Source organism: Oncorhynchus gorbuscha, linkage group LG02 (genome assembly GCF_021184085.1).
Source record: "Oncorhynchus gorbuscha isolate QuinsamMale2020 ecotype Even-year linkage group LG02, OgorEven_v1.0, whole genome shotgun sequence".
Lineage (NCBI taxonomy): Eukaryota > Metazoa > Chordata > Actinopteri > Salmoniformes > Salmonidae > Oncorhynchus > Oncorhynchus gorbuscha.
The window spans coordinates 58,936,623-59,080,801 of NC_060174.1; the positions used below are offsets into that span (position 1 = coordinate 58,936,623).

General features: G+C 42.2%; 2 protein-coding genes across 5 annotated transcripts; both read right to left on the minus strand.

Annotated features, from left to right (window-relative positions):
* Nucleotides 1–23,067: 23,067 nt before the first annotated feature.
* LOC124005421 (LHFPL tetraspan subfamily member 6 protein-like) lies at nucleotides 23,068–92,902 on the minus strand. Of its 2 annotated transcripts, none has more exons than XM_046314669.1 (4): nucleotides 92,582–92,902; nucleotides 91,313–91,861; nucleotides 24,165–24,263; nucleotides 23,068–23,999 (listed from the first exon to the last, which is right to left on the minus strand). In XM_046314669.1, the coding sequence occupies exons 2-4, from the start codon at nucleotides 91,695–91,697 to the stop codon at nucleotides 23,881–23,883; spliced, it is 603 nt and encodes a 200-aa protein (XP_046170625.1). In that variant the 5' UTR covers nucleotides 91,698–91,861; nucleotides 92,582–92,902; the 3' UTR covers nucleotides 23,068–23,880. The 2 variants fall into 2 exon arrangements, with proteins under 2 accessions (XP_046170625.1, XP_046170635.1); XM_046314679.1 differs by having other exon boundaries at nucleotides 92,427–92,902.
* A 29,617-nt stretch (nucleotides 92,903–122,519) lies between these two features.
* Nucleotides 122,520–125,280, minus strand: LOC124005405. Of its 3 annotated transcripts, XM_046314647.1 has the most exons (8): nucleotides 125,039–125,280; nucleotides 124,096–124,166; nucleotides 123,832–124,008; nucleotides 123,680–123,741; nucleotides 123,508–123,597; nucleotides 123,379–123,420; nucleotides 123,137–123,310; nucleotides 122,520–123,057 (listed from the first exon to the last, which is right to left on the minus strand). In XM_046314647.1, exons 1-8 carry the CDS (start codon nucleotides 125,194–125,196, stop codon nucleotides 123,022–123,024), a joined length of 810 nt encoding a protein of 269 aa, XP_046170603.1. In that variant the 5' UTR covers nucleotides 125,197–125,280; the 3' UTR covers nucleotides 122,520–123,021. The 3 variants fall into 3 exon arrangements, with proteins under 3 accessions (XP_046170603.1, XP_046170594.1, XP_046170612.1); XM_046314638.1 differs by having other exon boundaries at nucleotides 122,520–123,310; XM_046314656.1 differs by lacking the exon at nucleotides 123,379–123,420 and having other exon boundaries at nucleotides 122,520–123,310.
* Nucleotides 125,281–144,179: the final 18,899 nt, after the last annotated feature.

The window sequence follows — 144,179 nt, forward strand, 5'->3', positions numbered from 1 at the left end:
CCCCCTCCAACCACTGTCGCCATTCGCCTAGGGCTAAGCGGATGGCGAGCAGTTCACGGTTACCCACATCATAGTTGCGCTCAGATGGCGACAGGCGATGAGAAAAATAAGCGCAAGGATGAACCTTATCGTCAGACTGGAAGCGCTGGGATAGAATGGCTCCCACGCCTACCTCTGAAGCGTCAACCTCGACAATGAATTGTCTAGTGACGTCAGGAGTAACGAGGATAGGAGCGGACGTAAAACGTTCTTTTAGAAGATCAAAAGCTCCCTGGGCGGAACCGGACCACTTAAAACACGTCTTGACAGAAGTAAGAGCTGTGAGAGGGGCAGCAACTTGACCGAAATTACGAATGAAACGCCGATAGAAATTAGCGAAACCTAAAAAGCGCTGCAACTCGACACGTGACCTTGGAACGGGCCAATCACTGACAGCTTGGACCTTAGCGGAATCCATCTGAATGCCTTCAGCGGAAATAACGGAACCGAGAAAAGTAACGGAGGAGACATGAAAAGAGCACTTCTCAGCCTTTACGTAGAGACAATTCTCTAAAAGGCGCTGTAGAACACGTCGAACGTGCTGAACATGAATCTCGAGTGACGGAGAAAAAATCAGGATATCGTCAAGATAGACAAAAACAAAAATGTTCAGCATGTCTCTCAGAACATCATTAACTAATGCCTGAAAAACAGCTGGCGCATTGGCGAGACCGAACGGCAGACCCGGTACTCAAAATGCCCTAACGGAGTGTTAAACGCCGTTTTCCACTCGTCCCCCTCTCTGATGCGCACGAGATGGTAAGCGTTACGAAGGTCCAACTTAGTAAAGCACCTGGCTCCCTGCAGAATCTCGAAGGCTGATGACATAAGGGGAGCGGATAACGATTCTTAACCGTTATGTCATTCAGCCCTCGATAATCCACGCAGGGGCGCAGAGTACCGTCCTTCTTCTTAACAAAAAGAACCCCGCCCCGGCCGGAGAAGAAGAAGGCACTATGGTACCGGCGTCAAGAGACACAGACAAATAATCCTCGAGAGCCTTACGTTCGGGAGCCGACAGAGAGTATAGTCTACCTCGAGGAGGAGTGGTCCCCGGAAGGAGATCAATACTACAATCATACGACCGGTGAGGAGGAAGGGAGTTGGCTCGGGACCGACTGAAGACCGTGCGCAGATCATGATATTCCTCCGGCACTCCTGTCAAATCGCCAGGTTCCTCCTGAGAAGTAGGGACAGAAGAAACGGGAGGGATGGCAGACATTAAACACTTCACATGACAAGAAACGTTCCAGGATAGGATAGAATTACTAGACCAATTAATAGAAGGATTATGACATACTAGCCAGGGATGACCCAAAACAACAGGTGTAAACGGTGAACGGAAAATCAAAAAATAGTCTCACTGTGGTTACCAGATACTGTGAGGGTTAAAGGTAGTGTCTCAAATCTGATACTGGGAAGATGACTACCATCTAAGGCGAACATGGGCGTAGGCTTATCTAACTCTCTGAAAGGAATGTCATGTTTCCGAACCCATGCTTCAATCCATGAAACAACCCTCAGCCCCAGAGTCTATCAAGGCACTACATGTAGCACCCGAACCGGTCCAGCGTAGGTGGACCGACAAACAAGTACAGGACCTTGATGGAGAGACTTGAGTAGTTGCGCTCACCTGTAGCCCTCCGCTTACAGATGAGCTCTGGCTTTTACTGGACATGAATTAACAAAATGTCCAGCAACTCCGCAATAGAGGCACAGGCGGTTGGTGATCCTCCGTTCCCTCTCCTTATTCGAGATGCGAATCCCTCCCAGCTGCATGGGCTCAGTCTCAAAGCCAGAGGAGGGAGATGGTTGCGATGCGGAGCAGGGAAACACCGTTGATGCGAGCTCTCTTCCACGAGCCCGGTGACGAAGATCTACCCGTCGTTCTATGCGGATGGCGAGAGCAATCAAAGAGTCCACATCTGAAGGAACCTCCCGGGAGAGAATCTCATCCTTAACCACTGCGTGGAGTCCCTCCAGAAAACGGAGCGAGCAGCGCCGGCTCGTTCCACTCACTAGAGGCAGCAAGAGTGCGAAACTCAATGGAATAATCCGTTATGGACCGTTCACCTTGGCATAAGGAAGCCAGGGCCCTAGAAGCCTCCCCACCAAAAACTGAACGGTCAAAAACCCGAATCATCTCCTCTTTAAAGTTCTGGAATTTGTTAGAGCAATCAGCCCTTGCCTCCCAGATAGCTGTGCCCCATTCTCGAGCCCGGCCAGTAAGGAGTGAAATGACGTAAGCAACCCGAGCTCTCTCTCTAGAGTATGTGTTGGGTTGGAGAGAGAACACAATCTCACACTGCGTGAGAAAGGAGCGGCACTCAGTGGGCTGCCCGGAGTAGCAAGGTGGGTTATTAACCCTAGGTTCTGGAGGCTCGGCAGGCCAGGAAGTAACAGGTGGCACGAGACGTAGACTCTGGAACTGTCCAGAGAGGTCGGAAACCTGAGCGGCCAGGTTCTCCACGGCATGGCGAGCAGCAGACAATTCCTGCTCGTGTCTGCCGAGCATGGCTCCTTGGATCTCGACGGCAGTGTAACGAGCGTCTGAAGTCGCTGGGTCCATTCCTTGGTCGGTTCCTTCTGTCATGCAGGTGAAAGAGGACCCAAAGCGACTTAACAGAAACAGAGTTTATTTAAATCCAAACAGGGAATAACAAAAATCCTCTAGTCTGTAGAGGGGAATAACTAGAGAAGCGGCCACAGACTGCAGGTCGCTTTATCCGGGTAGGCGCAGGCCGTAGTTGATAGAGCCACCTGCTCACACGCAGCATCTGATGAAGGCAAAAAACACGACAGGACAGGGCGAAACACAATCACAGCATGGTGAATACAAAACAAGGAACCGACGGGACAGGAACGGATCACAAAGGAATAAATAGGGACTCTAATCAGGGGAAAGGATCGGGAACAGGTGTGGGAAGACTAAATGATGATTAGGGGAATAGGAACAGCTGGGAGCAGGAACGGAACGATAGAGAGAAGAGAGAGCGAGAGAGTGAGAGAGGGAGGGGGAGAGAGAGGGATAGAAGGAGGGAAAGAACCAAATAAGACCAGCAGAGGGAAACGAATAGCATGGGGAGCACAGGGACAAGACATGATAATAAATGACAAACATGACAGAAAGTCTCCCCTTTCCATAGAGTGGTCATAAAAGTTTGTAGGTCAAACCATTCGGACTCTACACTATTATTTTGGGATGTCTCATTGTCTGACAAACACTGCGCTAGCTCTGCTAGTTGAGGTAATAAAGTCAGCAAAAAAATAAATGCCCCTTTTTCAGGACCCTGTCTTTCAAAGATAATTCGTAAAAATCCAAACAACTTCACAGATCTTCATTCTAAAAGGGTTTAAACACTGTTTCCCATGCTTGTTCAATGAACCATACACAAAAATGAACATACACCTGTGGAACGGTCGTTAAGACACTAATAGCTTACAGACGGCAGTTAATTAAGGTCACAGTTATGAAAACTTAGGACACTAAAGAGACCTTCTACTGAATCTGAAAAACACCAAAAGACAGATAGATGCCCAGGGTTCCTGCTCATCTGTGTAGGAATGCTGGAAGGAGGCATGAGGACTGCTGATGTGGCCAATGTCTGTACTGTGAGACGCCTAAGACAGAGCTACAGGGAGACAGGACGGACAGCTGATCGTCCTCGAAGTGACAGACCACGTGTAACAACACCTGCATACCCGTGGGAAAGGTACAGGATGGCAACAACAACTGCCCGAGTTACACCAGGAACTCACAATCCCTCCATCAGTGCTCACACTGTCCATAGTAGGCTGAGAGAGGCTGTACTGAGGGCTTGTAGGCCTGTTGTAAGGCAGGTCCTCACCAAACATCACCAGCAACAACGTCGCCTATGGGCACAAACCCACCGTCGCTGGACCAGACAGAACTGGCAAAAAGTGCTTCACTGACGAGTCGCGGTTTTGTCTCACCAGGGGTGAAGGTTGGATCCGTGTTTATCGTTGAAGGAATGAGCATTACACTGAGGCCTGTACTCTGGAGCGGGATCGATTTGGAGGTGGAGGGTCTGTCATGGTCTAGGGCGGTGAGTCACAGCCTCATCGGACTGAGCTCGTTGTCATTGCAGGCAATCTCAACGCTATGCGTTACAGGGAAGACATCCTCCTCCCTCATGTGGTACCCTTCCTGCGGGCTCATCCTGATATGACCCTCCAGCATGACAATGCCACCAGCCATACTGCTCGTTCTGTGTGTGATTTCCTGCAAGACAGAAATGTCAGTGTTCTGCCATGGCTAGCGAACAGCCCAGATCTCAATCCCATTGAGCACATCTGGGACCTGTCTGCACCAGACAGAACTGTTTCGGTTTCATTTCGTTCCCTTGTTGTTTTTGTCATTCAATGTTCTGTTCTATTAAATAATGATGAACACTTACCACGCGGCGCTTTGGTCCTCACCTTCTTCCACCAACAGCCGTTACACATGTCTGTGGAACATGTTCAGTTTATGTCTCAGTTGTTGAATCTGGTTCATACAAATATATACACCTTTTAAGTTTGCTGAAAATAAACACAGTTGACAGTGAGAGGACGTTTCTTTTTTAGTTTATGTAAATGTAGGTAGAGTTAAAGTGACTATGCATAGATAATAAACAGAGAGTAGCAGCAGCGTAAAAGAGGGGTCTGGGTAGCCCTTTGATTAGCTATTTAGGAGTCTTATGGCTATGGGGTAGAAGCTGTTAAGAAGCCTTTTGGACCTAGACTTGGCGCTCTGGTACCGCTTGCCGTGTTGTAGCAGAGAGAACGGTCTATGACTAGGGTGGCTTGAGTCTTTGACAATTTTTTGATCCGTTTTTTAAAGTCATTTTGCTGTTCGCTTGGATAATTGGAGATGGAAGGGAGTTCCATGCAATCATGGCTCTGTATAATACTGTGTGTTGCTGTGAATTCGTTTTGGACTTGGGAACTGTGAAGAGACCCCAGGTGGCATATCTTGTGGTGTATGTATGGGTCTCTGAGCAGAAAGTTATTTGATTATGCAGACAATCTGGAATTTTCATCACAGTAATATTTCTCATGAAAACTAGAAGAGAAGTCTCTAGTCAATCCTCAACCAGGAAAGACTGGCATACATCCTGGCGTTCACACAAAACATGAAACATCACGTAATACAGAATATTAATAGACAAGAACAGCTCAAAGACAGAACTACATGCCTTTTAAAAGGCGTTGTACCATGAGGTGTTGCTTTATCTGTTTTTTTATCTGTTTATTAGAGCAAACAGGTTTGCTGTTTATTTCTCGTCGAAATGAGTGGACCAAGGGGCAGCGTGGTAGGCGTACATCGTAATTTTATTGATGACACCAAAAAATAACAAAGACAAAAAACAAAAGCGCACAGTTCTGTCAGGCAGAAACACTAAACAGAAAACAAGATCCCACAAAACCCAAAAGGAAAATGACAACTTATATGTGATCCCCAATCACACACACACACACGGCCAAACACAAAGAAATAGAAAACATAGACTTTCCCACCCGAGTCACACCCTGACCTAACCAAACATAGAGAATAAAAAAGATCTCTAAGGTCAGGCCGTGACAGGAACGGAGATGCAATAATGGCTCTATATAATAAGGGCTCTATATAAAATGCTATCTTGAATTTGTTTTGGATTTGGCGACTGTAAAAAGACCCCTGGTGGCATGTCTGGTGGTTTAAGTGTGTGTGTCAGAGCTGTGTGTAAATTGATTATGCATACAATTTGGGATTTTCAACACATTAATGTTTCTTATAAAAATAAGTGATTGCAGTCAGTCTCTCCTCAACTCTTAGCCAAGAGAGACTAGCATGCATAGTATTTATATCAACCTTCTGACTACAACGAATAGCAAGGCGTGCCTCTCTGTTCAGGGCCAGCTGCAGCTTAACTAGGTATTTCCTTGCAGCACTGGACCACATGACTGGAGAATAATCCAATTAGACAAAACTTGAACCTACTGAACTTTTGGAGTGTGGTCTCAAATAAGCAGAGCATCTATTTATTACGGACAGACCTCTCCCCATCTTCACAACCACTGAATCGATATGTTTTGACCATGACAGTTTACAATCTAAAGTAACGCCAAGTAATTTAGTCTCCTCAACTTGCTCAGGAGCCACACCATTCATTACCATATTCAGCTGAGGTCTAATACCAAATACAATCCTCAGAGATGTTCAATACCAGTTTATTACTGGCCACCCATTCCAAAAAGTCTACATATATTAATATGAGCTATTTTTAGCCCTTTCCTGGGTAGCTTATCAGAGATAGACATAATACTGAAAGGAGCAAACAAAGCAAGAGATGAAAAAGACATTCAGCAGTCCATTAATCAATTGTTGTGTATGTGCTGCGGGGTTAAAGCTATGAACCCATAGGATTGGCTCTCTCATCCCCACCAGGCTTCTGGGAGGGAGGATGGACAATGAGCCTGTCATAGCGGATGTAAGCAATGTCCTCACGCGCTCTGTCAGCTTCCATGGCTGGAATCAGTTTTTTCCTCCTCTGGTGCACAGCTCTTTCCTCCTCTGGCACACAGCTTCAGGATTGTCCTCATCAAGGATGATATACGTTCCTCTCAAGTTCTTGGCTCTTTCCAGAACAGCTACCTTGTCCTTGAAAATCAGGAACTTGACCACTATCGGCCTGGGCCTGTCACCTGGGCCGGTGGTGGGTTTTCCAGTCCTGTGGGTGTGCTCCACCTCAATCTTCTTGTGGTCCATCTTCAGTTTATCAGAGATCATTTACTTCACTTTGTCCTCGGACTCTGCAATTCTGCAATTCAGTCCACAGCCATGTTGCTCCAACCTTGATTGTCCCTCAATATTTATCCGTCATTGTCATCATGGATTCACACACACAACTGATGTCTCTCAATGACTTACAGATTGCTGTCATCTTGCCATTCTCCTGTTTCAACTCATTGAGCTGACTCTGGGAGAACTTCAAACTGTTCTTCAGGTCATGTACCTCTCTGGTCAGGTCGTCCATTATTTTATTAGTTGAATCGACTAGTATTTGGACAAAACACTTGAAGCTATTTTCTTGTTGTTGTAACAACTGCTTGTAGAACCATTTTTGTTCGTTTAAAAGATCTTTCATGTGTGATAGAGAGACACCACTGTCCTCAATGATACTCCCGCCGGCTTTGGTCTTTGTCAAGGTAGCTAGCAACGTAGGTTACAGTGTTACTCCTTGCGGCTCCAGACAGGGCAGGTCATATGGAATATTGAAAACAACAAACAGCAGGGATCTAGACAGCCACAATCCGCTGTCCCAGCCACAATGGCTAACCGCGTTGCAGGCTGCTTTCAAGCCCTCAAGAAAACCCAGCGAGCTTGATAAGCAGCTAGCTAGCAGCTAGGCTAGCTGAAACAGCAAATACCTCCTCAGACCCATCCTTAGTCGTAGAACCAGGATCACTGGACAGAAACTAGCAGTCCCAGCAACTGATGCCGACTGCATTGCGGGATCCAAACTAAAAAGTTAGCTAGCTACTAAGAAATTTCACTTTAAAAACAACAAACAACCAACTTTTTCAAAATAACAAAACCAAGCTCTTCCTCATGCCGCGTTCAACCGGAAGTGGTGATGTTAGTTCTGCATGTGCATTTAAGAGCAATGTGTGCTGCTCTGTTTTGAGCCACCTGCAGCTTTGCTAGGTCTTTCTTTGCTCCACTTGACCATATTACCAGACAGTAATAAGATGGGACAAGACCAGAGCCAACCTGTTAAGGATCTGCCCATTTTGTTCAATTTTCACCTAAAATGACAAACCCAAATCGAACTGCCTGTTGCTCAGGACCTGACGCAAGGAAATGCATATTCTTGATACCATTTGAAAGGAAAAACTTTGAAGTTTGTGGAAATTTTAAATTAATTTGGGAGAATATAACACATTAGATATGGTAAAAGAAAGAGCTGGCAGCAAGAGAAAGGCCATAATATATTACTCCAGCCCAGGAGCAATTTCGATTTTGGCCATTAGATGGCAGCAGTGTATGTGCACAGTTATAGACTGATCCAATGAACCATTGCATATCTGTTACAAATATTGTATCAAGACTGCCCAAATGTTCCTAATTGGTTTATGAATACATTTTCAAGTTCATAATTGTGCACTCTCCTCAAACAATAGCATGGTATTATTTCACTGTAATAGCTACTGTAGATTGGACGGTGCAGTTAGATTAACAATAATTTCAGCTTTCTGTCCATCAGATATGTCTATGTAATGGGAAATGTTCATGTTACTTACAACCTCATGCTAATCACATTAGCCTACGTTAGCTTGACCATCCCGCAGGGGACACGCTGATCCTGCAGGTGTCTCAACTTGAACAGTTGATTTGTGTGTAAAAACAAAACAGATTTTTTTATAGCAGACATACTCCTCCCCATCTTAACAACAACTATGTCATTATGAGTTGACCATGATAATTGACCATCCAATGTTATACTGTACCTAGGAGTTTAGCTTCCTCAACCTGTTCAATGGTCACACCTTTTATGCACCACTGCAGTTGAGGTTTAGGTCTTAGAGAATATTTTGAACCAAATAAAATGCTTTTAGTTTTAGATGTATTTAAGGCCAGTTTATTATTTATCACCCATTCTGATACTAACTGTAACATCTTATTTAGAATGTCTGTGAGCTCACTGGTTTTGGGTGCTGACATGTAGTGTGGGGAATCATCCACAAACATAGTCATTCAAGCTTTGTGTAAGACCAGTGGTAAATCATTTGTAAAAAATTGAGAAGAGTAACAGCCCAAGGCAACTGCCCTGAGGGACCCTGCACTGTACATACAGTACCTGATGTTAGAGAAGCTTCCATTGGCAAGGTGGGCTTCCCAGCCATTATGACAAAAAACTTTGCAGGTGTCTCAAATATTGATTCTGTGGCAGAGTATACTTAACAGAAATCTGGGCAAAGCTTAAGAATTTCTTAGTACTCCCATCAAATAGATCCAAAAGACAATTGATCTTCACATATTGCCACTGTCCCAAAATATGGATTGACCCCCAATTAAGATATGCTTATTGTGCCGCAGAGGGTCCTAAGCAATTTATAAAGGTCCTAACCTCCTGCTCTGTACAGTTTACCCCAAAAGGTTCTGGTGTTTGTAACAGTGGGGTGACTCCCCCACAAACAACATACTCCATCTGGAAGCAGCCTGGTTTAGACCTTCCCTTCAACTTGGCAACAACATACTGAAATCTTTGACATTGATAGCCCAGTGCTGTCCTGTGTAGCTCAGTTGGTAGATGATGGTGCTTGCAACGCGAGGGTTGTGGGTTTGATTCTGAAGCAGGACCAGTATGAAAATGTATGGAATTAATACTGTGAGTGTCTGCTAAAAACATGTAAATGTAAATGCAATAGTACCATTTCAAATTAGAAAGACCAAATCCAATTTTCACTGGGGGAGCCTGAAGTTTCTTAATTCCTAAACGGTGCTGTGAGTTACCCCTGAGAACGTATAGCTCATGTATGTTTTACCATCTAGCAAAGTCGTTCTTCATTTTAAAAGTAAGGATTTCATACTTTCTCCGACAATATCCCCTTAGCTGGGGGTCATCAGAATACCAAAGTATTTCATACCCTTCGGGGACCATCTACATTTCCATTGTTTGAAGAGAGTGGATGGGCAGAAGCCAGATAAAGGAAGAGTCTCAGATGTATCCCAATGAATACGATAACCAGATAATATTGTCAACTTAACATTCTATAGTAAAGCAGATACAGAAATCTCAGGTTGAAATAAGAATAGTAACCTGTCATCTGCAAAGCATAAGGTTATGCTGATTATTGCCCACTATAACTTATGAACAAGCAGGTTCCCTCTCAGTTTCCGGGCTAAGGGTTCTAGAGCCCAGAACTTAAAGGGCACCCCTGCTTTGAGCTTTTAAGTAACTGGAATCGGTTGGATGTAAGACCATTCTTTGAGACACAGGCATAAGAAGTGTCATAAAGTTATTATCCAAGTTCTCTCCAACACCAAAACGAATAAGAGATTCAAAAACGTATATCCATTCAACACAATCGAAGGCCTTTGCAGCTTCTAACCACAAAGCAATAGTTGAAGAGCTTGAGTCCTGGACAGCACACTGTATGCTAACCAGACTTCTGAAGTTAACTGAAAATACAGCAGGTAGGCCATCTACCCCAGGAGACTTATTAGAAGGTGTATTCTTAACAACCTGAAAGATCTCCTCAACTCCAAGTGGTGCATCTAAATCCTCCCTATCCTCAGAGAGTTGTGGTAAATTCAGGTCTTCAAAAAAAGCTGTCAAACTTTTGTTTGTCCAGTACACCTTGTAATATATAAAATGTGTTGTAGAAGCATCTAAACTCCACATTTTTCTGCTTAGAGGAAGTAGAAATGGCCAAAAAATGAATCTGTATGCCAGTTATATGGTTCCTACTAGTTTGTTGCTTCAGTCGGTGTGCCAGCAAGCGGACAGGTTTTTCACCCATCTCCCAGTAAGATTGATTAATATGAAATAGTGCATACTCTGCTTTTTTATGGTACAATCTATTCCACTCATACTTAGTAGCAATTATAGCTTGTTCTGTCTCTGTTTTGGGAGTATAAAGTGTCAAGTGCCTTTAGCTCACTCTCTAGTTTGGAGTCTTGTAGATTGGCTGTCTTATTCTTCAATAAAGCATATGATATAATCCTCCCTCTCAAATATGCTTTAAGAGTATGCTGTCCTTTCTCAAAGAGATCCCAGCTAGCACATTTGGTTCCTTGGAAGTTGTGGGTATGTAAGTTTTAGGATTCCCATTGGTTTTGGGAACGAAGCCATACATTTCCTGACCAGTAAAACTGAACATTTTGCCTGTTCTGGGAACGTCAATGTTTAGGTTGCAGCGAGGTTCTGAGAACATTTTACTATGGTTTCCTAAATGTTTTGCTGGGAAGTTTTATTAATGTTCTGAGAAGAGAACATTCTCTAAATGTGAATGTTTGAATGAAATTTAAAGGTTATTTGGAGGTTTTACCTCATAAGGATCGGCCCCTTTTCTTTAAATTTTCGCCTAAAATGACATACCCAAATCTAACTGCCTGCAGCTCAGGCCCTGAAGCAAGGATATGCATATTCTTAATACCATTTGAAAGGAAAGACTTTGAAGTTTGTGGAAATTTGAAATTAATGTAGAAGAATATAACATAATAGATCTGGTAAAACCAACCGTTTTTTTTGTAACATCAATTTTGAAATGTATTATTCCAGCCCAGTTGCAATTTAGATTTTGCCCACTAAATGGCAGCAGTGTATGTGCAAAGATGTAGACTGATCCAATGAACCATTGCATTTGTGTTCAAAATGTTGTATCAAGACTGCCCAAATGTTCCTAATTTGTTTATTAATAACGTTTCATGTTCAAAACTGTGCACTCTCCTCAAACAATAGCATGGTATTCTTTAACTGTAATAGCTACTGTAAATTGGACAGTGCAGTTAGAACAGATATTTAAGCTTTCTGCCAATATCAGATATGCCTATGTCCTGAGGAATTTTCTTGTTACTTACAATCTCATGCTAATTGCATTAGCCTACGTTAGCTCAACCGTCCCTAACCCAGGGGACCCACCGATCCTAGAGAAGACCCCTTGAATTATGAAAAATGTGCAAATTGTTTACTGCTATGTCCTAAATAAAATCTAAAGGAAGTTTGTTCTGAAGTGTCTGTCCTATATCTGAGATATACTGTATAAGAAAGATCAGAAAACATGTCATTTTTTGTACATGTATTTAACCCCTTATTTTTGGCACTAAACAATCTCTATATACAGTATGCTTCCATAAATGTTTTAAACTGGTTCCGGGGGACCTTCAGACGAGTCTTATGAGGCCTGCGGGCATCCAGAGCAAAACAATGTGTTTTTTGTGTTTGTGAGAGTCTCACGAACACTATTGGTGTGTAGCTCAAACCGTTCGGACACTACTTACAGAAGTTGTCAGATCGGCTGTATAGACATCAGATGAGTCCCAAGACACTTGTGGGGGTAGTAGAGCACCATCGTGTTCGGGTGAGTCTCATGTTTTTAATTAATATCCTAATTACATTTCTGCAGGGGTACGGACATCAACCTTATGGGTTAATTAAACAACATTCTTAGAAAGTTCTTTCAACATTACTTGTTTTTTCTTGTGACTTTTATGGAAAGTTTTCTTAATGTTCTGAGAACATGACTTTAAAATAGAACCATGAGGAAACCTGCAGAAAACATTATTCTAAAGTACTGAAATTCCCACAGAAGAATGTTGCTTCTTAATGTTCTCTGAACTATTTGAGAATATTACCAATGTCAAACCAATTGGAGAACATTCCTAGACCATTGCCAAAATTTAAATGCAATGTAATCATGTTTGAACATTTAGGAAACATTCTGTTAAAGTGATAAAATACCAAGAAAATTTAGTTTTTTTGTCAAGTTACTTAAATGTGCTGAGAATGTTCCAAAGCCAAGCAACTATCCTGCACCATTTCCAGAAATGTGTGGGAAGGTTTGTATGCAAAATAACCATAGGACAACCACACTCTCATCAAGCTCTAAGAAACATATGGCTCTCAGAACGTTATGTGCTAGCTGGAAGATATTTCATCCCTAATAATCTTGATGAATATACTATCTTTCAACAGAGACATGCTTAAACTCCTTCTGCGGCTCTTATGAGTCTGCGAGAATTGGGAGAGGCAAATAGACACAGGTGCGTGGTCCGAAATCACTATATTACCTATGGTAGAACTGACAGTGATATCCACTGGTGACTGAGATAAGGAAGTAATCAATTCTAGTGTAAACAATATGAGGGGGAAAAAGAATAGTCCCTCCAATCTGTGTGCATTGAACTCCAGATGTCGTTTAAACCTAGGTCTTCAGCTAGCATTTCTATTGCAGCTGCAGATTTACCCTCCACACTATTTCTCAGCTGTGACTTGTCCAGATCTTGGTCTGGGATCTGATTGAAATTGCTCCCCGATATTATTGAGATGTCTCCCAATTCTAAAACAGTTTGTGATAACCCATAACAAAAATCGAGCATGTTTGCAATAGGTGCATATATATAGCATAGAACAACTGATGTTCCCATCAAGAGCCCACACACTATTATATAGAGACCCTCTCAGAACATTAGTTTCTGTAAAGGACAGACTTGTGTTTTACATGTACCTGGGCTAGAGAAAGCCTTTTATTCAAATGTGTCTCCTGGACAAAATCTATCAGTTTTAGATTAATTGAGATATGCTAACGTTTTCTATTTCTTGATTATATGATCATCCCCTTTGAAAATTCCAGCTGGCTACTTGTAATTCAGCTGTCTGTAAATAACTAGGTTTCTATCCAATTGGCAACAGATTTTCATACAGATATATTAAAATCGTCATAAAAACAATGTGCACATTTTCCCACCAGATAAGAAGCTATGCGTGATGACGTAGTGCACATAAAAATACATTTTGCGGTTAAATTCCCATTTACCAAATACAAAATACAAAATACTAGTTAAATGGGTTTCCTTCGCATTTTCAACTCTACTGATGGTTTTCTCACAAAATATGTTGCGTTATATAGCGAGTGTGCCGACAGCCCGCAGTATGCTGTTGGCTACAGCGCACTTCTAGCCTACATATTGACATTATTACGGACAAAAGAGCAAAATAATTTTTGTTTGGCAATGTGTCAACAGAATAAGAATAAGACTCTCGATAATGACTGGAAAGGAGCATCAAGATCATCACCATGCAGTAATTGATTTAATCTGTAGTTTAACAAACGGCATGCTTTCCAGATTATTCGTAGTGGGAGGACCACACGACATGTCATCGCGTGATTCCAAATTTACTTCGATATTATGGTTATTATATCAATACCTGCGCATAAAAGCATTTCCACCGACATTTCGCAATTCATTTTACCGACACAAAATATCCCAGCATGTCTAGAGTATTGTATTCTGTCGCCATTATGGAAAATTGACCTAAAAATGTTTGTTGTTTCCATCAACCCTGTCATGACATTTTTTACCCGACATGCCCTTTTGTCGCATAACAAGGTTGGATGGAAACCTGATTATTTAGATATAAAGAGGTTATATTAATCATATGTTATATCTGTACAGTATATGAGTACATCAGAAAATATGAGAAAATACATATAAAAACGGTACACATATCCAACAGTAAAACTAAGTAAAATCCTAAGGAGCTGGGGAGAAACAACACAAACCAAGACCTACAGTGCATTCTAAAAGTATTCAGACCCCTTGACTTTTTCCACATTTTGTTAAATTACAGCCTTATTCTAAAATGGATTACATAAATTGTTTTCCTCATGAATTTATATTGCCAGTTCACTTTGTTGTTTTGTATTTGTGTTCATGTTGAGTTTTCTTATTAAATTCCATGGACACTTACCACGCTGCATATTGGTCCGATCCTTGCTACACCTCCTCTTCAGAGGAAGAGGAGGAAATCTGTCGTGACAGGACATGACTTGGAAAGGTACACACCTGTCTGTATAAGGTCCCACAGTTGACAGTGTATGTCAGAGCAAAAACCAAGTCAAGAGGTTAAAGGAATTGTCCGTAGAGCTCCGAGACAGGCTTGTGTTGATGCACAGATCTGGGGAAGGCTGACAAAAAATGTCTGCAACATTGAAGGTCCACCAGGATAACAGTGGCCTCTATCATTCTTAAATGGAAGAAGTTTGGAAACACCAAGACACTTCCTAATGCTGGCCGCCCGGGCCAAACTGTACAATCGGTGGAGAAGGATCTTGGTCAGGGAGGTGACCCAGAACCCGATGGTCTCTTTGACAGAGCTCCAGAGTTAATCTGTGGTGATGGGAGAACCTTCCATCTCTGCAGCACTCCACAAATCAGGCCTTTATGGTAGAGTGGGCAGACGGAAGCCATTGAAGATTGAACTCTTTGGCCTGAATGCCAAGCGTCACGTCTGGAGGAAAACTGGCACCATCCCTATGGTGAAGCATGGTGGTGTCAGCATCATGCTGTGTGGACGTTTTTCAGCGGCAGGGATTAGGAGACTAGTCAGGATCGGCAAAAGATGAACTCAGCAAAGTACAGAGAGATCCTTGATGAAAACCTGCTCCAGACCTCAGACTGGGGAAAATCTTCCAACAGGACAACGACCCTAAGCACACAGCCAAGACAACGCAGGAGTGGCTTCAGGACTTCTCTGAATGTCCTTGAGTGGCCCAACCAGAGGCCGGACTTGAACCTTATCTAATATGTCTGGAGAGACATGAAAATAGCTGTGCAGCGATGCTCCCCATCCAACCTGACCGAGCTTGAGAGGATCTGCAGAGAAGAATGGGAGAAACTCCCCAAATACACGTGTGCCAGGCTTGTAGAGCCATACCCAAGAAGACTCGAGGCTGTAATCGCTGCCAAAAGTGCTTCAAAAAAGTACTGAGGAAAGTGTCTGAATACTTATGTAAATAAGTTTTTTTTATACATCTGTATAAAATTCTAGAAACCTGTTTTTACTTTGTCATTATGGGGTATTGTTTGAAGATTGATGAGGAGAAAAAAAACTATAGAATCCATTTTAGAGTAAGGCTGTAATGTAACAAAATGTGGAAAAAGTCAGGGGGTCTGAATACTTTCCGAATGCACTGTAAATAGAATTGATAAATTTAAGATTCACCCAAATTTGACTCAACGACAACCTGACACTTTATGCATCTGCAATACCCATTTCAGATATAGTAGGCTTTTTGAAGACGTTCTGTCACATATACAGCGGGGAGAACAAGTATTTGATACACTGCCGATTTTGCAGGTTTCCCTACTTACAAAGCATGTAGAGGTCTGTAATTTTTATCATAGGTACACTTCAACATCAGAAAAGCAGAACTTAATATTTGATACAGAAACCTTTGTTTAGACCAAAAACCTCTATTTTTTTTCAGACCACATGACCTTCACCCATTCCTCCTCTGGATCATTGTAAAGGCTGTTGTTGGTGGAAGAAGGTGAGAACCAAGGTGTAGCATGGTATGTTTCCATATTTATTAGAATGAACACGGAAATAACCAAAATAACAAAGAGAAACGACCGAAAACCGTTCTGGCTGGTGCAGACACACAGACAATAGAAAATAATCACCCACGAAACACAATAGAAAACAGTCTATCTAAATATGGTGCTCAATCAGGGACAACGATTGACAGCTGCCTCTGATTGAGAACCATACCAGGCCAAACACAGAAATAGCAAATCATAGATAAACTAACATAGACAACCCACCCAACTCACGCCCTGACCATACTAAAACAGAGACATATTAAAAGAACTAAGGTCAGAACGTGACAATCATCCAGATGGTCATTGGCAAACTTCAGACGGGCCTGGACATGCGCTGGCTTGAGCAGGGGGACCTTGCCTGCGCTGCAGGATTTTAATCCATGATGGCCTAGTGTGTTACTATTGGTTTTCTTTGAGACTGTGGTCCCAGCTCACTTCAGGTCATTGACCAGGTCCTGCCGTGTAGTTCTGGGCTGATCCCTCACCTTCCTCATGATCATTGATGCCCCACGAGGTGAGATCTTGCATGGAGCCCCAGACCGAGGGTGATTGACCGTCATCTTGAACTTCTTCAATTTTCGAATAATTGCGCCAACAGTTGTTGCCTTCTCACCAAGCTGCTTGCCTTATTGTCCTGTAGCCCATTCCAGCCTTGTGCAGGTCTACAATATAACCCTCATGTCCTTACACAGCTGTCTGGTCTTGGCCATTGTGGAGAGGTTGGAGTCTGTTTGATTGAGTGTGTGGACAGGTGTCTTTTATACAGGTAACGAGTTCAAACAGGTGCAGTTAATACAGGTAATGAGTGGAGAACAGGAGGGATTCTTAAAGAAAAACTAACAGGTCTGTGAGAGCTGGAATTCTTACTGGTTGGTAGGTGATCAAATACTTATGTCATGCAATAAAATGCAAAAGAATTACTTAAAAATCATACAATGTGATTTTCTGGATTTTTGTTTTAGATTCAGTCTTTCACAGATGAAGTGTACCTATGATTTAAAAAATGACAGACCTCTACATGCTTTGTAAGTAGGAAAACCTGCAAAATCGGCAGTGTATCAAATACTTGTTCTCCCTACTGTAAGTAGAGCCCTGTATTCTGGATGATCATGTCACATGACCTGGATTTAAACTTTATTTAAATGTCTTGAGAACATGATTTTAAATACACTACCAGTCAAAAGTTTTAGAACATCTACTCATTCAAGGGTTGTTCTTTGTTTTGTTTTTTTTAAACATTTCTACATTGTAGAATAATAGTGAAGACATCAAAACTATGAAATAACACATATGGAATCATGTAGTAACCATAAAAGTGTTAAACAACTCAAAGTATATTTTAGATTTTTCAAATAGCCACCCTTTTCCTTGATGACAGCTTTAACCTCTTGCTCCTACCTGACACGCAGGTGTCCCATCTAGACATCTGGAAATGCAAATGCGCTACGCTAAATGCTAATAGTACTAGTTAAAACTCAAACGTTCATTAAAATACACATGCAGGGTATTGAATTAAAGCTACACTCATTGTGAATCCAGGCAACAAGTCAGATTTTTAAAATGCTTTTCGGCGAAAGCATGAGAAGCTATTATCTGATAGCATGTAACACCCCAAAAGACCCGCAGGGGACGTAAACAAAATAATTAGCATAGTCGTCGCTACACAAACCGCACAAATAAAATATAAAACATTCATTACCTTTGACCATCTTCTTTGTTGGCACTCCTAGATGTCCCATAATCACTATTGGGTCTTTTTTTCGATTAAATCGGTCCACATATAGCCTAGATATCGATCTATGAAGACGTGTGATAAACAAAAAAAATGGCGTCTTATAACGTAACGTCATTTTTTTAAATTAAAAAAGTCGACGATAAACTTTCACAAAACACTTCGAAATACTTTTGTAATGCAACTTTAGGTATTATAAACGTTAATAAGCGATCTAATTGATCACGAGGCGATGTGTATTCTATAGGGGTACGTCTGGAAATAATGTCCGGGTAAATCTCAACCAAAATATCCGGTCCAAGACCTAAAGAAATAGGCTGTCTCTTCTTTGTTTGACCAAGAAACAAAGCCTAGGCAAATGACAAGACCGTTGACATCATGTGGAAGCTGTAGGAATTGCAATCTCGGCTCCAGGTAATTTGCTTTCCCATAGACAATACATGCAAGTGGCGCATTGATATATTTTTCCATTTTCAGTGATCAGATTTTCCTGCACTTTTCGATGAAACGCACATTCTGTTATAGTCACAGCCGTGATTTAACCAGTTTTAGAAACGTCTGAGTGTTTTCTATCCACACATACTAATCATATGCATATACTATATTCCTGGCATGAGTAGCAGGGCGCTGAAATGTTGCGCGATTTTTAACAGAATGTTCGAAAAAGTAAGCCCTAAGCTTAAGTGGTTAAACACTCAGCTTTGCAGACCAGAGGATGGCCTTTAAACAGGTGAAAACAGATCTGAAATGGTGGGCGATTGAGTTAGTTCTGCATTTCCCTGCTATACTCGAGATCAAGCACAAGTTTGACTCACCAGATGAAGCATCAGCCTTCATCCAGATAAGAGCGTCTGCTAAATGACTTAAATGTAATGTAATGTAATGCACCACCAGGGAGGACTGTTGAATCCAGAAGTCAGTTTGAATCAGGAACATCAAGGACTGTCAAATAAGTTAGTTATTTTAGCCAATGCTATGATTATTTCTTACCATGTTGGTTTAGAATGTAGGTAGAGTTATTGGGCTACTGGAACGAGTCATCTTTTTCTTTTTTCTTTTATAGCCCACGCCTCTCTCATAATTTAAGTTACTGGAGTTGGATTTGTGGAGCGGGGTCTAATTTTCAGAAATGAAAATTAAACCAAAACGTAAAGCAATTGTGGGAGGACGGTGCTGGGCCATCTGCCTTATAAAGACATTTTGATGAAGAGGCTTAAAGCTTTATTTTGGTGTATTGCACTTGTGATTTTATGAAAGTTAAATATTTCAAATAATTTAATTTGTATTTCGCGCTCTGCAATTTCACCGGATGTTGTCGAAATAACGTCTAGCCGTAACATAAAGAAAACTTGTAATAAAAAACAAAAGAAAACATTAATGACATTCAAAGAATAGGGTCAGTTTGTTATATCTGGAGTACTTCCCCTGTCCTATTCGGTGTCCTTTGTGAATCTAAGTGTGCGTTCTCTAGGACCATGTGAATCTAAGTGTGCGTTCTCTAGGGCCATGCCCCAGGACTACCTGACATGATGACTCCTTGCTGTCCCCAGTCCACCTGGCCATGCTGCTGCTCCAGTTTCAACTGACCTGAGCCCTAGGACCATGCCCCAGGACTACCTGACATGATGACTCCCAGTCCACCTGGCCATGCTGCTGCTCCAGTTTCAACTGTTCTGCCTTACTATTATTCGACCATGCTGGTCATTTATGAACATTTGAACATCCTGACCATGTTCTGTTATAATCTCCACCCGGCACAGCCAGAAGAGGACTGGCCACCCCACATATGCTCTCTCTAATTCTCTCTTTCTTTCTCTCTCTCGGAGGACCTGAGCCCTAGGACCGTGCCCCAGGACTACCTGACATGATGACTCCTTGCTGTCCCCAGTCCACCTGACTGTGCTGCTGCTCCAGTTTCAACTGTTCTGCCTTATTATTATTCGACCATGCTGGTCATTTATGAACATTTGAACATCTTGGCCATGTTCTGTTATAATCTCCACCCGGCACAGCCAGAAGAGGACTGGCCACCCCACATAGCCTGGTTCCTCTCTAGGTTTCTTCCTAGGTTTTGGTCTTTCTAGGGAGTTTTTCCTAGCCACCGTGCTTCTACACCTGCATTGCTTGCTGTTTGGGGTTTTAGGCTGGGTTTCTGTACAGCTGTTATGCTGATGAATGAGGACCCAAAAGCGACTTAACGAAAACAGAGTCTTTATTCCAGTATAAGACAAAAGTAATAATCCTGGATATAACAAGGAGAAAACAAAACAGGAAAAACTTAAATCCACTCGTAGTAGCGAGGACTGACTGGAGACTCGACCATAGACTGCAGGTTGCTTAGGGAAGGCACCGACTGTAGCAGACTAAGACACCTGCTCCCACGCAGCATCTGAAGAAGACAAAACACGACAGGGCGAGACCAGGACACAGAACAGCGAACATCATACAAGGATCCGACCAGGACAGAAACGGAAAACAAGGGGAGAAATAGGGGCTCTAATCAGAGGGCAAAATAGGGGACAGATGTGAAAAGAGTAAATGAGTGAGTTAGGAGAATGAGGAACAGCTGGGAGCAGGAACGGAACGATAGAGAGAAGAGAGAGAGGGAGGGGGAGAGAGAGGGATAGAAAGAGGGAACGAACCTAATAAGACCAGCAGGGGGAAACGAACAGAAGGGAAAGCACAAGGACAAGACAATATATGACAAAACATGACAACAGCACTTTGAGATATCAGCTGATGTACGAAGGACTATATAAATACAATTTGATTTGATTTGATTTGTTTGACTTGTTTGGATAAGTTTATTGGTAACTTTTGGGATGAATTTTGTTTGCATTTTGGAGGAGGGAAACCGGTGGATTATTGACTGAAGTGCGCCAGCTAAACTGAGTTTTTATGGATATAAAGAAGGACTTTATCAAACAAAAGGACAATTTGTGATGTAACTGGGACCTTTTGGAATGCCAACAGAAGAAGATCTTTAAAGGTAAGGCATTTATTATATTGCTATTTCTGACTTTTGTGGCGCCCCTGCCTGGTTGAAATATGTTTTTCATGCTTTCGTATGCAGGGTGCTGTCCTCAGATAATTGCATGGTGTGCTTTTGCCGTAAAGCCTTTTTGAAAGAAGTTAAGCTTTATGTTGATGTATAACACTTGTATTATCATGAATGTTAAATATTTATATTTCTGTAATTTGAAGAAAGCCTGCGCTAGAAAGGTTAAAAAACAAGGTATATTGGCTCTATACTGACGGCGCAGCGGACAAATTCCCATGGATAGAGAACTGAAGACCTTGGGTTCAAATCTTACTCATTGGTTTAAATCTCACTGATGTTGTGCCACAATATATAAATATATTTTTGCATGATTAATGCCTAAGGAAATTAGTTTCCATGTGTCCTATTTCTGCTTGGTGTTCAAAGCAGTTCAAATCAAATCAAATCAAATTTTATTTGTCACATACACATGGTTAGCAGATGTTAATGCGAGTGTAGCGAAATGCTTGTGATTCTAGTTCAACTAAGCTAGCAATGTTGTTGAAACATGTTCTCAAAACGTTATTTATCTACCTTCATATATTCTAGAATTTCCGTTCTGAGAATGTTAATAAAATCTTTCAGGAAAACTTTCAGGGAACCATTGTAAAATATTCTCAGAACCTCCCTGCAGCCTACAAATAAATGAACATTCCCAGAACAGGCAGAATTTTTACAGCAGTTCTCAGAACGTTTTACCCGTCAGGTAACTCATGGCTTCGTTCCCAGAACTTCAAAGGAGCCAAATGTGCTAGCTGGGCTGCCATGTCACCTTTCTCTTCCTCTTACTGCCTGGAAAATCTCCTCCTTCCCCTAAACGCAGCATGTTGACCATATTGTTCCAGCAAGGTCGGAATCTCCTGTAGGTAAGGGTAATCATGTCCTTGTTTTCTGCCATCTCAGGATCACCCAAGATTTTAATATTATCTCTGTTATCCAAATTATACATTTTTGCATTTCCTTCTGGAGTTCTTCTATCTGGTCTTTCACTGTGATGGCAACATTTTCCAATGTTGCTATATGGTCCTTTGCTTTGCCAACACTGTTGCTCAGAGTATACATTTCCCCTCATTTTCTCCATCATGGTCTTAATTTCTGATTATTCTTATTTTGCAGGGACACACAAATTGCTCCGATTTCTGAGGCAAGAATGCTCAGTGTGGGCTCACCAGGGGCAGTATCTGGCTTGGCTGGCCTATCTGGCCTGTGAGAAGCGTTCATTTTCTTGCTAAACTTGGTTGGTTGTGTCAGCAGTGAATCCTTTGCACACTTTGATTTACGGCTATTCCAGATACATTTATTTTGTTGTTGTAACAAAGCTGCCTCTCGCTTGCATGAGAATAATTATGCGCCAAAATGGCTAAATATCATTGTCAAAATCAATTTAGTGTCGAGTTCCCCAGAGGTCCTCAACTACAAAGCCACCCTCGTCGAGAGCACACGTGCCCTACCTCTTTCTCAACCTCTACTCTCTATTTCTGAAAGTGAGCTTTGAAAGTAATCACTGTCCACCAAAAGGCTGAGGGAGATTCACAAAACACATGACCAATTAACAAAATTACCATTTGAAGTAAAAAAATAAGACATTGAGAGACTTATTGAACTGACCGTGTGTTATTTTGATTTTCTATAGCCTTTATCTGCAGGCTGTGTCCTTCAATGAAGAGGTGTGTTTACTAAAGGTCTGGCAGTGGACCAATGACATCACACTCTCTAGACAACAGTTTGGTGATATAGAACACTTTTAAAACCATCTGTTTAACCATCTGTTTAACCCCCAATTTACTGTTGACTTTTCACTAAATAGCCAGGTTTATTGCAAAGAGCATGAGCAGTGATTTGTGGGACTAGTGAAGAGGTGTGTGTTAACCCTTACTAATGATTTACCTCCAGCAGCATCTGTTGAATGGTCCATTCACCTATCTTCCTGCTGTTCATAGTAAAGCCTAAACTCCCAACAGAGCTCATAACAGCCACTGAATGTTGTTAGAGCTGGCCACCATCAATAAAGACAAACATGACAGATAATTTTAACCAAGATTAACCGAGCATATGAATCACCATAATCACCAACATTGCTGTTACAGTTTTAAGAAAGAGTAATAGGCTCATGCCAAGTGATTCAATTCAGATTAAATGGCGCTACAGTGAAACTACAACTTCTCCACTGCTGAACGTTTTATTTGTTAATTAAGACTTTAAAGTAACAATATTTATTTACAATGTATTTACAAAACCAAGTCAAATTAGACATAGTGTTTCATACAAAAAGGTGCGAATATGTTATTATAATACAATAAACGTAATACACAAAAACATACAGCATTCATATTTGACAGATGTACATGGTTAGGGACTTCAATAGTCCCTGTTTATAGATATACTGTAAATAGACATGAAAACAGTTAAAAATTATTGCAAGTTACCAGTAGGTAGAAGGTTTATATATTTAAGGCATCACTAAGCCAACGTGGGGACACATAACATATTCATTAAATACAGGATATAAAATACTCACAATAACAAAGTAACATCAAAAGTAGAGTAATTTCTCTAGACCACAGGATTGTGCCATTACTTCAGTTACGATGAAGAGTTATAGTACAGGGACTGGAACACGACAGACTAGAGGGGGAATAGAGGAGCAACCAAACAAAACATGGAAAATAGAAAAGAGAGATGGAAACACATGTTGTTGCTCTTGCTGTCAATGACAACCAAGTATGTAGACTCCACTCTTTGAAGTGCTCTGCAGAACGATGGAGTGTCTCATTACGTGTGTTGTGTATTGCTTTCTACTGCAGCATCAAATACAGCACAAGGTGGTCTGCTCATTTACTTTTCACTTATGACAGAGTGCATAGCTAGCATACAGACTCTGTCCCCCTGATATTCTCCCTTGCTCTGAGTCCCAAATGTTTGGTGATGACAAGTCTTGTTTCAAGTTGTCATCATGGCCGTCCTGCCTTGATGCCATCAGTACGGGTACTGCTTCCGTCTCTTCCCAGCAAAGCAGGACATCCAGGTACATAACATCATGGCTGCTGCTGCCCCTGCTCCTGTGCAGTAGAACGCCCAGCCAATCTCACAAGAACCTGGATACAGACACAGACAGGAGACACAAACAGTGAATTAAAATCAGAGCTAACATAGCATAATATGAGCTGTGATCAAATTGAATGACTTGTTGATTATCAACATGTGACTTGAATATGATGATGTTGTGTGGATGTGACTGTGTGTAGATGTTTGACCCTTACCAAGTTCAAACTGGTTGGATCTGTTGCTGCATGTCTGTCGGACTTCCTCACTGTCCCAACCTAGAGGGTAGAGTGCACACCCCGACCCAATCAGCAACGCTGTACAGAGAGAGAGAGAGAGAGAGAGCATGTGCTAAGCTATGTCACAACAAACCCATCATACAGCGAATAGTGCAGCTTGCATTATTCAAAACCACTTAAGTTAAAAAGATAACACGTTCCACTATGTCACATGATTTCCTGAGATGGCACTTTCATCAAGAACCTACGAACACTTCCCAACATATTTATGTGGGCAGAGAAGGCAACACTTTTATTCCAGCATTTTGGATTTGAGATCAAATGTGTTATATGAGGAAGCAGTACAGAATGTCACCTTTTATTTGAGGGCATTTTCATGCATATCTGTTTTACCATCTACAAATTAATGCATTTTATTTATCTAGTCCCCACATTTGAAGGTGTCATAAAGATTTGGACTAATTCACTTATAGTATTAAATTTAGCATTTGGTCACATATTCTAAGCACGCAATGACTACATCAAGCTTGTGACTCGACAAACTTGTTGACAGGGAGGGCTTTGATTGGCTCATGGGTTTGACAGGGAGGGCTTTGATTGGCTCATCGCGCTCTAGCGACTCCTTGTGGTAGGCCAGTTGCCTGCAAGCTGACTCGTTTGTCAGTTGAACGGTGTTTTCTCTGACATATTGGTGCAGCTGGCTCCCGGTGTTAAGCGAGCTGGTGTTAAGAAGCAGTGCGGCTTGGCAGGTCATGTTTCAGAGGACGCATGCCTCGACTTTCGCCTCTCTCAAGCTTGACTGGGGAGATGCAGCAATGAGACAAGATCGTAATTGGATATTACAAAATTGGGGAGAAAAAGAGCGTAAAAAAATAATGTAGTGTCATTTTGGAATTTACTATAGGCGCAACGATATGTTTTGATTGGCCAATGCATCTTAACTATAGTGAATTTTTCCCCTTCCTCTTTTTCCGTCAATACTCCATTTTCTTGAACAAAATTTGACACCTCAGCTGAGAACTCCATTCTCTAAATGGTCAGCCATGTCAGTTTGCTAGTTTTCTTTCAAAAAGGGGGGTCGAAAAATTAGCACTATACCATAAGCGAGACCTCAGGAGACATTTAAGAAATGACACTCGAATCACGGGAAAGGATAAAATATCAGAAGTGCCTTCCGTTTGAATATCGGAGAAAGTTGTTGTTGATGTAATTAAAACAAATATATAATTTTTGTCTTTCCATAAAAAATACATATAAAATATAATTAAATGGGGAAAGGCAAATGCTAATAATTATATTTTGTTGGAGGAGAAACAGAAAAGATACACAATCAGGTTTATAGATCATACAGTCTCAGTTAACCTCTTCAAGAGAACTTCTAATCTTTTTCTTGTCGTTATATAATAATAATAATATATGCCATTTAGCAGACGCTTTTATCCAAAGCGACTTACAGTCATGTGTGCATACATTCTACGTATGGGTGGTCCCGGGAATCGAACCCACTACCCTGGCGTTACAAGCGCCATGCTCTACCAACTGAGCTACAGAGGACCACATCCCTGACAAAAGTTCAGTGACCTAAGCGATTCCAAATATGGAGTTGCAGGTTTGCCATATCTGTCATGTTTGCGCATGTCTCTTCTATGTACAAATCTTTATGGCAGTCATTTTACTTAAGGCCCTCGATTTACAAATACAAATCAAAAGGTGTTTGTTTGTAGATAGTGAATTGCACGGGGCGGCAGGTAGCCTAGTGGTTCGTGCGTTGGACAAGTAACCAACTAGTGCCTATTTTAATGTTAGCTTGCTAATACAGTGGATATTCGTTAAATCCCTCATGATTAGTGAAGTCCAATTTGGATATATTTGGCTGTTTTCGCTGAATAACATTTAGAAGTGTCCCTTTTCAGGTTTAGAAGAAGTGACTGCTAAATGCTAACTCCCGTTTGTTGTTGTTTTCCAGGTTACATTTTTGGACGACCACCAGGACCTCAGCTGCAATTTCATCTGCTGTTTCTCCATTCAATTCAACAAAATCAAGCAGTTTTGTTTCCACAGATGTGCTGCCATCATATATCTTACAATATCGGACTACTATTGGCAGCATCGTTATGTGTCCATGATTGAACGCATCAATGGACAGGGACACAAATTCAACCTGGTCTAGGTCCTGTGTTGCCCATGTTACTAACATGTTACTCACTATGGCATCACATTTTATCCTAGCACATGTAAACTTTGGCTCATAAAGCTTCCGTGTCAGTTGTGCTGTGCAGTCCATAGATCTGTAACTATGATTGTGTCGCATAGTGTGGCATGCAAAGACACCCTCCTGCACAGCTAAACCATATTCTTCTTGGGAAGGCTCTACCTTCTTGAAGAATGTGGTGACAGAGGACATACCAACACGGGCAATCAGAGGCTTTATGCTTTTTCGTCTGCTGATGTTCTACCACTGCCATTCTTCCCCGGCTGCCAATTGAAAGAGAGGATGCAGTGAACCATTCTATCATCTTGATCTGAGCATATTAAATGGAAATTCTCTCATCATGTTTATCATAAAAAGTGCATTTTTGTTTCTTGGAAATAGTCGTTGTATCTCCTCTATCTGCTCTTCTTCACTCTCCTTGTGCCACTCTTAATTACTCTCTTAACTTTTTATTTTCCTCCAATCTTTCTCCTCTTTTCTTCACCTGTCCTCCTTTCCTTCTCTTCACCTTTCCACCTCACTCTTCTACACTCTCCTTGCTTCCCTCTTTTTTACTACCTTCATTTTTCCTTCTCCTTCCTCTCCAATCTGTATTAATACATAGCATAGCGTAGCATTAGATAGCCAACGTATTTTAACAGATTCCCATTGCTTGCCTCATGTTTGGAAAAATAAATTGGCAGGCTCTGTAACCATATCTTTACCTTTCCTCCTATGTTTCCTTCACTCTTCTTTCCTAATCAGGCTTCCTCCTCTCCTTCCTCTCCACTGCTAATGCTACATTTACATTTACATTTAAGTCATTTAGCAGACGCTCTTATCCAGAGCGACTTACAAATTGGTGCATTCACCTTATGACATCCAGTGGAACAACCACTTTACAATAGTTCATCTAAATATTTTAAGGGGGGGGGTGAGAATTAAAGGATTACTTTATCCTATCCTAGGTATTCCTTAAAGAGGTGGGGTTTCAGGTGTCTCCGGAAGGTGGTGATTGACTCCGCTGTCCTGGCGTCGTGAGGGAGTTTGTTCCACCATTGGGGAGCCAGAGCAGCGAACAGTTTTGACTGGGCTGAGCGGGAACTGTACTTCCTCAGTGGTAGGGAGGCGAGCAGGCCAGAGGTGGATGAACGCAGTGCCCTTATTTGGGTGTAGGGCCTGATCAGAGCCTGGAGGTACTGAGGTGCCGTTCCCCTCACAGCTCCGTAGGCAAGCACCATGGTCTTGTAGCGGATGCGAGCTTCAACTGGAAGCCAGTGGAGAGAGTGGAGGAGCAGGGTGACGTGAGAGAACTTGGGAAGGCTGAACACTAGACGGGCTGCGGCGTTCTGGATGAGTTGTAGGGGTTTAATGGCACAGGCAGGGAGCCCAGCCAACAGCGAGTTGCAGTAATCCAGACGGGAGATGACAAGTGCCTGGATTAGGACCTGCACCGCTTCCTGTGTGAGGCAGGGTCGTACTTTGCGGATGTTGTAGAGCATGAACCTACAGGAACGGGCCACCGCCTTGATGTTAGTTGAGAACGACAGGGTGTTGTCCAGGATCACGCCAAGGTTCTTAGCGCTCTGGGAGGAGGACACAATGGAGTTGTCAACCGTGATGGCGAGATCATGGAACGGGCAGTCCTTCCCCGGGAGGAAGAGCAGCTCCGTCTTGCCGAAGTTCATGCTATCCATGAACATTTCTAAATATATTTTCACAATACTTATTATAATGCAAAACCATTAAAATTGTAATCTACAAAAATATTCTCTGAATAAATTGTGCATTCATTTTAATATAATCATATTTTCAAAATAGCCCGTCCACTGCATGTTTAAATGTGAACGTTTTTTTAACCTAGCTACCATAAACAGTAGCTAGCTAGCTAACTTAGTCTACATAGCTAACGTTAACCTAACGTTAACCTAACTATTTAAAACCTTATAGAGCAGATAATCTATCTATATAATAAATTGTGACATTATAACATCACTAGCTAGTATCTCAAACGATTGTAATTTACCTGGCATGAAAATACGTTTGTGGTGATGTTGTGGATTCACTTTATACTTGCCAGCTTCTGCCTGAATTTTCCACAGCAGTTTTCTCTAAAACTATCGCGAGCAAGTAGTTAGTAGAAGAAGAAGAGTGAATGAAGCTGCTATAGAGAGCAGCCCCCTCTGTTGGCCTAAACAAGCACAACGCGATTGAGACGTCAACCCGTAGGCTCTGCTGCCCGGTCTTTCTTGCCAAGTAAAATATTTCACTTTGCGGTCTGTTTTTAACGCACAGTTAAAAACGGGGACATTTCCGGGGACAGCTCCAGCCGAGGACAGCCACCAAAAACGGGGACTGTCCCCGGAAACGGGGACATCTGGTCACCCTAATGTACTCTTCCTTGGCAAATAAAGGTGTGGTTCAGGTATGAATCTCTGTGAGACATTCTTTTTCAGTCATATCCAATACCAGGTGTATCAAACTCCATTATTTAATTTAGAACTAATTCTAATTTACAAGGACAGCCTACACATTCCTCCCCATTGGGGGATTGAACCCCTGTCTCCTGCGTGGCTGCAATATGGAAGACCATCAAATGCTTCTCAAAGATGCCCTCTGGTGGTCAAACTAGCAATAACTTGCATTAACAAAAAAAATGTCTGACAAATAGATAACGTGCCACAGAATGCTGCAGCAGCCCACAAGGTGTGCTGCAACTTTTAAAGGAGGATCCACTGTATGACTTTCTGTGTGACACAGTCCCTTCAGAAAGTACACTCTTGACTTTTTCAACATTTTGTTGTGATTGAGTAATTTCTTGTCAACGATCTACACAAAAAAGTTATGTCAAAGTGGAAGAGAAATTCTAACATTTGTAAAACATTCATGAAAAATGAAACATATCTTGATTACTTAAGTATTCAACCCCCTGAGTTCATACACGTTAGACTCACCTTTGGCAGCGATTACAGTTGTAAGTCTTTCTGAGTAAGTCTGTAAGAGCTTTGCACACCTGGATTGTATAATAATTGTCAAATTGGTTGTTGATCATTGCTAGACAGACATTTAAGTCTTGCCATAGATTTCAAAGCAGATTTCATTCATTCACAGTCTTGGTAAGGAACTCCAGTGTAGATATGGCCTTGTGTTTTAGGTTATTGTACTGTTGAAAGGTGAAATCATCTCCCAGTGTCTAGTGGAAAGCATTTAGGATTTTGCCTGTGCTTAGCTCCATTCCATTTATTTTTTATCCTGGAAAACTACTCAGTCCTTAACGATTACAAGCATACCCATAACATGATGCAGCCATCCCTATACTTGACAATTGTGTGAGTTGTAATCAGTAATGTGTTGCATTAGGTTTTGCTCTACACATAACACTTTGTATTCAGGACAAAATGTTAATTCTTTGACCACATTGTATGCAGTATTACTTTTGTGCCTTGTTGCCAACCGGATGCATGTTTTGGAATATTTTTGTTCTGTACAAGCTTCTTTCTTTTCACTCTCTCAATTAGGTTATTATTTTGAAATAACTACAATCTTGTTGATCCATCCTCAGTTTTCTCCTATCACAGTCGTTGAACTCTGTAACTGTTTTAAAGTCACCATTGGCCTCATGGTGAAATCCATGAGCGGTTTTCTTCCCCTCTGGCAACTGAGTTAGGAAGGACACCTGTATCTTTGTAGTGACTGGATTTATTGGTACACTATCCAAAATGTAATTAATAACTTCACCATGCTCAAAGGGATATTCAATGTCTGTTTTTTTAAACCATCTAGAAATAGGTGTCCTTCTTTGCGAAGCATCGGAAAACGTCCCTGGTCTTTGTGGTTGAATCTATGTTTGAAATTCACTGCTCAACTTTACAGATAACTGTATGTGTGAGATACAGAAATTAGGTAGTTATTCGAAAATTATGTCAAGCACTATTATTGCACACAGAGTCAGTCCATGCTACTTATGTGACTTGTTACGCAAATTGTTACTCCTGAACGTATTTAGGCTTGCCATAACAAAGGGGTTGACTACTTATTGACTCAAGACATTTCAGCTTTTCATTTTTAAATCATTTGTTTAAAAAAATCCTAAAACATAATTCCAATATGTGGGCCAGTGAAAAAATAAATCTCAATTTAATCCATTTTAAATTCAGGCTGTAACACACTAAATGTGGAAATAAGTCCAGGGATGTGGATACTTTCTGAAGGCACTGAACTGTGCATGATCCTGCCAGCTGTAGCTTATTGCTTTACCACATGAAAGGTGTCAGGATTGTTTTTGTGAAATGCTATAGCTACTTCACCACTGTATCTCACTTTATGTGTAGTAAATGTCCCTCTAACTGACTATCTTTTTTAACAGTGATGGTAGTAGCTAAACCAGACTGAAAGTGTTGATTTGGAGGTGTGATGTTGTGAGGATGTGGGTGAGATGATAGTGGAGGCCCAAGCAACTGGAGCATGTGGCAGGAGGACTTGGGGATGTGTCCCAAATAGCACCCTATCCCTCATGTAGTGCACTACTTTTGATCAGGGCCATAGTACTCTGGTTTAAAAGTATTGCACCTTATAGAGAATAAGGTGCCATTTGGGAGGCACACAGACACTGGGGTCTGGGTTTATAGCCTGGAGTCAAACACAGAAACACCACAGATAGTCTGCATGGTGATATGCTGTTTGTCTTTGACTGTCTGTCTGTTACTTTCGGGAGGTTGTAAGAAGTTACAGATGAAAGCATGAATGCAGTGCCACCAGTAGTAGGCTATATCTAACAAAGCATATCGTCATGGGAATGGCTTTTATTCAGAATATTCTGAAACCCTGACCTGAAAAGAAGAAGAATTTATGTTTTACTCTTATTGAAAAGCAAATTCATTGGGAGCTTAGGGAGAGATATTTTATTCAAGAGCCCTCTGAAGAACTTTTCGAATATAACTCAGCCAGCTGACACAAGTTGAAACCACTCACATGCATAGATAGATATATTGCAATGTCTTGTATTCAAATCATCCTGTTAGTTTGCTGCCACCCCTGGCCCACTATATCATTGTCTTTCTCTAAGCCCCTTTTGTCTGTATGCATCAAATCCTTTCTATAGACATTCCACACATGCCTAAGTGTCTCCCTCCATTTCTTATGAATACAACCCCAGAAAATCCAGTATGTCATTTTATACTCTTTACAATTGAATCTCAAATCATTCAAGGCATTATCATCTGGGTTTAAAAGGCTTTTGTGAAATGTCCACAGGCAGTATATGAGAGCAGGAGAGAGTAGTAGGAGAGAAATGCCTGTCTGGGAATAAACCACACCCTGAACATGACCTATAGGTCATTATGCCCTGAGGGATGCCATAAAGGAACAAGGTGATACAATAGAGAGGTAGGGTCCGTCTGTGAACGTCATCAGATAATACAGATAACAAAACCAAAGTGGGAAAAACAAAGAGGGCGAAAAAAAGAACGAAATAGAACAGATAACAATCGCAGAATATTAAAAGGGACACTCCATTATTTTAATTAATCAAACATTTTCTTAGGACCTTTTCTTATCTTTTGGACTACAAAACATAGAAAACTTACGTTTTTACTTATGTAGACACTGGTATAGTGCTTGAGATGACAGGAAGTTAAAAAGTCGTGGTGTCCCTTTAAATGGTTTCTGCATAGTGTGAAGGTTTAGGGAAAAGTGAGTCACGTCAAATTAACATTATACTGACTTTTGAGTGATTTGGTAAACATTTATCTACAGCACCCTACTAATCAGGATGGTGAAATGCATACTACAGTAAAGAACTCCGGCCAGCGTCCTGAGCTCTACCATTCTTTAGGAGAGCACGCACGCTTCAACATTTTGTCTCTCAGACTTCTATAAGATTTCCAAGATGTCTATGTTAGCTCTTAGAAGAAACGTTGACCAGATTTTCACCACAGATTTTCCTTCCAATACCTCACAGTTTTCACGACTGGCAAGTTCATTCCTTTTAGTGGAGTCATTATCTGTGCACTCCTTAGAATAGTCTTGCCTTGTTAAATAAAAGGTGTGGGGGGGGGGGGAATTGGAAGGAGAACTGCCTGATGACCCACTAGAACAGCTGCCCTCTCTGCAGTGAGTGTATTCAAAGGTCGAGACGTTTTTGTGTCCCAGAGAGAGTTCCTACCGACAGCTCTCTGATCTCACTACAGAACAGGTGGCATGCGGTCGGGCAGCCCTCTGTCGGAGTCGCTCGACAGCACACCTTAAAACTGTTCACTGAACTTGACGTCTCTACAGAAACAGGTGGTGCACCGCACCGTTAAGAGGCTCTGCTGTCGAAGACTAGCTTGACAGGACCATAAAAACGGTTCGATCAACACAAGAGCCCCAAAACAACACAGAGACAGCTGGAATGACAACTGTGTGCCATTTAAAACACTACAGTAGACCACCGACTCCACCTGATACTTGCAGAGTATTCCGCACAAGACCTTCAGGTCATCACTAGAGAATCCCGTCTCTCAATACTTTAAAGAAACCATGCAGGCCATTTCTGTGTGAATGCTCGGACATTGTACTTTCAATCAATCTGTCACATTTATTCATAAAGCCCTTTTTACATTAGAATATGTCACAAAGTGCTATACAGAAACTCAGCCCAAAACCACAAACAGCAAGTACACGTAAAATCAAATCAAACGTTATGTCACATGCGTCGAATACAAGTGAAATGTGAAATGTTTACTAGCAAGCCCTTAACCAACAATGCAGTTTAAGAAATAAATATAATTAAATATTTACTAAATAAACTAAAGTCAAAAAGTAACACAAGTAATGTACATAACAATAACGAGGCTATATGCAGGCGGTTACGGTACTGAGTCAATGTGCGGGGATACAGGTTAATCGAGGTCATTTGTAAAGTGATTATCCATAGATAATAAACAGCGAGTGGGGGGAGGGTGTCAATGTAAATAGTCTGGGTGGCCATTTTATTAGATTAGTTGTTCAGCAGTCTCATGGCTTGGGGGTAGAAGCTGTTAAGGAGCCTTTGGTCCTAGACTTGGGGTTCCGGTACCACTTGCCATGCTGTAGCAGAGAGAACAGTTTATGACTTGGGTGACGGGAGTCTGACAATTGTTTGGGCCTTCCTCTGACACCGCCTAGTATATAGGTCCTGGATGTCAGGAAGCTTGGCCACAGTGATGTACTGGGCCGTACGCACTACCCTCTGTAGTGCCTTACGGTCAGATGCCGAGCAGTCGCCATACCATGCGGTAATGCAACCTGTCAGGATGCTTTCGATGGTGCAGCTGTAGAACTTTTTGAGGATCTGGGGATCCATACCAAATCTTTTCAGCCTCCTCTTCACAACTGTCTTGGTGTGTTTGGACCATGATAGTTTGTTGGTGATATGGATAAGGAACTTGAAACTCTTGACCCGCTCCACGGGTCATGGTCCGGGGGCCAAACACGCCCGTCAATGTTAATGGGGGCCTGTTTGGCTCTCCTTTTCCTATAGTTCACAATTAGCTCCTTTGTCTTGCTCACATATAGAAGCAGATGTAGAAGCATCTTTCACACCGCCCTCCTCTCGTAAAACTCACCCAAACAGGCCTACTCCACTCACAAGACTATTTGTATGCATAGTATGCAGTGAGCAATGCAGAGTGGGGAAAGATCATTATTTGTTACTCAATACAGCTATACACTGTACAACTTGAACTATTAACAACTTGACACAAGCTAACTTTTTCACTATAAACAAGATAATATTTTCACCCAGCATGAACTCTGACTCAACTTTCTACATTCGTCTTTAGCCCTCTCAAAGATAAGGGAATGATACAGTGTTTGCATTAAGCACAGCAATGTGAACGATAATAACAAACCAAGGATATGCCTTTGAGAGCATGTGAGGGAGAACAATGAGGAAATTAGCTAGAGGGATAAGGATTATAATAGTTGGGCTAACTTACCATGATTATGGTAAGACTTTTCGATTTTCAGTGTCTGACACATTTCAGCTTTGCTACATCGCTGCAAAAGTAATTTCCCACAACCAATCTATCGTTGTCTGATTAATTTTTGAAGACTTCATCTTTGAAGACTTTCTAAAATACTAATTAAAGGTCAATTGTCATTGTGTATTATGTTGTGTTTCCCACGACCTTCTTTTCACTCTAGGAGAAGAGACCATGGGGAGACATGGAATGAGGTTGGGCCAAGGGCTGGAAAGTTGGGAAGGAAAACACAACCCCCACAATTCTGTCTTGGGAAAAATAGTTTAGCTGAACATCAAATGCAAAATGGATTCTAAACTCAGCAAAAAAAGAAACTGCCCTGTCTTTCAAAGATAATTCATAAAAATCCAAATAACTTCACATAAATTCATTGTAAAGGATTAAAACATTGTTTCCCATGCTTGCTCAATGAACCATAAACAATTAATGAACATGTACCCGTGGAACGGTCGATAAGACACTAACAGCTTACAGACGGTAGGCAATTAAGGTTACAGTTATGAAAACGTAGGACACTACAGACACCTTTCTAATGACTCTGAAAAACACCAAAAGAAAGATGCCCAGGGTCCCTGCTCATCTGCGTGAACGTGCCTTGGGAATGCAGATGTGGCCAGGGCAATAAATTGCAATGTCTGTACTGTGAAACGCCTAAGACAGCGCTACAGGGAGACAGGAGGGACAGCTGATCGTCCTCGCAGTGGCAGACCACGTGTAACAACACCTGCACAGGATCGGTACATCCGAACATCACACCTGCGGGACAGGTAGAGGATGGCAACAACAACTGCCCGAGTTTATACCAGGAACGCACAATCCCTCCATCAGTGCTCAGACTGTCCGCAATAGGCTGAGAGAGGCTGGACTGTTGTAAGGCAGGTCCTCACCAGACATCACTGGCAACAACGTCGCCTATGGGCACAAACCCAGACAGGACCTTTAAACCAAGAGGAGCAGAATCGATTTGGTGGTGGAGGGTCCGTCATGATCTGGGGCGGTGTGTCACAGCATCATCGGACTGAGCTTGTTGTCATTGCAGGCAATCTCAAAGCTGTTCATTACAGGCAAGACATCCTCCTCCCTCATGTGGTACCCTTCCTGCAGGCTCATCCTGACATGACCCTCCAGAATGACAATGCTACCATCCATACTGTTCGTTCTGTGCGTGATTTCCTGAAAGACAGGAATTTCAGTGTTCTGCCATGGCCAGGGAGGAGCCCGGATCTCAATCCCATTGAGCACGTCTGGGACCTGTTGGATCTGAGGGTGAGGGCTTGGGCCATTCCCCCGCAGAAATGTCCGGGTCCATGAGGAGGAGATGCACTGCAGTACTTAATGCAGCTTGGGGCCACACCAGATACTGACTATTACTTTTGATTTTGAACCCCCAGTGTTCAGGGACACATTATTCCATTTCTGTTAGTCACATGTCTGTGGAACTTGTTCAGTTTATGTCTCAGTTGTAGAATCATGTTATGTTCATACAAATATTTACGCGTTAAGTTTGATGAAAATAAATACAGTTGACAGTGAGAGGACGTTTCTTTTTTTTGCTGAGTTTATAATGGTTGGAAAAGGATAGTGCTCCAAATTTGGTCGGAAATAATCTTCAAAGGAGAACCCTTTCCATTATTTCCTCGACCTGATATGAATATGCCAAATGCATACAAAATCCTCAACTTTACTTGCAATTTATCAGGCTGTATAGCAGATAAGATCTGTCAGGTATGCCAGCACCAATGGAACGACTTTGAAGATTTTGCTTCCCTGAAATAGATCATGCAGCTGCTTAATCGAATCTTGACAAAATTATTACAGAACAAGTGCACAATATTGCTCACACAGAACCCCGAGGGCCCCTAACGGCACTACTGTAGTTACGCTATAACATTTCTCTGACAGCCATCTGCTTACTGTATGAATCAGCTTAAATAAAGAACTGATATGCCGTCATAGCTGCTCTGATGTTGCCCTTTTATGAAGCTGCCAAGTGCTATTTTTAGATACAGGAAGAGGACCTTGTCTTAATGGAATAAGATACACAGTGACATTATTAGTGTATTTTAACTGCTTAGCAACTCCCTTTGGGGATTCCAATTCCAGCCTGTTTTGATTAGTGACATTCTATACATTCAGCAGAACTGAGGTGACTTTCACAATAACAACACAATCGTGTTCTCTCCGAATTCACAATAACAACATGTTGTTAATGCAGCTGTCATGCAGGTGAAAGAGGACCCAAAAGCGACTTGGCGAAAACAGAGTCTTTAATCCAGTAAAGTAAATACAAACAAAAAACACAACTTTCACTCGAAATGACGAGGACAAACTGGAGACTCGATCTTGAACAGCAGGTGAACAGCAGGTTGCCTCGGGAAGGCACTTGAACCAGACAGACTCAGACACCTGCTCACCACGCAGCATCTGAGGAAAACACGACACGACAGGGCGATACACAAACACAGCACGGTGAATTCTAGACAAGGAACCGACAGGACAGGAACGGAACACAAAGGAAGAAATAGGGACTCTAATCAGGGGAAAGGATCGGGAACAGGTGTGGGAAGACTAAATGATTGATTAGGGGAATAGGAACAGCTGGGAGCAGGAACGGAACGATAGAGAGAAGAGAGAGCGAGAGAGTGAGAGAGGGAGGGGAGAGAGAGGGATAGAAAGAGGGAAAGAACCTAATAAGACCAGCAGAGGGAAACGAATAGAATGGGAAGCACAGGGACAAGACAAGATAATAAATGACAAAACATGACAGTACCCCCCACTCACCGAGCGCCTCCTGGCGCACTCGAGGAGGAATCCTGGCGGCAAAGGAGGAAATCATCAATGAGTGAACGGTCCAGCACGTCCCGAGACGGAACCCAACTCCTCTCCTCAGGACCGTAACCCTCCCAATCCACTAAGTATTGGTGACCCCGTCCCCGAGAACGCATGTCCATGATCTTATGTACCTTGTAAATAGGTGCGCTCTCGACAAGGACGGGAGGGGGAGGGAAGACGAACGGGGGTGCGAAGAAAGGGCTTGACACAGGAGACATGGAAGACAGGATGGACGCGACGAAGATGTCGCGGAAGAAGCAGTCGCACAGCGACAGGATTGACGACCTGGGAGACACGGAACGGACCAATGAACCGCGGAGTCAACTTACGAGAAGCTGTCGTAAGAGGAAGGTTGCGAGTGGAAAGCCACACTCTCTGGCCGCAACAATACCTTGGACTCTTAATCCTGCGTTTATTGGCGGCTCTCACAGTCTGTGCCCTGTAACGGCAAAGTGCAGACCTCACCCTCCTCCAGGTGCGCTCACAACGTTGGACAAACGCTTGAGCGGAGGGAACGCTGGACTCGGCAAGCTGGGATGAGAACAGAGGAGGCTGGTAACCCAGACTACTCTGAAACGGAGATAACCCGGTAGCAGACGAAGGAAGCGAATTGTGAGCGTATTCTGCCCAGGGGAGCTGTTCTGCCCAAGACGCAGGGTTTCTGAAAGAAAGGCTGCGTAGTATGCGACCAATCGTCTGATTGGCCCTCTCTGCTTGACCGTTAGACTGGGGATGAAACCCGGAAGAGAGACTGACGGACGCACCAATCAAACGACAGAACTCCCTCCAAAACTGTGACGTGAATTGCGGGCCTCTGTCTGAAACGGCGTCTAACGGGAGGCCATGAATTCTGAATACATTCTCGATAATGATTTGTGCCGTCTCCTTAGCGGAAGGAAGTTTAGCGAGGGAATGAAATGTGCCGCCTTAGAGAACCTATCGACAACCGTAAGAATCACAGTCTTCCCCGCAGACAAAGGCAGACCGGTAATGAAGTCTAGGGCGATGTGAGACCATGGTCGAGAAGGAATGGGGAGCGGTCTGAGACGACCGGCAGGAGGAGAGTTACCCGACTTAGTCTGCGCGCAGTCCGAACAAGCAGCCACGAAACGGCGCGTGTCACGCTCCTGAGTCGGCCACCAAAAGCGCTGGCGAATAGACGCAAGAGTGCCTCCAACACCGGGATGACCAGCTAACTTGGCAGAGTGAGCCCACTGAAGAACAGCCAGACGAGTGGAAACAGGAACGAAAAGGAGGTTACTAGGACAAGCGCGCGGCGACGCAGTGTGCGTGAGTGCTTGCTTAACCTGTCCTTCAATTCCCCAGACTGTTAACCCGACAACACGCCCATAAGGAAGAATCCCCTCGGGATCAGTAGAAGCCACAGAAGAACTAAACAGACGGGATAAGGCATCAGGCTTGGTGTTCTTGCTACCCGGACGGTAAGAAATCACAAACTCGAAACGAGCGAAAAACAACGCCCAACGAGCTTGACGGGCATTAAGTCGTTTGGCAGAACGGATGTACTCAAGGTTCTTATGGTCTGTCCAAACGACAAAAGGAACGGTCGCCCCCTCCAACCACTGTCGCCATTCGCCTAGGGCTAAGCGGATGGCGAGCAGTTCACGGTTACCCACATCATAGTTGCGCTCAGATGGCGACAGGCGATGAGAAAAATAAGCGCAAGGATGAACCTTATCGTCAGACTGGAAGCGCTGGGATAGAATGGCTCCCACGCCTACCTCTGAAGCGTCAACCTCGACAATGAATTGTCTAGTGACGTCAGGAGTAACGAGGATAGGAGCGGACGTAAAACGTTCTTTTAGAAGATCAAAAGCTCCCTGGGCGGAACCGGACCACTTAAAACACGTCTTGACAGAAGTAAGAGCTGTGAGAGGGGCAGCAACTTGACCGAAATTACGAATGAAACGCCGATAGAAATTAGCGAAACCTAAAAAGCGCTGCAACTCGACACGTGACCTTGGAACGGGCCAATCACTGACAGCTTGGACCTTAGCGGAATCCATCTGAATGCCTTCAGCGGAAATAACGGAACCGAGAAAAGTAACGGAGGAGACATGAAAAGAGCACTTCTCAGACTTTACGTAGAGACAATTCTCTAAAAGGCGCTGTAGAACACGTCGAACGTGCTGAACATGAATCTCGAGTGACGGAGAAAAAATCAGGATATCGTCAAGATAGACAAAAACAAAGATGTTCAGCATGTCTCTCAGAACATCATTAACTAATGCCTGAAAAACAGCTGGCGCATTGGCGAGACCAAACGGCAGAACCCGGTACTCAAAATGCCCTAACGGAGTGTTAAACGCCGTTTTCCACTCGTCCCCCTCTCTGATGCGCACGAGATGGTAAGCGTTACGAAGGTCCAACTTAGTAAAGCACCTGGCTCCCTGCAGAATCTCGAAGGCTGATGACATAAGGGGAAGCGGATAACGATTCTTAACCGTTATGTCATTCAGCCCTCGATAATCCACGCAGGGGCGCAGAGTACCGTCCTTCTTCTTAACAAAAAGAACCCCGCCCCGGCCGGAGAGGAAGAAGGCACTATGGTACCGGCGTCAAGAGACACAGACAAATAATCCTCGAGAGCCTTACGTTCGGGAGCCGACAGAGAGTATAGTCTACCCCGAGGAGGAGTGGTCCCCGGAAGGAGATCAATACTACAATCATACGACCGGTGAGGAGGAAGGGAGTTGGCTCGGGACCGACTGAAGACCGTGCGCAGATCATGATATTCCTCCGGCACTCCTGTCAAATCGCCAGGTTCCTCCTGAGAAGTAGGGACAGAAGAAACGGGAGGGATGGCAGACATTAAACACTTCACATGACAAGAAACGTTCCAGGATAGGATAGAATTACTAGACCAATTAATAGAAGGATTATGACATACTAGCCAGGGATGACCCAAAACAACAGGTGTAAACGGTGAACGAAAATCAAAAAGAAATAGTCTCACTGTGGTTACCAGATACTGTGAGGGTTAAAGGTAGTGTCTCAAATCTGATACTGGGAAGATGACTACCATCTAAGGCGAACATGGGCGTAGGCTTCTCTAACTCTCTGAAAGGAATGTCATGTTTCCGAACCCATGCTTCGTCCATGAAACAACCCTCAGCCCCAGAGTCTATCAAGGCACTACATGTAGCACCCGAACCGGTCCAGCGTAGATGGACCGACAAAGTAGTACAGGATTTTGATGGAGAGACTTGAGTAGTTGCGCTCACCTGTAGCCCTCCGCTTACAGATGAGCTCTGGCTTTTACTGGACATGAATTAACAAAATGTCCAGCAACTCCGCAATAGAGGCACAGGCGGTTGGTGATCCTCCGTTCCCTCTCCTTAGTCGAGATGCGAATCCCTCCCAGCTGCATGGGCTCAGACTCTGAGCCAGAGGAGGGAGATGGTTGCGATGCGGAGCAGGGAAACACCGTTGATGCGAGCTCTCTTCCACGAGCCCGGTGACGAAGATCTACCCGTCGTTCTATGCGGATGGCGAGAGCAATCAAAGAGTCCACATCTGAAGGAACCTCCCGGTAGAGAATCTCATCCTTAACCACTGCGTGGAGTCCCTCCAGAAAACGAGCGAGCAGCGCCGGCTCGTTCCACTCACTAGAGGCAGCAAGAGTGCGAAACTCAATAGAATAATCCGTTATGGACCGTTCACCTTGGCATAAGGAAGCCAGTGTCATGTTTGTCATTTATTATCATGTCTTGTCCCTGTGCTCCCCATTCTATTCGTTTCCCTCTGCTGGTCTTTTTAGGTTCTTTCCCTCTTTCTATCCCTCTCTCTCCCCCTCCCTCTCTCACTCTCTCGCTCTCTCTTCTCTCTATCGTTCCGTTCCTGCTCCCAGCTGTTCCTATTCCCCTAATCATCATTTAGTCTTCCCACACCTGTTCCCGATCCTTTCCCCCTGATTGGAGTCCCTATTTATTCCTTTGTGTTCCGTTCCTGTCCCGTCGGTTCCTTGTTTAGTATTCACCGTGCTGTGATTGTGTTTCGCCCTGTCCTGTCGTGTTTTTTGCCTTCATCAGATGCTGCGTGTGAGCAGGTGTCTGAGTCTGTCTGGAACCCTGTGGCACCCCCATAGAGACTGCCAGAGGACTCTGAACTCTGTCTGCAAAGTAGTTGGAGAACCAGGCAAGGCAGTCATTAGAAAAACCGAGGCTACCGATAAGAATATGGTGATTGACAGAGTCGAAAGCCTTGGCAAGGTCGATGAAGACGGCTGCACAGTACGGTCTTTTATCGATGGTGGTTATGATATCGTTTAGTACCTTTAGCGTGGCTGAAATGCACCCGTGACCGGCTCGGAAACCAGATTGCACAGCGGAGAAGGTACGGTGGGATTCGAGATGGTCAGTGATCTGTTTGTTGACTTGGCTTTCGAAGACCTTAGATAGGCAGGGCAGAATGGATATAGGTCTGTAACAGTTTGGGTCCAGGGTGTCTCCCCCTTTGAAGAGGGGGATGACCGCGGCAGCTTTCCAGTCCTTGGGGATCTCAGACGATATGAAAGAGAGGTTGAACAGGCTGGTAATAGGGGTTGCGACAATGGTGGCAGATAGTTTCAGAAATGGAGGGTCCAGATTGTCAAGCCCAACTGATTTGTACGGGTGCAGGTATTGCAGCTCTTTCAGAACATCTGCTATCTGGATTTGGGTAAAGAAGAAGCTGGGGAGGTTTAGGCAAGTAGCTGCGGGGTGGGGGTGGAGCTGTTGGCCGAGGTTGGAGTAGCCAGGAGGAAGGCATGGCCAGCCGTTCAGAAATGCTTGTTGAAATTTTCGATTATCATGGATTTATCGTTGGTGACCGTGTTACTTAGCCTCAGTGCAGTGGGCAGCTGGGAGGTGCTCTTGTTCTCCATGGATTTTACAGTGTCCCAGAACTTTTTAGAGTTAGAGCTACAGGATGCAAATTTCTACTTGAAAAAGCTGGCCTTTGCTTTCCTGACTGACTCCGTGTATTGGTTCCTGACTTCCCTGAACAGTTTCATATCGCGGGGACTATTCGATGCTATTGCAGTCCGCCACAGAATTGTTTTGTGCTGGTCGAGGGCAGTCAGGTCCAGAGTGAACCAGGGGCTAAATCTGTTCTTAGTTCTGCATTTTGTGAACGGAGCATGCTTATCTAAGATGATGAGGAAGTTACTTTTAAAGAACGACCAGGCATCATCAACTGACGGGATGAGGTCAATATCCTTCCAGGATACCCGGGCCAGGTCGATTAGAAATGCCTGCTCGCAGAAGTGTTTTAGGGAGCGTTTGACAGTGATTAGGGGTGGTCATTTGACTGCGGACGCGTAGCGGATACAGGCAATGAGGCAGTGATTGCTGAGATCCTGATTGAAGACAGCGGAGGTGTATTTGGAGGGCCAGTTGGTCAGGATAACGTCTATGAGAGTGCCCTTGTTTACAGATTTAGGGTTGTACCTGGTGGGTTCCTTGATGATTTGTGTGAGATTGAGGGCATCTAGCTTAGATTGTAGGATTGCCGGGGTGTTAAGCATATCCCAGTTTAGGTCACCTAACAGAACAAACTCTGAAGCTAGATGGGGCCGATCAATTCACAAATGGTGTCCAGGGCACAGCTGGGAGCTGAGGGGGGTCGGTAGCAGGCGGCAACAGTGAGAGACTTATTTCTGAAGAGATTCATTTTTAAAATTAGAAGTTCGAACTGTTTGGGTATGGACCTGGAAAGTATGACATTACTTTGCAGGCTATCTCTGCAGTAGACTGCAACTCCTCCCCCTTTGGCAGTTCTATCTTGACGGAAAATGTTATAGTTGGGTCTGGAAATCTCAGAATTTTTGGTGGCCTTCCTAAGCCAGGATTCAGACACAGCAAGGACATCAGGGTTGGCAGAGTGTGCTAAAGCAGTAGGTAAAACAAACTTAGGGAGGAGGCTTCTGATGTTGACATGCATAAATCCAAGGCTTTTTCAATCACAGAAGTCAACAAATGAGGGTGCCTGGGGACATGCAGGGCCTGGGTTTACCTCCACATCATCCGCGGAACAGAGGAGGAGTAGAATGAGGGTGCGGCTAAAGGCTATCAAAACTGGTCGTCTAGAGCGTTGGGGACAAATAATAAAAGGAGCAGATTTCTGGGCGTGGTAGAATATATTCAGGGCATAATGCGCAGACAGGGGTATGGTGGGGTGCGGGTAGAGTGGAGGTAAGCCCAGGTACTGGGGGATGATAAGAGAGGTTGTATCTCTGGACATGCTGGTTGTAATGATGGAAGTCACCGCATGTGTGGGAGGTGGGACAAAGGAGGTATCAGAGGTATGAAGAGTGGAACTAGGGGGTCCATTGTAAACTAAAACAATTATAACTAACCTGAACAACAGTAAACGAGGCATATTGACATTTGAGAGAGAAATACAGCGAGGCATACAGTAATCACAGGTGTTGATTGGGAGAGCTAGCTAAAACAACAGGTGAGACAACAACAGCTAATCAGCTAACACAACAACAGCAGGTAAAATGGCGATGACTAGGCAGAGAGGGTCGGATTAACTACACACAGAGCCTGAGTTCGAGGCTTGGGCCGACAGATATAAAATAAATAAACGGAATGGAGTACCGTGATTAATGGACAGTCCAGTACGCATCAGCTATGTAGCCAAGTGATCATAGTGTCCAGGGGGCAGTAGTAGATGGAACAGGGGAGCCCCACTACACTAGCGACACAGCGTTTAAAGTTAGTAGCGTCTGCTCCGACAGAGGCCGGATGAAGGCACAGCGGATGGAGTATTCGTCGGCAGACCAGTCGTGGTGGTGCGGCGGGGCGCGGTGTCGACAGAGAATCCAAGCCAGATGGCGAAAGAGGTATTGTGGAATTTGGTTTGCTAGCCGGAAGATGTGCCTGGCTCACGGCTAACTGGTGCTAGCTTCGTGGCAGTGGCGTTAGCCACTATATCCAATCGGTAGCAGCGGTGATCCGGTGCCAAGGTCCAGAGTTTACAGCAAGGATCCGGTGGAGTTTTGGGCTCTAGCCGTGTATGAGTGGGGTTTGGGTGAACAGCTGAGTAGGCCGGGAGGTGGGCCTCAGGGAATAGCTTCGGTACTAGGTGCCACCGTGAGTGAAAACTAGCTGTGAGCTAACTAGCTGTGAGCTAGCCAGCTGTGAGCTAGCCAGCTGCAAGCTGCGAGCTAGCTAGCTGCAAGCTAGCTGTGAAGATCAGAAGTAGTGGTCCAGGGATTACGGCAGGAATCCGGCGTTGTTGTGGAGAGACAGTCCGATATTGGTAAACAAGCGATATTGGTAGACAGGCGAGTATTGTCCAGGATAAAAACAGGGCTGGTATCTGTGCAGAAGGTAAAAGCCGCTAACAATGACTAAATAGCTTGTAGCTAATTATCTGGTTAGCTTCTGGAGATTTTTGAATGCGATTCCGTATCACATTGGGTGAAGCAGGTTACCGGAAGGTATAATCGAATAAAAAAATCGAGAAGAGATTGAAAATAAATTGAAATATATATACAAAAAATACAAAAAAATACAAAAGTACACGAGAGGACAAAACAAACACGTCTTCACTGCAATGCCATCTTGGATTTGGGACTTTGAGTGAGTAGACCTGCATTGCTGCATGATTGTAGAGCCTCCGGTCAAAGCGGTAACAGAAAAACATCTCTCTTCTTCTACACCTTTTTATAGCCTAAGCCGAAGCAAGGATATGCATATTCTTGATACTATTTGAAAGGAAACACTTTGAAGTTTGTGGAAATGTGAAAGGAATGTAAGAGAATATAACACATTAGATCTGGTAAAAGATAATACAAAGAAAAACCAAACAGTTTTTTTTTGTACCATCATCATTGAAATGCAAGAGAAAGGCCACAATGTATTATTCCAGCCCAGGTGAAATTTAGATTTTGGCCACTAGATGGCAGCAGTGTATGTGCAAAGTTTTACACCGATCCAATGAACCATTGCATTATGTTCAAAATGTTGTATCAAGACTGCCCAAATGAGCCTAATTGGTTTATTCATACATTTTCAAGTTCATAATTGTGCACTCTCCTCAAACAATAGCATGGTATTATTTCACTGTAATAGCTACTGTAAATTTGACAGTGCAGTTAGATTAACAAGAATATAAGCTTTCTGCCCATATCAGATATATGTCCTGAGAAGTTTTGTTTCTTACAACCTCATGCTAATCACATTAGCCTATGGTAGCTCAACCATGTTAGCTCATTTGTGTTTTGTAAAGCAGAAATCAGCAGTTGAAACAAAAACAAAGCCATTCCCACCCATTTTGGTGAAACGCTAGGGATGGGGCTGGAGAAATGTAACCATTCTCAAATTCATAGACAGAGCTATGGATGCAAGGACTGGCCATCGCGCCTCCTTCTAAAACCCCATTGGAGTAGACGACCCAGTGTTCCTCGCCTCAGACCTCCTCCAATGGGTTTTGAGAAGGATGCAAGTAGAGGAAGTGAGGAGCTGAACAGAAATTAATTGGGACAGAGCTCATGTCATTGTTTTAGTTGTTAACTTATATTGAATGATACACGTATTATCGGTTTGCACTTATATCTTTGTTGTACTTTTGCTCTTTCCACAGATTTTACTTTTTTATTTAACCAGGTAGGCAAGTTGAGAACAAGTTCTCATTTACAATTGCGACCTGGCCAAGATAAAGCAAAGCAGTTCGACACATACAACAACACAGAGTTACACATGGAGTAAAAACAAACATAGTCAATAATACAGTAGAAAAATAAGTCTATATATAATGTGAGCGAATGAGGTGAGATAGGGGAGGTAAAGGCAAAGAAAGGCCATGGTGGCGAAGTAAATACAATACAGCAAGAAAAACACTGGAATGGTAGATTTGCAGTGGACGAATGTGCAAAGTAGAGATAGATATAATGGGGTGCAAAGGAGCAAAATAAATAAATACAGTAGGGGGAGAAGTAGTTGTTTGGGCTAAATTATAGATGCGCTATGTACAGGTGCAGTAATCTGTGAGCTGCTCTGAGAGCTGGTGCCACTAGATGAGGGAGATAAGTGTTTCCAGTTTCAGAGATTTTTGTATTTCGTTCCAGTCATTGGCAGTAGAGAACTGGAAGTAGAGGCGGCCAAAGGAAGAATTGGTTTTGGGGGTGACCAGAGAGATTTACCTGCTGGAGCGCATGCTACAGGTGGGTGCTGCTATGGTGACCAGCGAGCTGAGATACGGGGGGACTTTACCTAGCAGGGTCTTGTAGAGGATCTGGAGCCAGTGGGTTTGGCAACGAGTATGAAGCGAGGGCCAGCCAACGAGAGCGTACAGGTCGCAGTGGTGGGTAGTATATGGGGCTTTGGTGACAAAACGGATGGCACTGTGATAGACTGCATCCAATTTATTGAGTAGGGTATTGGAGGCTATTTTGTAAATAACATCGCCGAAGTTGAGGATGGGTAGGATGATCAGTTTTACAAGGGTATGTTTGGCAGCATGAGAGAAAGGATGCTTTGTTGCGAAATAGGAAGCCAATTCTAGATTTGGATTGGAGATGTTTGATGTGAGTTGGCTCTAGCTTGTTGATATCTGATGAGACACCCTATGTGATTTGACTCTTGTATTATTGACTGTATTGAATAAAACTTCCAATGCCAAATTTAAATAATTTGGGATTCTCTAATTGATAGAAAATTGTAGATCCCTATCAGACAATTACTATTAAAAAAAAATGTTTTCCTCCGTGCAGTGTTTTGTGAATGCATGGTGTTGTTTTGTCCTAAATCCTCCTTTTAATGCTGTGTGTCCATCCTCACCCCCTTGATCACTGCAACGTATTATCTGGTCTGCTGGGAGGGTCCTTGACTGTCACCTGCCCTCCATTGAGGTCCTGCACAACTCCAGGAAAGGTCATCACCGGCCCTTCCCACACCCTCTTTCAAAGACTACCCTCTGGCAAACCAGTTCAGGTCAATCACAATGAAAATCTCAGACCACCTGAACGGTTTCTTCCCCCGTGCCGTGGCCCTTACCAACCAGCCACTTGGTCCACGATGATCCTCTCATCCATAGACTTTGCACTATGCTCAAGTTTAGCTAACTAAACATGCGGCTTTGCAGTGCATCACATTTCACAGAGGGCCATCAATTGCTTTAAAATGTGGTGAATTAAAACCATAAAATTAATTGGTAGAATACCTCTATTCTGGAATGCTTCTCAAGTTAAAAGACTGCATTATTAAAGGGATAGTAGGCTAGCTGTTCCTGGAGACTTCCAGTCATTGCAATAATGATAATTAGCGATGGCTTCAGAAACTACCTTCAACTTCCATTAAACTGCATGCTGAGCCATAATAATGATATCCATAAATTCATCTTACTCTGGGTAAATATAAAAGGGCTTGATTGAAAAAAAAACAGACCACTATCCCTTTAAAGAGCAGTCTTGATAATAAAACATAGTGAAAGTGCATTTATGTTAGTCATGACTTGGATATCACAATCTTCCCTGCTTCTATCTTAACAATCCCGACATTGCTGCCATGTAACGTAAGGAAAAAGATTGTGATAAATTCACTACTGCTTTGCAGTTTTAAACCAAGTCAGGATTTGACATAATCCACCAACTGCCTCCCCCTGAAATTGAGTGTAAGCACCTTCTGTGTATATTTCCGTAAATATAGACAGTACTGTAGCTATGCCTGCATAATGAGGTGAGTGTGTGAGAGAGACGTAAGTAGCCCACCACAAAAATGTTGTGATTAAAATTATTTTTGCAAAAGACCACTCACTCTCTCCCTTAGAATACCACAGAAATAAAGCTGTCCTCTCAGAAAGGGAATATGACACAAATAGAACTCAGCTGTAAAGTAGACTTGAGCCTTAAAGAGATTCCCCAGACAGATGTTGACAGCCTCCGTGAACAGAACACATTCTTTCTGCCATCTTTGTATGTCTTTCTGTTTTATGTCTCTCTGTGAAGTCTGTATACACTGAGTGTACAAAACATTATGAACACCTGTTCTTTCATAGACTGACCAGGTGAATCCAGGTGAAAGCTATGATCCCTTATTGTTGTCACTTGTTACATCCACTTCAGTCAGTGTAAATGAAGAGGAAGAGACAGGTTAAAGAAGGATTTTTAAGCCTTGACACAATTAAGATGGACCAATATCCCTGTCGAACGATTTCGACACCCTGTAGAGTCCATTCCAAAACTAATTGAGGCTGTTCTGAGGGCAAAAAATGGGTGCAAATCAATATTAGGAAGGTGTTCTTAATGTTTTGTAAACTCAGTTTACAGTGTGTCTCCAGTGAGAACTGAACAGCAGATAGAGTTACCCATACTAGACATGAAGGATCCTTACAGCCAGGATGTCTGGTACAGGAATATGATAGGGGACAATGTTTTAATTCACCACTAGTACCTATAGAAACCCACATCTGGACATACTTGAGCTCCAACACACGAGGTGGTGCAGCCAAAAGCACCACACCTAGAAATTAGCTTGGCCTTCTCTGTATGGGGGACAGTGCTCTCTTTCTCTTAAAAAAACCCATCTGAAACATCTGGACTCACTCAAGCTCTAACTTAACACAATGTAACTAGTGGAGCCAAAAGCACCACAACTAGAAACACATTGGTAAAAAGGTGAAGAGTGGGGAAGCCTGCAGATATAAGAAAAGTCTCATTGATTACAGGACTCAATGAAGCAAATGCTGACATACAATGTGGAAACCTGCTTGTCGAACATCTCAATCCAAAATCATGGGCATTAATATGGAGTTGGTCCCCCCTTTGCTGCTATAACAGCCTCCACTCGTTTGGGACGGCTTTCCACTAGATGTTGTAACATTGTTACAGGGACTTGCTTCCATTCAGCCACAAGCATTAGTGAGATCGGGCACTGACGTTGGGCGATTAGGCCTGGCTTGCAGTCGGTGTTCCAATTCATCCCAAAGGCGTTCGATGGGGTTGAGGTCAGGGTTCTGTGGAGGCCAGTCAAGTTATTCCACACCGATCTTGACACCATTTCTGTGTGGACCTGAATTTGTGCATGGGGGAACTGTCATGCTGAAACAGGAAAGGGCCTTCCCCAAACTTTTGCCTTAAAGTTGGAAGCACAGAATCGCTTAGGATTTCATCGTATGCAGTAGCGTTAAATGTTCCCTTCACTGGAACTAAAGGACCTAGCCCCAACCATGAAAAACAAACCCAGGCCATTATTCCTCCTCCACCCAACTTTACAGTTGGCACTATTCATTCGGGCAGGTAGAGTTCTCCTGGCATCAACCAAACCCAGATTTGTCCGTCAGACTGCCAGATCGTTGAAGCGTGATTCATCACTCCAGAAAATGAGTTTCCACTGCTCCAAAGCCCAATGGCAGTGAGCTTTACACCACTCCAGCCAATGCTTGGCATTACACATGGTGATCTTAGGCTTGTGTGCGGCTGCTTGGCCATGGAAACCCACTTCATGAAGCTCCCGACGAACAGTTCTTGTGCTGACGTTGCTTCAGGAAGCAGTTTGGTACTCGATATTGAGTGTTGCAACCGAGGAGAAATGGTTTTCTGTGAGCTTGTTCTGTGAGCTTCTGTGAGCTTGTGTGGCCTACCACTTTGCGACTGAGCTTTTCTTGCTCCTAGACGTTACTGCTTCACAAAAACAGTACTTACAGTTGACCGGACCAGCTGTAGCATGGCAGAAATTTGACAAACTGACTTGTTGGAAAGGTGGCATCCTATGACGGTGCCACGTTTAAAGTGACTGAGCTCTTCAGTAAAGCCATTCTACTGCCAATGTTTGTCTATGGAGATTGCATGGCTGTGTGCTCAATCTTATACACCTGTCTGTAATGGGTGTGGCTGAAATAGCTGAATCCACTAGTTTGAAGAGATGTCCACATACTTTTGAATATGTGACTCGTTTCAGGAAACCAGGTGTATGTCGCATGTCATTACTTTACAGGAGACCATTTGAACATAAACTTTTTTCATCAAAATGCATTTTGGGGCAGAAATGCCTTCTGGAACATATGATCTTTCATGTGCCTTAATAACAAACGTGTATGCAATCTGTAAATACTAATACAATTGTTAAATTACGAGCCTAGTTGGTTTAGCCACAGAAAAAGTGGTCAACCTTCCCACTAGCCATGATTGGCTGAGATAATAAGTGGGCTGGACATGCAGAGAGATGAGTTCAGATTGGTCTGCCATGTAGCATGCTTCTGTCTATCTGAGCTGGTCAGTATGTGTAGGTAATCCTGTCTAGCGCAGCATTTTTAAATAATATATTGCGTAGTAGAACTGCACAAGCATTGTCAACATGCACGTGTAAAGTTATATTGTCTGACATTTTGTCATATATGCCATTGATTTTTGTTGTTGGTACATTAGAAATAATTGATGTTGAGTCATCAAAATTGAATGATCATATCCTTAAATGTTTACTAATGAATGTAGCAACAGTTAGGTAGATACAAAAAACATTCAATTGAATTGGGCAACTGATGCCAGAACACCAATACGCCATACAGTAATACCAGCGACGCAAAGTGAAACCAATGACAAACACAAGATTATTTCAAACAAATGTTATCAATTTATTAGTCATATTTTTAATGACAAATAATTTCAGATTTCACAAGATGAGTTGATTTAAAATGAACAATAAAATGAGGGTTATTGTTCAAAGATTAAGATCAAAAGATGAAGCCTATTGACTAAAATGTGTCATTCATAACACAACATTGTCATACAAACATATAAAATATGTCCACTAGAACATTAGAAACACAAACATTGAACACAAACTAAATCTGGTTTCCTAACCACACCGATACAAATATTTTGTATGCAGTAAAACATGTTAATGGAATTTGTCCTGTATCGTTCTTCACTTTTACTTCAGACATGTTTGTCTTTGCCATGTTATTGTGTAACGTCCATCTCTGAGCCAATCTCCATTGCTTTCTAGCTACTGACGGCTTCTTCACTAGTATCCAGGTCACATCTGCCACTTTCACACAGTCAGGTGCTCCTCCAAGTACTTCCAGATACTGTGATAAATTTGAACTGATCTTTTGTTCACTTGCATTGACTCTCGCATCAGACAAACAATCGGGTCATCCCCATACCAGTCAATATCATCTCTTGGGCTTGGCCAGTAGAACTTGTTGACACCATTCCTGTGCATGCACTTTACTTTGACATTATGTTCTTCAACCTACAGTACAATGCAAGGGTATGGTTGTTCATCATAGTTCACGATACACCACTGTCCACTGTGGTGAGACTCGATGACATCTGGACGAAGTGGAGCTGAGGTATCCAGGTCGATGACATCTGGTTGTTGTGGAGGTGAGAGATCACGACCAGTAGCCGGCATTGTCGGGAGGGTGACTTCTTGGAATCCGTAACATGCGCAATCCCACATGCCTTCCGCTGCATGGCAGAGACAACATATGTCTCTATATTTTAGGATGCCAGGAGTGATTACTTACAACCTGGTGCATTCGCATGGTTCCTTTTATGGTAACCAGAGATACCTCCTCTGTGCCTTTGTTTCCACCTCTTCCTCGCTGACATAATGCAACTGTATTTGACTGCCAGAGTCCTTCAACTCCTGGTAGAAATCTGGTAGAAATCTTTTTCTGGTAGAAATGTTTATTGCATCCGTTATGTCTCTCCCGTGGCGGACCAAGAGGTCGGCTGACCTCTTCAATGAACCCCCCACTCCAGCCGGAGCACCTTTTCCGTGACTGGCGTCAAAAAAGTTCCATGTAGTCCCCTGGAAGCCCTTCATGTAAGGTTCTGTGCAAACTATGTAAAAGTTAACTTCCTGACTGATGTCTTGAGATGTTGCTTCAATATATATCCATATCATTTTCCTGCCTCATGATACCATCTATTTTGTGAAGTGCTCCAGTCCCTCCTGCAGCAAAGCACCTCCACAACATGATGCTGCCACATGACTGTAAGTCGCTTTGGATAAAAGCGTCTGCTAAATGGCATATATTATTATTATTATTATAAATACATCCACAGGTACACCTCCAATTGACTCAAATGATGCCAATTAGCCTATCAAGCTTCTAAAGCAATGACATAATTTTCTGGAATTCTCCAAGCTGTTTAAATGCTCAGTCAACTTAGTGTATGTAAACTTCTGACCCACTGGAATTGTGATACAGTGAATTATAAGTTAAATAATCTGTCTGTAAACAATTGTTGGAAAAATGACTCGTGTCATGCACAAAGCAGATGTCCTAACCGACTTGTCCTTGTGGTCCTTCTGTAGCTCAGTTGGTAGAGCATGGCGCTTGTAACGCCAGGGTAGTGGGTTCGATCCCCGGGACCACCCATACGTAGAATGTATGCACACATGACTGTAAGTCGCTTTGGATAAAAGCGTCTGCTAAATGGCATATATTATATTATATTATTATATTGTCCTAACCAAAACTATAGTTTGTTAATTAACAAGACATTTGTGGAGTGGTTGAAAAAACGAGTAAACTTACGACTTCAACTGTATATTGTGTGGCAGGGCCATCACTGAAGAAATTAAGGTGTTGCACGATAGTGTACTGGTGTTTTATCATGCCCAGAATGGGGTCCAGGTGAGCCCATATGGCTGCTGGATAATGCCTTCTGCTGGGTGAGATGGTGCAGAAGAAGATGGGGGGGCTCCTCTGCCAAACAGAGGACACCAGTGTGGAGCGTCACTTTTTAAAAATGTATTCTTTTACCTTTATTTAACTAGGCAAGTCAGTTAAGAACAAATTCTTATTTTCAATGACTGCCTAGGAACAGTGGGTTAACTGCCTGTTCAGGGGCAGAACGACAGATGTGTACCTTGTCAGCTCGGGGGTTTGAACTTGCAACCTTCCGGTTACTAGTCCAACTCTCTAACCACTAGGCTACCCTGCCGGGGGTTCACATTTGCTTGTGTGAACCCCCGAAGTGAACTGACTGGATCTCTAATGCATACTTGCAAGTTATGTGTGATTAGAATATTGAAACAGTTCTAAAATGCAAAGTATTTTTTAACATAATTGCTGAGGGTTTTATAAAACATTACTTTGAGAAAAAAGTTTGTGCTGCTATTGATTGTCACTGGCGTTACCAGCAAGAACAGTAACACCAGTGACGATAACACCAGTGACAAATCTGCAGACAAGATGGCATATCTAAGATGGCGGCCACGGTAGCTCAAATCACACTTCTTAAATTGTAAATAAATCACTTAATCATGCAATTGTATAAATCATTTTAATCCAATTTCCTTTCCCCTTACTATAAACTATATAACACAAGTGACACATCTTAAGTCCTCACATGAAATTACAAAGTTAATCATGAAATTTGATTTATCTGTTAATTTACCAGGTAAGTTGACTGAGAACACGTTCTCATTTACAGCAACGACCTGGGGAATAGTTACAGGGGAAAGGAGGGGGATGAAGGAGCCAATTGTAAACTGGGGATTATTAGGTGACCATGATGGTTTGAGGGCTAGATTGGGAATTTAGTCAGGACACCAGAGTTAACACCACCACTCTTACGATAAGTGCCATTGGATCTTTAATGACCTCAGAGAGTCAGAACACCCATATAACGTCCCATCTGAAAGACGGCACCCTTCACAAGGCAGTGTCCCCAATCACTGCCCTGGGGTATTTTTTAGACCAGAGAAAAGAGTGTCTCCTACTGACCCTCCAACACCACTTCCAGCAGCATCTGGTATCCCATCCAGGGACTGACAAGGAGCAACCCTGCTTAGCTTCAGAAGCAAGCCAGCAGTGGTATGCAGAGTGGTATGCTGCTGGCAAATTGTTGACATATGGAGAGAGAGTGCACACTCACCATGTGCTTTTCAAAACAGTCCTGTCTCCAATGAACCTTTGACCCAGGAAGAACTTGGCAAGGATGTTCCATTTTTTTAAAGTTGTGGTTTGTGACATGAAATTGAGGGACAGCTATTACTTGTAAATTGTGTTCTCTACAATATATAAAAACATTTGTTTGCAATATAACTGTCTTACATATGTTTTATTAATAATAAAACACTTAATAAGGAAAGGGGTGTGGCTTTCAGATAGTTATTTTTAGCCACCTGTGAGAGTAAATGTCACTCCTGTTAACATGTGATAACTATACAACAGAACAGATTAAGGTTGAACTAAGGTTGAGCTTCAATAACGTTCCATAATGTTCCCTAAAAGCCTATGTAAATCCCAAATCTGTTAAATTATATGTACACTTCACATAATGAACAGGAATGACATACTACTTGACAATCAGATAACTGATACTATGTACTGGTTGTTAGGTTGGGATTGGCGTGGGGAGTCCGTGGGTGGCTTTTAAATTTTTGGAGGAATTCCTCATGTCTTACTCATTGGTTGAAAAAAGGTGGATCCAAATCAGATGTTCGGTACTATATTTATTTAATATTATCTGAATCCTATAAATGAAAATGGCCAATTTGGGTGAAATTAATTAGCTTACTTTCTCTGAGATAAAATTGAATTTCAACAGAAATAATGTTTCAAGAATGCCAATCGTACCGGTTTCTAACTACATAAATAATTTCGGGAACATTCTGAGATGGTGGGTGTAATGGCTTGCTGAAGTGACATGCAATGACTCTCCTGTCTGTGTCTGCAGCCCCCAGATCCTAACCCTGCTGACCTGACTGAGCAGTGGAAGCAGAGGACCAGGTGAAAGAGACAGGCTCGGATAAGATAATATTCATCCCCCCGTATTGAGGCATGAAGACAGCAGGGGAGCTGGCAGGCCATGTGGTCACAGAGGAACATCCAGCCAGCCAGAGCCTGTCGAGGATGCGTTCCAAATGCATCCAAAAAAACTATATCACCTTTACCCTACACACAGATATGCATACAAAGCTCTCCCTTGCCCTCCATTTGGCTAATCTGACCATAACTCTATCCTCCTAATTCCTTTTTACAAGCATAAACTCAAAACCGGAATTATTAATGACGTGCTTAAAACGGAAGTGGTCCGATGAAGCGGATACTAAGCTACAGGACTGTTTCACTAGCACAGACTGGAATATGTTCCGGGATTCATCCGATAACATTGAGGATTTTTACCACCTCAGTCACTGGCTTCATTAATAAGTGCATCGATGACGATGTCCCCACAGTGACTGTACGTACGTACAGTGGGGCAAAAAGGTATTTAGTCAGCCACCAATTGTGCAAGTTCTCCCACTTAAAAAGATGAGAGAGACCTGTAATTTTCATCATAGGTACACTTCCAGTGAATCACATTGTAGGATCCTACATTGTAGGATTTTTTTGCAAATTATGGTGGAAAATAAGTATTTGGTCAATAACAAAAGTTTATCTCATTACTTTGTTATATACCCTTTGTTGGCAATGACAGAGGTCAGTCTTCACAAGGTTTTCACACACTGTTGCTGGTATTTTGGCCCACTCCTCCATGCAGATCTCCTCTAGAAGCAGTGATGTTTTGGGGCTATTGCTGGGCAACACAGACTTTCAACTCCCTCCAAAGATTTTCTATGGGGTTGAGATCTGGAGGCTGGCTAGGACACTCCAGGACCTTGAAATGCTTCTTACGAAGCCACTCCTTTGTTGCCCGGGCGGTGTGTTTAGGTTCATTGTCATGCTGAAATACCCAGCCACATTTCATCTTCAAAGCCCTTGCTGATTGAAGGAGGTTTTCACTCAAAATCTCACGATACATGGCCCCATTCATTCTTTCCTTTACACAGATCAGTCGTCCTGGTCCCTTTGCAGAAAAACAGCCCCAAAGCATGATGTTTCCACCCCCATGCTTCACAGTAGGTATTGTGTTCTTTGGATGCAAACTCAGCATTTGTCCTCCAAACACGACGAGTTGAGTTTTTACCAAAAATTTATATTTTGGTTTCATCTGACCATATGACATTCTCCCAATCTTCTTCTGGATCATCCAAATGCTCTCTAGCAAACTTCAGACGGGCCTAGACATGTACTGGCTTAAGCAGGGGGACACGTCTGGCACTGCAGGATTTGAGTCCCTGGCGGTGTAGTGTGTTACTGATGGGAGGCTTTGTTACTTTGGTCCCAGCTCTCTGGAGATCATTCACTAGGTCCCCCTGTGTAGTTCTGGGATTTTTGCTCACCATTCTTGTGATCATTTTGACCCCACAGGGTGAGATCTTGTGTGGAGCCCCAGATTGAGGGAGATTATCAGTGGTCTTGTATGTCTTCCATTTCCTAATAATTGCTGTTGATTTCTTCAAACCAAGCTGCCTACCTATTGCAGATTCAGTCTTCCCAGCCTGGTGGAGGTCTACAATTTTGTTTCTGGTGTCCTTTGACAGCTCTTTGGTCTTGGCCATAGTGGAGTTTGGAGTGTGACTGTTTGAAGTTGTGGACAGGTGTCTTTTATACTGATAACAAGTTCAAACAGGTGCCATTACTACAGGTAATGAGTGGAGGACAGAGGAGCCTCTTAAAGAAGAAGTTACATGTCTGTGAGAGCAAGAAATCTTGCTTGTTTGTAGGTGACCAAATACTTATTTTCCACCATAATTTGCAAATAAATTAATAAAAAATCCAACAATGTGATTTTCTGGATTTTTTTTCTCATTTTGTCTGTCATAGTTGAAGTGTACCTATGATGAAAATTACAGGCCTCTCTCATCTTTTTAAGTGGGAGAACTTGCACAATTGGTGGCTGACTAAATACTTTTTTGCCCCACCTCATTTTCTCAGCCAGAAGCCATGGATTACAGGCAACATCCGCACTGAGCTAAAGGCTAGAGTTAACGCTTTCAAGGAGCGGGACAGTAATCCGGATGCTTATAAGAAATTCAGCTACTACCTCCGATGTGAATAAGACCTTGAATCCTTTGACACGTACGAATAAACTGTGATCATTCTACAGTGGTCCCTGCAGTGCACGCTCAAACCGGTGTGATTAGAACACTTCACTAAAACATCTGTAGCAAACAACTGTAGCATTGTAGCTAAGCCTTACCCTTTTCCTAACCTTAACCTCATTTTCTTAACCTGCCACGTTAATTATCCTAACCTGCTATGTAAACAAACCATCTGTGGAGACAAATCACCAGTATCACCACACCGGCAGCCAATCGCGTCACCCTTGACACTCACTTGGAGACAGTGTTGTTGACTATGTATTTCAAAAGGAGACAACTGTCTGTTACGGATACAGTTATCCTGTGTGTGTGTGTATCCTGTGTGTGTGTTTCTTTTCTCTCTTTCTCCCCTCACAGGTGATAATCATCACTCCCCAATCAGTCAACAATCAATCATCAATCAGAAGACACACCTCCTCCTATTTCCTGACCTATCACAGTTCCTTCCCCATGGTTTAAAAACCCCATCATTTGTTTGTTCTAAAGCTCAGCTCAGCTCAGCTCAGCTCAATCTCTCTGTAAATGCCATGTCTGTAGGTCTCTGTGTTTCACTCTCGCTTTATGTCTTAACCTCTCTTTTGTTATAGCACCTCATAGCACTTTGTCATCACCTGTGAGTATTGTTTTTGTTTATGGTGTTTGTGTTTGTGTTTGATTGCTGGTGGGAAAAGGGGGAAACCAAGACAAGTCGCCCATGGGCATACACTACCCGTAGGTGAACTTTGTTAAATACACTAGTTAGAACTGGGCGGACCACCCACTGTATTTTTGGTTAGTTAGTTAGCTGTTGTTAAAGTAGGCTAGTCTAGCTTAGGGGTGTTTTTGAATACTTATTGTTTCTTTCCTTGGGTCCAGCTCAGCCCCTTTTCCTGCTCCCCCCCATTACCGTGTGTTTATAAATAAACCTAGAGTTTGATGGTAGATTTCTGTTGTCGTGGTTATTTCGTTCACACTTTTACTTTGTCACAATAATAATTTGCATGAGTTATGTTACGGATCTCATTACCATCCCCCCTAGACTGTCGGGCCAAAAGGGATTCGTAACATAAGTGGGGGCTCCTCCGGGATCTGTCATAACTGACACCCATGCCGCTCATGTAGATTGTTGTAGTGGTATAGTTCAGTGTTGAGCGTCATAGCTGAAGTAGCATTAGTGTTTGCTATTTTCTTTGGCACTTGTGAAGTAGTGTAAAATGACTACTTTTGATTTGAGATCCTTTTTGGATAACCCTTCGTGGGAGGTTTTTGACAAATGTCGTAGAGTTGATTTAATGACCTTGGCTGACCATTATTCAGTATCGATTCCGCAGAGTTTAGTTAAGGCGGAGGTTAAACGGCTAGTATTAAATGTATTGTTGGAAGAGCAGGTGCTTGTGTTACCGCTGCCTGAGTCTACTACCCCTGTAGGGGATGTTGCTGCTCCTGTAAGCCCATTGGTGTCTGATAATGAGGGCGAGGCTAAAACACCAGCCACGTTGTCCCGTTTTGATCCACTCTCCCCACTGTCAAATGGTGATGCCAGGAGGGATGTCCGTTTAGCACTGTTCCAACTGGAGGTGGTAGAGAGAGCCCAAATTAGGCAAGAGACTCTCAAGTTGGAGATGTGTAAAATAGATGCAGAAAAAGAACGAGAACAACGGCATTTGGAGATGTGTAAAATTGAGGCAGACAGAGAACAAAGGCAGTTGGAGTTCAAAATGCGCCAGATGGAACTGGAGGCAGAGACAGCGAGGCTAGCCTCCGGTCCTACTGTGCCTGTTTGTGAGCCGTCCTCACCTGCTGGGTCCTCAAACACGTTTGACATTAGTAGGCAGATTGCCTTAGTACCTTTGTTCAGAGAGTCAGAGGTTGACTCCTATTTTTGTGTATTTGAGCGTATAGCCGTAGCATTGAAATGGCCTGAAGAGGTATGGTGCCTATTACTTCAGTGTAAATTAACTGGTAAAGCCCAAGAGGTTTTGTCAGCGTTACCTCTGGAGGACAGTTTGAATTACGAAGTGGTCAAAGCTACTGTTCTTCGTGCCTATGAGCTTGTGCCTGAGGCATACCGACAGAGATTTAGGTCTCATAGAAAGTCTTCTAGTAAGACTTATGTGGAATTTGCTAGAGACAAGGGAAATCTGTTTGATAAATGGCATGCTGCTAGTAAGGTAACTGATTTCAACTCTCTCCGGGAGTTAATCTTGTTGGAAGAGTTTAAAAATTGCTTACCCGAACGCATTGTAGTTTACCTAAACGAACAGAAAGTATCCTGTCTGGCAGAAGCGTCTGTGTTGGCAGACGAGTTTGTGTTGACGCACAAGAGTGTGTTTTCGGCTCAAACTGAGAGTAGAGCCACTGAGTTTCCTACCTTTAGCTCTAGTCGGCCAGCAGTAGTATATCAAGCACGCCAGAAGAATGAGCGTCCCTGTTTCTATTGTCATAAAGTAGGACATATGATTAATGATTGCTTCCTGCTTAAACGCAAACAAGGGATGCCTCTTCGTGCCAAGCCACCAACAGGTGTTGCTCTAATTCGTACGGTTAAGAGGTCGGCAACAAAACAGGTGCCTTAGGGTAACTGTAGTTTGAAAGTCTCAGTCCCCGACCGCCGTTATGAACCATTCATTTTCGAGGGGTTTGTGTCCCTAACGAATGACGAAGCGTCTCAACGACCGGTTAAAATCCTTAGAGATACTGGTGCGGCGCAGTCGTTTATATTGTCTGATGTGTTGCCCTTACCTGACGATACATACTGTGGTTCCAGTGTGTTAGTGCAGGGTATTGAAATGGGTTTTGTCCCAGTACCATTGCACTTTGTAAATGTACACTCTGAGTTAATCAGTGGAATATTCAGAGTGGGGGTACGCCCTATGTTGCCAGTGAAAGGTGTGACCTTTATAATGGGTAACGATATTGCCGGAGGAAAGGTAGTACCCGTATTGGAAGTATTGGATAAAAGTGACCACTCTCTCTCTAATGAGCTGGCACAGAGTTATCCACATGTGTTCCCCGCTTGTGCTGTCACTCGTGCTCAGGCACTACAAGAGTGTGACGAGAGATTTGTCGAACACTGTACTGTTCAAAGAGGTTGATCAAGAAGATGGATTGTGTGATACCTCTGAGAAGCTGATCACCTCTGACAAACAGCCCAGGAAAGAATCAAAGAACGTTGAACTTATTGCTGATGCAATACAGTTACCAGTCACTCGTGAGCAGCTGATTGCTAACCAAAAGGTTGACAACAAGCTTGCTAAATGTTTTTCTAGTGTTGTCTCATTGGAAGATGTGAAGAAGAAGAACGTGGCTTACTTCATTGATGGTAATCTCCTCATGCGTAAATGGAAATCCCATGTTGATGCGGATGGAGATTGGAATGCTGTTTACCAAATAGTGATTCCTACAGCCTTTCGACAAAATGTGTTATCCCTTGCTCATGATCACCAGTGGTCTGGTCATTTAGGAATCACAAAAACTTATGATCGGATCCTTCGACATTTCTTTTGGCCGGGTTTAAAACAAGATGTGGCTCAGTTCTGTCGGACATGCCACACCTGTCAGATAACAGGAAAACCAAATCAGGTTATTCCTCCCGCTCCTCTTTGTCCCATACCTGTCATAGGTGAACCCTTCGAGCATGTGGTGGTTGATTGTGTCGGACCGTTACCGAAGACAAAATCGGGTAACCAGTTTTTGTTAACGATAATGTGTATGGCTACAAGATACCCCGAGGCCATTCCTCTGAGAAGGATTACAGCCCCGGTAGTGAGTAAAGCCTTAATAAAATTCTTCACGACATTCGGGTTACCTAGGGTGGTACAAAGCGATCAAGGAACCAATTTCCTATCCAAGCTCTTCAGGCAGGTGTTAAAATCCTTGTAAATTACGCACCGTGTGTCAAGCGCCTATCACCCAGAGTCTCAGGGTGCACTTGAAAGATGGCATCAGACACTGAAGTCTATGCTACGTAAATATTGTTTGGAATCTGATAAAGATTGGGATGAGGGAGTTCCTCTAGTTTTGTTTGCTGCTCGTGAAACTGTGCAGGAGTCCCTAGGTTTCAGCCCGGCTGAACTGGTGTTTGGTCACACAGTGAGAGGACCAATGAAAGTCCTTAAAGAACAGTTCTTGTCCCAAGAGTTGTGTACCAGAGATGAGAATGTGTTGGACTACGTTAGTCGCTTTCGTGAGCGCCTACACCAAGCTTGTGCTCTCGCAAAGGAAGCTCTGTCTTCCTCACAGAGGAGCATGAAAAGACACTATGATAAAGAGGCTGTTTCTCGTCCACTACAGCCAGGTGACCAAGTACTGGTGTTATTACCTGTTCCAGGATCTTCACTGTCAGCTCGTTTCTCGGGTCCTTATTTAATTGAAAAGAAAATAAGTGAAACTGACTATGTGCTTCAAACTCCTGATAGACAACGCCAATCTCGTGTGTGTCACATTAACATGTTGAAAGCTTACCACACCCGACCCATCACACAGTTAGAGAGTTCAAAAACAGAGGAAGGTACTGCTGTCTCTTTTGCTACTACTGTTATGATAGTGGACTGTCATATTGATGATGTTGATGGCTTGGAGTTGCGCAATACTCAGCAGCAGTGAGTTAGATTGCCCAACTCAGAAATGCTGCTGTCTATCCAATCCGGTCTGGTTCATTTAACGGATGGACAGGCCAATGATATTGTGAGGCTACTACACAGTTTTCCATGTCTCTTTAATGACGTTCCTACTCGCACAAATGTGTTGGAACATGACATTAATGTTGGAAATGCTACACCTATCAAGCAACACCCATATCGTATCAACGCTTCCAAGAGGAAGATAATGAGGGATGAGGTGAGATATTTGTTGGAGAATGACCTGGCTAAGCCAAGTTCAAGCCCTTGGAGTTCTCCTTGCATTCTGGTTCCTAAACCTGATGGTACGTCCAGGTTATGTACGGATTATCGAAAGGTAAATTCTGTCACAATGCCAGATTCGTTCCCGTTACCCCGACTGGACGACTGTATCGACACTATTGGTGCTGCTAAGTATGTAACCAAGTTAGACCTCTTAAAAGGTTACTGGCAGGTTCCGTTAACTTCACGAGCTTCTGAGATTTCTGCCTTTGTGACCCCAGACAACTTCCTACAGTACTCAGTCATGGCTTTTGGGATGCGAAATGCACCAGCCACTTTCCAACGACTGGTTAACTCCATATTAGCTGGCGTTCCTAATTGTAGTGCATACCTTGATGACCTAGTGATATATTCATCTGAGTGGTCAGATCATGTTGACTCGCTAAGGGTAGTATGTGAACGGTTGGCAGCTGCTTCTCTAACCCTGAACTTGGCAAAGTGCGAGTTTGGGAAGGCTACTGTTACCTATCTCGGTAAAGAGGTTGGCCATGGACAGGTGCGCCCTGTTGGTGCCAAGGTCTTGGCTATAACTGCATTCCCTGCACCTACCATTCCCTGCACCTACCACCAGACGAGAGCTACGCCGCTTTCTGGGGATGGTTGGCTACTACCGTAGCTTCTGTAAAAATTTCTCTGCGGTAGTTGCTCCATTGACCGATTTGCTTAGTCCGGCTAGATCATTTGTGTGGTCCGCTGATTGTAAGAGAGCTTTTGAATCAGCGAAAGCACCCTTATGTAGTACACCTGTACTTGCTGCTCCTGATTTTGAACAACCGTTCAAACTCGAGGTAGATGCTAGTGCCAGAGGTGCTGGTGCTGTTCTACTGCAGCAGGACAAGAGTGGAGTGGATCATCCCGTTTGTTATTTTTCACGTAAATTTAATAAATGTCAAACAAACTATGCGACAATAGAACAAGAAGCTCTTGCTTTGTTGTTGGCTCTGCAATACTTTGAAGTATATATTGGTTCCAGTGCCCTACCCGTGATTGTATATACTGACCATAACCCCTTAGTTTTTCTCCACCGAATGTACAACCAGAACCAGCTCCTTATGCGTTGGGCGCTGATTGTACAAAACTATAATTTGGAGATCCGCCACAAAAAGGGTTCTGATAATGTGTTGGCAGATGCTTTGTCTCGTGTGTGAAAATGATTTCTGTATGTTTTGCAAGGCTTTGTTGTGAGTATTCACTGAAATACTGTAGTCGCAACCCCTAGGGTTGCTCTTTCAAGGGTGGGAGTGTTACGGATACAGTTATCCTGTGTGTGTGTGTATCCTGTGTGTGTGTTTCTTTTCTCTCTTTCTCCCCTCACAGGTGATAATCATCACTCCCCAATCAGTCAACAATCAATCATCAATCAGAAGACACACCTCCTCCTATTTCCTGACCTATCACAGTTCCTTCCCCATGGTTTAAAAACCCCATCATTTGTTTGTTCTAAAGCTCAGCTCAGCTCAGCTCAGCTCAATCTCTCTGTAAATGCCATGTCTGTAGGTCTCTGTGTTTCACTCTCGCTTTATGTCTTAACCTCTCTTTTGTTATAGCACCTCATAGCACTTTGTCATCACCTGTGAGTATTGTTTTTGTTTATGGTGTTTGTGTTTGTGTTTGATTGCTGGTGGGAAAAGGGGGAAACCAAGACAAGTCGCCCATGGGCATACACTACCCGTAGGTGAACTTTGTTAAATACACTAGTTAGAACTGGGCGGACCACCCGCTGTATTTTTGGTTAGTTAGTTAGCTGTTGTTAAAGTAGGCTAGTCTAGCTTAGGGGTGTTTTTGAATACTTATTGTTTCTTTCCTTGGGTCCAGCTCAGCCCCTTTTCCTGCTCCCCCCATTACCGTGTGTTTATAAATAAACCTAGAGTTTGACGGTAGATTTCTGTTGTCGTGGTTATTTCGTTCACACTTTTACTTTGTCACAATAATAATTTGCATGAGTTATGTTACGGATCTCATTACCATCCCCCCTAGACTGTCGGGCCAAAAGGGATTCGTAACACTGTCCCTCTGTCATAGGTCCCTCTGATGATGCTGGTGATGATAATATAATAATAATAATAATAATAATAATATATGCCATTTAGCAGACGCTTTTATCCAAAGCGACTTACAGTCATGTGTGCATACATTCTACGTATGGGTGGTCCCGGGGATCGAACCCACTACCCTGGCGTTACAAGCGCCATGCTCTACCAACTGAGCTACAGTAGGCAGACCAACAGTTGGTGAAGTACAGTTGGTCTGCGGTAGTTGAAATTCCTCATTGTCCACATCACTAAGGAATTATCATGGTCCACACACACACCAACACAGTCATGAAGAAGGCACGACAACACCTCTTCCCCCTCAGTAGGCTGAAAAGATTTGGCATGGGCCTTTAGATACTCAAAAAATTCTACAGCTGAGAGCATCTTGACTGGCTGCATCACTGCTTGGTATGGCAACTGCTTGGCATCCGACCGCAAGACGCTGCAGAGGGTAGTGTGCACGGGGGCGAGATCCCTGCCATCCAGGACCTCTATGCCAAGCGGTGTCCGAGGAAGGCCCCAAACAATTGCAGACTCCAGCCACACAAGTCATAGACTGTTCTCTCTGCTACTGAACGGCAACTTTTGGCTCATCACATACTGTATACTGTTGCTACTGTTTATATTTTTACTGTTGCCTAGTCACTTTATCCCTTCCTATATTTACATATTACCTCGTACCCCTGCACATCAACTCGGTTACTGATACCCCATGTATATAGCCAAGTTATCGTGGTGTATTTATTTCTTGTGTTTCTATTTTTCTATTATTTATATTTTTCTCTCTGCATTGTTAGGAAGAGCCTGAAAGCATTTCCCTGAAGGTCTACACCGGTTGTTTACGAAGCATGTGACAAATAACAGATTTGAAATGGCACCCTTTTCCCTTTATAGTGCACCACTTTTCATCAAAAGTAGTGCACCATAATAGGGAATAGGATTCTATTTGGTATAGTCCCAGAGACTTACGACTTCAACACCTAAAACACCCCATACCAGAGATTATAACACTCGGCTCTCTACTGCAGATCTGCATAATGCTGGGAAGAGAAAGGAGCAGAGAAGGGCATGATTCCTCTGATCAAATCCCACTATTACAGACATCTACAGTATAGTCATCGTATCTTATAGCACTACGTATTTTCTGTTATATTAATTTGATCCCAGTGCATGTAAACAGTTTAACTTCCAAACTAAAATGTAGATATTTTGGTGAAAAAACTAACTGGGAAGGAGTTTGACTGTGTCTATTGGAAAAGATCAAAACAACGTGCCAGAGAAAAGAGCAAGGGGATTGTGAATGAGTGGGAGAAGATAACTTCAGTATGTACTGATAATGAGGTGTTCATAGATTAGGAGGTGTGTGTGTGTGTGTGTGTGTGTGTGTGTGTGTGTGTGTGCGTGTGTGAGAGAGATAAGGCAATGATGCTGGAAGGAAACGTAGTGTGACGGTATACAGTGAGTCTGTGACTACGGTTTTAGAGGCTGGGAATAGATACGTGTGAGTGGGAAAATTAGGTCAAGACTGACTGACTGAACTGAGCTACAGAGCACAGCATGTGTTGATGTTTTTTTTTTTACAAACCTCTGAAGTGCCATAGGCCACAACACACCGGCAGAATAGGTGCTCGGAGAAAATCTGGTGTTTACATCCGGCACTGTATAAGACTGCTTACACTATCTTATGGGGATGGCATCCTTTTAACTAAAGCAAGAAAATTCTCTCTTTATCTCGTCTCACTTCGGTTATGGGCACTGTATACACAACACTAACACTAAGGGCATGATTCAATCCAATGTCAAGTGCGCAACACGGCACGATGGGATTGTATCCCGACCTAAATACCAAACACTGAATAACATGTAGTTGCTGGTTTAACACTGAGTGGATGTCCTTCAATCAGGCAGGTAGCCATAACTCCTCTCGTCTGCCAAAACAATGTTGAGGTACTCTCATTTAGCCCGCACAGTTCTGTTTTAAAATCAGGACACCCCCTGCGAGGATTCTTAATTACTGTGCCTCAAGATGTCTCACCACTCTGACTCATACATATTCATTCTTTCTTTCTTTCTGGTTTCTTTTTCACACCCTTCGGCGAGTCTTTGAAGTTGTATTCTGAAATTGTCAGTCTGCTGCTCAGATGAAAGTAGGGAGCCGTCTTGCTCTTTGCCTGTTTTTGTTGTTGTCAGAGGTTGTTGTTGTGTTGTAAAAGCTCAGCTCTTTGCGTGGAGAAGAAGAAGAAAAAGGAGGAGACTGCTTCAACTGGTATCAACTCCAGTCTGATGTTGGAAGAACAGAACAGTTTCCAAGCCACATAGGGAGTGTGATTTGGATAGAGTATCTCCAATCTTCAAACCATGACAGAGTGTAATTGGGTTTCTTCCTCCTGGTCTGAAATGACATCCTTTGCAGTGCCTCTCTCCCCAACATGGTCTCCTGGTCGTATTATTCTGTACGCAAATCCGAAACACTACGTTTAGTATGATATGTTACGTTTCATATGGTATGTATTCATTTGTGGATGTCCATCACCCATTTCCTACGAACAAAAATATAAATACAACATGTAAAGGGTTGGTCCCATGATTCATGAGCTGATTTTTTTGTTGTTTATGCTTATTTCTATCAAACATTTTGCACAAGTGTGTTTACTGTACATCCCTGTTAGTGAGCATTTCTCCTTTGCCAAGGTAATCCATCCACCTGACATGTGTGGCATATCAAAAAGCTGATTAAACAGAATGAAGTTTACACAGGTGCACCTTCTGCTGGGGACAATAAAAGCCTACTCTAAAAAATGCAGTTTTGTCAAACACCACAATGCCAAATTTTGAGGGAGCGTGCAATTGGCATGCTGACTGCAGGAATGTCCACCAGAGCTGTTGCCAGATAATGAAATGCTAATTTCTCTTCCATTAGCTACACTGTTTTAGATCATTTGGCAGGACGTCCAACCGGCCTCACAACCGCAGACTACGTGTAACCATGCCAGCCCAGGACCTGCGGGATCATCTGAGAGTATTTCGGTCTGTAATAAAGCCCTTTTGTGGGGAAAAACTCATTCTGATATGCTGGAAGGGTTAGCTAACATGCTAAATAGTTGCAAAGTAACTCAAAAGTAGTAAGTAGTTGCAAATTAGCTAAAATGCTAAATTTGTCAGTGATTAGATTCTAACTCGCAACCTTTGCGTTGCTAGACATTTGCGTTATATACCCACCAACCACCCACCCTCCTTTAATTTTTGCCTTAAGTAACCATCTGTCTTATGTAACCATTCCAAATGTTAAATAGTACATGTAAATGCAGGACATTAGTATAATGTGTTACGTCTAGTCTCCCCCATCGTAGTACCCTTCTCCGCATTTGCAGTGCCTCTCTCCCCCATTACGGTGCCTCTCTCCCCCATTGCGGTGCCTCTCTCCCCCATTGAGGTGCCTCTCTCCCCCATTGCGGTGCCTCTCTCCCCCATTGCGGTGTCTCTCTCCCCCATTGCGGTGCCTCTCTCCCCCATTGCAGTGCCTCTCTCCGCAATGGGGGAGAGACTTCACGGTTGTCAGCAGGCCCCGATAAGGCCAGTCAGAGAGACAGAGCCACTGAGAGTCTTCTCAATCACTCCACTGAGCTCAGATTGAGACAATAAGTATGTGTGGGTGAAGGTGAGAGCGCACGTGTGTGTTCAAGCATATTAATGAATTAATTTCATAGCTGCGAAATGCTTGACGAAGGAGAGCTTTATGGGAATAACAATCCTAGATGATTGTGAGAGAAAGACTCTCATATCATACCGTGGAGTATGGTTCAACATATTTACAACATTAGACAGTGTTGCTACAACACAGGATATCCATCAAGTAAACAATGTCTATACGGGTTCACAGTGGATATACTGTACATTTCTGATTTGGAACATATTGTATATACAGCATTCTTGTGATTCTAGATGTATCAAATGCTTTGGACATTCCGGCACATTGTAGAACTGAGTTACTGCACTTGCAGATAATACAATTACAAACATTGTGTCTGATTGGGATGTTTAGTTAATTCCAAGTTTGGGCTTGAAGCAGAGCTTCTCCTGGTATGTTGCATACTATAGCTCCTTGGCAGTCAAGTGAACTAGAAATCACATTTCCTTAAACACTTTGGGTGGAGGCCAGAACTTAAAGTTTAGACAAAAAGCAGTAGGGCAGGATGGGGTCAATTTAGCCATTTTATTTTACAATCCGCATCAATCTGTCAAGATAAATATAGTATTCTTTCTAACAAGGATATCTACATATATTTCAGGATGTTGTGTATCCCTGGAGATAAATCAGAATACATTTAAACAGTACAGTTTGAAAACATAGCTTGTCCAAAACAGAGTGGTCTCGGGTATGGTCTAAATTGAGCCGTGGGACAGGGTAAGTTAAGCCACCTCCTAATTTCTGTAATGAATTAAATTACAAATCACTTTTAATCTTTTAATAATTTTAATCACACACATATTTCAACACAGGCTTAACACCTAACAAACACGTTGTACTTTTTTATACACTTTTAACATAGGCCAGGCCCTGTTGTTACATCATATCTCATCGGTAATGCCATGCATTACGCCTTGGAAGAAAACAATTACATTTTCTCAACTTGCCACTTGCTCAACCATTAGCTCAACTCACCCAAAGGCAAATATTTTGACTATATTAGCCAACACAGCTACAAGGATGCACTTTCATGCTAGTTTTAGGACTTCATATTGAATCTTATAGAGACCCAAACTGATGTATATAACAGTCTTATAATTATCTACTTTGGTTTAGATACAAGCATCATGAAACCTTGAACACAAATTAATTTATGTTTTTTGGACCTAACCTGCTTACCACTTTACCCATGTGGTTTCTTCCTTCACAAACTCCATGAAATGACGGCCACTTCCTAAATATTTGGTCAAATTATTCATTTTGTGTACAGTTTCCTAGAAACAAGGGTGGCTCAACTTACCCAACTCTCCCCTACAGTAAGGTACTACCCAGAAATGATTTTAGATCAATATAAAATGGCTGCATTGGGTCTTTAGGTAGGCAGGAATGAGCTAAGTTACAACTTCATGTGTTGATTTATTCACTGTACCCTAGTCAGTGTAAGATCAGCTTTAAGTTCATCATAATTTAGCTTGGAAGAGAAAGTCTTGAGCTGCACAAGCATGGCACACTTTAAAAAAGGTCCAATGCAGCCATTTTTATCTCAATATAAGAATTTCTGAGTAACAATTAAGTACCTTACTGTGATTGTTTTCAATTAAAATGGCCAAAAAGAAACAAAAATAGCTTCTTAGCTAAGATCAATTTCTCAAGCAAGAAGTTTTCTAGGAATGTCTGAGACTGGTCTGAGTGGTGAGGGGGAAATAAAATGGCAGAGAAGTTTGGAAATCTCTTTCTTATTGCTATATTAACTCATTTACTGCATGGTGATTTCAAAAAGGCTGACATTTCAGGTGGTCTTTTCAAACAGACCTGACACTAAAAGGGCATGGTCATATTTTATTTCAAATTTCACAGTATTATTACAATCTCATAGTGTGGAAATGTACACTGAGTGTATGAAACATTTAGGACACCTGCTCTTTCCATGACATGGACTGACCAGGTGAAAGCTATGATCCCTTATTGATGTCACTTGTTAAATCCACTTCAAACAGTGTGGATGAAGGGGAGGAGACAGGTTAAAGGATGATTTTTAAGCCTTTTCATTTTATTCATTTATCCTTCACTTAACTAGGCAAGTCATTTATGAACAAATTCTTATTTACAATGGCGGCCTACCAAATGGCAAAATGCCTCCTGCTGGGACGGGGGCTGGGATAAAAATGTAATAAAAATATAGGACGAAATCACGACAAGAGATACCACACCACTACATAAAGAGAGACCTAAGAAAACAACATAGCATTGCAGCAACACATGACAACACAGCATGGCATCAGCACAACATGTTAGCAGCCCAACATGGTAGCAGCACAAAACATGGTACAAACATTGGGCACAGACAACAGCAAATAAGGCAAGAAGGTAGAGACAACAATACATCACCCAAAGCAGCCACAACTGTCAGTAAGTGTGTCCATGATTGAGTCTTTGAATGAATAGATGGAGATAAAACTGTCCAGTTTGAGTGTTTTTTGCAGCTTGTTCCAGTCACTAGCTGCAGTTGAGACATGGATTGTGTGTGTGTGCCATTCAGAAGATTCAAAAGATTTATTGTAAGTGTGTTTGAACAAAGTATGGTAGTAGGTGCCAGGCACACCAGTTTGTTTCAAGAACTTCAATGCTGCTGGGTTTCTCACGCTCAACAGTTTCCCGTGTGTATAAAGAATGGGCCACCAACCAAAGGACACCCAGCCAACTTGACAACTGTGGGAATCATTGCATTCAACATTGGCCAACATGCACCAGCATCACAGCTTTCCACACCTTTAAGAGTCCATCTCCAGACAAAAAAAATGAAAAATGTATTTAACCTTTATTTAACTAGGCAAGTCAGTTAAGAACAAATTCTTATTTACAATGATGGCCTACCCCTCTGCAAATTGGGGGGGAGGTGCAACTCAGGAATAGGAAAGTGTTCCTAATGTTTGGTATTCTCACTGTATAGAAAACACAGGAAAAATCATGTTTTTGACTCCAAAGTGTCTTTAAGGAGGCGAGAGTAAGAAAAAGGGAGCAATATAGACTTATGGTTGTGGGTTTAAGAGGGAGAGGGATATACATGATGTAGGATTAAAAAGACAGCAAAGGATGAGCTTTAGAGAAATCAGAAGTGGGAGAAGAAACGGTAGGAAGAAAAACAGCAAACGTGTGCTAGGTTTGTGTAAAGCCTGTCGCATGCATCCCAGTCAAAACAGTTTGAGCATATATTATGATGACATTTTTGTTCGTTTTGATGTTAGGCGGGGGGGGTTGTCGGCTGTTTGCACACACATTTTTTTCTTGAGGAAAGTCGAAGTTCAGTAGCCAAAGTCTCCGCCCTTTCATTGGTGATCGGTCAACAGTAGGGGTGGGAACAAGTTCTCATTTACAATTGCGACCTGGCCAAGATAAAGCAAACCAGTTCGACACATACAACGACAGAGTTACACATGGAGTAAAACAAACATAGTCAATAATACCGTGTAAACAAGTCTATATACGATGTGAGCAAATGAGGTGAGATAAGAGAGGTAAAGGCAAAAAAAAGGCCATGGTGGGAAAATAGCAAGTAAAACACTGGAATGGTAGATTTGCAGTGGAAGAATGTACAAAGTAGAAATAAAAATAATGGGGTGCAAAGGAGCTAAATTAATTCATTAATTAATTAAATACAGTAGGGAACGAGGTAGTTGTTTGGGCTAAATTATAGGTGGGCTATGTACAGGTGCAGTAATCTGTGAGCTGCTCTGACAGTTGGTGCTTAAAGCTAGTGAGGGAGATAAGTGTTTCCAGTTTCAGAGATTTTTGTAGTTCGTTCCAGTCATTGGCAGCAGAGAACTGGAAGGAGAGTCGGCCAAAGAAAGAATTGGTTTTGGGGGTGACTAGAGAGATATACCTGCTGGAGCGTGTGCTACAGGTGGGAGATGCTATGGTGACCAGCGAGCTGAGATAAGGGGGGACTTTACCTAGCAGGGTCTTGTAAATGACATGGAGCCAGTGGGTTTGGCGACGAGTATGAAGCGAGGGCCAGCCAACGAGAGCGTACAGGTCGCAATGGTGGGTAGCATATGGGGCTTTGGTGACAAAATGGATTGCACTGTAATAGACTGCATCAAATTTGTTGAGTAGGGTATTGGAGGCTATTTTGTAAATTACATCGCCGAAGTCAAGGATTGGTAGAACGGTCAGTTTTACAAGGGTATGTTTGGCAGCATGAGTGAAGGATGCCTTGTTACGAAAAAGGAAGCCAATTCTAGATTTAACTTTGGATTGGAGATGTTTGATATGGGTCTGGAAGGAGAGTTTACAGTCTAACCAGACACCTAAGTATTTGTAATTGTCCACGTATTCTAAGTCAGAGCCGTCCAGAGTAGTGATGTTGGACAGGCAGGCAGGTGCAGGTAGCCATCGGTTGAAGAGCATGCATTTAGTTTTACTTGTATTTAAGAGCAATTGGAGGCCACGGGAGGAGAGTTGTAGTAGCATTGAAGCTTGCCTGGAGTGTTGTTAACACAGTGTCCAAAGAAGGGTCAGAAGTATACAGAATGGTGTCGTCTGTGTAGAGGTGGATCAGAGCCTCACCAGCAGCAAGAGCGACATCATTGATGTATACAGAGAAGAGAGTCGTACCAAGACTTGAACCCTGTGGCACCTCCATAGAGACTGCCAGAGGTCCGGACAGCGGACCCTCCGATTTGACACACTGAACACTATCAGAGAAGTAGTTGGTGAACCAGGCGAGGCAATCATTTGAGAAACCAAGGCTGTCGAGTCTGCCGATGAGGATGTGGTGATTGACAGAGTCGAAAGCCTTGGCAAGATCAATGAATACGGCTGCACAGTAATGTTTCTTATCGATGGTGGTTAAGATATCGTTTAGGAACTTGAGCGTGGCTTAGGTGCACCCATGACCAGCTCTGAAACCAGATTGCATAGCAGAGAAGGTATGGTGAGATTCAAAATGGTCTGTTTGTTGACTTGGCTTTCGAAGACCTTAGAAAGGCATGATAGGATAGATATAGGTCTGTAGCAGTTTGGGTCAAGAGTGCCACCCCCCTTTGAAGAGGGGTATGACCGCAGCTGCTTTCCAATCTTTGGGAATCTCAGACGACACGAAAGAGAGGTTGAAAAGGCTAGTAATAGGGGTGGCAACAATTTCGGCAGATCATTTTAGAAAGAAAGGGTCCAGATTGTCTCGCCCGGCTGATTTGTAGGGTTCCAGATTTTGCAGCTCTTTTAGAACATCAGCTGAACGTATTTGGGAGAAGGAGAAATGGGGAAGGCTTGGCCGAGTTGGTGTGGGGGGGTGCAGTGCTGTTGACCGGGGTAGGAGTAGCCAGGTGGAAAGCATGGCCAGCCGTAGAGAAATGCTTATTGAAATTCTCAATTCTAGTGGATTTATCAGTGGTGACAGTGTTTCCTATCTTCAGTGCAGTGGGCAGCTGGGAGGAGGTGTTCTTATTCTCCATGGACTTTACAGTGTCCCAGAACTTTTTTGAGTTAGTGTTGCAGGAAGCACATTTCTGCTTGAAAAAGCTAGCCTTGGCTCTTCCAACTGCCTGTGTATAATGGTTTCTAGCTTCCCTGAACAGCTGCATATCACGGGGGCTGTTCGATGCTAATGCAGAACGCCATTGGATGTTTTTGTGTTGGTTAAGGGCAGTAAGGTCTGGGGAGAACCAAGGGCTATATCTGTTGCTGGTTCTAAATTTCTTGAATGGGGCATGTTTATTTAAGATGGTTAGGAAGGCATTTAAAAAAATATCCAGGCATCCCCTACTGACGGGATGAGATCAATATCCTTCCAGGATACCCAGGTCGTTTAGAAAGGCCTGCTCGCTGAAGTGTTTCAGGGAGCGTTTGACAGTGATGAGTGGACGTCGTTTGACCGCTGACCCATTATGCAGGCAATGAGGCAGTGATCGCTGAGATCTTGGTTGAAGACAGCAGAGGTGTATTTAGAGGGCAAGTTGGTTAGGATGATATCTATGAGGGTGCCCATGTTTAAGGCTTTGGGGAGGTACCTGGAAGGTTCATTGATAATTTGTGTGAGATTGAGGGCATCAAGCTTAGATTGTAGGATGGCTGGGGTGTTAACTTCTTCGAGATAGGGAGCGCTCTTTTAATTTTTGGATAAAAAACGTTCCCGTTTTAACCTGTTAAGACTCTAGGGGCAGTATTTCATTTTTGGATAAAAAGATGTGCCCGTTTTTAGCGCAATATTTTGTCACGAAAAGATGCTCGACTATGCTTGGAATTGATAGTTTTGGAAAGAAGACACTCTGACGTTTCCAGAACTGCAAAGATTTTCACTGTGAGTGCCTTAGAACAAAACCTACAGGCAAAACCAAGATGTTTGAGCGACCAGGAAATCAACAGGATTTCTGATGGCACGTTTTCCATGATCGCCTTATATGGCTGTGAATGCGACAGGAATGAACGGACACTTCCTATCGTTTCCCCAAGGTGTCTGCAGCATTGTGACGTATTTGTAGGCATATCATTGGAAGATTGACCATAAGAGACTACATTTACCAGGGGTCCCGCACGGTGTCTGTGTGGAAATTGGTGCGCAAAAGTCACCTACCAGTATTTTTCCATCCGAATCTGAGAACAATGCAGGCTTCCAGGAATGGCATTTCAATGAAGAGATATATGACAAAACACCTTGAGGATGGATTCAAACAACGTTTTCCATGTTTCAGTCGATATTATGGAGTTAATTCGGAAAAAAGTTTGACGTGTAGGTGACTGAATTTCCGGTTAGTTTCGGTAGCCAAATGCATAGTAACAAAACGGAACGTTGTGTCCTACACAAGCATCTTTCAGGAAAAACTGGACATCTGCTATGTAACTGAGAGTCTCCTCATTGAAACATCTGAAGTTCTTCAAAGGTAAATTATTTTATTTGATCCCTTTGCTGGTTTTTGTGAATATGTTGCGTGCTAAATGCTAACGCTAAATGCTAAGCTAGCTATCACCACTCTTACACAAATTATTGATTTTCTCTGGTTCTAAAGCATATTTTGAAAATCTGGGACGACAGGATTGTTAAGAAAAGGATAAGCTTGAGAACAGGCATATTTATTTCATTTCATTTGCGATTTTTAGAAATCGCTAACGTTGCGTTATGGTAATGAGCTTGAGGCTATGATTACGCGACCGAATACGGTGTGGGTCGGACTAAGAGGTTAAACAAGATATTTTGTCACGAAAAGATGCTCGACTATGCATGTAATTGACAGCAGTAATTGAAAGAAAAAACTCTGACGTTTCCAAAACTGCAAATATATTATCTGTGAGTGCCCCAGAACTAATGCTACAGGCGAAACCAAGATGAAATTTCATACAGGAAATGGTCCAGATTTTGAATGCCCTGTGTTCCAATGTCTCCTTATATGGCTGTGAATGCGCCAGGAATGATCCTGCACTTTCTGTCGTTTCCCCAAGGTGTCTGCATTGTGACGTATTTGTAGGCATATCATTGGAAGATTGACCATAAGAGAGACTACATTTACCAGGTGTCCGCCCGGTGTCCTCCGTCGAAATTATTGCGTGATCTCCCGGTCCATGCGCATTCCATTTTCTTCAGAGGAGAAACCAAACTGCCACGAATGATTTATCATCGATAGATATGTGAAAAACAACTTGAGGATTGATTCTAAACTACGTTTGCCATGTTTCTGTCGATATTATGGAGTTAATTTGGAAAAAAGTTTGCGTTGTAATGACTTAATTTTCGGGTTTTTTCTTAACCAAATGTGATGAACAAAACGGAGCGATTTGTCCTACACAAATAAAAAAAGAAAAACTGAACATTTGCTATCTAACTGAGAGTCTCATTGAAAACATCTGAGGTTCTTCAAAGGTAAATTATTTTTATTTGAATGCTTTTCTTGTTTTTGTGAAAATGTTGCATGCTGAATGCTAGGCTTAATGCTATGCTAGGCTATCAATACTCTTACACAAATGCTTGTTTAGCTATGGTTCAAAAGCATATTTTGAAAATCTGAGAGCAAATATATTTATTTCATTTCATTTGCGATTTTCATGAATAGTTAACGTTGCGTTATGGTAATGAGCTTGAGGCTATAAATAGGATCTCGGATACGGGATTGCTCGTCGCAACTGTTCCAGTTTAGGTCGCCTAGCAGCACGAGCTCTGAAGATAGATGGGGGGCAATCAGTTCACATATGGTGTCCAGAGCACAGCTGGGGGTAGAGGGTGGTCTATAGCAGGCGGCAACGGTGAGAGACTTGTTTTTAGAGAGGTGGATTTTTAAAAGTAGAAGTTCAAATTGTTTGGGTACAGACCTGGATAGTAGGACAGAACTCTGCAGGCTATCTTTGCAGTAGATTGCAACACCGCCCCCATTGGCAGTTCTATCTTGTCTGAAAATGTTGTAGTTTGGGATTAAAATTTCAGAATTTTTGGTGGTCTTCCTAAACCAGGATTATTATTACAGATCTCTTGATTTATCTTAGATAAATTCAAATTATTTTGAGGAAGCATTACTGGCTATGTTGTTGCACGGTGGCTCAAGAGAGATAAACAGCAGCAATATTGCAGTTTTTTCCCAAGTTTTTCAAGCAAAGGTCTTTAGGGAGTATGCGAGCACATACAGTCGCTTCACCTTGCCAAGTTCTGCTAGGTGCAAACCGAACCTATGGATGCGGATGACTCTTAAGAATCCACCCCTTTTTTTCAATTTTCGCCTAAAATGACATACCCAAATCTAACTGCCTGTAGCTCAGGCCCTGAAACAAGGATATTCTTGGTACCATTTGAAAGGAAACACTTTGCAGTTTGTAAAAATGTGAAAGAAATGTAAGAGAACATAATAGATCTGGTAAAAGATAATACAATACAAAGAAAAAATGTATTATTATTTTGAAATGCAATATATAAAAAAAATGAAATGCAAGAGAAAGGCCATAATGTAATATTTCAGCCCAGGTGCAATTTAGATTTGTATGTGTGTATGTGCACCCCTACTCTGTCCCTGACCACAGGGTAAGAGAATAGCAGTCAACCAACCCAGCACCATTCCATTTAGCCTTCTAGAACCCCTACACAACACTGACCGCAGAGTAAAGAACTTCAGACAGTCACCAACCAAACTGTTATTACCAAGGAGAATAAAACATCTACTGTGATTGGCTTCTGAAAGCAGGACAGTGTTTGCAGCAGCAGTGTTGACAGACAGTCATGAGGGGAAATGAGAAAGTTGGTCACGAGGCAATTTACAGCTGTTAATTATGCAACGCAACCACTCTGCATATTTACCAACCTGCCTGAGAGGCAGTGATTTACTCCATATTGGATTGGATGTCTAAATGACTGTACTGTGGTGTGTGTGAGTGTTTCACTTGCCTGAGTGCGTATGGGGTTAGGATTCTGAACAATGTCTGAGACTTACCTCCTTGTCTGAGACTAACCTTGACAGCTGTAGAGAGAAAGGGATCAACTGAAGTAAAGTTGTCTATTTGCAGGCTATAATATAATGAAAGCCAATAGATTTTCCATAGAAGGTGGTTGGTCAGAGGAGGCATAATGCCACTGGCACGTCCGCGAGGCTGGAGAACAAAGGAGACTGTGTAGCCTTCAAAGATCTCCCTCTGGGCTGAATCCAGCCTGCCAGTAGCCCTACTGTGCCCCTGGACTAAACAGACTGGTTCCAATACATTTGCCATGCTCTCTGTACTGAACCCTTTTACAGTGACTTTTACTTGTTAAGATGGTTCTAAACGTCCCAATTGGTGATGTTTGTATAATTAAACCGGCAAGTAACTGGAATTTAAGCAATATTTAAATATTGATGCAATATTTAAAAAATATCTCTAAATCTCACATTTCCATGATTGCTACAAGTTGGCCTCATTGCTGATGTATTCCTATAAAGACTGTTGATAAAAGGGTGGATTGGAATCTGTCTTAAACCTTGGGTGTTTGTGTAGTGATTATATCTTCAGACTTTCACAGAGTCTGCCTGCTGCTACAGCAATTCAGCCCAGGAATGACGGTATTAGCAAACGCAAGATGTTGTCTGGGGAATATGTTCAGATTAAACAGAACCAGAATGAGGCAGGGAAACACTCAAAGTGAAAAACATGTCAAGGATATAAAAACCTATAATGAAAGATCTTATCAGCACAACAGATCCGTTTCTTCTTGCCAACTGATTGCTAAAAACTGCAAAGCTAAGTCATTTGCGGATGCGGTATTGTGAGTGTACCCATAGATATCAGCTTTCTCTGCATACATAAATGAATTGACAAGATCTAATGTCTGATAGTGAAAATGAGAGCAGTTGCAAGCAGCAGCCAACCAAAACAGTATATAGAAGCCCACCCTAAGCACTGGAGCATTGCCTGCCCTCACAGCCACATAGCAAGGCAGCATAACCTATTATGTGGCCATGGAAAGTGGCAGCTGTAGGTGGCTTTATTTTCTGGAGTGGTGAGATGGTGGGGGTGGCGGGGAGGGGTTAGAATGTCCTGCACTCTGACATTCTATGTGAATTCCAAGGCATTACAAACATTCCGTAGGCAGACTCAGAGGCCCCTGACAAGCTCTCCAAAACCCACAAGAATGGAAAGGACACTGACACCATGACACACATGAATACGGAAAGTATTCAGATCCCTTTACTTTTTCCACATTTTGTTACGTTACAGCCATATTCTAAAATGGATTAAATAGATTTGTTCCCTCATCAATCCACACACAATACCCCATAATGACAAAGCAAAAACTTTTTTTTTTAAATGTCACATTGACATAAGTATTCAGATCCGTACTCAGTACTTCGTTGAAGCACCTTTGGCAGCAATACAGCCTTGAATCTTCTTGGGTATGATGCTACAAGCTTCGCACACCTGTATTTGGAGAGTTTCTCACAATCTTCTCTGCAGATCCTCTTCCAGCTCTGTCAGGTAGAATGGTGAGCTATTTTCAGGCCTCTCCAGAGATGTTCAATCGGGTTAAAGTCCGGGCAACTCAAGGACATTCAGAGACTTGTCCCAAAGCCACTCCTGCATTGTCTTGGCTGTGTGCTTAGGGTTTTTGTACTGTTGGAAGGTTAACCTTCACCCCAGTCTCTGGTTCTGAATGCTCTGGAGCAGGTTTTCATCAAGGATCTCTCTGTACTTTGCTCCATTCATCTTTCCCTCGATCCTGACGAGTCTCCCAGTCCCTGCCACTACAAAACATCACCATGCTTTACAATAGGGATGGTGACGGGTTTTCTCCAGATGTGACGCTTGGCATTCAAGCCAAAGAGTTCAATCTTGGTTTCATCAGACCATAGAATTTTGTTTCTTATGGCCTGTGAGTCTTTAGGTGCCTTTTGGCAAACTCAAAATGAGCGGTTGAAATTTTTTATTTGATTTATTTCACCTTTATTTAACCAGGTGGGCTAGTTTAGAACACGTTCTCATTTGCAACTGCGACCTGGCCAAGATAAAGCAAAGCAGTGTGACACAGACAACAACACAGAGTTACACATGGAGTAAACAATAAACAAGCCAATAACACAATAAACAAGTCAATGACACAGTAGAAAAAAGAAAGTCTATATACAGTGTGTGCAAAAGGCATGAGGAGGTAGGCAATAAATATGAGTGAATAATTACAATTTAGCAGATTAACACGAGTGATAAATGAGCAGATGATGATGTGCAAGTAGAGATACTGGTGTGCAAAAGAGCAGAAAAGTAAATTAAATAAAAACAGTATGGGGATGAGGTAGGTAGATTGGCTGGGCTATTTACAGATGGACTATGTACAGCTGCATCCATCGGATAGCTGCTCAGATAGTTGATGTTTAAAGTTGGTGAGGGAAATAAAAGTCTCCAACTTCAGCCATTTTTGCAATTCGTTCAAGTCACTGGCAGCAGAGAACTGGAAGGAAAGGCGGCCAAATGAGGTGTTGGCTTTGGGGATGATCAGTGAGATATACCTGCTGGAACGTGTGCTACGGGTGGATGTTGTTATCGTGACCAGTGAACTGAGATAGGGTGGAGTTTTACCTAGCATAGACTTATAGATGACCTGAAGCCAGCGGGTCTGGCGACGAATATGTAGCGAGGGCAAGCCGACGAGAGCATACAGGTCACAGTGGTGGGTGGTATAAGGTGATTTTATATATTTTTTATATATTTTTTCTCCAAAAAAAGTCACATACCAGAATGCTAATAAAATGTTAAGAAGTACTAAGGAATCCTCAGAGTAGATGCTAGGTAAATGCTAACGAGTGCACACAAATATTTACTACTAGGACAGACAACCCAGCTCATGAAGTTATGGAAGTATCTCAAAACGCAGTTTGCAGCACACACAAAACAAACACTTTCTTAATCCAGGAGGGAATTTTCTCTGCTTCTGTTAGCAAGAAGCTTGATCTTCCAAGCTAACATTAGCCACTTAGCTAACATTAGCCAGTGAGCAAAACTCAGCTGGAGAGAATTTATTTGGCACATCTTAGATATATAACTATTAAATTAACTTCTTGGTGACAGGGGGGCTGTAATTGAGTAGCTTGGAAGTGGGAAATCTGAGGTTTGTAGTTTAATTTAAGTGGATAGGGAATCACTTAAATGAAACTACAAACCTCAGATTCCCCACTTCCTGGTTGGATTTGTCTCAGGTTTTCGCCTGCCATTTGATTTATGTTATACTCACAGACATCATTCAAACAGTTTTAGAAACTTCAGAGTGTTTTCTATCCAATACTACTAATAATATGCCTATATTAGCATCTGGGACAGAGTAGTAGGCAGTTTATTCAATATGCTGTGTCTATGGGGCCAGATTGCAATTCCCAATGCTTCCAGCAGATGTCAACAGTCTTTAGAAAGTTGTTTGAGGCTTCAGGAGGTTGTTTGAGTCTCAGGATGGTGAGTTGGTGGTTGAAGATATCCCTCTAGTGGTGTGGGGCTGTGCTCTGGCAAAGTGGGTGGGGTTATATCCTTCCTGTTTGGCCCTGTCCGGGGGTGTCCTCGGATGGGGCCACAGTGTTTTCTGACCCCTCCTGTCTCAGCCTCCAGTATTTATGCTGCAGTAGTTTATGTGTCGTGGGGCTAGGGTCAGTTTGTTATATCTGGAGTACTTCTCCTGTCCTATTCAGTGTCCTGTGTGAATCTAAGTGTGCGTTCTCTATTTCTCTCCTTCTCTCCTCTCTTTCTTTCTCTCTCTCAGAGGACCTGAGCCCTAGGAACATGCCCCAGGACTACCTGACATGATGACTCCTTGCTGTCCCCAGTCCACCTGGCCGTGCTGCTATGTTCTTTTGCCCATCTTAATTTTGTATTTTTATTGGCAAGTCTGAGATATGGCTTTTTCTTTGCAACTCTGCCTAGAAGGCCAGCATCCCGGAGTCGCCTCTTCACTGTTGACGTTAAGACTGGTGTAGGCTTCTGTACGCCTATGTAGATATTCCATTTTAAAAAATCTGCCGTTTCCAGTTACAGTAGTTATTTACAACATTAATGTCTACACCGTATTTCTGATCAATTTGATGTTATTTTAATGTAAACATTTTTGCCTCTTTCAAAACAAGGACATTTCTAAGTGACCCCAAACTTTTGAACAGTAGTGTGTGTGTGTGTGTATATACACTGCTCAAAAAAATAAAGGGAACACGAAAATAACACATCCTAGATCTGAATGAATGAAATATTCTTATTAAATATTTTTTCTTTACATAGTTGAATGTGCTGACAACAAAATCACACAAAAATTATCAATGTAAATCAAATGTATCAACCCATGGAGGTCTGGATTTGGAGTCACACTCAAAATTAAAGTGGAAAACCACACTACAGGCTGATCCAACTTTGATGTAATGTCCTTAAAACAAGTCAAAATGAGGCTCAGTAGTGTATGTGGCCTCCACGTGCCTGTATGACCTCCCTACAACGCCTGGATATGCTCCTGATGAGGTGGGGGATGGTCTCCTGAGGGATCTCCTCCCAGACCTGGACTAAAGCATCCGCCAACTCCTGGACAGTCTGTGGTGCAACGTGGCGTTGGTGGATGGAGCGAGACATGATGTCCCAGATGTGCTCAATTGGATTCAGGTCTGGGGAACGGGCGGGCCAGTCCATCGCATCAATGCCTTCCTCTTGCAGGAACTGCTGACACACTCCAGCCACATGAGGTCTAGCATTGTCTTGCATTAAGAGGAACCCAGGGCCAACCGCACCAGCATATGGTCTCACAAGGGGTCTGAGGATCTCATCTCGGTACCTAATGGCAGTCGGGCTACCTCTGGCGAGCACATGGAGGACTATGCGGCCCCCCAAAGAAATGCCACCCCACACCATGACTGACCGACCGCCCACCGTTTTGCAGGCAACAAAACTTTCTCCACGGCGTCTCCACACTCTGTCACATCTGTCACATGTGCTCAGTGTGAACCTGCTTTCATCTTAGAAGAGCACAGGGTGCCAGTGGCACAGGGTGCCAGTGGCACAGGGTGCCAGTGGCAACCCCCACCTGTGGACGTCGGGCCCTCATATCACCCTCATGGAGTCTGTTTCTGACCGTTTGAGCAGACACATGCACATTTGTGGCCTGCTGGAGGTCATTTTGCAGGGCTCTGGCAGTGCTCCTCCTGCTCCTCCTTACACAAAGGCGGAGGTAGCGGTCCGGCTGCTGGATTGTTGCTCTCCTACGGCCTCCCCCATGTCTCCTGATGCACTGGCCTGACTCCTGGCAGCGCCTCCATGCTCTGGACACTACGCTGACAGACACAGCAAACCTTCTTGCCACAGCTCGCATTGATGTGCCATCCTGGATGAGCTGCACTACCTGAGCCACTTGTAGACTCCGTCTCATGCTACCACTAGAATGAAAGCACCGCCAGCATTCAAAAGTGACCAAGACATCAGCCAGGAAGCATAGGAAATGAGAAGTGGTCTGTGGTCACCACCTGCAGAAACACTCCTTTATTCGGGGTGTCTTGCTAATTGCCTATAACTTCCACCTGTTGTCTATTCCATTTGCACAACAGCATGTGAAATGTATTGTCAATCAGTGTTGCTTCCTAAGTGGACAGTTTGATTTCACAGAAGTGTGATTGACTTGGAGTTACATTGTGTTGTTTAAGTGTTCCCTTTATTTTTTTAAGCAGTGTATATGGCATATTCCTGATCAGTTTGGATTCACCAAAACAAGCCACAGATCTGGTTTCTGGGAAAGAAACTCGTTTGTTGTTTTAGCAATTGATGAATGTGTTTTCAAATCTCCCCTTGTTTTGACAGGATGACCTCTCTCGGAGGATAATTGACATATTTACATGAGTGAGTCTCCAGTTGAGAAGGGTATAATTTCCACAGCAGCATGTTCAGTCTCTATTTGAGGAACCAGCCAATCCAGTCCATGCTGTCTTCAGGTCACTGATTTACTCTACTGCTATTCCTTCGTGAGCTCTATACCTCCCTTGCTCATTCTCTCTCTCGGTCCTTCTGTCTCTTTCCTCCCCTCCACTACCTATCTCTCCCTCCTTTGATGGACTGCCGGGCCATACATTAGGGAGACTGGAGGTATTGGGCCCTTTGTGGGAAATTAATGGGAGATTGATTGCAAAGAGAACAGTGTTATACTTAAAAAGACCAGAGTTTGGAGACCAGGGAGAAGGAAAGAGAAACAAGGGATTGGGTGGGAGATGAGCAGACAAGTACCACCTGGCACCTGTGGATATGTGGATATGTCTGCTGTAGTAGTTTGATAGAAGAACTGATAGACAGAGTGACAGAGACCAAACAGACAGACTGAAAAGCATGAAAATAAACAGACAGAATAATATGATTTTTTTTGTTCCTTCTCTCGCACATCCAAGAGGTGAAATTCTTCCAAGAGCACACATTTTGTGCTTTACAATACAATAATATATGATATAGCCTCTCAAGCGAATAGGATCCATTTCACAGCTTTGGTTTAGCTTTTGGTTTCTGGATAACTCGTAAATCGTCTGAAACAGTGAAATATTACCTATGCAAGGCTCCATCTGAACCTCATCCTTCATACTGGGATTTAAAGCATGCAAAACAGAACAGAACATATAGCCCTAACCTGTCTAGACACAGTAGTGCTCAGTGTGTTGTGCTGAGCTGTGCTAGGGCTGGGTGATATGGCCAAAATATCATATCACAATATTTTCACATTTTTAGGTTTTGATATCTCTCGTGGGATTCACAGGAATCTCAGAAGCTCGAAGAACCAATCACACATCTGTCAGATACAGATTGCTTTTCCACTTCTTCCTTTTGTCTCCTGTGGTAGCTAGCATCATACAGCTAGAGTAGAATATGGATGGACGGTATTTCTTATTTTACTATATATACCGATATTGATGCACGGACCAGTTTAGGTATTTACTTTATTTCAATGTTAAGGATCTGCCCCTTTTATTCAATTTTCGCCTAAAATGACATACCCAAATCTAACTGCTCAGGGCCTGAAGCAAGGACATGCATATTCTTGATACCATTTGAAAGGAAACACTGACATTTGTGGAAATGTTAAATGAATGTAGGATAATATAACACATTAGATATGGTAAAAGATAATACAAAGAAAAAAAAAACATGCATTTTCTTTTGTTTTTTCGTACCATCTTTGAAACGCAAAGAGAAAGGCCATAATGTATTATTCCAGCCCCATTTAAGTTCATAACTGTGCACTCTCCTCAAACAATAGCATGGTATTATTTCACTGTAATAGCTACTGTAAATTGAACAGTGCAGTTAGGTTAACCAGAATTTAAGCTTTCTGCCGATATCAGATGTCTATGTCCTGGGAAAGGTTATTGTTACTTACAATCTCATGCTAATTGCATTAGCCTATGTTAGCGCAACTGTCCCGTGGGGGACCCACTGATCCTGTAGAGGTTTTAAAGTGATACACCACTCTGTTTTTATAATTTACTTTGCTACTTGCATCGGCTCTCTCCTTCTCTCACCAAGCCCCGGCCCCTGTCACTCAATGAGCGCAGTTGTTGTTGCTTGACCACGAGATCATTTGCCGACCGTTCACTCTTTAGTCTGCAGGAATGCAGCAGATGCAACAATATGTTGATGACAACAATGCAGCTTTCCACTTTACTTCCCAAGAAAGAACAAATTCATTATTTAGGCTATATTATTTCAAGGCTGTACCCTACACAGAAATACATTGTGAAGCATTTGCGAGTGCGACACAATAGGCTGGTAGGGACATAAAGCACTCAGCATTTAAACATTTTGTTGTATCAAATCATTATAGTCTAGACATATCACATATAGGCTGTGATTTACTTGAAATACTGAATGAAAAAAAAATTAAATGACAATGCTTTTGAAATTATTTTTATAAATTCGTATTTAGAAAGTTTTGGCCAGTCTGTGGCTTCAGGCTCGTGAGATGGTGCCTGGAGAGCAGGCCAGAAGTGAAATTGTAGCGGACAAGAAGGCCTATGCTCCAGCCTTTGGGAATCTCGCTCCATGCTCCAGTCATAATGTTATCGCTCCACTCCTCGCTTGTTACGTTACAACCTTATTCTAAAATTGATTAAATGTTTTTTTCCCACACAATCCCCCAAAAACAGATGAAGAAATGTTTGCACATTTATTTAAAATTAAACTGAAAAATTACATTTACATAAGTATTAAGACCCATTACTCAGTACTTCGTTGATATGAACTGAATAAAAAGAAAATCGTTAGTTACTTAACAAGTGAATTTCCATGAAAATTGCAATACAATTTCCATGAAAATTGAGATAAAGTATTGTATCATTTCATAAGTGAGGATCACTAAGAATCCCCACTGCTGGCATTATAGCTATTACCTAATGGAAGTGTATTTCTGAGCATGTAAGAACCACTGCATGGACCATAGAACAGAATTTAGAGGAGAATTGAGTAGGAGTCTTTCATTAATAAATAATGAGGCAGACGCTGTGTTCTCAGAGAGCAAAATGTCAGGAGATATTTATCGTGCATGAAATGGCCAGTGGCCTCCTGAGAGAGGGGAGAGATACAGTATGTTTACATGCACACTAATAATTCAGTATTAAACTGATTGTGGCAGTAAGCCTAGTATGGCAATAAGCAGAGTAAAGCGTTTACGTGACTATCTTGATTGGTGTAAGGTAAAAATCTAGGTTAGCATACGCCAATTAAAACACCTGGTTTTCTGAACAAATTTACAAATTATTATTGACATGTAAACAGCTTAATCAGAGTTCAAGAAGTTTATTTGAGCTGTACATGTACCTGCACCAGTGGGGCAAGCGTCCCTCTTTTGCACGAGTGAAGTGAGTTCAGAAAAACATCTTAGAAATAGTTCACACAAACAAACTTTATATGTCCGAACTCAGAATCAAATAGGCTTTGCAAAAATAACATGTTCTACCAAAGTAACCGTTTATTTTGATTGGTGATTTTCCGCATTTATTTCAGTCCCATCAGGTAGCCTGATTTCAGATGTGTCCATGTAAATTGGATTATTTGGGAAATTGTTGTTCTTGCAAAGCATGTAAACGTTTTAAACAAACTATTACACTAATCTCACTATCCACAATAACTGTATTATTGTGTACATGTAACCGTACTCGGTGAGGTCCAAAAATATTTAGACAGTAACACATTTGTTGTTGTTTTGGATCTGTACTCCAGCACTTTGGATTTGAGATGATACAATGACTAGGAGGATAAACTGTCAGCTTTAATCTGTGGGCATTTCCATCCATATTGGGTCAACTGTTTAGAAATTACAGTACTTTTGAACACCATGGCTATGCCTCCATGGGATGACAATGTCCCATCCACAGGGCACGAGTTGTCACAAATTGTTTGATGAGCATGACAACGATGTAAACCATATGCCATGGCCATCTCAGTCACCAGATCTCAACCAAAGATTGTCTATTATATTGACAAGACAGCTCTAACAATGGAAATAGATGTCCTCAAAGATAGAAGGCAGGCAGGCAGGAGAGATCAGGTGGGACCATTCTAGCCAATGAAAGGACAGATACGTGAGTGAACAACAGGCCATGTTTGTATCTGTGCCACAATAGTGTCTGTGACAGCATGGGCAGCACCATTGAGGCCTAGTCCATTTTCTTCTTCATTGGCTGATTGCTACCAACTCATAGGAATCCCCACCCAGATGACAACTTTAAGAAATGGTGGAAGCCCTCAATGGCAATATGTGTGGTAAAACGAGTTATATCCAGTGGTGACCCGTCATTCAGGGCAGGTGGCCCACATTTCTTTGGGGGGGGCTTTCCCAGTATTGCATGTCATTTTGGCATTAATATGTGTCACATATCAGTTTGCAAACAATGTAGAAAAATATATATCATTGAGTTAATAAAGCCACGTACAAACATGGTCTCTTTTTTGTTTTCTTGAGTAAGGCAGCCTATCTCAATGCTTTCTGTGGTGGTGATGCAAGTCAGCAGAAAATACAGAGCGTTGCGGCGTGATTGGTTCACTGTTGTCACTCATGGGGACAGTACATCACCGCCAAGTCTAAGGGTAGATCTACATTAGAAGTTCCCATCCAAGAAGGCACAATGTCATTGGCCACAGATAAAATGAAGTCAAATCACATTATAGCTAGTGGCTTTGATTGGACTGATCATGTCAATATCATACTTCAATATCTTAGCAAGAAGTTATCATCATGAATCAAGCCGACAATCTTCTGGCAAATTATTTTTAATCCTTGTCATATGAAGAGAAATAATGAAGAAATGATAAATAAAAAGTATCGGTGCTCATCGGCCATTGGACATAAACAACAAGTTGGAAATCGCAAATTCAACAATGAGTGGTTTGGAAGGAATCAGTGTCTTGCAAAGCAATCACTAGCCTGCTATTCAGTGGATTGGCAGTGTGGTCACAAGTCTAAGATTAAAGGGTCTCTTTTCCTAGTTTAAAATTATAAACAATGAGCTGTCAATGAAGCATGATTTGTGCCGGTCCCAAACCAACAAATTCACTCGGAACTTCAAAATCTGACTTCAGTGAGTTCAAGACAACTGGGCACTTGGGAAAACTTTAATTCAACTGTGAATTGTAAATTCAGAACTCGGGCCCCTTTCTAGGTCTACGACCTGAAGATCACTGGCATCATCATGATTCTACCCCCCCCCCCGAGTTCCCAGTTGTCTTGAAAGCACCATACCTTCACAGAATGCCAGACTTTGATGACAAATTTTGCCCATGAAGGACCACCGCGCCACCTTGCTGTTCAAGTGAGCACAGCACAACAAGGTGAGTCCAAAAATGTCTTGTATGCTGCTGCATAAATTATGTAATATGCCTGGGAGATATGTATACTGTAGCTAAGTAATGCTAATGGTATGTTGTGTAGTAAGCTGTTAGTAGCCCATGTGCCTAATTTGGTCCCTTTTCCCTACATAATTTCACCTACTTTTCTGATTGTAGCCTATAGACTGTTTTTGAGAAATGTAATCATCGAACATTGTAAGAGCTTGCATTGTCTGTTTATATGCCCCCTTTATTTATCCTACGGTTCTGACTTGGTGTACAGGGAGAATACTAAGAACAGCCCATGTTCTGAATTCTGTTGGTGTACATTTCAAAAGTGCTGAACAAAGTTATATTGACGACGTCCATCTTAGCTCGCTCAATGTCTCTTATCCACTTGTCGTCCCCTTATGCCATATTGTGTACACCTCGATTGTCAGTAGAAACCACATTTGTGTAAGCAAGTCAGCCATATCAGCTATGTTTTTTTAACCTCTTCAACCTATGGGGGCACTATGTCATTATTGGATAAAAAGACGTGCCCGTTTTAAGCGCAATATTTTGTCACAAAAAGATGCTCGGCTATGCATGGAATTGACAGCCTTGGAAAGACAAAACTCTGATGTTTCCAAAACTGCAACGATATTATCTGTGAGTGCCCCGGAACTAATGCTACAGGCGAAACCAAGATGAAGTTTCATACAGGAAATGCCCCAGATTCTGAAGGCGCTGTGTTCCAATGTCTCCTTATATGGCTGTCAATGTGCCAGGAATGAGCCTGCACTTTGTGTCGTTTCTCCAAGGTGTCTGCAGCATTGTGACGTGTTTGTAGGCATATCATTGGAAGATTGACCATAAGAGACTACATTTACCTGGTGTCCCGCCCGGTGTCCTGTGTCGAAATTATTGCATAATCTGTAGGTCCGTGCGTGTTCCATTTCTTCAGAAGAGGAAGTCAACGCCACAAAGGATTTTATCGTCGATAGATATGTGAAAAACACCTTGAGGATTGATTCTAAACATCGGTTTGCCATGTTTCTGTCGATATTATGGAGTTAATTTGGAAAAAAGTTAGAGTTTTAATGACTTAATTTTCGTTTTTTTCCTTACCCAAACGTGATGAAGAATGATGAAGAAAACGGACCGATTTGTCAACACAAATAATATTTTTTGTAAAAACAGAACATTTGCTATCTAACTGAGTGTCTCCTCATTGAAAACATCTGAAGTTCTTCAAAGGTAAATGATTTTATTTGAAACCTTTTCTGGTTTTTGTGAAAATGTTGCCTGCTGAATGCTAACGCTTGTTTTGCAATGGTTGAGAAGCATATTTTGAAAATCTGAGATGACAGTGTTGTTAACAAAAGGCTAAGCTTGAGAGCAAAAAGATTAATTTCATTTAATTTGCGATTTTCATGAATAGTTAACGTTGCGCTATGGTAATGAGCTTGAGGCTGTAGTCACGATACCGGATCCGGGATGGCTCGACGCAAGAAGTTAAAGGCAGTAAATGAGGCTGAATAAACTATTTTGCTGCCAGACAAGGCTCCGCTGATAGCCAGGTGTAGCAGTGGTAACTGCCGTTGGGACTGCTGTTGGGACTCTGGTGTTGGGACAGCTTTATGTAGGCCCTAATAGTTCATGGGTACCGCTTATCACCATTATAGTGCAATGAATGTGTTGTCTAGTGGCTTTGCTGGCATGCATCCCACAAAATGATTTTCCCACCAAGATTTACATGCTATAAACACCACTGGTTATATCCATGATGATTCCTCTATCTCTATGACAGAAGGCATAACTCCCAGATAAATTGTATTTAACGTCGCCGAAACACCACGTGCATCCAGTAAAATATAAATGTATTTATAACTTAACCATTACAAAATGTCTATTCGATCAAATAAGCTTTACATAGCAAATTGGCAATTACATTTTTTTGTTTCTCATACTTTCTTATTGACCTCCATACAAAAATTCCTCACTTCATGGGCTTATTTTTGTGGACAAATTTAGAGTGGAGTAAAACCTCTCACTTGGCCTCTTCCTCTCTGTCTCAACCCAATTGAACACTTATGGGAGATTCTGGACAGCGTTTTCCACCACCATAAAAAAAAACACCAAATGATGGAATCTCTGGTGGAAGAATGATGTAACATACTGTAAGAATATGTTGAAGATAAATACACAAGGCAGAGAGAGGACTAGAGGTCAAAAGGACGAGAGGTCAAAAGGACTAGAAGTCAAAAGAGTAATAACGATCAATGAAAATAGTGTTTTTTCTGTAATAGGGGATTAATGAGCAATGGGTCAGAGACATGGGAGGGATATGTCTTCTGAAATAGGATACTTTGTTATTCGGCCATTGGCTAGTTTTATTACAAGGAATTCTAATTTGTCAACCACAGGCTAGGGCTGTGGTTATAAAACTACATGCTGTCCCTTTGTTCTGGGGAGAATCACTGGAGAAAATCACTGAGGACAGGGGAGCATGACCATCTACTTCCTAGCATGATTTGTCCTTTTTGAATAAACCTATTTTCCTCCCCCTGATTTGCCTTGTGGTCTGTGTTATTAAAGAATAACATAAATTGCTAACAATACCTCCAATGGAGTTCCAGACACTTGTAAAATCTATGCCAAAGGCACATTGCTGTTCTGGTCCAACACCCTATTAAGACACTTCATGTAGGGGTTTCCATTATTTTTGGAAGATGCGTGTATATTTAGTATTATAGCTAATATTCTCATTGTTGTCCCGGTTGTTTTCATACTTTTATGTGTATCGCTTTGGCAACATTGACCTCGTCATTCATGCCATTAAAGCATACAGAATTTAAGAGAGACAGAGCGAGGACTCCGAGGCCCTGATATGCAAGCATGAAAAGGTCACACTAAATCAACCCCAGTCCCCCACACTGGCTGAATGAAAAGAGTGATCAAAGTCTTTATACAGATGGAGGAGAGGGGGATGAGTGCATGAGGGGGAAGAGAAGCAGTATGCTCTGATTTACAACAGAGGCCTTTCCTCTTATAGAGGCATTTTTCTTGGAGGACACACACCACATGTTGAGTGTGTTGCATCTGGATCAGGAAGCCCCCGCCATCACCACCTCATGTCTCTCTCTTCAGACCCCCAAGGTCCGAAAAATAAGACAAACAGAGAAACCAAAAATAACGCTGTGGAGTCGTCGTTCAGCCCAGCTTTGTTCTATTAAATCATTCAACGATAACATTCTACATCCATTGGTGGAGGAGTCAGTCTACTCATTATTGTATCCATCCTTTCTTCCACCCATCCATCCTTCCACCCATCCAATCTTAACAGTGCTTAATGATTTCAACTTACCCCCTACAAACTGGATGCCCCCGGCCACCCGTCCAATGGTCCTGGAGATGAGGTCAGACACACAGCAGCCCATCAGGGCCGTGAGGGACACCAGGAGCAGCAGGCCACAGCCCACCCCTGTCACCACCGTACAGATCCTCCACTCCAAACTGGGGATACCCTGAAACGAGGCGTAACGCCCACACTGCTCCAGCATCACCGTGGCCTGGTGAACCTCATCACGCACCGGGTACGAGCACCGCCGGAAGGTCCCGAAAGAGACCGGTTTACCCATCTGGGACCCTAGGAGCCAGTATGGCATAAAGAAACCCACACAGGAGGCCGCCGCACACAGGAAGGAGAGCAGAGCCCACACCACGCCCGCACATGTCAGGCTAGAACCCATATCTCAGTATCTCAGTGACCAGTAACAACGATGACCCCCAAAAAATGTTTGTTTTTTTATCCCACAGAAGTTGTTTGCTTTTTATCAGCAGCTCTGTTGATGAATAATTCCCAGGTTAGCACCAGCAGTGTTCCTCGTCCAGCCTCTTCTCTGTATGATGACCCCTGGTGAGAGAGAGAGAGAGAGAGAGAGAGAGAGAGAGAGAGAGAGAGAGAGAGAGAGAGAGAGAGAGAGAGAGAGAGAGAGAGAGAGAGACATAGAGAGAGACATAGAGAGAGACATAGAGAGAGACCGAGTGAGGGGGAGAGGGAGTTGGATTTGAGGTACAGACAGGAAAAACAACTATACTGTCACTGGATACATGAAGGTTAAGGGATCATAAACTATGGACCTCACATTTGCAAAACATCTTTATAATTTGGGCTAAGACTTATTACAGTGCTATTAAATAATGCAAGTGGCATCTCTTGACTTTGTTAATGGGCCTTTAATTTCAACGGGTGATTCATTTTAACAATACATACATGTAATTATTTACATTGGTAATAATTATAATAGCTTCCTACATAATTACAATACTGCATATGAGCTTTAAAATTCAGACCTGCTAAACCTTAGCCTACTAATAATAACCCAAGGCAATCAAGGCTATTTTTAGAATGTAATGGCCTGACAAGTCTGCAGTGTTTGTTCCCATATCAAAAGTTGCTAAATATAAAAAAGAATTACCTCTCAGGCATAGATGTCCGTGTGTTCATAGATATTTCCTATTTCCTTTCATCTCAGCACCATAGGCGCTTAATTTCGAAGCAAACAGACATTGTGTCGAGCATTCTATTCTATTCTATTCTTGTAATGCAAGGGAAAGTTTTCAAAAATCTTACGTTTCAATTCCTCAACGTGATCCCAAACGTGTAGGTGAGAGGTCGATTTCAAAGTGCAATCTAATTGATAAAGAGAAGAGCAACACGACTTCAATAAAGTGCCCGCCGTTGGTACAGCTCTCGGTTATCGAAAAAAAGATATCCAATATGTCAAACTCCCTCAATTACTGTAGGCAAAGCGGTCCGCGTTCTGGAGTTAACGGGAAACTGAAAACACCTCTGTCCCAATGCAGCGACCAGAGCAACATTCCTTGGCTTCGAAGTAAGTGACGACGACGTAGGTTTGAACACAATTATTCTGTGAGCAGCAGAATGTGGGTTGGTTCCTGTTTGCCTCCTGCGGTTGCAGCTTGGTCTCATAGACTAGACGTAACATAGTACATTTAAATCCGGAACAATCAATTTCGTATACTGTAAATTACATTTGGTATGGTTACAAGAGACAAAAGGTTATTTAAGGAAAACACGAACAGCCTGGTTTCAGACTAGACGTAACATAGTAAATCCGGGACAATCAAATGTATATAATATGTTACGTTTGGTATGGTTACATAAGACAGAAGGTTACTTAGGGCAAATACGAAAGGAGTTTGTTTGGTCGCAACCTAGTCCCAGAGCATTTCTTATTATTCTGTACGTAAATCTGAGAAACTTCATTTAGTGTGATATGTTACGTTTTGTATGGGATGTAATTCATTTGTGGATGTCCATCACCCATTTTATATGATATGTTACGAATTACAATTCGTATTATATGTTACAAATTTGCAAAACACATGATATGATATTCTAGCTAGGTGGCTAATGTTAGGGGTTAGGGTTTAGTTTAAATTTAGGAGTTAGGTTAACCTGTTGAGTGTAGGGGGCAGTATTTTGATGTTTGGATGACAAACGTACCCAAATGAAACTGCCTATTTCTCAGGTCCAGAATCTAGAATATGCATATAATTGTCAGATTAGGATAGAAAACACCCAAGTTTCCAAAAATGTCAAAATATTGTCTGTGAGTATAACAGAACTGACATTGCAGGCGAAAACCTGAGGAAAATCCAACCCGGAAGTGCTGTTTTTCCTGAAAGCTCTCTGTACCATTGCCTGCCTTCGCTCCATTTAAAGGGATATCAACCAGATTCATTTTCCTATGGCTTCCACATGTTGTGAACAGTCTTTAGACATAGTTACAGGCTGTTATTTTGAAAAATGAGCGAGACAGATTACATCGCGTCATTGTATGGCTGGGTGCCAGCAGCGTTTTGCATGCGCAACAGCTTGGAGCAGACATTTTCTCTCTCTCTCCTATTGAAGAAGGTACAGTCCGGTTGAAATATTATCGATTGTATATTGTAAAAACAACCTGAGGATTGATTATAAAAAATGTTTGACATGTTTCTACAAACTTTACGGATACTATTTGGAATTTCCGTCTGCCCGGTCGTGACCGCTCGAGCCTGTGGATTTCTGAACATAACGCACCAAACAAATGGAGGTATTTTGGATATAAAAATAATCTTTATGGAACAAATGGAACATTTATTGTGTAACTGGGAGTCTCGTGAGTGCAAACATCCAAAGATCATCAAAAGTAAGCGATTCATTTTATTGCTTTTCTGACTTTCGTGACCAATCTATTTGGCTGCTAGCTGTTTTGTCTGCTGAGAGAGATGACCTTACATAAACACTTAACGCACGCCGAAAAGCTTTTTTGAAATCTGACATGCCAGGTGGATTAACAACAAGCTAAGCTGTGTTTTGCTATATTGCACTTATGATTTCATGAAAATTAAATATTTGTATTAATTTTATTTGAATTTGGCGCTCTGCATACTGCGGATGTTGACGAAAATGATCCCGCTAACGGGATGGGTGCATCAAGAAGTTAAAAGGTTAAGGTTGGGGTTAGGGAAAGTGTTAGCGAAAAGGGTTAAGGTTAGGGGAAGGGTTAGCTAAAAGGGTTCAAGTTGGGGTTATGGGAAGGGTCAGCTAACATGGTAAGTAGTTGCAATGTATCTATAAAAAAAGTAGTAAGTAGTTGAAAAGTTGCTAGTTAGCAAACAAAGTTGTCCGTGATGAGATTCGAACTCGCAAACTTTTGGTACGCCTGACCCACCACCCTACTTTTGTTTCGGCTTAAACAACCGTCTGTCTTACCACACAAAGCATCACTGTCCACTCACGTTTATCAATCTAATGATCCAATAACTCGCATGTACACGCAAGCATACACCAAGTTTACCCCTGTTAATGTCAGACTAAAGGCATACACTCTTCTAACCTTCTAATACACTCTTCTAATGGAGCACAAACAAAAATAGTTTTGGGCACTGTCACTGAATGCGAAAAGAACTGGGGTTGAGTCCCTTTCAGTCTTCCCCCGAATTCGCCATACAACGTTCTACTGTGTAGCCTAGGCGAACTTGTAAAAAAACTGTGCATAATGGCAATTATTAATGACCTTATCCGTGGTGCTTTACCAACAGGTGTCCCATGTCAAACTACTCTTCAAATAAGCTACAATACCGCTAATTGGCAGACGATTTTAAACATACTAGATCGAGTTCCCTGTAGGTTAACCTGTAGGATAATCGTACATTGCACAGTGGGCAAGTGAAAGTAAATTATAGGTATTAACGGCCGCGTAGGAATAAACAATGAAGCAGGGGTGGGAGGAGAGGCAACTCAGAAACACTCCTGCATGCGCAAAGCAGCTGATCTGAGGCACTGTTTGAATATATTCGAGTGGATTCTCCCTCTCTTTAAACTGTCAATGATCTAAATATAGGCCTATTAGATCAATTATGATAGGTTATATACAGTACCAGTCAAAGGTTTGGACACACCTACTCATCCAGGGATTTTCTTTATTTTTACTATATTCTACATTGTAAAATAATAGTGAAGACATCAAAACTAGGAGATAACACATTGAATTGTGTAGTAACCGAAAAAGTGTTAAACAAATCAAAAAATATTTTATATTTGAGAATCTTCAAAGTAGCCACCCTTTGCCTTGATGACAGCTTTGCACACTCTTGGCATTCTTTCATCCAGCTTCATGAGGTAGTCACCTGGAATGCATTTCAATTAACAGGTGTTCAAAACCTGAGGTGACAAGGTCGTTTTATCCCTAAGCAAGGCATTAACCCACTGTTCCCCGGGTGCCGAAGACGTGGATGTCGATTAAGGCAGCCCCCCGCACCTCTCTGATTCAGAGGTTAAATGCAGAATACACATTTCAGTTGAAGGCATTCAGTTGTACAACTGACTAGGTATCCCACCTTTCCTTTCCTTTCCTTGTTAAAAGTACATTTTTGGAATTTATTTCCTTCTTAATGTGTTTGAGCCAATCAATTGTGTTGTGACAAGGTAGGGGTGGTATACCGAACAAACCCCTATTTCGTAAAAGACCAAGTCCATATTATGGAGAGAACAGCTCAAATAAGCAAAGATAAATTACAGTCCATCATTTCTACTGGATCGGTGTCCCGAAATCGGGCCAGTTGTTGCTAATGTTTTTTTTATTAACATTTCTTTATTTCACCTTTATTTAACAAGGTAGGTCAGTTGAGAAAAAGTTCTCATTTACAACTGCGACCTGGCCAAGATAAAGCAAAGCAGTGCGGCAAAAACAACAACACAGAGTTACACATGGGACAAACAAACGTACAGTCAATAACACAATAGAAATACTTGTATGTAGTGTGTGCAAATGAAGTTAGGAGGTGAGGCAATAAATAGGCCATAGTGGCAAAGTAATTACAATTTAGCTATTTACACTGGAGTGATAGATTTGCAGATGAGGATGTGCAAGTAGAAATACTGGTGTGCAAAAGAGTATAAAAACAAAAATGGGATGAGGTAGGTAGGTAGTTGGTTGGATGGGCTATTTACAGATGGGCTGTGCATAGCTGCAGCGATCGTTAAGCTGCTTTGATGCTTAAAGCTAGTGAGGGAGATATAAGTCTCCAACTTCAGTGATTTTTGCAATTCGTTCCTGTCATTGGCATCAGAGAATTGGAAGGAAAGGCAGCCAAAGCAGGTGTTGGCTTAGGGGATGACCAGTGAAATATACCTGCAGGAACGCGTGCTACGGGTGGGTGTTGCTATGGTGACCAGTGAGCTGAGATAAGGCAGAGCTTTACCTAGCAAAGACTTATAGATGACCTGGAGCCAGTGGGTTAGATGATGCCTGGCTATTCTTTAAAAGTACCTTCTTCACCATCTTAAATAAGCATGCCCCGTAAAAAAAAATTGAACTAGGAATAGATATAGTCCTTGGATCACTCCAGACCGGTCTGCCCTTGACCAGCACAAAAGCATCCTGTGGTGTTCTGCATTAGCATCGAATAGCCCCCGTGAAATGCAACTTTTCAGGGAAGTTAGGAACAAATATACACAGGTAGTTAGGAAAGCTAAGGCTAGCTTTTTCAAACAGAAATTTGATTCCTGTAGTACTAACTTAAAAAAAGTTCCGGGACACTAAAGTCCATGGAGAATAAGAGTACCTCCTCCCAGCTGCCCACTGCACTGAGGCTAGGAAACACTGTCACCCCCGATAAATCCACTATAATTGAGAATTTCAATAAGTATTTCTCTACTGCTGGCCATGCTTTCCACCTGGCTACCACTACCCCGGTGAACTGCCCGGCACCCTCCACAGCAACCCGCCAAAGCCCCCACCATTTCTCGTTTACCCAAATCCAGATAGCTGATTGGAAGCTATTGGAAAGCTGCCACGGTCATCCCCCTCTTCAAAGGGGGAGACACTCTACACCCAAACTGCTATAGACCTATATTCATCCTACCCTGCCTTTCTAAGGTCTTCGAAAGCCAAGTTAACAAACCGATTACCAACCATTTTGAATCCCACCGTACCTTCTCCGCTATGCAATCTGGTTTCAGAGCTGGTCATGGGTGCACCTCAGGCACACTTAAGGTCCTAAACGATATCATAATCCCCATCGATAAGAGACATTACTGTGCAGCCGTATTCATCGACTCTGTCAATCACCACATTCTTATCGGCAGACTCAACAGCCTTGGTTTCTCAAATGATTGCCTCGTCTGGTTCACCAACTACTTCTCTGATAGAGTTCAGTGTGTCAAATCAGGAGGGCCTGTTGTCTGGACCTCTGGCAGTCTCTATGGGGGTGCCACAGGGTTCAATTCTCGGGCAGACGCTCTTCTCTGTATACTTCAATGATGTCGCTCTTGCTGCTGGTGATTCTCTGATCCATCTCTACGCAGACGACATCATTCTGTATACCTCTGGCCCTTCTTTGGACACTGTGTTAACTAACCTCCAGACAAGCTTCGATGCCATACAACTCTCCTTCCGTGGCCTATAACTGCTCTTAAATGCAAATAAAACTAAATGCATGCTCTTCAACCAATCGCTGCCTGGACCTGACCACCAGCATCACTACCCTGGACGGTTCTGACTTAGAATATGTGGACAACTACAAATACCTAGGTGTCTGGTTAGACTGTAAACTCTCCTTCCAGACTCCCATTAATCGTCTCCAATCCAAAATGAAATCTAGAATCGGCTTCCTATTTCACAACAAAGCATCCTTCACTCATGCTGCCAAACATACCCTCGTAAAACCCACTATCCTACCGATCCTCAACTTCGGCGATGTCATTTAGAAAATAGCCTCCAACACTCTACTCAACAAACTGGATGCAGTCTATCACAGTGCCATTTGTTTTGTCACCAAAGCCCCATATACTACCTACCACTGTGACCTGTACGCTCTCGTTGGCTGGCCCTCGCTTCATACTCGCCATCAAACCCACTGGCTCCAGGTCATCTACAAGTCTCTGCTAGGTAAAGCCCCGTCTTGTCTCAGCTCACTGGTCACCGTAGCAGCATCCACTCGTAGCATGCGCAGCAGCCGGTATATTTCACTGGTCACCCCCAATGCCAATTCTTCCTTTTGCCGCCTTTCCTTCCAGTTCTCTGCTGCCAATGGCTGGAATGAACTGTAAAAATAGCTGAAGCTGGAGACTCATATCCCCCTCACTAGCTTTAAGCATCAGCTGTCAGAGGAGCTCACAGATCGCTGCACCTGTACATAGCCCATCCAACTACCTCATCCCCATACTGTATTTATTTATTTATCTCGCTCCTTTGCACCCCAGTATCTCTACTTGCACATTCACCTTCTGCACATCTTCCATTCCAGTGTTTAATTGCTATATTGTAATTATTTCGCCACCATGGCCTATTTTATTGCCTTACCTCCCTTATCCTACCTCGTTTGCACTCACTGTATATAGACATTTTCTACTGTATTATTGACTGTATGTTTGTTTATTCCATGTGTAACTCTGTGTTGTTGTATGTGTCTTACTGCTTTGCTTTATCTTGGCCAGGTCACAGTTGTAAATGAGAACTTGGTCTCAACTAGACTATCTGGTTAAATAAAGGTGAAATAAAAATATATTTTTTTTATTTTATTTATTTAGTCAGCCACCAATTGTGCAAGTTCTCCCACTTAAAAAGATGAGAGAGGCCTGTAATTTTCATCATAGGTACACTTCAACTGTGACAGACAAAATGAGAAGAAAAAAATCCAGAAAATCACATTGTAGGACATTTTATGAATTTATTTGCATATTATGGTGGAAAATAAGTATTTTGTCAATAACAAAAGTTTATCTCAATACTTTGTTATACCCTTTGTTGGCAATGACAGAGGTTAAACGTTTTCTGTACGTCTTCACAAGGTTTTCACACACTGTTGCTGGTATTTTGGCCCATTCCTCCATGCAGATCTCCTCTAGAGCAGTGATGTTTTGGGGCTGTTGCTGGGCTACACGGACTTTCAACTCCCTCCAAAGATTTTCTATGGGGTTGAGATCTGGAGACTGGCTAGGCCACTCCAGGACCTTGGGGCAGCCAGCGGAAAATACAGAACATAGGGGTTGTTAATGTTCTCTAGTTGCGCTGTGATTGGCTCAATGTTCATTCATTCATGGGGACGCTACATCACCGCAAAACATACAGGGAGAGATAAAAATTCAAGCCACTTGGGTGCTACCATTGAGCTACAATCGAAGTGCCCATCCAAGAAGGCTCAAGGGCATTGTCCACAGATAAAATAAAGTCAAATCACGTTCTATCTACATTAGCTTTGAATGGACTAATCATGTCAACATCATAGTTTTGAAATCTTAGCTAGCAAGCTTGCAGTTATCATCATGAATCAAGTCGACAATCTACTGTCAAATCCTTTCCAATCCTCGTTATATGAAGAGAAATTATAGATAAAACGTGTCGGTGCTCATCAGCCATTGGACATAAACAACAAGTTGGAAATCGAAAATTCAACAATGAGTTGTTTGGAAGGAATCAGTGGCTAACTGCAAGCATTGCAAAGCAATCACTAGTCTGCTATTCAGTGGAGTGGGTGTGTGGTCCAAGTCTTGGTTTAAGGGTCTCTTTTCCAAGCTTAAAATGATAAACATTGAACATTGGTCATGCTGTCAATCCAGCATGCTGTCAATCAGCATGACTTCTACCGCGCTCAAAACAACTGGAAACTCGGAACTGGGAATTATCAGACTTCAGTGAGTTCAAGACAACTGGGAACTCGGAAAATAACAAGCTCCGACTGGGATTGTCAGGATTTGGCCAGGGTTGTTCCGGTTTTTGGTCACTAGATGCCCCCATTGTGCCTTTTGACCTTTTGTTTTCTCTTGATCCCCATTATTATTTGCACCTGTGCCTCGTTTCCCCTGATTGTATTTAAACCCTTTGTTTTCCTCAGTCCTTTGCTCTGTGTTTGTATGTTAGCACCCAGCCCTAGTACTCTGTGAACTCTTGTTGATCCCGGTGGACTCTCTTGTGGAATTCTGTTTTTTTGTTCTTGTTTGTTTGTTTTTGAGTATTTTTTGAGGCTTTTTGTGCTATACCTTCCACCTTGTGGATTTACCTTTTTGTCTTGGAGGATTACCTTTGTTCTTGTGGAGTTCCTTTTGGGGTTGTGGAGTTGCATGTTTTCCTGAGGAACTTCACTTTTTGCTTCATTAAATACACCGTCTCAAGTACTGCTGTGTCTGCCTCATCTTCTGGGTTCTGCCAACTATTCGTGGCTCAGTTGGTTAAGTGACTGTTTCTCACTCCGGAGACCTGGGTTCGTAACCGGGTCCTGACAGGGATAATACCTTTTTGACAGTCTTCCATTTTGGGGTGGCAGGTAGCCTAGTGGTTAGAGCGTTGGATCGAATCCCAGAGGTGACAAGGTAAAAATCTATCATTCTGCCCCTGAACATGGCAGTTAACCCACTGTTCCTAGGCTGTCATTGTAAATAAGAATTTGTTCTTAACTGACTTGCCTAGATAAATAAAGGTTAAATAAAAAAATATAACAAAATTAAATTGTAAGTAGGGAACTTTGGCCTCTTCCTTGAGCTCCGACCTGAAGATCACTGATGTCATCATGATTCTAAAAAAAATCTTCGAGTTTCCAGTTGTCTTGAAAGCACCACAAATCCAGAGAATGCCAGACTTTGATGACCAAATTTGAAAAAAAATCTGCCCACGAAGGACCACCGTGCGGATCATGCAAATTTTCGCAGCTTTTTGTTAAAAATCGCGCAACATTTCAAAGTCCTGCTACTCATGCCAGGAATATAGTGTATGCATATGATAAGTATGTGTGTATAGAAAACACTCTGAAGTCTCTACAACGGGTTAAATCGTGTCTGTGGCTATAACGTGTTTAGGAGTAAAAATCCCTCGAAAAACTGTTCACCAAAAACACAAAATAAATATCAATCCGCCAGTCAATGTATTGTCTAAGGCAACAGAAAATAAATGAAGATGCCCTGTAAACGCCTACAGCTTCCACACGATGTCGCCAGTACTGGCATTAAAAGATTGCTTTATCCTTGGTTCTATGGCGTTTTGAACCTTCCTGTTTTAGTCTCTCCACAGGATGTTGTGAAATTGTAAACAATGGACGATGATTTCAAGACTTGTTGCTATCGAATACAGATCGCCCCGTGATCAATTTTATAGATTATTAACGTTTATTAATACCTAAAGCGGAACCAAATCCCTAACAAGTTAACTGACTTGCCTAGATAAATAAAAGTTAAATAAAAAAATATAACAAAATTTAATTGTAAGTAGGGAACTTTGGCCTCTTCCTTGAGCTCCGACCTGAAGATCACTGATGTCATCATGATTCTAAAAAAAATCTTCGAGTTTCCAGTTGTCTTGAAAGCACCACAAATCCAGAGAATGCCAGACTTTGATGACCAAATTTGAAAACAAAATCTGCCCACGTAGGACCACTGCGCCACGTTGCTGTTCAAGTGAGCACAGCACAACAAGGTGAGTCCAAAAATGTCTTGAATGCTGCTGCATAAATTATGTAATAGATATGTATACTGTAGCTAAGAAAGTAATGCTAATTGTATCAAAATCAAATCAAATCAAATTTATTTATATAGCCCTTCGTACATCAGCTGATATCTCAAAGTGCTGTACAGAAACCCAGCCTAAAACCCCAAACAGCAAACAATGCAGGTGTAAAAGCACGGTGGCTAGGAAAAACTCCCTAGAAAGGCCAAAACCTAGGAAGAAACCTAGAGAGGAACCGGGCTATGTGGGGTGGCCAGTCCTCTTCTGGCTGTGCCGGGTAGAGATTATAACAGAACATGACCAAGATGTTCAAATGTTCATAAATGACCAGCATGGTCAAATAATAATAAGGCAGAACAGTTGAAACTGGAGCAGCAGCACAGTCAGGTGGACTGGGGACAGCAAGGAGCCATCATGTCAGGTAGTCCTGGGGCACGGTCCTAGGGCTCAGGTCCTCCGAGAGAGAGAAAGAAAGAGAGAATTAGAGAGAGCATATGTGGGGTGGCCAGTCCTCTTCTGGCTGTGCCGGGTGGAGATTATAACAGAACGTGGCCAAGATGTTCAAATGTTCATAAATGACCAGCATGGTTGAATAATAGTAAGGCAGAACAGTTGAAACTGGAGCAGGAGCATGGCCAGGTGGACTGGGGACAGCAAGGAGTCCTCATGTCAGGTAGTCCTGGGACATGGTCCTAGGGCCCAGGCCAGTTGAAACTGGAGCAGCAGCATGGCCAGGTGGACTGGGGACAGCAAGGAGTCATCATGTCAGGTAGTCCTGGGGCATGGTTCTAGGGCTCAGGTCCTCCGAGAGAGAGAAAGAAAGAGAGAAGGAGAGAATTAGAGAACGCACACTTAGATTTACACAGGACACCGAATAGGACAGGAGAAGTACTCCAGATAAACAAACTGACCCTAGCCCCCGACACATAAACTACTGCAGCATAAATACTGGAGGCTGAGACAGGAGGGGTCAGGAGACACTGTGGCCCCATCCGAGGACACCCCGGACAGGGCCAAACAGGAAGGATATAACCCCACCCACTTTGCCAAAGCACAGCCCCCACACCACTAGAGGGAAATCTTCAACCACCAACTTACCATCCTGAGACAAGGCCGAGTATAGCCCACAAAGATCTCTGACACGGTACAACCCAAGGGGGGGGAACCCAGACAGGCCGACCACAACAGTGAATCAACCCCCCAGGTGACGCATCCCCCCCCAGGGACGGCACGAGAGAGCCCCAGCAAGCCAGTGACTCAGCCCCGTAACAGGGTTAGAGGCAGAGAATCCCAGTGGAAAAAGGGGAACCGGCCAGGCAGAGACAGCAAGGGCGGTTCGTTGCTCCAGAGCCTTTCCGTTCACCTTCCCACTCCTGGGCCAGACTACACTCAATCATATGACCCACTGAAGAGATGAGTCTTCAGTAAAGACTTAAAGGTTGAGACCGAGTTTGCGTCTCTGACATGGGTAGGCAGACCGTTCCATAAAAATGGAGCTCTATAGGAGAAAGCCCTGCCTCCAGCTGTTTGCTTAGAAATTCTAGGGACAATTAGGAGGCCTGCGTCTTGTGACCGTAGCGTACGTATAGGTATGTACGGCAGGACCAAATCAGAGAGGTAGGTAGGAGCAAGCCCATGTAATGCTTTGTAGGTTAGCAGTAAAACCTTGAAATCAGCCCTTGCTTTGACAGGAAGCCAGTGTAGAGAGGCTAGCACTGGAGTAATATGATCAAATTTTTGGTTCTAGTCAGGATTCTAGCAGCCGTATTTAGCACTAACTGAAGTTTATTTAGTGCTTTATCCGGGTAGCCGGAAAATAGAGCATTGCAGTAGTCTAACCTAGAAGTGACAAAAGCATGGATTAATTTTTCTGCATCATTTTTGGACAGAAAGTTTCTGATTTTTGCAATGTTACGTAGATGGAAAAAAGCTGTCCTCGAAATGGTCTTGATATGTTCTTCAAAAGAGAGATCAGGGTCCAGAGTAACGCCGAGGTCCTTCACAGTTTTATTTGAGACGACTGTACAACCATTAAGATTAATTGTCAGATTCAACAGAAGATCTCTTTGTTTCTTGGGACCTAGAACAAGCATCTCTGTTTTGTCCGAGTTTAATAGTAGAAAGTTTGCAGCCATCCACTTCCTTATGTCTGAAACACATGCTTCTAGCGAGGGCAATTTTGGTGCTTCACCATGTTTCATTGAAATGTACAGCTGTGTGTCATCCGCATAGCAGTGAAAGTTTACATTATGTTTTCGAATAACATCCCCAAGAGGTAAAATATATAGTGAAAACAATAGTGGTCCTAAAACAGAACCTTGAGGAACACCGAAATGTACAGTTGATTTGTCAGAGGACAAACCATTCACAGAGACAAACTGATATCTTTCCGACAGATAAGACCTAAACCAGGCCAGAACATGTCCGTGTAGACCAATTTGGGTTTCCAATCTCTCCAAAAGAATGTGGTGATCGATGGTATCAAAAGCAGCACTAAGGTCTAGGAGCACGAGGACAGATGCAGAGCCTCGGTCCGATGCCATCAAAATGTCATTTACCACCTTCACAAGTGCCGTCTCAGTGCTATGATGGGGTCTAAAACCAGACTGAAGCATTTCGTATACATTGTTTGTCTTCAGGAAGGCAGTGAGTTGCTGCGCAACAGCCTTCTCTAAAATCTTTGAGAGGAATGGAAGATTCGATATAGGCCGATAGTTTTTTATATTTTCTGGGTCAAGGTTTGGCTTTTTCAAGAGAGGCTTTATTACTGCCACTTTTAGTGAGTTTGGTACACATCCAGTGGATAGAGAGCCGTTTATTATGTTCAACATAGGAGGGCCAAGCACAGGAAGCAGCTCTTTCAGTAGTTTAGTTGGAATAGGGTCCAGTATACAGCTTGAAGGTTTAGAGGCCATGATTATTTTCATCATTGTGTCAAGAGATATAGTACTAAAACACTTGAGCGTCTCTCTTGATCCTAGGTCCTGGCAGAGTTGTGCAGACTCAGGACAACTGAGGTTTGGAGGAATACGCAGGTTTAAAGAGGAGTCCGTAATTTGCTTTCTAATAATCATAATCTTTTCCTCAAAGAAGTTCATGAATTTATCACTGCTAAAGTGCAAGTCATCCTCTCTTGGGGAATGCTGCTTTTTAGTTAGCTTTGCCACAGTATCAAAAAGGAATTTCGGATTGTTCTTATTTTCCTCAATTAAGTTAGAAAAATAGGACGATCGAGCAGCAGTAAGGGCTCTTCGGTACTGCACGGTACCATCCTTCCAAGCTAGTCGGAAGACTTCCAGTTTGGTGTGGCGCCATTTCCGTTCCAATTTTCTGGAAGCTTGCTTCAGAGCTCGGGTATTTTCTGTGTACCATGGAGCTAGTTTCTTATGAGACATTTTTTTAGTTTTTAGGGGTGCAACTGCATCTAGGGTATTGCGCAAGGTTAAATTGAGATCCTCAGTTAGGTGGTTAACGGATTTTTGTCCTCTGGCGTCCTTGGGTAGGCAGAGGGAGTCTGGAAGGGCATCAAGGAATCTTTGTGTTGTCTGTGAATTTATAGCACGACTTTTGATGTTCCTTGGTTGGGGTCTGAGCAGATTATTTGTTGCAATTGCAAACGTAATAAAATGGTGGTCTGATAGTCCAGGATTATGAGGAAAAACATTAAGATCCACAACATTTATTCCATGGGACAAAACTAGGTCCAGCGTATGACTGTGAGAGTGAGTGGGTCCAGAGACATGTTGGACAAAACCCACTGAGTCGATGATGGCTCCAAAAGCCTTTTGGAGTGGGTCTGTGGACTTTTCCATGTGAATATTAAAGTCACCAAAGATTAGAATATTATCTGCAATGACTACAAGGTCTGATAGGAATTCAGGGAACTCAGTGAGAAACGCTGTATATGGCCCAGGAGGCCTGTAAACAGTAGCTATAAAAAGTGATTGAGTAGGCTGCATAGATTTCATGACTAGAAGCTCAAAAGACGAAAACATCATTTTTTTTTTTGTAAATTGAAATTTGCTATCGTAAATGTTAGCAACACCTCCGCCTTTGCGGGATGCACGGGGGATATGGTCACTAGTGTAGCCAGGAGGTGAGGCCTCATTTAACACAGTAAATTCATCAGGCTTAAGCCATGTTTCAGTCAGGCCAATCACATCAAGATTATGATCAGTGATTAGTTCATTGACTATAATTGCCTTTGAAGTAAGGGATCTAACATTAAGTAGCCCTATTTTGAGATGTGAGGTATCATGATCTCTTTCAGTAATGACAGGAATGGAGGTGGTCTTTATCCTAGTGAGATTGCTAAGGCGAACACCGCCATGTTTAGTTGTGTATGTTGTGTAGTAAGCTGTTAGTAGCTCATGTGCCTCACTGTAATAATTTGGTCCCTTTTCCTTACATAATTTAGCCTACTGTTCTGACTTGGTGGTGCACATGTAGCCTATAGACTGTTTTAGAGAAATGCAATCATTGAATATTGTAAGAGCTTTCATTGTCTGCTTATATACCCCCTTTATTTATCCTATGGTTCTGACTTTGTGTACAGGGAGAATACTGTAAGAACGGCCCCTGTTCTGAATTCTATCGCTGCACATTTCAAAGTGCTGAATAAATAGTTATATTGACTACGTTGGTCCTACCTCACTCATTAATGTCTTAATTGAAATTACGGATTGCCTCGTATCTGCGCGTCATCCCCTCATGCCATAGTTTGTACATCTCAATTCTCAGTAGAAACCACATTTGTTTAAGCAAGTCAGCTATATCAGCTGGTTTTTTAAAGGCAGTAAATGAGGCTGAATGAACTGTTTCGCTGCCCGACAAGGCTCTACTGATAGACAGGTGTAGCAGTTGTAAGCTGTTGGGACTCTGGTGTTGGGACAGCTTTATGTAGGCCCTAAGAGTTTGTGGGCACCGTTTGTCACCATTACAGTGCAATTCATATATTGTTGTGTAGTGGATTTTCTGTCATGCATCAAAACTATTTTGGGGGGAGTTTTGCCCACCAAGATTTACATGTTAAAATCGCCACTGTCCATGACAGGGGTTTGAGGCAGCTCTTGACCCCGACAGTGACATGCAATCCGTGACTTAAATTGACAAGATAATAAGCATAGGCCTATGAGGTTACTTCATTTGAAGTGTAGCCTACATAAAACACCATGTCATTATGCAGACATTTGTAAGTTTACCTTTCGTTTCGACTTATAGGCTGCTGGCTTAACTGTTACTCTCTAAAATATACTCTGCAAGGTGTTGACATACGCAGGGGATTGAGGATAACATTGTAGCAAATTCAAAGGGCACCATGACAGGGACTTATACACGTAATACTGTGTCTCTTCGCGGCAGGAAGCTTGGTCCCAGTGATGTACTGGGCCGTTCACACTACCCTCTGTTGTGCCTTGCAGTCGGAGCCTGAGCAGTTACCATACCAGGCAGTGATGCAACCAGTCAGGATGCTCTTGATGGTGCAGCTGTAGAAGCCAAATATTTTCAGTCTCCTGAGGGGGAATAGGTTTTGTCGTGCATGCTTCATGACTTGGACCATGTTACTTTGTTGCTGATGTGGACACCAAGGAACTTGAAGCTCTCAACCTGCTCCACTGCAGCCCGTCAATGAGAATTGGGGCGTGCTCGGTCCTCTTTTCCTGTAGTCCACAATCATCTCCTTTGTCTTGATCATGTTGAGGGAGAGGTTGTTGTCCTGGCACCACACAGCCAGGTGTATGAACTACCTATAGGCTGTCTAGTTGTTGTCGGTGATCAGGCCTACCACTGTTGTGCCATCGGCAAATGTAATGATGGTGTTGGAGTCATGCCTGGCCATGCAGTCATGAGTGAACAGGGAGTAACAGGAGGGGGCTGAGCACACACCCCTGAGGGGCCCCTGTGTTGAGGATCAGCATGGCAGATGTGTTGTTACCTCCCCTTAATTAACAACTGGGGGCGGCCTATCAGGAAGTCCAGGATCCAGGTGCAGAGGGAGGTGTTTAGTCCCAGGGTCCTTATTGATGAGCTTTGAGGGCACTATGGTGTTGAAAGCTGAGCTGTAGTCAATTAATAGCATTCTCACATAGGTGTTCCTTTTGTCCAGATGGGAAAAGGCAGTGTGGAGTGCAATAGAGACTGCATCATCTGTGGATCTGTTGGGGCGACATGCAAATTGGAGTGGGTCTAGGAATTCTGGGATGATGGTGTTGATGTGAGCCATGATCAGCCTTTAAAACCACTTCATGGCTACAGACGTGAGTGCTACGGGTTGGTAGTTATTTATGCAGGTTACCTTAGTGTCTTGTGCACAATCACTATGGTGGTCTGCTTAAAACATGTTGGTATTACAGACTCGGACAGGGAGAGGTTGAAAATGTTAGTGAAGACACTTGCTAGTTGGTCAGCACATGCTCACAGTATGTGCCCTGCGGCCTTGTGAATGTTGACCCGTCTAAATGTCTTACATCGGCTGCGGAGAGCGGAGTTCACATAGTCTTCCAGTACAGCTGGTGCTCTCATGCATGTTTCAGTGTTATTTGCATCGAAGTGAGCATAGAAGTAGCTTAGCTCGTCTTGTAGGCTCGTGTCACTGGGAAGCTCTCGGGTGTGCTTCCCTTTGTAGTCTGTAATGGTTTGCAGGCCCTGCCACACCCGACAAGCGTCAGAGCTGGTGTAGTACGACTCGATCTTAGTCCTGTATTGATGCTTTGCCTGTTTGATGGTTCGTCGGAGGGCATATTGGTATTTCTTATAAGCTTCCGTGTTAGAGTCCCGCTCCTTGAAAACAGCAGCTCCAGCCTTTAGCTTATTGCGAATACTGCCTGTAATCCATAGCTTCTGGTTGGGGTATGTACTTATGGTCACTGTTCACTTTTTGATGAGGCCAATGACAGATGTGGTGTACTCCTCAATGCCGTTGGAGGAATCCCGGAACATATTCCAGTCTGTGCTAGCAAAACAGTCCTGTAGCTTAGCATCTGCTTCATCTGACCACTTTTTTATTGATCTAGTCACTGCTGCTTCCTGTTTTAATTTTAGCTTGTAAGCAGGAATCAGAAGGATGGAATTAGGGTCAGATTTGGCAAATGGAGGGTGAGGGAGAGCTTTGTATGCATCTCTATGTGTGGAGTGTAGGTGGTCTAGAGTTCTTTTCCCTCTGGTTGCACATTTAACATGCTGATAGAAATTTGGTAAAACTGATTTAAGTTTCCCTGCATTAAAGTCCCCGGCTACTAGGAGTGCCTAGTTGTTTTCTTGTTTGCTTATGGCAGAATACAGCTCATTCAATGTTATCTTAGTGCCAGCCTCTGACTGTGGTGGTATGTAAACCGCTACAAAGAATATAGATGAAAACTCTCTCGGTGGGTAATGTGGTCTGCGGCTTATTATGAAAAACACTATCTCAGGCGAGCAACAGCTCGAGACTTCCTTAGATATCGTGCACTAGCTGTTGTTTACAAAAATACATAGACCGCCGCCCCTTGTCTCACCAGATGCCGATGTTCTACCCAGCCGGTACATCGTATAACCAGCCAGCTGTATCTTTCTCCACCTTCTCTTCACGCAGATCGCTGGGGCCGGGACCTTTTCCCGAGGGAGCCTTATATCCTCTGCCTCGGGCTCATCAGTGTCATGAAACTAGAAAAAAGATTCTGCTAGTCATTGGTGAGTAATCGCAGTCCAGATGTCGAAGTTATTTTCAGTCATAAGAGACGGTAGTGGAAACATTATGTATAGAAAGAGTAAAAAAATAAGTTAAACAACGCAGATAAACAAAAAAACACAATCTTACATGGTGGTGAATGTTGCAACACAATCTCACACTCAATTCATGCAAATATGTACAAAATGTATTTTGTGGCTTAATTCATGTGAAAATACAAAACAAATGTTTTGACTTCATTCATAGGAAAATACACATTTTTGTGCGACTTCATATGAAAATACATTTTTGGGGGGCAAACTTTGTAAAAATCTTTTGAAAGTTATTGGAGAAATGTAGAAAACAAACCTGTTAGCAACCCAATATTGTTACTCAACCAGTGTCACCGAAATACTTATATAATAATAGCCTTACGTTTATTTATTTATTTTTTATTAATGCCAATACTGTTTTCTATGCTTGTTTTCACTTAATACTTTGGGGTACTGGTGCTATGTCAGATGTTATGAGGGTCGCCAAAAAGCTGTATTTTTCTTTCTTTTTCGAGTCTCTGGTATTTATTATAATCCACGGGACAGCCAAAAGATCAGAAACAAGGTCAGAGTCCAGGAGGTACAGAGTGGCATGCAGGCTCGAGTTCAGGGCAGGCAGTGTGGTCAGGCAGGTGGAATCAGAGGCAAGGCAGGCAAGGGTCAAAACCAGGGGGACTAGCAAAAGAGAGCTAAGAAACAGTAGGAGCATGGAAAAACACACTGGTTGACTTGACAAGACAAACTGTCAACAGACAAGCAGGGAAACACCGGAATAAATACCCAGGGACTAATGGGGAAAACGGGTGACACCTAGAGGTGGGTGGCGACAATCACAAAGACAGGTGAAACAGATCAGGGCGTGACAGGTATTTGATTGTGGAATGGGGATACAGTTTCATGATGGGAAATTAAATCATCAATAATTCTGTGGAAACAGAAGACCCTAAAAAAACTCCCCTGGTGCAACCACATGGTGTTTGCACTATAACGAGTCTGGACTATGATCAAATAAGCCATATCAACGCAGTTAAACAGGTTAATGTAAAATAATTAATTATGCTGGCTTACATTTATGGAACATCCAAGGCCGTTTCATGGTGATTATTATGGTCGTGTCAATCATGTTATACACTTAAACTATTGTAACAAGGCATATGCCAGCATTGTAGGACTACTGCGTCTGCCCAGAGGTCTCCTAGGCTTTCGTGGCAATGGCCGTTAGAGTTCACTTTGCCAAGAATGAGCCCTGGTTAGAGTCCCTGTTGCAGCTTTCACTTTCTTCCGCTACACTGGTGGCAGTGTTGGGATCACTTCCAGCTCACGTCTAGTTATGTGATCTAGTGGTGGGAAGCATTCTGTTTTTCAACATTGTGTTGGGTGTAATTACATTGATATATCTAGTGAACAATGGATAAGCAACAATGGGTGTGACAGATCGAAGTAGTCACTACAGGTGTGATCAAAACCTACATCAAAGTTGCCTGAAACTGAATGGAAAGAACTATGCCCTGACCAGTTATTCAGAAGAAAATCCTCAGTGACTGTCTAATTTACAGAAGTCAACTTAACAGTGAAGACCTAAAACAAACACATTCTACACATTTACAAACTACCTGTTTAAAGTGTTATTACAACCATGGTGTTCTTCTGTTACTGAAGCTTATACATCAAATAACCTGACAATGATGGGTAGGCAGATAATGTAAGTGTGTTGTGCAGCAAAACAACTATTTTTTAGGATGCAAACCAGTAATATGATTCAGTTGATCCATCCTGTTCTGATCTAATGAGATGGATGTACGTAGGATTTCCTACGGCCTAGAATTGAGGCCATTCCTAGTCATGAAGGACAAAGCTAGACCCGTCTTGGTTCTCATTGGCGAAGACTGCACTCAAGTTAGTATCATGTTTTAGGGAAGGCCCAGATGTAGACAGTGTCGAAGTAACAAAAGTTTGTTACTAGGACAGGGGCAGGCAAAACAACAGGTCAAGGGCAGGCAGAGGTCAGTAATCCAGATCAGAGTCAAAAGGTACAGAACCGCAGGCAGTCTCAGGGTCGGGGCAGGCAGAGGTCAATAATCCATGGCGGTGTGACAAGGTACAGAACGGCAGGCAGGATCAGGGTCGGGGCAGGCAGAATGGCCAAAACCAGGGAAACAAGAAAACAGGAACTATAGAAAAAGACAGGAGCAATGTGAACCCACTGGTAGGCTTGACAGACAAAATGAACTGGCAACAGCCAAACAGAGAACACAGATCAGCAGCAATACATTGGGGATAATTGGGGAGATGGGCAACACCTGGAGCGGGGTGGAGACAAGCACAAAGACATGTGAAACAGATCAGGGTGTGACAGTTAGGGGTTATGAGACTCTCCTATAGCTCTTTGCCCAACGTGTTGTTAATAATAAACATTTTCATGTGATATAACTTGTATAATTTTTATAGGGCTATGAAACCCATAGCCGAATGACTTTAGACTGAGCATTTGTCACTGGAAAATTCTGCTGACATTGAACATAGCTTAGGGTTAGGGTATTTAATCCATTTCTGAATCTCTTATTCCACTATTCTCAACATCTTATACCCCATAGGTTGCAAATAAAGCCTTTTTATGTTGATATAACGTGTATCATTATAATACTGTAGGGCTGTAGGGCTGTAAATACATGTGTCTAACATCATTTCAAAGCTTAACATTTTATTAATCCAGCTGCTGTGTCAGATTTCAGAAATGCTTTACGTCAAAAGCAAACCATGTGATTATCTGAGGAGAGCACCCAGCTAACAAAAGTATTATTAGCATTTTCCAACCAAGCATTAGCGTCACAGAAGTCAGAAATAACTAAATAAATTGCTTACTTTTGAAAATATTCCTATGGTGGCAATGCCAATTGTCCTAGCTCCACAGTGAATGTTAGTTTTGTTTGATAAAATCAATTGTTATAGCCTAACACGAAACATTTGTAAACCGCTTGCGTCGTGATTTCCGTCTCATTCAACTTTGGACGAAACATTCGTGGTAAATACATACACTAAACACACGTTTATCCAGTCATGGTTGGTTTCATTGCAATCCTCTGTTTGTTAGTAACACAATCACACTTGATGGCTCTTTTCCCGGGACGTATTGACCGAAACAAACCGATTTGAAGACACCAATCAATGACCTCATTGCGCACCAATGGTAGGAGCGGTCTATCGTTGATTGACTGTATTTTGGCCCAATGACCACTGATCATCTTGAAATCTAGCTTGGAAGATAGCCAATGAGCTGAGGTAAACAGCAATATTGTCACGTTCTGACCTTAGTTCCTTTGATTTGTCTTTGTTTTAGTATGGTCAGGGCGTGAGTTGGGGTGGCCAGTCAATGTACTTTTTTCTATAATTGGTGATTTCTGTGTTTGGCCTGGTATGGTTCTCAATCAGAGGCAGCTGTCAATCGTTGTCCCTGATTGAGAACCATACTTAGGTAGCCTGGTTTCACCTTTGAGTTGTGGGTGATTATTTTCTTTCTGTTCAGTCTTTTTTATATTCACCGTTCAGGACTGTTTCGTTTCGTGTCGTTCTCGTTATTTTGTTTTGTGTTCATGATAATACATTATCAATATGGACACTTACCGCGCTGTACATTGGTCCTATCTCTCCTACTCCTCTCAGAGAAAGAAGACGAGCGTTACAGAATCACCCACCAACCAAGGACCAAGCAGCGTGGTAACTAGCAGCAGCAGCAGCGATCTCCAGACATCATACATTTCCTGTAGTTCTTGGCGAGGATTGCAGGGATTTTGGCCCACTCCTCCATACAGACCTTCTCCAGAACATTCAGGTTTCATAGCTGTCACTGGGCAATACGTACTTTCAGCTCCCTCCAAAGATTTTCTATTGGGTTCAGGTCTGGAGACTGGCTAGGCCACTCCAGGGCCTTGAGATGCTTCTTACTCCTTAGTTTCCCTGGCTGTGTGTTTCAGGTTGTTGTCATGCTGGAAGACCCAGCCACGACTCATCTGCAATGTTCTTACTGAGGGAAGGAGGTTGTTGGCCAAGACTGCGCGATACATGGCCCCATCCATCCTCCCCTCAATACGGTGCAGTCGTCCTGTCCCCTTTGCAGAAAAGAATCCCCAAAGAATGATGTTTCCACCTCCATGCTTCACGGTTGAGATGGTGTTCTTGGGGTTGTACTCATCCTTCTTCTTCCTCCAAACACGGCGAGTGGAGTTCAGACCAAAAAGCTCTATTTTTGTCTCATCAGACCACATGACCTTCTCCCATTCCTCCTCATTCCTCCTCTGGATCATCCAGATGGTCATTGGCTTCAGACGGGCCTGGACATGCGCTGGCTTGAGCAAGGGAACCTTGTGTGCACTGCATGTTTTTAATCCATGATGACGCAGTGTTTTACTAATGGTTTTCTTTCAGACTGTGGTCCCGTCTCTCTTCAGGTCATTGACCAGGTCCTGCCGTGTAGTTCTGGGCTGATCCCTCACCTTCGTCATGATCATTGATGCCCTACAAGGTGAGATCTTGCATGGAGCCCCAGACCAAGGGTGATTGACCGTCATCTTGAACTTCTTCCATTTTCTAATAATTGCGCCAACAGTTGTTGCCTTCTAAGCAAGCTGCTTGCCTATTGTCCTGTTGCCCATCCCAGCCTTGTGCAGATCTACAATGTTATCCCTGATGTCCTTACACAGCTCCCTGGTCTTGGCCAATGTGGAGAGGTTGGTGTCTTTTATACAGGTAACGAGTTCAAACAGGTGCAGTTAACACAGGTAATGAGTGGAGAATAGGAGGACTTCTTAAAGAAAAACTAACAGGTCTGTGAGAGCCGGAATTCTTACTGGTTGGTAGGTGATCAAATACTTATGTCATGCAATACAATGCAAATGAATTACTTAAAAATCATACATTGTGATTTTCTGGATTTTTGTTTTAGATTCCTTCTCTCACAGTTGTAGTGTACCTATGATAAAAATCACAGACCTCTACATGCTTTGTAAGTAGGAAAACCTGCAAAATCGGCAGTGTATCAAATATTTGTTCTCCCCACTGTATACAGTATGTGCCCTCTGTTCCCCATTGTCCTTGTCGGTTATTGTTACCGTGTCCGTTGGTCTTGGGAGCACCTGTGCTGTTGTATCGGCTTCCATGCCATGTGTTATTGTGCACTTGTTTTACGGGTCCCATGTATTATTCAGAGGTTTACGTATTCCTGTGCTTGTCTCCTATCTTTATACATCTTGACATGGCTGACAACTTCACAAAAACAATGTGTGTGCTTCCATGCTGCAGAAGTCAGCCTGTTGTTGTGATTCTGGATGGCCAGATTGCTAGCAAGAATGACAAACTACCAAGTGGCTTGTTTCATGCCTTCTTTTGAGGTGTTTTGACTGATTTCATGTCCATGCTAATTTCCCTGCAATTCTCTAGCTAACCAACAACTGTAACAATCTATTTCAGAGTCATTGTGCAAAATTGTTTTCAATAAATATTGAAGACAAAATATACACAAAACAAAAATATAAATGCAACAAGCAGCAGTTTCAAAGATTTTACGAAGTTACAGTTCATATAAGGAAATCAGTCAATTGAAATAAATTCATTAGGCCCTAATCTATGGATTTCACATGACTGGGAATACAGATATGCATCTGTTGGTCACAGATACCTTTAAAGAAAAAGGTAGGGCCGTGGCCACCATTTACGTCATGCAGCACGACACAGCTCCTTCGCATATATATGATCAGACTGATTATCGGGCGGTTCTCCACATTAAGCAATGAGTTGGAGTCAAAGGCCAAACCTTCTCTGGTCTCTCCTCCACCATTAGCTCTGACAAATTGAAAGCCCTAGTCATTGGCGACTCCATTACCCGCAGTATTAGACTTAAAAAGTATCATCCAGCGATCATACACTGTTTACCAGGGGGCAGGGCTAACAACGTTAAGGATAATCTGAAGATGGTGCTGGCTAAGACTATAACTGGCGAGTGTAGAGGGTATAGGGATATTGTTATCCACATCGGCACCAACTATGTTAGGATGAAACTGTCAGAGGTCACAAAGTGTAACATATCTTCAGCGTGTAATTCATCTAGAAAGATGTTTTGGCATCGAGTAATTGTCTCTGGCCCCCTCCCAGTTAGGGGGAGTGATGAGCTCTACAGCCAGCAGTCTCACAACTCAATCGCTGGTTGAAAACTGTTTTCTGCCCCTCCCAAAAGATAGAAAGATAATTGGCCCTCTTTCTGGGACTCACCAACAAACAGGACCAAGCCTGGCCTGCTGAAGAGTGACGGACTCTATCCTGGCTGGAGGGGTGCTCTCATCTTATCTATGAAACATAGACAGGGCTCTAACTCCTCTAGCTCCACATTGAGATAGGGTGCAGGCCAGGCAGCAGGCTGTTAGCCAGTCTGCTATCTTAGTGGAGTCTGCCACTAGCACAGTCAGTGTAGTCAGCTCAGCTATCCCTATTGGGACCGTGCCTGTGCCCCGATCTAGGTTGGGCAAAACTAAACATGGCGGTGTTCGCCTTAGCAATCTCACTGGAATAAAGACCTCCTCCATTCCTGTCATTATTGAAATATATTGTGGTATCTCACATCTCAAAAAATAGCTACTTAATATTAAATCCCTCTCTTCCAAGGCAGTTATAATCAATGAACTAATCACTGATCATAATCTTGATGTGATTGGCCTGACTGAAACATGGCCTGATAAATTTACTGTGTTAAATGAGAAATCTCCTCCCAGTCACACTATATCACCAGTGCATCCCGCAAAGGCAGAGGTGTTGGTACAGGTGTTGCTGCCAGAGTCATACTCTGGACCTAGTTCTGTCCCGTGGAATAAATATTGTGGATCTTAATGTTTTTCCTCATAATCGGACCACCATTTTATTACTTTTACAATCACAACAAATAATCTGCTCAGACCCCAGCCAAGGATAATCAAAAGCTGTGCTATAAATTCTCGGACAACCCAAAGATTCCTAGATGCCCTTCCAGACTCCCTCCACCTACCCAAGAACATCGGAGTACAACAATCGGTTAAAACTTGTTGGGGATAGGGGGCAGTATTTTCACTTTGGATGAATTGCGTGCCCATAGTGAACTGCATCCTACTCTGTCCTTGATTGCTAATATATGCATATTATTATTACTATTGGATAGAAAACACGCTGAAGTTTCTAAAACTGTTTGAATTATGTCTGAGTATAACAGAACTCATAGGGCAGGCAATCTTCCAAACAAGAAGTGAAATTCTAAATGTGGGTCAAATTTGACGTCATCGCCCCTTCCTTTCCAAACAAGATAGGGATCTGGTAGCACTTCCTACGCCTTCCACTAGATGTCCTCATTCAGTAGAATGTTGAATGGAGCTTCTGGTGTGAACTTTGACCGAATGGGAGGGGAAATAGTCATGGTCTTGGCAGAATGCAATTTCCCGGTGGCGCATTTCTCTGTGGGTGCCACCGTCGTTCCATTTGGCTGCAGATGAAAACGTATGATCCGGTTGGAACGTTATTGGATATATATGAAAATAACATCCTGAAGATTGATTCTCTACTTAGTTTGACCAGTTTATTCGACCTGGAATATATATTTTTGAAGTTTTCATGCGAGTTGTCCTGGACTAGCGTCAGCTTTTGGGCACGTGAGCTGAAAGTGCTAGCAAATTCAGCTAATTGGACACTAGTATTGGACATTATGGAACAAAACAACGATGTATTGTGGAACTGGGACTCCTTGCACTGCATTCTGATGAAAGATCATCAAAGGTAAGGGAATATTTATGATGTAATTTCGTATTTCTGTTGACTCCAACATGGCAGAGAAATATATTTACGCCTGAGCGCTGTCTCAGATTATTGCATGGTAGGCTTTTTTCGTAACGTTTAAAAAAAATCTGACACAGCGGATGCATTAAGAACCAGTGTATCTTTAATTATATGTAGAACATGTATCTTTAGTCAAAGTTTATGATGAGTATTTCTGTTATCTGGCGTAGCTTTCTATAATTCCTCCGGATATTTTGGAGGCATTTCTGAACATGGCGTCAATGTAAACCGAGATTTGTGGATATATAAATATGCACATTATCGAACAAAACATATAAATATATTGTGTAACATGTCATATGAGTGTCATCTGATGAAGATTTTCAAAAGGTTAGTGATTCATTTTATCTCTAATCCTGCTTTTGTGATTCTATCTTTGGCTGGGAAAAATGGCTGTTTTTTTTTATTTGGTGGTGGTCTAACATAAATATATGTTGTGTTTTCGCTATAAAACATTTTAAGAATCGGACATGATGGGTAGATTAACAAGATGTTTATCTTTCATTTGCTGTATTGGACTTGTTAATGTGTGAAAGTTAAATATTTCTAAAGAATATTTTTGAATTCCCAGCGCCACCTTTTCAGCTGAATGGAGGGGGTTCCAAACTCCTCGCCATAACTGGTTTTAACCACCTAACTGCGGAACTTAATTTAACCTTGCGTAATACAAAAAAATGTTTGTCATAAGAAACTAGCTCACTGGTATACAGAAAATACCCGAGCCCTGAAGCAAGCTTCCAGAAAATTGGCAAATAAATTGCACTACACCAAACTGGAAGTCTTCCTATTATCTTGGAAAGACAGTACCATGCAGTATCGAAGAGCCCTCACTGCTGGTTGATCATCCTATTTTTCAAAATGAATTGAGAATAATAAGAACAATGCTACATTTCTTTTTCATACTGTCGCAAAGCTCACTAAAAAGCAGCATTCCCCAAGAGAGTATGGTTTTCACACAAATTCAACTTCATTGACGAAAAGATCATGATCATTAGAAAGCAAATTACGCACTCCTTTTTAAATCTGCAGATTTCGCCAAAGCTCAATTGTCCCGAGTCTGCACAACACTGCCAGGACCTAGGATCAATGAAGACACTCAGATTTTTTAATACTATATCTCTTGACACATTGATGAAAATACTGGACCCTATTCCTACTAAACTACTGAAAGAGCTGCTTTCTGTGCTTGGCCAACCTATGTTGACCATAATAAACATCTCCCTACCCACTGGATGTGTACCAAACTCACTAAAAGTAACAGTAACAAAGCATCTCTTGAAAAAGCCAAACCTTGACCCAGAAAATATTTTTAAAACTATCAGCCTATATGAAATCTCCCATTCCTCAACATTTTTTGAAAAAGCTGTTGCACAGAAACTCACTGCCTTCCTGAAGACTAACAATGTACAGTATATAGTCTGGTTTTAGATCATAGCACTGACTTCACTCATGACCTTTAAATAGAGTCCGACCAAGGCTCTGCATATGTCCTTGTACTCCTAGACCTTAGTGCTACTTTTGATACCATCGATCACCACATTCTTTTGGAGAGATTGGAAACCCAAATTTGTCTACACGGACAAGTTCTGGCCTGGTTTAGAGCTTATCTGTCAGAAAGACATCAGTTTGTCTCTGTGGATGATTTGTCCTCTGACAAATCAAACTGTACATGTTGGTATTCCTCAAGGTTCCATTTTAGGACCTCTATTGTTTTCACTATATATTTTACCTCTTGGTGATGTCATTCGGAAACATAATGTTAACTTTCACTGCTGTGCAGACGAATAACTGCTGTACATTTCGATGAAACATGGTGAAGCCCCAAAACAAAGTTCCTAGTTCTCAGTCCCAAGAAACAAAGAGATTGTCTGTTGAATCTTACAATTAATCTTGATGATTGTACAGTCGTCTCAAATAAAACTAATGGACCTCGGCATTATTCTGGACCCTGATCTCTCTTTTGACGAACATATCAAGACCATTTAAAGGACAGCTTTTTCCCATCTACGTAACATTGCAAAAATCAGAAACTTTCAGTCCAAAAATTATGCAGAAAATTGAATCCATGCTTTTGTCATGTTATTTAATTCTCAGGCATTTCTTCTGTTACTGCAAGTTATTGCTAGTTTGACTACCAGAGGGCATCTTTGAGAAACATTTGATAGTATTCCGTATTGGCATTACCAGATAATTTTACATTTTTGTAATAACATAGTATATGGAATTGATTTTAAGAAATTTGGCTTAATTAATTTGATTAATATGATGGTGTTTCCATTCAGAGAAAAATTATCCGTTTGTAAATTCTGACTGCTTCGCTCTCAGAGCTCACACTGGAGGGTTGATTTGCACCCAAGCTAACATTGGCTAGCTACTTCCAGACACAAATGTGACCACTCTGACCATTTTACTCGCCCGAGCAGAGCTGGTAAGGCAGTTTTCGTGTTAACCAGAACGTTGGTGACTGTAAATGTAATGCTGGAACAATTTAATTCTGCTTTTTTCCGAAGTTTATTGACACCAGCCATATTCAACGGGTGTTGGGCGCTCGTAAAGTAATTATTCTGCGCTCTGGTATACTCAGACAAGGGTGCTTTGAAATCCATCTAGATAGTAGGCTGGACACATGACATATTTAACAAAGTTTATATTCTGATCAAAACTAGTTCATTGCGTCCGCCGTGGAGCCCAATTTTAATATGACCATATTTCTAAGCTGCTTGCCGTCGTTTTGAAGTAATCACAAAAAAACAGGCCTTATTTTAGTGCATTTTTCACCCTACCAGCTCATATTAGTTCTATTGAGCACCGTGGCACCAACTCGCCTTCACGAACGTTTTATTCCCAGCTTATTGTTCAAGGTCACAATGCCTGCTTCACTATTGTTGGCAATGAGACCAGGGGCCTGTTGCACAAAACTAGGATAAGGGATTAAGCCAGGATATCTTGGTGATCCTGGCTCAATTGATCCGTAATCCGGTTGCACTAAAGATGGATAGGGGGCAGGAGGATATGTTATGGTATAAATTACCATGGAGATTTATTCTGTGGAGCTAGCCTGCTCCAGACCAGGCTAAATTCCAGGATCTATTTAATCTCATCGCTAATGTCAGTCAGCAGTCACCACAAATGGAAACCAATAGTTATTTCACTGCTCACTATACATTGTTATCACATATAACTAGACCCACTGTCATTATTTAAACGTTTGTGATCATTAATTTCAATGATTTTGGAAAAAAAATGATTTTTAGATGTTGCTATCATTAGATAATTTACAGTTTCCCATAGACTATATATAAAATGATAGAATATTAGGTCCACAGAGGGTAAAAAAGAGAAGTCATAATATTGTAACCAGTTGTTTTAAAGGAGGACAGTTGTTAAAATGACAGATGCGGGGCATTTCGTGAAATTGTACTTCAGTATGGTTTCATAAACAAAGACATGCTGATGTGCCAGAATATTAAGTATCACATTGTCATAAGTATCAAAACTGTAAAAACAATATGTAGCTTTTCTGCAGAAAGAACCAGCCTCATAAATTTATGACTTTATCCTTTTTCTTCAGTGTGGCCCTAGTACTCTGTCATATAAACAAATACACATTCCATATGAATATAAAAACACAATGTGTAACATTATGTTCCTTTATTGAATAAGGACAAAACAAAGCAGGTAAACCATCAGCTCCTTTCGAAACTGAAGTCACAGTGACTCTACAAGATGGAAAGCACAGAATCCAAGCATATTATACAAAATGATACATACACATTCAAAGGTCTGTATATAACACACCCTGCATGTCTGCACACTAAAATAAATGCAGGACAAATCCATACACATCAACTGAACAGACAAATGAATGGATGCAGTAGCCTCCCTGCAGCCTTGTATTACACACAGTATACCGCACAAACATCATAAGAGGCCAAATTCGTAAAAAAACGAACCCAAAAAAAAAAAAATCCTCTGCCACCACAGGACATATTTAACCAAAATTGAAAGCACACATACTAACTAAAATAATTCAACACATATTGGTCCCTCAGCAGCCGACCACTGTCGTCATCAGGGAAGATTGCCGGATTGTCCCAGTCCATGGCTGGTGGCACTCTGGGGGCCCTCTCCTTCCTCAGGCAGGCCACATTGTGGAGGACAGCACAAGCCACAGTAATATCACATGCCCTAACAGGGCTGACCCTTAATTTGTGAAGGCAGTGAAAGCGTGCCTTCAGGAGGCCAAAGGTCATTTCAACTCTGGCCCTGGTCCTGGCATGGGCATGGTTGTAGGCCTGCTGTGCTTCCTGGGGGTCTGTGAAAGGTGTCAGGAGAAAAGGCTGGCAGCCATACCCCTGTCTCCCAGCAACACACCAGAGAATTCACCTGTCAACACAAAATCTCATCATTACTACCTCATAAACACAGTGATATTCTTGACACAGCCATGATGGTTATAAATAGGGGTTGTGTGGCTTACCTTGTGATAGGCACTGATAGATTTCAGAGGCCCGAAAGATTCTGGAGTCATGGACTGACCCAGGCCATTTTGCCACAACATTGCTGATCACACAGTCAGCATTGCAGACCATCTGAAATCATAAGATGAGGAATATTACACCAATCAATGCACATCACTGGCAATGCAGAGTGTTCGTCAATGGACAATATCAAAAAGTTATGTTCACCTGAACATTAATGCTGTGAAAGGATTTCCTATTCACAAAATCGGCCTCATGGGCACCTGAGGGGCTTTTATCCTTATGTGTGTGCAGTCCACTGCACCAATGACATTGGGGAAACCTGTCACACAAAGTAATGAGTATCCTACTATGTGTTAACAGTTGTCCTGTAATTTGTAGATCCTCTTACCTGCAATCCTATAGAACTCCTCTTTGATGTCACAGAGTCTTCTGTGGCCAGGGAAGGAGATGAAGACATCTGCTAATGCTTTGATAGCCAGACACACACTCCTTATTGTGCGGCAAATTGTGGCCTTGTTCAGCTGTTCTGCATCCCCACTGAGTACAGGAAGGCTCCACTAGCAAAAAAGCGCAAGGCCACACAAACCATTTGCTCCACACTCAGTGCATGGCTCCGTGCAGTGCGGTGCTTAATCCTGGGACCCAGTAGTCTGCATAGATACCTGATGCCATCTGCAGAAAACCTGTATCTTTCATATAGATGGTCGTCAGGGAAGGCCAGTGGGTCCAACCGGTCCCTGAAGACCCTTTCTCGCCTGAAGGCTCTCCTCAGCACAAGTGCTTCTTCATCCACCACATCTCGCACGAATGGGCATGCCATTGTCAGAGCAGAAAGGAACACACAATTTTGGGCCTTCATATAGGCTAGTGGCCACACCTGGTGCTGGGGGGGTGGGCAAAAGAGGGCGATGCCTTATAACGATGACTTGGTTGTACTGATTGCTGGGAAAATTAAAAAAAACTTAGAAAGATGCCACCGTCCTGTGTGCTCACAATAAGAGCTCATATGTCATGGCTCACTTGACTTTACGAGAATATACCTACTTTTTATTTTGAGCTGTGTCATCTTCTTGGAGCTGGGGGAGGAAATACAAATAATGATTAATACATTTGTGTTACAGTTAGCATACAGTGTACATTGAAGGCATATCTCACCTCCCTCTCAAGTTTTTTTATTTCAAGGTCCAGTTTCCTAATTGTCCTCTTTTTTATTTCGGACTCCAGTGCAAGATTTTCCATCTTTTTCTTCTTGTACTGAATGTCTATGTCTGCCAGTTCTATTTGGCGCCGGAGGTGGTTGCCATACAACTTTCTGATAGCTTGTGAGCTCTGTGAACACAATACAATTAGCGCAGCTGGAATTTGGCAGGATGTGGTGTCCTTTTATTAATACGCACTATGTTGCCAGGCTGGTTTTCCCACTGTATAGCATCTGGGTCCTGTAAAAGAAATTAGATTTTTTGATTTTGATGAGGACTCCTCACCATTGTAGAGTAAATAGTACTTTCACAGTCTTACCATGATACCTCATGCCTTCTGGAATCCAGAGAGATGGTCTCCTCCTCATCATCATCGTCTCCATCATGTGCTGTTGCTGCTGCACTGGGGCCTTCACCCTATCACATTTAATCTGATTCATATTGAAGCTAGTAGACAAGACATGCCAGGCCTACAGTATGCCTTTGATGGAGTACTCACTGGATCAGCATCGTCTGGTGCTTGTGCTGGTGGCTCTAACAGGAACACAGTGCTGCCAGACACTGCAAGGCAATAGGTAAACCAAAGTCAGACAGTCCAAATTGATTCAATATGAATGTGGTTGTATCCCATGTAGAGATGGAAGGACATACCTTGAATGAAGCGGGTGACATCTTGGGAGGAACCTATGCTCGTCTCTTTCCCCCCAGGGATCCCCTCTAAGACGGGCCTGCCTTTATTTAGCTCCAAGGCCATGTCCTCTGCTGGGGTAAGGTCAGCCTTTGGTGACCCACCACCCGTGCCTTGTCTGTGGGTATTCTTTTTCACTGCTAAAACAGTACAGACAATGTGTGAGCAGGCACCTTCTGGGTACAATATATGCTTGTGCTTTGTTAAATATTAGTCAGGGACCATACCATTCTGCAGAATGTTCTTGTATTTGATTTTGACCTGCTGCCATGTCCGTTTTGGCCCGTTCATGTTTAATCTATACACACACACACACATTTAATGGAGTCACACTGCAAAAAATTACTTGGTATTTTTGTCTTGTTTTCAGTAAAAATATCAAAAAAAAAAACTTAAATAAAGATGTATTTTCTTGATTTGCTAAATGACCTAGCAAAATAAGTATAGTTTAGACAAAAAAATATAAACTTTAAGTAAATGTGTGCTTAAAACAAGCAAATAAAAAATCTGTCAATATAATAAAAATTCTCTTGAAATAAGTTTACTTTTTCCATAAACACTTAATTTTAGAAAAGTTCTCGTTTCACTGGCAGATTCTTTTGCTTATTTTCCTAGGTAATTTTGCTCAAGAAAATATTCAAGATGTTTTTTAGATATTTTTTTTTACTGAAAACAAGACAAAAATACTAAGTAAGAAAGACATTTTTGAAGTGCAGTGAGCAACCGACTTTGGGTCCTTTGAAAGGCGCTATATAAATTAAAGTGATTATTATTATAGCTCATCTATTTATTCAATTAAATTTTATTTATATAGCACTTTTCACAATTGTTTCATTCTGTCAAAGCAGCTTTACATTAATGAAAGCAGGAGAAACACAAAAAAACGGTGGACAACATAAGAAGCAGAGTACAACGGCTAAGATTAAACCGTACTGAGCGTAGTAACGTTAAATAATAATGTAAGGCTTTAATAATAATTTATCATAGCTTTATACAGTGTGATGGACTTACTTTACACAATTTCACTCATATCTGCAGTGCATTTCAATTAAAAATTTAACCGTTTCATAATTACAGTACAACTGCGTTTTTGGAGATGTGAATTAAATATTTGAATTGTAATTGTGATGTTTCAGCGGAGCGGTGAGTGTGTAATTGTGCACTACTTACGCATTCAGGCGGTCTGCAATACTTTGCCACGCTTTTTCTCTTTGCTTTATCACTGTGGCGGTGTTGCCTTTCTTCTTAATTATATATTTTACCTCCTCGTATGCCTCCATGAGGATTTGTGCTTCCGACGGGGAAAAGTACGCGGCTCTAGTTGCCATGGTAAATCAGTTAATCTGTGATCTGTGGCGGGGTCTATTTGAGTGAGCCGTGAGCGCGCACCTATCCAGGATTGGTTTCACCTGGCTTAATTAATCCGTGTCTGCTCATCCTGGCTTGGTCGTTGTGCAACCAATTAAGCCTGGACGCACATGTTTTGGCTTCATTGAGCTCAGCTGAGTCATTTATCCCGGATGTCTTAATTCTACTTTTGTGCAACAGGCCCCTGCTCACATTGTTTTGTAGTTAAAATGTAAACAACAAAATGTAAACAACAAAAATAATATTGGAATGGTCTTCCCATTGTTTCCTATGGGGGAAATATAGGCATGTCTGTCTATTTCGCCAAATATCTCGCAATGTGTAAATTTAGATTTTTTTCATTTTTTTTTCAAGATTTTTTTCAAGGTGTAACTGATGTGAAATGGCGAGCTAGTTAGTGGGGTTCACGCTAATAGCATTTCAATCGGTGACGTCACTCGCTCTGAGACGTTGAAGTAGTTGTTCCCCTTGCCCTGCAAGGGCCTTGGCTTCTGTGTAGCGATGGTTAACCTCTAGCGTCGAGCAATCCCGTATCCGGGAGCGTAATCATAGCCTCAAGCTCATTACCATAACGCAACATTTCCTATTCATGAAAATCGCAAATGAAATGAAATAAATATATTGAAACACAAGCTTAGCCTTTTTACATTTACATTTACATTTAAGTCATTTAGCAGACGCTCTTATCCAGAGCGCCTTTTGATAACAACACTGTCATCTCAGATTTTCAAAATATGCTTTAACCAAAGCTACACAAGCATTTGTGTAAGAGTATTGATAGCCTAGCATAGCATTAAGCCTAGCATTCAGCAGGCAACATTTTCACAAAAACAAAGCATTAAAATAAAATAATTTACCTTTGAAGAACTTCATGTTTTCAATGACGAGACTCTCAGTTAGATAGCAAATGTTCATTTTTTCCAAAAAGGTTATTTGTGTAAGAGAAATCGCTCTGTTTTGTTCATCACGTATGGCTAAGAAAACAAAACAAAAATGCAGTCACTTACAACGCCAAACTTTTTTCCAAATTAGCTCCATAATATCGACAGAAACATGGCAAACGTTGTTTAGAATCAATCGTCAAGGTGTTTTTCACATCTATTCATCTATTTTTTACATCTATTCGATAATCTATCAGTGGTGGCAGCTGGCTTCTCATCAGAAGAAAACGGAAAAATACTGCAGCTGGAGATTATGCAATAATTGCGACGGAGGACACCAAGCGACCACCTGGTAAATGTAGTCTCTTATGTTCAATCTTCCAATGATATGCCTACAAATACGTCACAATGCTGCAGACACCTTGGGGAAAACATGGAAAATGTAAGCTGACTCCTAGCTCCTCCACAGCCATATAAGGAGTCATTGCCATGAGGCGGTTTCAAAAAATGCGGCACTTCCTGATTGTATTTTTATCTGATTTTTTTACTGTAACATCAGTTCTGTGGCACTCACAGACACTATCTTTGCAGTTTTGGAAACGTCAGGGTGTTTTCTTTCCAAAATACTTATTTTCCACCATAATTTGCAAATAAATTCATAAAAAATCCTACAATGTGATTTTCTGGATTTCTTTTTCTCATTTTGTCTGTCATAGTTGAAGTGTACCTATGATGAAAATTACAGGCCTCTCTCATTTTTTTAAAGTGAGAGAACTTGCACAATTGGTGGCTGACTAAATACCTTTTTGCCCCACAGTAAGTCTGGGTAGCGAGGACGTTTGTCATCGATTGCTAGACCAGAAATAGTCAGAAGTTTTGATTTTTTTCCTACTTTTTCATTATGCAGACATAAGCACAGTTGACACCATCGAGGTGCGGATGTTTACTTTCTACACAAGTTGTTTTTTTTCCAGTTTCGTCCGACGAACAGATTGTAGTGGTAAAATAAAAAGCGATACATTTTTAATGGAATTCTAAGCATCACTCCAGTCAAAACAGGCTATGTGAACGTTTGATTCCATTCATTTGCTATGGGCTCGCGCTAGTGTTCCAAGTTTGGCCAATGTTCTTGAGCCATTTTTCAGCCTTGGGTGAATTTTGGCTCGTTCTATTGTCCAGCCTATAGATAGCCAGAGCAAATTTATGAAAGCACCCGAATGTCCATTGAGAAAGCACAACGACTATACCATTTAGCTAAGCTAAGACTGACGAGAGTAATCAAGTTAATAAACGTTGGATAGTTAGATAGCCGATAGTTAATATACTGGCAAGTTTTATGTATAACTACTAACGTTAGGTAGCTAGCTAACATACCGGTACATACTACTGTAATGATATGCTATGTGGTTCATAAGGACAGTGTAGCTAGCAAATTGTCAGCCAACATAACGTGTAAAGTAACTTGCTTGTGGGCGTGCTGGCAGGATATGGCAGCATCTTCGGTTGTGCGTCAATTCTGCATACAGTAGCACGTTTGTATGAATGTGTGGTTATTCACAGGCAAATTGTTATATGTTATGGAGGTACATTTGTGTCTTTTTGTCGAGAGCCAAACCTTTTTCATTTCCAATCAAAAATAATTGTTCTGAAAGCAACTTTTTTCCAACAAAAAAGAAATCAAAGCGGAAACCGAAGAAGAAGACATCTCAGGAAAGCAGCACTGGGCTGTATTGACATATCCTAAAAATGACATGTGCTGCTTTGAATTGAATGGTCATATCGCAGTTATTGTTTTCATATGTATAAAAGAATAAGCTGTTTTCTTTACTTTTAGAGAGCGAGCTGACCAAGGGATCGAAAATGTAGATATTGCCAGATGTTCACTGTCCGAGGAACAGGCCGTGGAAGCTTTATTGCTGGCAAAAGTGTCCATAACCAGAGGTAATTAAACTGTTCTGTGTTATTTTTCTCCATCTCTGCCTGTCTTGTTGTACATGGAACCTGTCTCACATGCATTAATTTAAAAACCTTAAGAAGTCAGCTGCTAATTTTCAGATTTACACCACAAAAACACACCCATTTTCACTGGACCATCTGTTGCTGCCAAGTCCTGATTTCCCTGGGGGTTAGCCTTGCAATAACCAAGTGGTGGGACACATAGCCCTCTATATTTAAATGTTTCAGGTACACTCCGATACGTGTCTGCTTCACATGCAGTATCTTCTATCGACATTATCTTCTATTGTTTGTCCTCATGTGTCTGTTTTTCAGCATAAAGTACTCTGTAGCCACTTAGTGTGGACTTAGTGTGGACTTGGTGACTCTGTCTTCTACGTCTCTCTCCCCACCACACCATATGTGAATTGAAGTACAGATTGAACTTGTATTGATAATTATACAAATATCATAATTATAATGCATTTATGTATTTATAACACCTGGATAATGAACTTCTTTCAATAAAGCGTTTTACATTCTCCTCTGGTTTAAATGAAGTATCTCATTGAAATATTATCCCGTGTCCTCAGATTAATGCAGATGAAGGGAGTTAGATATGCATAGTTTTGTTTCTGTATATACAAATTACAAATCAATAATGTTTATAGTATATTGCATAGTTACAATGTGTAATCATTGATGTCCCAGGAGCAGGAGTGGTAAACATTGTTGAAGTGTATAATTGTAATATATACATGCAGACACAGCATCATTCAAATAATGGAGTTTGATATGACTGAAAAAGTGATTCATAGCTGAACCGCACCTTTATTTGCCAAGAGTACATGATCAGTGAATATCTTCAATGTACATGCTACAATGTGGGAATCTCATGTGTGGTAATAACTACAGTACATGTGTACTTGCATACTTGGCACAATAAAGTTATTATATTCTACTCTATCCATAGGCTTCATTAATGCCATTCAGACATGTTGTTACAACAACTATGATAGCTGAGGTTCATAGATTGGTAGGAATATTAGTTCAGAACCTAATGTTTTAGGGTCCATACACAGACCGGCTACATACTGTAGCTAGCTACACAGTAAGCAAGTAAATAGTTAGCTAGCTATGTTACTTCAGCTGCATTGCAAGGCAAGCTTACAATTGTACATGACATTTGCAGTGAATGCTTTAGCTAGCTAGATTCTTTACATCCACTGTTTCACAAGAAGACAGCCTGGTTTGCTGGTTTTCTCAGGAGACCCTAAAACATTAAACAACACGAATTACAAATTAATTCTCTTAACACTAGGGAGCTGGCTAATGTTAGCTAGTCAGATAACTTGCTAAATAGAGATTTTCATAAATTAACTTTATGACAAAAAATATGCACAAACATTTGTCTCTACATTAACCTCTTCAAGATAGGGGGCGCTCTTTTAATTTTTGGATAAAAAACGTTCCCGTTTTAAACAAGATATTTTGTCACGAAAAGATGCTCGACTATGCATGGAATTGACAGCCTTGGAAAGACAAAACTCTGACGTTTCCAAAACTGCAAAGATATTATCTGTGAGTGCCCCAGAACTAATGCTACAGGCGAAACCAAGATGAAGTTTCATACAGGAAATGCCCCAGATTCTGAAGGCGCTGTGTTCCAATGTCTCCTTATATGGCTGTGAATGCGCCAGGAATGAGCCTGCGCTTTCTGTCGTTTCCCCCCATTGTCTGCAGCATTGTGACGTGTTTGTAGGCATATCATTGGAAGATTGACCATAAGAGACTACATTTACCTGGTGTCCCGCCCGGTGTCCTGTGTCTAAATTATTGCGTAATCTGTAGGTCCATGCGCATTCCATTTCTTCAGAAGAGAAAGTCAACTGCCACGATGGATTTTATCGTCGATAGATATGTGAAAAACACCTTGAGGATTGATTCTAAACATCGGTTTGCCATGTTTCTGTCGATATTATGGAGTTAATTTGGAAAAAAGTTTGCGTTTTAATGACTTAATATATATATTTTTTCCTTACCCAAACGTGATGAACAAAACGGAGCGATTAGTCGACACATAATATTTTTTGTAAAAACTGAACATTTGCTATCTAACAAAGTCTCCTCATTGAAAACATCTGAAGTTCTTCAAAGGTAAATGATTTTATTTGAATTATTTTCTGGTTTTTGTGGAAAATGTTGCATTCTGAAATAGAGGCATAATTCTATGCTAGGCTATCAATACTGTTACACAAATGTTTGTTTAGCTATGGTTCAAAAGCATATTTTGAAAATCTGAGATGAGTGTTGTTAACAAAAGGCTAAGCTTGAGAGCAAATAGATTAATTTCATTTCATTTGCGATTTTCATGAATAGTTAACGTTGCGTTATGGTAATGAGCTTGAGGCTGTATTCACGATCCCAGATCCGGGATGGCTCGACGCAAGAAGTTAACTAACATATTCCTCTCAATTGTACAGTTTTTGCTTGACTCGTTATGACGTCATAACAACTTACATCTCTTTCCACTGTAATGTTTTGTCAGCCATCTTTGTTGAAGAACGCCACAAGGCAAGGGCTCGCGTCAAAATTTGTCATTGGAGCCACTCGATATGATTGGTCATATAAAAACCTTGGGACCCAAATGCATAATGAGTGCTCTAACTCCCCCTTGTGGTGGTCTGGAGCAATGAAGCCCTGACACTGGGTACCTCTAAGTCTCGCAGTGTAAACTCGCAACTTTAAAGGAGGAACCACTGTATGTGTCTGAAAACCATTATCCCCAAAAAAGTTAGATCACATTTACCACAAAAACCAAGATATGAATACTGTCGTATTATTTGTATAATCACAATTTTTTGGTTTCACAGACTTCACCCTCCCAACACCTCTGATGAATATAACAGGAAACTTGTTCGATCACCATGCACCGCAAAATCATTCTGGCTATAGATATATTATCATTAACATGCCAGAGGATATACCAACTGGACTTGGGTCTCTGTTGGGAGTTTCCCTCATATTTAGATTTTTTAATTCTGCTTTGCCACTAAAACATAATAAACACTGACAACTAAAATATTGTGTTATTGTTGTTATGCGTATTATTAACATTGGTGTAATGTACTTAAGTAAAAATACTTTAAAATACCCCACAAAACAACTTACAGTAAGTAGTAACTGTACTTTATGTTACTATTTATATTTTAGACAACTTTTACTTTTACTTCACTTACATTCCAAAAGAAAATGATGTACTTTTTACTCCATACATTTATCCTGACACCCAAAAGTACTCGTTACATTTTGAATGCTTAGAAGGAAAGAAAAAAGGTCCAAATTACGCACTTGTTCAACACATGTTTATCCCTTCTGCATCTGATATGGCGGTTTCATTGGTTTCCTCCATTTAAGAATTGTTAGGTTCTAAATTCACCTTGTAATAATTCACGGACGATTAGTAAAGCTCAAACCAAGTTTTTTCACCCATTGGATCAGCTGCAAAGACAAAGACATGGTTCCACCAGTGGTAGTATGTACTGTATATACCCCCATTTGGGTGACGTCCTCATTCTCTCTAAACATTACATCTTTATTGCAAGGCAGAAAATTAAGTGATGCGAGCCATAATCTGTTCCTTCTCCCTTAATGTGACCTGAACTGACCTCGACCCCCTTCCTCACTAAACCACAACTCTCCACTATTATCACTGCCTGTCACGTGATTGCCCTTCCTTTACTCAGTACATCCCCCCCCTGCAGATAACCATTAACTTCTGGTGTAGAAACTAGACTGTGGTACTCAATATTCCAATAGGATACCTGATCATTAACAATATTTCAAGTTTAGAACTCAGAATGATGGAGGACACTGTGTTCTTGGGGACCTTCAATACTACAGACATTTTTTGGTAGCCTTCCCCAAATCTGTGCCTCGACACAATCCTGTCTCGGACAGTTCCTTCGACCTCATGTCTTGGTTTTTGCTCTGACATGCACTGTCAACTCTGGGACCTTATACAGTATAGGTCCAAATCATGTCCAATCAATTGAATTTACCACAGATGGACTCCAGTCAAGTTGTTGAAACATCTCAAGGATGATCAATGGAAACAGGATGCACCTGAGCAAAATGTTGAGTCTCACAGCAAAGGGTCTGAATAATTATGTAAATGTTTTTATAAATTAAAAATGAAATGTTTTAATACTTTTGCAAAATGTTCTAAAAAAAACAGTTTTTCGCATTATCATTGTGAGGAATTGTGTGTAGACTAATGATGAAAAATGTGTATTTAATCCATTTTAAAATAAGTCTGTAATGTAATAAAATGTGGAAAAAGTTAAGGGGACTGAATATTTTCTGAATGCACTGTATAGCCCGCTAGCTGTCTGAATCGCTGTGTCTCCGGCTCGCCTAGCTACTCACTGGACCCCTATGATCACTCGACTACGCATGCCTCTCCCTAATGTCAATACGCCTTATCCATTGCTGTTGTTGTTAAACCAGGTGACCTCACCAGGTTTAAATGATGTTTCTAGAGGCAATATCTCTCTCATCGTCACTCAATACATAGGTTTACCTCCACTGTATTCACATCCTACCATACCATTGTCTGTACATTATGCCTTGAATCTATTCTACCATACCCAGAAACCTGTTCCTTTTACTCTCTGTTCCTAACGTACTAGACGACCAGTTCTTATAGCCTTTAGCCGTACCCTTATCCTACTCTTCCTCTGTTCCTCTGGTGATGTAGAGGTTAATCCAGGCCCTGCAGTGCCTAGCTCCACTCCCATTCCCCAGGCGCTCTCATTTGTTGACTTCTGTTGCCGTAAAAGCCTTGGTTTCATGCATGTAAACATTAGAAGCCTCCTAACCTAAGTTAGTTTTATTCACTGCTTTAGCACATTCTGATGTCCTAGCTGTGTCTGAATCCTGGCTTAGGAAGACCACCAAAAACTCTGACATTTCCATCACTAACTATAACATTTTCAGACAAGATAGAACTGCCAAAGGGGGCGGAGTTACAATTTACTGCAGAGAGAGCCTGCAGAGTTCTGTCTTACTATCCAGATCTGTACCCAAACAATTTGAGCTTCTACTTTAAAAAATCCACCTTTCCAGAAACAAGTCTCTCACCATTGCCGCTTGCTATAGACCACCTTCTGCCCCCAGGTCTGCCCTGGAACCATATGTGAATTGATTGCCCCAGAGCTCGTGCTGTTTGGTGACCTAAACTGAGACATACTTAACACCCCGGCTATCCTACAATCTAAGTTTGATGTCCTCAATCTCACAAAAATTATCAATGAACCTACCAGGTACAACCCCAAATCTGTAAACACGGGCAACCTCACAGATATCATCCGAACCAACCTGCCCTCCAAATACACCTCTGCTGTCTTCAACAAGGATCTCAGCGATCACTGCCTCATTGCCTGTGTTCGTAATGGGTCTGGTGTCAAACAACCTCCCCTCATCTCTGTCAAACACTCCCTAATACACTTCAGTGAACAGGCCTTTTCTAATCAACCTGGCCCGGGTATCCTGGAAGGATATTGACCTCATTGCATCAGTAGAGGATGCCTGTATTCCTTAAAATTGTTTCCTCACAATCTGAAATAAGCATGCACCATTCAAAAAATGTAGAACCAGGAACAGATATAGCCCTTGGTTCACTCCAGACCTGACTGCCCTTGACCAGCACAAAAACATCCTGTGGCATCCTATTAGCATCGAATAGCCCCCGCGATATGCAACTTCTCAGGGAAGTTAGGAACCAATATACCCAGGCAGTTAGGAAAGCAAAGACTAGCTTTGCCAAACAGAAATTTGCATCCTGTGACACAAACTCAAAAAAGTTCTGGGACACTGTAAAATCCATGGAGAATAAGAGCACCTCCTCCCAGCTGCCCACTGCACTGAGGCTAGGAAACACTGTCACCACCGATAAATCCACGATATTTGAGAATTTCATTAAGCATTTTTCTACAGCTGGCCATGCTTTCCACCTGGCTACCCCTACCCCAATCAACAGCCTTGCACCCCCAACAGCAACTTGCCCAAGCCTCCCCCATTTCAAATCCAGATAGCTGAGGTTTTGAAAGAGTTGAAAAATCTGGACCCCTACAAATCAGCCGGGTTAGACAATCTGGACCCTTTCTTTCTAAAAATTATCCGACAAAATTGTTGCAACCCCTATTGCTAGCCTGTTCAACCCCTATTGCTAGCCTCTCTTCTGTATCGTCTGAGATCCCCAAAGATTGGAAAGCTGCCGCGGTCATCCCCCTCTTCAAAGGGGGAATACTCTAGACCCAAATTGCTACAGACCTATATCTATCCTATCCTGCCTTTCCAAGGTCTTTGAAAGCAAAGTTAACAGACAGATCACCGACCATTTCGAATACCACCTTACCTTCTCCGCTATGAAATCTGGTTTCAGAGCTGTTCATGGGTGCACCTCAGCCATGCTCAAGGTCTTAAACTATATCATAACCGCCATCGATAAGAGACAATTCTGTGCAGCTGTATTCATCGACCTGGCCAAGGCTTTCGACTCTGTCAATCACCACATTCTTATCGGCAGACTCAACAGACTTGGTTTCTAAAATGACTGCCTCACCTGGTTCATCAACTACTGCCAAACATACCCTCGTAAAAATGCCCATCCTACCGATCCTCGACTTCGGCGATGTCATTTACAAAATAGCCTCCAACACTCTACTCAGCAAATTGGATGCAGTCTATCACAATGGTTCCAGGTCATCTATAAGTCTTTGCTAGGTAAAGCCCCGCCTTATCTCAGCTCATTGATCACCATAGCAGCACCCACCCATAGCACGCGCTCCAGCAGGTATATTTCATTGGTCACCCCCAAAGCAAATTCCTCCTTCGGCCACCTTTCCTTCCAGTTCTCTGCTGCCAATGACTGAAAGAACTGCAAAAATCACTGCAGCTGGAGACTCATATCTCCCTCACTAGCTTTCAGCACCAGCTGTCATAGGAGCTCACAGATCACTGCACCTGTACATAGCCCATCTGTAAATAGCCCATCCAACTACCTCATCCCCATACTGTTATTTATTTTGATCCTTTGTACCCCTGTATCTCTACTTGCACACTCATCGTCTGCACATCTATCACTTCAGTGTTTAATTGCTATATTGTAATTATTTTGCCACCATGGCCTATTTATTGCCCTACCCCCCTTATCCAACCTCATTTGCACATACTGTATATATACTTTTTCTATTGTATTATTGACTGTATGTTTGTTTATTCCATGTGTAACCCTGATTTGTTGTTGTGTCGCACTGCTTTGCTTTATTTTGGCCAGGTCGCAGTTGTAAATGAGAACTTGGTCTCAACTAGACTATCTGGTTAAATAAAGGTGAAATAAAATAAATACAAATAGCGCCTCACAATCACCACACATAACATCCTATTTTACCACTTCACCAAATCTTTCCCAAACATTACTTTTCCAGCCCTCCCTTCTCTTTTACTTTCAACTCTCTACTTTGCAGATTTTCTCTTGAATTAAACTGACATTTTTCCATCAGTGGATCCACATTAACTTTTTCTGCAGTTCCGAAAAGCATATGGCGATTGGCGTTGAGGCTATTAGGTTCAAGTTTTAAATTTAATGTTGTACGTTTGTAATGGTGGAAAATGTAAATGTGTATAGTGCAGAATGTCTTGTGTGATGTATTGTTGTATTTATGATATAGACTTTTGTTTTGTTTCTGTCTGGACCCAAGGAAGAGTAGAGACTGCCTTGGAAGCTTCAGCTTATGGGGATTCTAATTTTACTATGCTGATAATTGTGTTTTCAATGCAAATGTTTTATGTACTGATTATACAGTACAAGAGCAAGGTAATGTTCATAAGAATGTCTTTACTTCAGCATCATCAGGTAGCCTGCATACAGCTCCATTCAGTGCACAATCAATGGCTGTGTTCAGGCGGTAAGCCTAACTTAGCCGTCTGTAGATGAAAGTCAGGTGAGTGAAGTCGGGGGAGGTGCATCTGCGAATGCTGAAATTCGGACACTGTGGTGGTTTTCCACCACAGTGTCTAGCTGCTATTGGTTATAGACGTTTTTCTGTATAAATGTCGAACACTTTTCTATACCCCCATATCACACACACACACGAACTGAAAACATAATGTGTGTACAATTAAATGGTTAGAGAGGTATAATATCACTTTCATTGGTGGAACCTGTAGTTTAAGAATAGCGGCAAAGTTGGTTTCTGTTGATCGCATGATTTTTGTAAAGTTCATGCAGACAACATGTAGTCGCAAATCTGACAATATTTATAACCATAATGCAACACACTTTGAAAGGCAAATTGATCAGCTCAAACGCCTCACTTAACTCACTCATACAACAGAGTACCAAACTAAGCTACACATAACAGCAGCGCCATCTACTGTACTCAGTAGGAAACATCTCGTAACACCGTAACACGGTAAGGGGTTGCGTTTGGATCCGCCTGCCTTTGACCATTGCTTGACACAGATACAGATCTCCTAATACCACTTGAGTAAATTTGAGAGACGATTCATCTACACCAGTCTTGATAAAGATAATGTTCTGTCTTTGGGCATACCATTGAAACACCATGTGTAGAACACATTGGCTGCACATTTTGTTATCTTCTATTTCTAGTATAGCTCTAGATCTATCGAACAAATTCTTAGCCTTAAAGGCTCAATTTGGTAAGTCACACTAAGCTAAGGCTCTATAAATTCACTGTGTGTCTTCTAAGTCTATGACAAAACAGTAATGGATATGGCAAAACATTTACTGTTAGAGGTGTAATTACGTTGGTAACCAGTTTATAATAGCAATAAGGCACCTCGGGTGTTTGATATACAGCCAATATACCACTAAGTCCTTAGGGGGTGTGGTATATGGACAATGTACCACGGCTAAGGGCTGGGTCCAGACACTCAGTGTTGCATCTTGTTGCTTAAGTATATCACACATACAGTATATCTGTTTTTATGTCAGTGGTACAAGAAACAGGGTTTTTCCTCACTGAACATAGCCTCTGAAAATAAGTGGCCCACTTTTTACACTTTTGATTAGTAACCCTTTGCTCCAAGCAACATTCTTTTGTGTACATAACCCCTTGAATTTTACCACGATTGTCATGACAACCCACTGACTGAATTACCATCATGCTGTAATGATATCAATTCACTGCTGTCACTGTGGTGTGGACGGCTGTGCAGGACATAGATGGATGGGGCGGCATAGGGTAAGAAGAAATAGCAAGTCATATTAACACATCCATGAATATAGTACACAGTATGTGTACCATAAATTAGATATTTTTTTCAGGCAATTTCCTGGACCCAGGTTAAGCATAATACTGGACTAAAAAGTACTTTGGAGATTCTCAGCTGACCATGCTTTCTAGTCCAGGAGAAGGTTTACTCTGGTCGTGGGGAACTAGCCAGTATTATCCATTAAATGCTTAGGGTACACGATCTTTAGATTGTATCTCTCCCTTTCTAATCTTACACTATATTCTATATAATATACTGTATGTCAACATGCGGTTCAGTACACTGTTTAGTACACCAAAATGAATCAGTTGGACGGGAATTTGACTTCTACAGGCAGGCCCGTTTTGTTTCCCGGGACCTGTTGTGTGCTTGTGCATGCATTTGTTAATGGGTGTTATAATCAAGATTATAGGCAGCTCATGAGTTTCGAGTTTGGGGAAGCTTCCAATTTATCCTACCATTTTGCCTATCTGCATGCCAGTTATGATAATAATAACGTTTTCGTTTCTCAAACGCATTGTCACGTGGTTAATCATAGAAATCTGAGTTCAAATGACACATTGATGCTCCATTGGCAGCTTGTAACGGTCGTCGTATGAAGTAGAAGAGGAGGACGCAAATGCAGCGCGGTAAGTGTCCATATTTACAATTTATTATCATAAGAACACTAAACAAAATAACAACGAAGAATGAACGAAACGAAACAGTCCTGTCTGATGTAGACATAAAACAGAAAACAATCACCCACGAAACACAATAGAAAACAGGCTACCTAAATATGGTTCTCCATCAGGGACAACGATTGACAGCTGCCTCTGATTGAGAACCATACCAGGCCAAACACAGAAATAGCAAATCATAGAAAAACGAACACAGACAACCCACCCAACTCACGCCCTGACCATACTAAAACAAAAACATAACAAAAGAACTAAGGTCTGTAATGATCTTCGTCTGTTGTTTGTAGAAAGTCAGACCGAAATGCAGCGTGTAGGTTACTCATGACCTTTAATAAAGATAAAGCGGTACATGAAAATAACGAAGAAGAAAACAACAAACGAATGAAACTAAATACAGCCTATCTGGTGACTAACACTAAGACAGGTACAATCACCCACGAAATACAACGCGCACTCAGGCTACCTAAATACGGTTCCCAATCCGAGACAACTAGAATCAGCTGACTCCAATTAGGAATCGCCTCAGGCAGCCAAGCCTAACTAGACACACCCCTACTAATACACACTCCTAATTAATACAAACCCCAATACGAAATACAACATATAAACCCATGTCACACCCTGGCCTACCCAAACATATAACAAAAACACAAGATACAATGACCAAGGCGTGACAAGGTCAGAACGTGACACAGCTAAAGAAATGAGCGCATGGAACTCAGAGATAGGCCAATGCAGCGGTAGGCCTATAACTTCCATCGTCAACTAATTCATAAACAGTGGGACAAAAAAGTATTTAGTCAGCCACCAATTGTGCAAGTTCTCCCACTTAAAAAGATGAGAGGCCTGTAATTTTCATCATAGGTACACTTCAACTATGACAGACGGACGAATTGAGAAAAAAAATCCAGAAAATCACATTGTAGGATTTTTTATGAATTTATTTGCAAATTATGGTGGAAAATAAGTATTTGGTCAATAACAAATGTTTATCTCAATACTTTGTTATATACCCTTTATTGGCAATGACAGAGGTCAAACGTTTTCTGTAAGTCTTCACAAGGTTTTCACACACTGTTGCTGGTATTTTGGCCCATTCCTCCATGCAGATCTCCTCTAGAGCAATGATGTTTTGGGGCTGTTGCTGGGCAACACGGACTTTCAACTCCCTCCAAAGATTTTCTATGGGGTTGAGATCTGGAGACTGGCTAGGCCACTCCATGACCTTGAAATGCTTTTTACAAAGCCACTCCTTCATTGCCCGGGCAGTGTGTTTGGGATCATTGACCATAACCATGTGTAACAGGGTTGGTTATGTTTCCACTTGCCTCTAAAGAAAGGTGTATTTAATGTTCAAGCATTCTTATTGGTTGGTTCAACTCTGATGACCATAAGGCGTGTTGTGATTGGCCCCGCTTGCAGATAGGGGGAGATTGCGAACGTCAGGTCTTCCCAGTATGAAAATGTGATGCAAGGGGTAGGTCACGTTCTGAATACTGTTTTCTATTTTTTATTTTACAATGTGTACAAGTGCGCTGTACATTACTGATTTATACATGTGTGGGTATATGGTACCTGTTAGGGATTGAGGGTCTTTCTGGGATGTGCTTTGGCATATGATTGCTGTAAATAAGTGTGTTAGCTAGCATACACCGATGTAATGGTCACATAAGCACTGCTAACACAGTTGTCTTCATGCTACAGATTTTGCTACAGACAGCCATCAATAACGTTAAGCCCTGCACAACTAACATGCTGTTTCCTATTTAACAACAGCAATAGAAATAAATGATGCTCAACTGAAACCACTGGTTGTGATTTATTTGGACAAAACACAATGTAAGGAGAGTACGATTTACATCTGTTACACGTGCACTGTGCACCTCTCAACTTTCCTTTTTAATTTGCCTGTGGCTGAAACCAGAGATCTGTGTATAATGACGATATGGTCATGTCTCCATCCTAACAATGCGAGTCGACGTCCCAAAGGCGGGAATGCAGGCGACAAGCTTAGGTCTGCATATCATGCCCATAGAAACACATTTGGCTTATTCAGGACAGATTTTCGCTAGAGTTAGCTACTTCCTCTCTGCTGAAACTAGCGAGCGAAATGGCGTCCCACTGTTTTACAACATGTAGCTAATCTATCTGATTCTGTCTGGACGAAAAAGTATGACATACCATACTCCGTTTGTCCAGACAGCATCAGATTCATAGTCTACAAATATGGAAGCAGAGGGGTGCTGCTTCGCTCGCTCGGATGCTTAATCTGAGACCGATGCGTCTTTCTGTCAGCGCTCGTCTCGGTGAGTGAGAGAGAGGTTCTCCTTACCCAAGAAGAAATGAAGAGTTGTTAAAACTCCCAAGAAGTTAGAGGAGTTCACTCTTCCTGAAACACACGTACATACGCACAGACACACACACTTCACGTGTTCTAAAACTGTCAACACGCCAATATCTTCATTATTACACTGAACAAAAATATACATGTGAAAGATTTTACTGAGTTACAGTTCATATAAAGAACCATATAAGGACACCGAAATGTAGTCAGGTCAAGACCCTGGTGAAGACAACGAGGACACAGATGAGCTTCCCTAAGACTTTTTCTGACAGTTTGTGCAGAAATTCTTAGGTTGTGCAAACCCTCAGTTTCATCAGCTGTCCGGGTGGCTGGGCTCAAACAATCACGCATTTGAAGAAGCCGGTCCTGGGCTTGCCTGGTTAGATGTTGTCTGCAGTTGTGAGGGCGGTTTGACGTACTGACAAATTCTCTAAAATTGACATTGGAGGCAGTTTATAGTAAAGAAATTAACATTCAATTCTCTGGCAACAGCTCTGGTGAACATTCCTGCAGTCAGCATGCCAATTGTATGCTCCCTCAAAACTTGAGACATCTGTGGCATTGTGTTGTGTGACAAAACTGTCAATTTTAGAGTGGCCTTTTGTCCCCAGCACAAGGTGCACCTGTGTAATTATCATGCTGTTTAATCAGCTTCTTGATAGGCCACACCTGTCAGGTGGATGGATAATCTTGGCAAAGGAGAAATGCTCAATAACCGGAGGCTGTAATCGCTGCCAAGGGTCTGAATACTTATGTTAATGTGATAATTCAGTATTTTTATTTTTTTATACATTTGCAAAAAAATCTAAAGCCTGTTTTTGATTTGTCATTATGGGGTATTGTGTGTAGATTTATGGGGGGGGGATTACATTTTAGAATAAGGTTGTAGTGTAACAACATTTGGAAAAAGGGAAGGGGTCTGAATACTTTCCGAATGCACTGTATGCTTTTTTTGCAGATGGAACATTTTCAGCTCAAGAAACATGAGCTTTGACTCTCCTTCTCTCTGGTTAAATAATATTTAGCTGAAAGATTTTAGGCGGTATGGAAAGATGACTGATGTAGTTCAATGTAAGGATGCAAAGAGTCACCCATTTTACCCATGGTCATACTGTACTGTTGTCACACCATTCCACTCTCAACTGCAACTCTTTCAAAGGTTGTTGTTGTTGTCCTAAATTACATTCTTAATTATTTCACCCCTTAAAGAACAGGACCATATTTAATCAATACAAATCTTGAAATTCTGTATGATGACAGGCCCTAGAGAAGGAGACACTGGAATATGATATCTGGGCTGGAAATGGGAAACAGATGACTATCCATCCTCCTCTTCCTCTCTTCTGTCTCTCCCCCTCTCCTGCTCTTTCTGCCATCAGACTCCCAAGAGTCCCTTTTACCCCTCTTCTTTCTTTTTTCAATTGAGACCAGATATTTCCTTTCCTTCTCTTCATGACATCTCCTTCCTCTGTTTCCATTTCGTCTAATAACATTGAGACTTCTCCACTCCTTTTTGAGAGGGAAGTTGTTGCGGCCGTGAGGCCTGTTTGGTGGGGTGGCTGATTGAGAACATTCATTCCAGGTCTGGTTCTCTCCCTCACACAGACAATGGTGCTTTCATGTCAGTCGGCTGAGTCTCCAAGTCATGCCAAGGTCTTTAATTAGCAAAGAGTTGCCTGCCAGCTCCCCGCGTTTGATACTATTGATCATAACACATCCTTGTTGACTGGCTGGAGAGGTGGATGGGAATCTCCAGCGTTGCCCTCAACTGGTTCAGGTCATATTTAGAGCTGTGTAAATACAGTGCCTTGCGAAAGTATTCGGCCCCCTTGAACTTTGCGACCTTTTGCCACATTTCAGGCTTCAAACATAAAGATGTAAAACTGTATTTTTTGTGAAGAATCGACAACAAGTGGGACACAATCATGAAGTGGAAAGACATTTATTGGATATTTCAAACTTTTTTAACAAATCAAAAACTGAAAAATTGGGCGTGCAAAATTAGTCAGCTCCTTTACTTTCAGTGCAGCAAACTCTCTCCAGAAGTTCAGTGAGGATCTCTGAATGATCCAATGTTGACCTAAATGACTAATGATGATAAATACAATCCACCTGTGTGTAATCAAGTCTCCGTATAAATGCACCTGCACTGTGATAGTTTCAGAGGTCCGTTAAAAGCGCAGAGAGCATCATGAAGAACAAGGAACACACCAGGCAGGTCCGAGATACTGTTGTGAAGAAGTTTATAGACGGATTTGGATACAAAAAGATTTCCCAAGCTTTAAACAACCCAAGGAGCACTGTGCAATCGATAATATTGAAATGGAAGGAGTGTCAGACCACTGCAAATCTACCAAGACCTGGCCGTCCCTCTAAACTTTCAGCTCATACAAGGAGAAGACTGATCAGAGATGCAGCCAAGAGGCCCATGATCACTCTGGATGAACTGCAGAGATCTACAGCTGAGGTGGGAGACTCTGTCCATAGGACAACAATCAGTCGTATATTGCACAAATCTGGCCTTTATGGAAGAGAGCCATTTCTTAAAGATATCCATAAATGTTTAAAGTTTGCCACAAGCCACCTTGGGGAGACACCAAACATGTGGAAGAAAGTGCTGTTTTTTTCAGTTTTTGATTTCAAGTTTGAAATATCCAATAAAGGTCGATCCACTTCATGATTGTGTCCCACTTGTTGTTGATTCTTCACAAAAAAATACAGTTTTATATCTTTATGTTTGAAGCCTGAAATGTGGCAAAAGGTCACAAAGTTCAAGGGGGCCGAATACTTTCGCAAGGCACTGTAGTGGACAGAACATACATTGGGTTATTTTTGACCCAGCCAGTTGGTTCACTTAGTTGGCTTATGGAGCTATAATCCACCAGGTCAGATCAGAAGACCGGAGGTATGGCTTTGGAGGGGGGGAGTAAATGTCATTCCGGTTCACCTGTTCTATTGTCAGTACATGTTATGGTTGAGCACTGACACTTTTGTAGCTAATGGTGCTTGCTAAAGATGAGTTCCTAACTATCTGAAAGTCACTTCCCTACTAAGTCAAGCCTCCAGTCTTCTGATCTGACCCGGTGGATCATAGCTCAAAAACCCAACAAAGAAAACATTGGAATGTCTGTAAACCAACTGGCAAGGTAAAAATAGCACATGTGTTCTGTCCAATATTTAACCAAATTGCTTTTAACCCAATTGTTTTGTAGAGTGTGGGTGGTTGAGTATCGTCCCCAGCACATATTCACTATAATGTCCCTCGGGTCTATTCTGGACCCATCCTATTTTCCCTATACATGCTTCCCCTTGGTGACATCATGCGCAATCATAACGTTCAGTTTCACTGCTATGCGCATGATACACTGCTTTATTTACTAATCAGACCCAGTGACCAAGCTAGCGTAGCTACCCTTCACAACGGTCTTGCTGACATCAAATGTTGGATGTCTGACCATTTTTTTTCCAGCTCAACGATAACAAATCAGAGGTTGTTTTATTTGGCCCCCACCTGGCTAGAATCCAGATTGTAAATAATCTTGGTCATTTGTCCACCAATATAAAGCCTACAGCCAGAAACCTTTGTCGTCTTTGACCCTGACCTAAACCTTGAGCTGCATGTAAAGGTTGTCCAATGCTGCTTTTATTATCTAAGATATATAGTTAAAAGTCAAGTATTTTATTTTAGTCACTGATCTGAACAAAGTTATGCATGCTTTTATTTACTGAGTGTCACGATCGTCGTATGGAGGGGAGCAAAGCGCAGCGTGGTGTGAATACATTCTTCTTTATTGAAGGAA

Coding starts and splice junctions, on each gene's coding strand:
- LOC124005421 (XM_046314669.1), bottom strand. CDS start 91,697: ATGGGTTCTAGCCTGACATGTGCGGGCGTGGTGTGGGCTCTGCTCTCC. Junction 24,264..91,312: donor GGGCATCCAGTTTGTAGGGG/GTAAGTTGAAAT, acceptor CTCTCTGTACAG/CGTTGCTGATTGGGTCGGGG. Junction 24,000..24,164: donor ATCCAACCAGTTTGAACTTG/GTAAGGGTCAAA, acceptor GTCTGTATCCAG/GTTCTTGTGAGATTGGCTGG.
- LOC124005405 (XM_046314638.1), bottom strand. CDS start 125,196: ATGGCAACTAGAGCCGCGTACTTTTCCCCGTCGGAAGCACAAATCCTC. Junction 123,742..123,831: donor TGTCACCCGCTTCATTCAAG/GTATGTCCTTCC, acceptor ATTGCCTTGCAG/TGTCTGGCAGCACTGTGTTC. Junction 123,598..123,679: donor CACCAGACGATGCTGATCCA/GTGAGTACTCCA, acceptor TAAATGTGATAG/GGTGAAGGCCCCAGTGCAGC.